The sequence below is a fragment of the Bos grunniens genome, chromosome 28, assembly GCF_055505025.1.
Source record: "Bos grunniens cultivar Pamir isolate PY7600 chromosome 28, Bosgru_T2T1.0, whole genome shotgun sequence".
NCBI classification, from domain to species: domain Eukaryota; kingdom Metazoa; phylum Chordata; class Mammalia; order Artiodactyla; family Bovidae; genus Bos; species Bos grunniens.
This window is the reverse complement of record NC_141192.1, coordinates 19,460,085-19,578,407: the sequence shown is the minus strand read 5'-3', so window position 1 is coordinate 19,578,407 and position 118,323 is coordinate 19,460,085. Positions and strand designations below refer to the sequence as shown.

At 51.6% G+C, this 118,323-nt stretch overlaps 1 protein-coding gene across 13 annotated transcripts; it reads left to right on the top strand.

The window, feature by feature from the left end:
• The first annotated feature begins 32,863 nt into the window (after nucleotides 1–32,863).
• Nucleotides 32,864–117,476, top strand: PALD1 (phosphatase domain containing paladin 1). 13 transcript variants are annotated; one of them, XM_086381547.1, is made up of 23 exons: nucleotides 32,864–33,554; nucleotides 33,661–33,838; nucleotides 39,199–39,307; nucleotides 40,178–40,210; nucleotides 75,619–75,832; nucleotides 78,392–78,494; nucleotides 79,756–79,935; nucleotides 80,939–81,103; nucleotides 81,962–82,122; nucleotides 82,324–82,399; nucleotides 83,090–83,241; nucleotides 83,585–83,684; nucleotides 83,888–83,980; nucleotides 85,875–85,970; nucleotides 86,375–86,503; nucleotides 86,982–87,098; nucleotides 87,178–87,333; nucleotides 87,643–87,825; nucleotides 88,918–89,058; nucleotides 89,300–89,371; nucleotides 93,754–93,894; nucleotides 113,680–113,835; nucleotides 115,653–117,476. In XM_086381547.1, exons 5-23 carry the CDS (start codon nucleotides 75,648–75,650, stop codon nucleotides 115,803–115,805), a joined length of 2,559 nt encoding a protein of 852 aa, XP_086237673.1. In that variant the 5' UTR covers nucleotides 32,864–33,554; nucleotides 33,661–33,838; nucleotides 39,199–39,307; nucleotides 40,178–40,210; nucleotides 75,619–75,647; the 3' UTR covers nucleotides 115,806–117,476. The 13 variants fall into 13 exon arrangements, with proteins under 13 accessions (XP_086237673.1, XP_086237680.1, XP_086237676.1 ...); XM_086381549.1 differs by having other exon boundaries at nucleotides 33,011–33,152; XM_086381554.1 differs by lacking the exon at nucleotides 33,661–33,838 and having other exon boundaries at nucleotides 32,864–33,152.
• Nucleotides 117,477–118,323: the final 847 nt, after the last annotated feature.

Below are 118,323 nucleotides of genomic sequence, written 5' to 3'. Positions count from 1 at the left end.
TTTTGTTTCCCAGATACAGCAGGCTTGTCCAAACTCCCAGGTCAGAATTATGGCTTCCTTACTCTGCCCCACCTGGGATCCCTGCCCTTTCCTCTTCCTCCGGGTTCCAAATAGACATCTAGCTCAACCAGGAGCAGGTGGAGAAAGGGAGCTGTGGATACCAGCGGCTCTCAGGCAGGGTGCGGCCCCACACTGGCCCAGGAGGCTTCAGCCCAGCCTGGCCCTGTGCAGGCTTCCAGGATACTGTCCAGATGGCCTCTGGGAGCACCCCTGGCCTTATCTGGCAGGGCCTGCCTAGAGAGTTAGCCTCTGAAAAAGTACTGGGTACTGGGAATTGCTGGAACAAAAACGATGAGTGCCAGTGGAAGTCCATGGGGACCTGCTTCAAATACTGAAGCTCCCTCCTGGAGAAGACAGAGGGCAGGAGTGACCAGGATGAAGGATGGAATTCTCCATTGGAAAAGGAAGTGTTTGGAAGCTGGAGCCCAGGGCACAGCTAACAGGGTGATCCTGGCCCGCTCGAGGGGAGTGTCTGTGATGGCATCAGGATCTTCCTTCACAGATGCACTTCACCCCAGGGATTTCAGAAAAAATGTGTTGCCTGTGTTGTCAATGTCCCGCAGTCCCTGCCTCCCCTGGGGACTCAGTTACCCCAGAGACCTGGATTTCAGCTCAGGGACGCTCACTTTTTTCTCTCTGGGCCCTGCTTTCCTCCTCTACACTGGAGTAGTCCTTGTCTGGTCTCCATTCAGCTGGAATTACCTGTAAAGAAATGTAAATCTCTGCACCCAGCTGTTCTCTACTCCGGAAACCTTCCCCGCCCTCCCCTCCCCCACCTGCCCTGTGCCCCTGGTCTTTTCCTAGGGCCTGATGTGTGTTTATTGAAACTACAAGTGGGCTTCCCTGGTGACTCAGACAGTAAAGGATCCGCCTGCAATTCGGGAGACCTGGGTTTGATCCCTGGGTTGGAAAGATCCCCTGGAAGAGGGCATGGTGACCCACTCCAGTGTTCTTGCCTAGAGAATCCCCAAGGACAGAGGAACCTGGGGGGGCTCTAGTCCCTGGGGTCGCAAAGAGTTGGACACGACTGAGCGACTAAGCACAGCACAGCACACATGCCAGGCACACCTAGGCTTCTTTTACAAGATGCCTCCATCCAAAGAGCCACAGGCTCTGCCCTGACCAGGTGTTAGACAATGGAAGGAGGCCCAGCAGGCTCAGCCAGGAGTTCTAAACCCAAGTCTGGTGGAAGCCAGCCTAGCCAGCAGGAAAGGGTCTCACCCACGAGAGACGTGGGCTGTAGACCCTTGCTGACTTCGGGATCAGGACAGTCTCCTTAACCAGATGCTTGTTAGTTCCTTTCAAAGCTAGAGAATGTCTTGTTCATCATGATCTCCTTATAGTACACATCATATTTGAGAAAAGAATCTTAGCTGAGTAAATTAATCAGTGAATCGCACTGTGTCCAGACTCTCCTGAAGATAAGTATCACCTGGGGTGTGTGTAAACTGCTGCTTCCTGCGTCCCAACTAGGCCTTCAGAATTAGAAGTTGGAGAGAGACCTTGGTAACCTACGTATTTAAGAAACACCCCCTTGATTCTTACCAGACAACTTTGAGAACCTGGATGAGTCCAGGATCTTGTTGCAGTTTGGAACCAACCTCTCTGAATTCAGTTTCCTCATCTATAAACTATGACTGGAGACACCTCCTTCCATGAAGATTCAATAAAGCAAATGGTAAAATCCTTTGCAAGCCCTTAAAACCTGGTGTTTTTGTAAAGCCTTAAGCATACAGGTATTATGGGTGCTCTGTGGTTGTCATTCAACTTCCCCAGCCTGGGGGCTTGCAGGATGGGGATTGTCTGTCCTGTCCCTCTGCATCAGACCTGTCCCCAGAGAGAAAAGATGCCCTCATCCAAGTGATGAATACATAAAAAGCAATGAGGGACTTTCTGGTGCAGAGGGCACAGGTTCTATCCCTGCTCGGGGAACTAAGATCCTGCATGGCTGGAGAAAAAGAGAGATTGTGGTTACATAAAGGTATAGCAGTCAGCCTGCCTCAAAACCCATGTGTCCTAGAATCCAGGTGGTCCCTGTTTAAACAGGGGCATTCAGCACCAGGACTGGGAAGGAACAAAACAGATGATCTCTTTATTAAGCTTTATTCATTCCATGTCCCCTCATACTATGTGGTACCTAGTAGGTGCTCAGTAAATATTTCAGTTAAAATAAATGATAATAATAATAGCTAACACTTACTGAGCACCAAATACAGTAGGCACTCCGATAAACACTGCATTGATTTTATTCTCATCCTCACTTCAGAGAGGAGAAAATGGAGGCTCAGAGGGAACCAGGTGACTTGCTCAAGGCTACACATTTACAAATGAAAACAGCCAGTCTGTGAAGGGCAGCTCTGCTGGTTACACAAACCCATGCTTTTAGCCCTCTGGCTTCTCCAAAGATGACAAGGTGGACATGGGTGTGTGTGTGTGTGTGTGTGCTCAGTCACTTCAGTCCTGTCTGACTCTTTGCGACATAACCTGCTAGGCTCCTCTGTCCATGGAATTCTCCAGGCAAGAACACTGGAATGGGTTGCCCTGCCCTCCTCGGGCCTTGTACTAAGACTTAAAAAGAAAGAAAACCTCTCAAAGTTTTGTTTTTCCCAGGGTCTGGGAGCTGCAGACAGAGCTCATTTCTAATGTGTATTGGCCCAAAGCCGTGTGGGGACCTGCAAGAGGGATTCTGTCAAAGCCCGTTCATCACTGGATTTTTCCAGCTGGGGCACTCTTCAGGACAGAGGTTAACAGTCATTCTCATTTGTAAGAGGTATTTGTTCATCCAGAACCTGTTTCCTGCAAGAAGGGCCAGAAGCGCCTTCTTCCCAGGAGGGGAATGACACCTTCTCGCTTCCCCTGCCCCAGACGAACTGACCGGCAGATCACCTGACCTGGGAGATAACCTTTGAGGGTCAGCCCAGCTAGCTGGAGGGTGAAGAGCCAAGACCTCAAAGTTCTCGAATGCTTTCCATTGGGCCTTCTGGACCCTTCCTCCCTGTGAGCAACAGTGTGCCGGGTTAAGTGCTGGAGCTTTGAGGTCAGGCCGCCAGAAGGCAAAATCCTGGACATATTAGATCGTTACCATCTTGAAGATTTTGCTCATCGCTGTAAAATGGAAACAAAGAATAGTATTTACTCTACAGGAATGCTGTAAGCAGTAAATGTGTGTAAAGTGGCGATTGGTCATTTGTTTATTCATTCATTGAACAAACCTGCTTATCTAGGAGTCTCAGCAAGATAACTGCAGGTGTTAGGTTCTCAGGAAGTCAGGACAGAAAGACATTTCGGTTCTGCACATATTTTTTCCCTATTTATTTTTGGCTGCGCTGGGTCTTCATTGCTGCACGTGGGCTTTCTCTAGTTGCCGTGAGTAGGGACTACTCCCTTGTTGCAGAGCACAGGCTCTAGGGTGCAGGCTTCAGTAGCTGTGGGACATGGGCTTAGTTGTCTGCAGCGTGTGGGATCTTCCTAGACTAGAGATTGAACCCAGGTCCCCTGCATTGGAAGGCAGATTCTTATTCACTGCGCCACCAGGGGAGTCCCTCTGCACATATTTAATGAGCATTTCCTATATGCCAGTATGACCCTGACTGTCTTGGCATATATGTAGCCTATAGAAGCCCATGTAATCCTAATCACCCCTCCCTGAAGCTCTGAGGGATATAAGGTTATTTCAGAGATGGGGAAACTGAAGTATAGAGGAATTAAAGTACAGAGGAATTAAAAATGATGATCAAAATCATCATTTTGAAGGTGGAGGGTGTCTGCTTTATTATGCACCTCCCATACCAGGCGCAGCCCCTGCTACACAGAAATCAGTAAGGATTTGTCATTTGATTGAAGGAGGTCCAGATTCCCGAAACAGGTTCCCAAATCACACCTCTGCCTTTCATTTGCTCCTTCTCCATGCAACCTCCTGCTGTTTTCACTGTTATCTCCCCGATAAACTCCTTCTCACCTATCAAGACACGGCTTAAACATTGTCACCTCCTTTACAAACCTGTCACTAGCTCCCCAGGTTTTGGCAGAGTCCTCTTCTAACTTCATGGAGCAGTTGTCCAAGCTCTCGTGAGTAGCTGCCACCAGGCTGTGAGCTTCTGTGAGCAGGATGACTCCTGACTCTCTGAAGCTCCGGTTCCTGGTTCCTGATTGACCATTGCTTGCTGTGATCCTCGGCTTAAATGAATGGATGGAGTCCTGCAAATGGTGGAGGTGGGACTAAGCACAGATGCCTGGCCTCCACCCCTAGTACTTGTCTCCAGTACTTTCTGGACCCCACACTGCTGGTCTTGGAGGGACAGTCTAGGTGCCTCTGTGGGCACACTTGGCTGTCTCTCTGTGATCTGAAGACCTCAGCTCTCTGCTACAATTCCCTTGTACCCCAAGAGCACCCTGCTGCTGCTGCTAAGTTGCTTCAGTCGTGTCCAACTCTGTGCGACCCCATAGACGGCAGACCACCAGGCTCCCCTGTCCCTGGGATTCTCCAGGCAAGAACACTGGAGTTGGTTGCCATTTCCTTGGCCCCATGGAAATGCCTGCCCTTCTCCTAAGTTCAAAGCTGTTCTTCCTCTGCCCAGGATGCTTCTACCTCCTCTTCCTTCACACAAGGTACACCTAGTTACCCCAGAGAATCCAGCTCAAGGATCTCCTCTTCTACATGGTCTCCTTCCCCCTTTAGGCTCTGGTTCCTGGAGGCCCTAGGAGTTTTCCACCAGGAACCTGCTGTAAGCTGGCTCTGTATTCTGCAGTGCTCAGCCAAGGGCCTGGCCTTGGTAGACGGAGCTTGTAAATCTGCCACCAAACCACCTTGGCTGATCTGCAGTGTTTTACCTGCTCATAAGAGTGTTTTGAAAGGTTTTTATTTAGTTTTAAAATTTTATTTAATTTTTGGCCGTGGTGGATCTTCATTGCTACATGTGGGCTTTCTCTAGTTGTGGCAAGCAGGGGCTACTCTTCATTGCAATGTGCAGGCTCCTCATTGTGGTGGCATCTCTTGTTGCAGAGCACAGGCTATAGGTGTGAGGGCTTCAGTAGTTGTGGCATAATGGGCTTAGTTGCTATAGGCATGTGGGACCTTCCCAGACCAGGGATTGAACCAATGTCCCTTGCATTGCAAGGTGGATTCTTAACTACTGGACCACCAGGGAAGCCCTGAAAAGTTTTTTATTTAAATCACCAGTGCTGAAAGTTCATCAGTTCAGTTCAGTTGCTCAGTTGTCTCCGACTCTTTGCGACCCCATGAATTGCAGCATGCCAGGCCTCCCACCAACTCCCGGAGTTCACTCAAACTCACGTCCATCCAGTCGGCGATACCATCCAGCCATCTCATCCTCTGTCGTCCCCTTCTCCTCCTGCCCCCAATCCCTCACAGCATCAGAGTCTTTTCCAATGAGTCAACTCTTCGCATGAGGTGGCCAAAGTACTGGAGTTTCAGCTTCAGCATCATTCCTTCCAAAGAAATCCCAGGGCTGATCTCCTTCAGAATGGACTGGTTGGATCTCCTTGCAGTCCAAGGGACTCTGAAGAGTCTTCTCCAACACCACAGTTCAAAAACATCAATTCTTCAGCGCTCAGCTTTCTTCACAGTCCAACTCTTACATCCATACATGTTCATAAGATTTTGCAAAAAATATTGAGTTAGCCAAAAAGTTTGTTCGAGTTTGTCCATTACATCTTAGGGAAAAACCCAAACGAGTTTTTTGACGAACCCAATAGTTTGTTTTCATCATTTAAAAAATGGAAAGGTCTAGGCTCATTTTATCAAGGCAAGTATTCCCTTAAGTAGAATAGGAGCTACTTCATTTAGGCAGGGTCTGTTCTCTAAAGAGTTCCACAGTCCCCACCACGCCTGTTTTCTTTTCTTTTCTTATCATTTCATTTATTTATTTAGGCTGTGCTGGGTCTTCATTGCCGTGTGCAGAGAGCACATGGGCTTCAGTACTTGTGGCACATGGGCTGAGTTGCCCCATGGCATGTGGAATCTTCCTGGACTAGGGATCAAACCCATGTCCCCTGCATTGGCAGGCAGATTCTTCACCACTGGACCACCAGGGAAGTCCCCCCACCGTTCCTTAACATACCGCACCCATGTGCCTGGCCTAAAGACAAGTTACTTTGAGACCCCTGCTATATGTTGGATGAGAGAAAGACAGTCCAGAATCAGTTTGGAATTTCAGACTCGGGAGTAGTCCACCTCATTGTCCTTTTCCACAGGGACTAACCCATGGATCGTGGATTGGGTTTTATCCCAAGCTGGATGAAATAGAAATAATCTATTATTTAAAAATATTTCCCATAATTGTTTAATTATCTAATTTACCCTTCCTATCACTCCCACTAAGCAGATTGGATATTTACTCCCATTTTACAGGTGTGAAAACTGAGGCTCTGAGGAGCTCGGCACCTTGCCCAGGATGGAGTGCCTTGCAAATGGTAAGGCTGTGGTGGAAACTAAGTCAATCTTACTTTGGAAGCCACACCGGATATTACCATGTCCCAACATGGTCGTTTATCACCTCCCTCTCACGGTGAGGCCTTTCCCCTGTCTAAATGGACCTCCTGCCCTCTGTCACGTCACCGCACTCATTTCTTTCACAGCACTTCCATGGCTGGAAATTACATTGTTTACTTTGGTACTGTTTGTTGATTTTTTTGTCTGTTCCCCTCCCCCAGGACTGGGCTTTCAGCCAGACTCCTGTCTGTTCAGTTCAACACTGAATTCCCAATGCTTAGCTCAGTTCTCAATACAAGAACTCGGTATGTATCTGTTGAATGAATACTTTTAACCCAGTCCCTGGACTGGGGGACATGGAGGTACGAAGGAGAGTTCTTTCTCCATTCAGTGGCCACCAAGACAATGTGAGCCCTGCGGGTTACCAGCTTTCTCTGGTTTCAAGTTCTTCACTCTCCTGTATGCATGTGGGGTACATAGTAGGTGCTCAATAAGTGCTCAGTCCACCTGCTCTGGCATGCAGATGTCTTGACATCAGCGAGAGAACGCTTCCCTAGCGCTCCGGGCTCCTTATGAACGCAACTCACATCATCACACCCTTTTTGTACGTTGCTCATGCTGCCCTTTGGCCTCCATCCTTTCCCCTGATCCTTGCAGGCTGGTCAAACCCTCTGAGAGAGTGACTGGCTGTAGATGGTGGAGCTGGTAGGGGCCAGGCCTGAATCTTCTGCTCCCTTCAGCTCCCGTGACCAGACTCTCGTCCCTGGCCCCTTCCTGGAGGCCCCTTCCTGGGTGGAGCCCAGGCCCAACTTGTGCTTCCCACAGGGTCAGGAGGTGAAGGCTCAGCCTGCCCTGGGAAACAAACAGAGAGACCACCAGGAGCTTCTCAGAGATTCCCACAGCACAGTCCGCCGCCCACTCTGCCTTCCCACCGCCCGATTACCCTTCCATGGACACTCAAGGCTACTGACTTTGCTGACCCAGCTGAGCCTGTGCTGGGAGAAGGCTCTGTGCCTATGTGCACACATGTGTGTGTGTATGTGTGTATAGAGGGCAAGGAAAAGAATCCCAACTAAGAACAAACAGGGAGTGCTTACTGTGGGAGTAAGGAGTGCTTGGGGAGTACTTAGAGCTGCCCAAGTACTGATTCTGCTCCAGCATGTATGTGCACTATGAGCTCAGTGTCTCTCCAAATCGCTTGACCTTAATAATCCCCTGGGGCACTTATTAAAAGTAAAGGGAGTCCAAAAGGCATCATGTACTATTTTTAGTGCTCTTTTAAGCTGTAATAGCCTCAAAAGTCTAAATGATAGAAACTAACAAAAATCATCGATTAATAGTTTAATTTTAAAAATTCCTTTTACACTTTAGTTTTGTGAATTTAGTGATATATTTTTAATTAAAACAATTCCAATCATATAATCATCATCTTGATTAGAGTGGTAGTTGTATATACAACTGGGTATAAGGAATCATTTAGCCACTGACCTCAGGGTTGGAGGGATCCAAGGCTGGTCCATCCCCCATTCACATCAAAGAACCCCAGACTTCAAAGGCAGCTTGGAGGGAGATGCACATACCTGGCTGGGCATGCAGGGGAGCCCCAGAGAGCTAATATGATTAACTAGAGACCCAATGGGGCAGGTTGAGTTTTCACGAAGCAGATAATTCAATGGAAGCAGTTTGAATCCATTCTCACCCTCAAGCCTTTCATTCTATGGCTACTGACAGAACCTCCAGACACCTGGGAATTGGGGGTGAGTTGGGGACTGTGCCAGATTATGTGTCCATTTCACAGAGGGAAAACCACGTCAAAAGCCAGCTGTTACCTTTGTTCCTGGCATAGTGCTAAATGCTGTGGACCCATGCCTGATGCACAGCTCTAAGGAATTCTTTTCACACTGTGTTCTGTAGGTATGGTGATAGTTTAGTATCTAAGTCGTATCCAACTCTTGCAACCCCATGGACTGTAGCCCGCCGGGCTCCTCTGTCCATGGAATTCTCCAGGCAAGAATACTGGACTGGGTTGCCATTTCCTTCTCCAGGGGATCTTCCTGACCCAGGGATCAAACCCAAGTCTCTTATGTCTCCTGCATTGGCAGGCAGGTTCTTTACCACCAGTGCCACCTGGGTTAAACACTTGCCCAGGGTCAAGTTGGTGCCAAGCAGCTGAGCTGGAATTGGAGTCCAGATCTGTTTTGACTTTAACCTTCATTCTCCCCCCTGTCCTTCAGAGGAGAACAAATAGCTGCGGCCCCAGGTGTTCTTCTCATCTTTCCTCCACAGGAGGTGTAGAGAGTGCTCTTGGTTTGCCCACTTACCACACTCACATCTTGAGAACAGGGACTGACTGGGCAATCCAGTGCTGAGAGAGTGTGCCCATGATTTGAGATGTTATGTCCACAAGCTCCCCTATCCCCCCCATGCCCCTACCTTATCCTGTGGCTCTTCTCTCCATCCTCCATACCCCAGTCACCCTCGACAGAGAGCTGACAACTCCCCCCACCCGCTGCTGTTTCAGAGCCTGAGGACCAGGGCCATGTGGCTTAGGAGAGGCTCTGCCTCCCCAGATCCAGTCTTGGCCACACTGATTCCCCTCCCAGGGAGACCCTGGCCCAATGCCCCTTCCCAGCCTACTCCTGGATCCCAGCACTTTGCCCTCCCCACTCCCACCCCAGCCCTCAGCTCCCCTTTTCCATCCTCCCTGTGGACTGTACCTCTCAGAACCGTGTTCCTTCTCACTGGTAAGAGGGCCCTGCCCAGACTGGAAGATCAGTCAAGAAAACTCCCAAAGAGCAGGGTGGGAGGGGGAGAGGTTGTTGGTCTAAGTCAGTACCAGTTAGACTTGACAGGAGCGGGTGTGTGTGTGTGTGTGGAGGGGGGCACTAGGTCCTCCTCTCAGCTCAAGCAGGACCAGCATGTGACCCTGGCCATGCCGCATGGCCAGGTGGCCTCACTGAGCCTCAGTTTCTACATCTGGGATGGCCCCTGGCTCTGTCCCCCACTTGGCCATCCTGGACCTGGTGGAGCTTTGAGCCCAGTGGGTGAAAGTGTTTCCTGACATTCAGGTCCTGCCCAGGTGGGCTTTGCAGCTTCTTCCTCCTCTCTTCATCCTAACCGGTTGATGAAATGTTAACAAAAATTTTCCCCTTAGTTCTTATATATGCTTATATATAGTTCTTATATATGCTTGTAATATACATTAATATAATGTATATTCACTAAAGAAAATTTACTACATAACAGTACATAGAGAAAAAGAAAAATCCTCTCTTATCCTGTAATCCGCATGTAACCCTGGTTAGTATTCTGGGTATATCCTTCCTGTCCTGCTCCACCCCACCCCCACCTCAGGCGTTTATGTACACATACATCTTTTACTTAGAACAATCCACTGTGTGAACTATTCTGTTCTGTAAACAGCTTCTTTCATGTAACCTGAACGTCTTTTTAGGCCAATAGGCATCCTTCATCACTATCTAGAAATAAATATTGCTTATTTTAAAAGACTGCCTCCACCAAGAAGCCAGCTGAGATTTCTCCAGTCCTATCAGCCCTCTCTCGGGACCCTCATATCATGGCCCCTATTACCCACCTCCTCTTAGATTATGAGCTTCTTGGAGAAGGAAATGGCAATCCATTCCAGTGTTCTTGCCTGGAGAATCCCAGGGACGGGGGAGCCTGGTGGGCTGCCGTCTATGGGGTCGCACAGAGTCGGACCCGACTGAAACACGACTGAAACGACTTAGCAGCAGCAGCAGCAGGGGACAGAAGTCTCCTCTGGACCCCTGCGTTCAGTGCCCGGTGTTCAACAGGTGCTAATAGATGGGACTGAAAAACAGTACTTTTCCTAATAGAACTTGCTTTCCCAGACAGGTTGCTTGCTGTCACTGGGAGGTGGCTGAGGCAAAGGAAAGGAGCACTGGACTTGGGTTCGAAGCCGTGCCCTTTACCGTGGGTGCCTGCCTCTGGTTTTGCTCTCTTGTTCGTGGAGGACAGTCCTAAAGGGATGTGTGCGGGGCGGTGCCCAGTCTTGCCGGCTAGTCTGGCCGCTGCGCCCGCCCTCGTGGGAAAGCCAGCGGAGGCGTCTGGGAGGAGGGCTCGGCAGCCAGTGAGCAGCGCGGCAGAGGAGGCTGTGGCTTGAGGGAAGAGAAAGGAGACCGCGGGCAGCGGTGAGTGAGCGGAAGTGAGCCGAGCAGCGGGGCGCCCCCTCCCTAGGCCCGGATCTGAGCGCCTCGGGTCCACCACTTGGCGCCGCTTCTGCGGCAGCTCCGCGGCTCTGTGCATCCTGGGGTCCCGGACAGGAGCCCCGCGAAAGAGTGAGCCCGGACAGTGAGCCCGGACAGGAGCCCCTCCGGAGTGAGCCCCCACCTGGGCCTAGTGGTCGAGGCTCGAGGGTCAGCGGGATGTGTCCTCTTCCCATCTATCCCGTCCCTTCTCTGGGCCTAATTCTCCTGCTTTGGGGGTGGGGGTGGGGGTTGGGGGGCGGCATGTGCCCACTCTCTAAGCTGGGGGCCCTGGAAGGAAGTTATGGCTCAGCGACGTCTGCACAGCCCCTACTTGGTGCCAGGCTGGCTCTGGGGTGGGAGTGAGACCAGTGGGGTGGGTCGCCACCACCGTCTTGTCCCTCACAGTGTGTCTGAGACTCCCGACCCCAGGGGAGCCCAGTTAACAGCAGCTACCACCACAGTTTGTCAGAGCGCACCTGGAGACCCACCAACAGAACACTTTGCACGGTTACCTCATTTAGTGCAGGGCAGGTACCGGTGCTGAGAGGGGAAGGCAGCTGGAGTTGAGTTACCTTGAAACTAAGGAAGAGTAAGTCGCACACGCTTCCAAGGTCCCCAGGCCTCAGCTGTATTTGTATTTTTGTGTTCTTTCCATCAAAACCCCGTCCCCTGACCGTTTAAGGTTCAGGCCCCATAACAAGTGGTCTTTCCTGGGTACCTGGTCTGTCTGCTTCCTCTGCCACACTGCCCAGGGCGGTGGGGGTGGAGGATTGGGCTCATCTCTCACCTGGGCCTCCTGGATGGTTCCCACGGTCCACTCCTCCCCGGAGCGGCAGAGGTGCGCACAGGACTGCAGCTCCCTCAATAAAATCCCCAGAGCCCCCGCTGCCTTGGGATCAGATACAAGCTCCTGAAGCCTGGGTCTCAGGCCCCCTTGCCCTCAACCTGAGCTGCCTTCAGCCCTCTTTGAGTTGCTAGAATCTGATGAGCCTTTGCCCTCACCATCCCCTCTGCCCTAATGTCCTTTCTCCCACTCTTCCTGGCAAACACCGAATAGCCTTCAAGTCTTTGCTTAAATATAACCTCCTTGGAGAAACCTTCCCCTGCCATCCTATCTAAAGGTGACCTCACACTTCCTCAGAGCGCCCTGTATTTTTCCTTCAGAGTGCTTATTGTCAGTTATGGTTACACCTTTACTTGGGGGGTTGTTGGTTCATGTCTGCCTCTCTCAGAAGACTGAAAGCACCACCAAGGGTGTTGGGTTTAACATCTGGGTTATTCTGCATCCCTGCGCTTAGCATGGTGCTAGAGAAATAACTGTTGTGAAGAAAAGAGGCCAGTGCGGAGGCTGTCCTGCTGCCATATTTCCAGCAGGTGGCGTTCCAGGGCCGAACTTCATCCGTCCCCTGACTCCAGGAGGGCTCCCCGCCTTCCATTCTCCAACCTCCTCCCACCCGCTGCCTCGGAGCCCTCTGCACTCTGCTCACGTCTTTGAGTCTTGAGGTTGCACATCATGGTTATGTTTGCCCTCATCTCCTACAGGGGGCTAGTGGCAACTCACCTGCAGAGACCTCTCCTGCAGAGGCCAGTCAAACCCCTTTCTTTTTCCATGGTGCCTATGCAGAACTCAGAAAACTGAATGACCAGTGGGAAAGACAATGACTCAGTCTCATGGAGAGAGGGGGCCCCTGGAGGTGAACATTAAGGCTTGGAGCCTGACTCGTGCCGTTCCAGATTGCTTCAGTTGGCCCTGTGGGCTGTAGCCTGCCAGGCTCCTCTGTCCATGGGATTCTCCAGGCAAGAATAATGGGGCAGGTTGTCGTGCCTTCCTCCAGGGGATCTTCCTGACTTAGGAAACGAACCCACGTCTCTTATGCCTCCTGCACTGACAGGCTGGTTCTTTACCACTAGTGCCACCTGGGAAGTTAAGGTTTTGGCACCTGATTTCTGGATTCCAGTGCTTGCTCTACTGCTTACTAATGTGAGACTTTGGGTGGACTACTTAACCACTTTGTGCCTTATTTTCTTCCTCTGTAAAAATGGGACTAGGTCCTGCCTCATAGGGTGTTTTGAGACTAGAATGAGGAAATACATGGCAAGTATTTAGGATGGTACCTGTGTGTAGTAAATGATCAGTGAATGACAGTTTTTACTATTGAACAATTCTTTACCCACTATGGAATCCCCATTCCAGATGTGGGAGAGACTGCCTGTGCTTGTGCATAGCGCGCACACACACACACATATATGCAGGGAAAAACACAACACCACCACACACCTCTTCCAGCTGTGGGCTCAGGCAGGCCACGGTGCCTTCTTTGCCAGGACAGGGGAGCCCAGCAGATGCCCTGTCACCTTCCTGGCACTCTGCCTCCTGCATTCAGTGCCAGTGGCTTGGCAGGACAGTTGCCATGGCAGCAGGTGACCAGGCCTGCAGTCAGGGACAGTGGCTGGGCTCTGGCTGAGCTCTCTGGCTCTTTAAAGGGGGTGGCTTCCTGCCAAAGCACAGGCTCTCCTGCTGCTCAGACGTTCAGCTGGCATGAGCAGCCATGGCCACATCCAGAGCCCACCAGTCTGCTTGCCCTGGGAACTGGAGGCTAAGCCAGCCGCTCACTCTGGGTCTTCCCTCAGAAGCCCTGGAGGGTCGTGCCAGCACCTCATTGGCTTCTCTCTGTTTGTGGGGTGAAACAAAACACACAAAAGTGAATTCCCTCTCACCACCTTGAAGGGTAAAATTTTGAGACATAATCTGACCCTCTCTAAAAATGGCCTGTTCATCCCACAAATTTTAGTACCTACTGTGTGCCAGCCATTGCTCTGGATGGAACCAAGATTTGAACCCAGATAGACACGTTCTTACTGTCAGGCGCTGACATCCTAGTCGGGAAAGAAAGCCAATAAACAAACAGCCAGAACAGGGAAAGTATCAGTGATGGGTGCTGTGCTGAGAATTTTAACAGGGGGATGAAATAGCAAGAGAATGAGAGGTTGCTCTAGGTGCAGGCGACAGGGGCAGCCTTTCCAAAGAGATGATAGGTGAGCAAAGACCTAAGTGGAAGGAAGGAAGACTGGGAGGAAGAATCCTAGGAAGAGGGATCAGTGAGTGCAAAAATCCAGAGGAGGGACCACAGCTGGCTAGTCTGAGGAACTGAAAGAAGTTAGGCTGGAACTTAGTGGGTGAAGGGGATGATGAAACATAATACTTAAAGTGCGCTTATTTGAAGTCATAACTGGATGAGTTTTCACAGATGTACACATCTGTGTAACCCCTATCCAGATCAAGACATGGAACATTCCCAGCGCTCCAGAAGGTTCCTGCAGGCCGCCACCCAGACACTGCTGACCTTTACCCAGAGGTGGCCACCCCTCTGCCCTTGATCATCATAGGCTAGTTTTGCCTGTCCTAGGAGTTTGTCCAAACAATGGAATCTCATGGTACGTTTTTCATTTGATCTAGCTCCTTTCACTCTCAAGTCTGATGTTCGTTCATGCTGCTGCTGTATCAGGAGATCATTCATTTTATTTGTTAGAAGTCTTCATTATGCCATCACACCACAATTCATCCACTCTTCTCTTGATGGACATTGGAGTTGTTTACATATGAATATTTGGGGCTATCCTGAATAATGCTGCTGAGAACATTCTTGTAAATGGCATGCCCAACCGGGTATTATATACATCTTTTCGGGATGTCGTGTACACTGGCGAAGGGTCAGCGAGCTCTTTCATTTTTGCTGGTGGAGAAACAGGCCCAGAGAAGGGAATGGACCTGCCAGGTTACCCAGGCAATGGACCTGCCAGGTTACCCAGGCAATCAGTGTGAGGGTGGGTGGGTGGGGAATGCTGCTCGCTATTTTTTTTGTTTAAGGGTAGCTTTATTTATTTTTAAAATATTTATTTAGCCACACTGGATCTTAGTTGCAGCGTGTAAACTCTTAGTTGCAGCATGTGGAATCTAGTTCTCTAACCAGGGATTGAACCCAGGCTCCCTGCACTGACAGCACAGTCTTAGCCACTGGACCACCAGGGAAGTCCTACTGCTGACCGTTTCTGTACCACTTGTTCTAAGCAGAAGGTTCTGGGCCCCTGGTGGGGAAGAGGAGAGAAAAAATATTTTTTAAGCACCTACTGTGTTTTCAGTTCAGTCGCTCAGTCGTGTCTGACTCTTCGCGACCCCATGAATTGCAGCACACCAGGCCTCCCTGGCCATCACCAACTCCCAGAGTTCACTCAAACTCACGTCCATCCAGTCGGTGATGCCATCCAGCCATTTCATCCTCGGTCTTCCCCTTCTCCTCCTGCCCCCAATCCCTCACAGCATCAGAGTCTTTTCCAATGAGTCAACTCTTCGCATGAGGTAGCCAAAGTACTGGAGTTTCAGCTTTAGCATCATTCCTTCCAAAGAACACCCAGGGCTGATCTCCTTCAGAATGGACTGGTTGGATCTCCTTGCAGTCCAAGGGACTCTGAAGAGTCTTCTCCAACACCACAGTTCAAAAGCATCAATTCTTCTGCGCTCAGCTTTCTTCACACTCCAACTCTCACATCCATACATGACCACTGGAAAAACCATAGCCTTGACTAGACGGACCTTTGTTGGCAAAGTAATGTCTCTGCTTTTGAATATGCTGTCGAGGGTGGTCATAGCTTTTCTTCCAAGGAGTAAGCATCTTTTAATTTCATGGCTGCAATCACCATCTGCAGTGATTTTGAAGCCCCCAAAAATAAAGTCAGCCACTGTTTCCACTGTTTCCCCATCTACTTCCCATGAAGTGATGGGACTAGACGCCATGATCTTTGTTTTCTGAATGTTGAGCTTTAAGCCAACTTTTTCACTCTCCTCTTTCACTTTCATCAAGAGGCTTTTTAGTTTCTCTTCACTTTCTGCCATAAGGGTGGTATCATCTGCATATCTGAGGTTATTGATATTTCTCCCGGCAATCTTGATTTCAGCTTGTTCCTCTTCCAGCCCTCTTCCTCTTCCTGTTCTCATGATGTACTCTGCATAGAAGTTAAGTAAGCAGGGTGACAATATAAAGCCTTGACGAACTCCTTTTCCTATTTGGAACCAGTCTGTTGTTCCATGTCCAGTTCTAACTGTTGCTTCCTGACCTGCATACAGGTTTCTCAAGAGGCACGTCAGGTGGTCTGGTATTCCCATCTCTTTCAGAATTTTCCACAGTTTATTGTGATTCACACAGTCAAACGCTTTGGCATAGTCAGTAAAGCAGAAATAGATGTTTTTCTGGAACTCTCTTGCTTTTTCCATGATCCAGCGGATGTTGGCAATTTGATCTCTGGTTCCTCTGCCTTTTCTAAAACCAGCTTGAACATCTGGAAGTTCTCGGTTCACATATTGCTGAAGCCTGGCTTGGAGAATTTTGAGCATTACTTTACTAGCGTGTGAGATGAGTGCAATTGTGTGGTAGTTTGAGCATTCTTTGGCATTGCCTTTCTTTGGGATTGGAATGAAAACTGACCTTTTCCAGTCCTGTGGCCACTGCTGAGTTTTCCAAATTTGCTGGCATATTGAGTGCAGCACTTTCACAGCATCATCTTTCAGGATTTGGAATAGCTCAACTGGAATTCCATCACCTCCACTAGCTTTGTTCGTAGTGGTGCTTTCTAAGGCCCAATTAACTTCACATTCCAGGATATCTGGCTCTAGGTGAGTGATCACACCATCGTGATTATCTGGGTCGTGAAGATCTTTTTTGTACAGTTCTGTGTATTCTTGCCACCTCTTCTTAATATCTTCTGCTTCTGTTAGGTCCATACCATTTCTGTCCTTTATCGAGCCCATCTTTGCATGAAATGTTCCCTTGGTATCTCGAATTTTCTTGAAGAGATCTCTAGTCTTTCCCATTCTGTTGTTTTCCTCTATTTCTTTGCATTGATCCCTGAGGAAGGCTTTCTTATCTCTCCTTGCTATTCTTTGGAACTCTGCATTCAGATGCTTATATCTTTCCTTTTCTCCTCTGGTTTTTTTTTTTTTTAGGACAAATAATGTTCAAACATTTAAAAAAATCTTTGGAAAAAATTAAGAAGCAAACATTACTGTCTCATTACATATTCTATTCTCTTTAGCAAATGAAAACCATACAGACACACAGTCAAAGCAGTTTCAGCAGCCGTGCTGGATGTTCACTTCCATTTCTATTCTCACCAAAAGACAAGCTGACCTAAAAGGACATATGACCTGACATGCAGTCAAATAACTGGCATTCACAGACGTAGTTTGGGACTAGTAAAAATTAGCAGTCCAATAGCTGTGAAAAGAAGAGAAGCGAAAAACAAAGGAGAAAAGGAAAGATATAAGCATCTGAATGCAGAGTTCCAAAGAATCTCAAGGAGAGCTAAAAAAGACTTCCTCAGGGATCAATGCAAAGAAATAGAGGAAAACAACAGAATAGGAAAGACTAGAGATCTCTTCAAGAAAATTAGAGATACCAAGGGAACATTTCATGCAAAGATGGGCTCGATGAAGGACAGAAATGGTATGGACCTAACAGAAGCAGAAGATATTAAGAAGAGGTGGCAAGAATACTATGTTTTAGGCCCTTCAAATGTATTATATCATCTATTCTAATTCTCAAAAGAACCTCACAAATTAGACATTATTGTGCCGTTTTACAGATGAGGGGCCTAGTCTAGAAGCATATATATATAGAGGTAGAATCAGGACTCAGGCAGGTTTGTCTGATGCTGAAGCCCTAATCCTCCATGGCATCCCACCACCCAGGGTGGTGAAAGCTCTATGTGCCAGGCAGGGCTGCAAAGGCCAAGTGCAAAACCTGCAGAAATGAGAAGCTTGGGGAGCTCCTCACATCAGCAGGATGTGCCAGGCAGGATGGGAAACAGTAGGGAGAAATAGCCTAGGGCCTTCTGTTTTAAACCCCCTCCAGACCCCAGCTGGCCCGCATTTCCTGCTGAGGACAGCTCAGGGTTAGGGCAGATCACCGGACCTCAAGGCCCAACTTCATGGTTATCTTGCTGTGTGACCTTGGGCCAGGCACTGCCTCTTGGTGCCTCTGGCAACTTCCAACCCTGCCCGGGGGTTGGGACTCAGGGTTTCCAGGCTTTCACTGGCCTGACAGGTGCCCTTTTTCCCAGGGGGTCTCTGTCTCCACACAGTGGTCTTCCTACTCAGATCATGACCTCGAGCTTCTTGGGGAGCGCTTTTGTGTGTGTGGCGGGGGAAGGGGTGGGATGGGGCAATTATTTTCCCCATTCTGTGTTTATTATTATTGTGGTAAAGTATACATAACATAACATTAACCATTTTAACCACTGTTTTTTGGCCACGCTGCATGTGGGATCTTAGTTCCCTGACCAGGAACGGAACACAACATTTCTTGCATATTGATATGGCAGGAGAGATGTTCATTTCACAGAAGCACGGAGTCTGATGGGCTATAGTTCATGGAGTCGCAAAGAATCGGACACAACAGATCGACTAATACCTCACTTTCAAGTGAAATTCCGTACTCGTTAAACACTAACATTTTGAATAGTGGTTTTTGGAGGGGAGTTGGGAGGTCAGCGTCTCTGAGTGACCAGGGAGAAGCTGTGAGAGGAAGAAAGAGAACGTGGAACGAATGAGTGGGGAAGGCAGGGATTTGTGGCAGAAGCTGGGGCGCCTGCCTGAGCAGACCCTGCCCTGCCTGCCCTGATCCTACCGTCCTGTTCCCACCAGCCTCTAGCTGCTTGCACCACCCCCATCCTGCCCTCTCCCTCTCTACAGACAGTGGGCATTTTTAACTGCTTCACTGCTTCCTGGCAGCAGCAGCTCAGGCTGCACCCCCTTCAGAGATTTGAAGGAGAGGGCGGTCACAGGCTGGGAGGTGCGGGGAAGGGGAGGCTCCAGAAGGAGACTTGTCCGCAGGTTTCTGGCCGCAGATGTCAGCTTGGTGTGAAGTCAGAGCAGGGAGACCAGCTTTGGGATAGGGGGGGATGGGTGGGAGCTGCTGAGGGATGAGAGAGAGAGAGAAGGGTTTCATTTTCTTCTGGACTCCCTTGGGAAAAAGCCCTGGGGTGGGGGATGGAGATAGAATAATAGCCAAGGCCTTTTTGGGTCTCAGAAGTTCCCACGGACCTTTGGAAGCCCTGGGGTTGTTTAGCTGGAGAAGTCTCTGATCAGGGTCTGAGATGGCATTTCTCAAATATTTGAAAGGAAGAGCCATGTACCTGTGTACTGGTGTCCCAGGGTTGGGGAGACAGGACCAGCTGGGGACTGGCTGGGAGGTGGAGGTCAGATTCATGTTAGGAGGAGGAGGAGGGATGCTCTAAGGTCAGCATAGCTCTGCAGAGAAGTCTCCCTAGAGAATGAGCTCCCGTCCCTGGGACAATTAAAGTCAGGCAGTACTTGGGAGGCTGAATTCAAGGGCTTTGGAGTCAGAGATGACTAGGGGACACTGGGCCTCAGCCTCTCTGTGCCTCAGTGGCTACATTCAAAAAATGAGGATGGTAGTGGAATATGCTTTTCCAAAGTGAGGCATGGGATTGTGGCTCTGAAGTCCAATACAGGACCTAGCACTTAGCAGCCAGTGAAGGACTGGAGTATTGTGGGGAGCACTTGTGGGTGAGGTGGGGAGTTGGGTTAATCCCTACAAAGAGCCCATCAGCCCTGCTTTGCTGTGGAAGGAGGACCGTGGGGTTCCTTCTGTCAGTGCCGGAGAGCTGTCTGAGGTTTGTCACTTGCCACTAAATGGGCAATTTGCCTCACTACAGATGGGGTCTGAGAAGAGTACCTGTGTTTATGTGCCAGGAAGAATTATTTATCTCATTTTACAGATGAGGAGACTGAGGCCCAGAGAGGCTCCTTGACTTGGTAAAGCAGTATCTCGATTAGAGCTTGAATCTCCAGAAGCCTGGTCAGGGGCCCAGTCCACCCCACCTGCCCGGTCATGGCCCTTACCAAGCCTGGCCTCTAGGCGTTCCACTCAGTTGGAGGGGTCGCCTGCCTGTCTTGCTGGAAAGAAGGTGGGGTGAGGGGTACCAGGCAAGGTTAAGGAACTTTTTTTTCCTCAAGGCCCAAGTGTGGACTCCCCTTTCCCTGCTCTTGCTCCCAGAGGGGTCCCTGCCCAGGGCTTCTTGTGGACTTGTTACAGGGGACGAGGCACAGCAGGCTTTGGGGTCAGGAGAGCCACCCTGGGAGGGAGTGACATCACCACTCCGAGTGCCTGAAAATAGCCAGCACCGTGATTCTGAGTATGCCCTTTGTAACCCAGAGCAGACTTGAGTCCAAGCATGGTGTGGTACAGAGGACTGGACTTTCTTGCTTCCTCTGCCCAGGACCACCTCTCACAGTGGAAGCAGCTGCCCTGAAGTGTTTGGAGGGTTGGCCTGGCCAGTTATACAAGCACTTATTAAGCTCCCAGCATAGGCCGTGCCCTGGGCTGGAATGCAGGGATGAACGGTGGGCGTTCCTCTGCCCTCTGGAAGCTCACTGCCTAGTGATGGAGGGGACAGGCACGCTGATGGGCCATGCAGGTGTGGCAGCCTCGAGGTGCGCCACGCTGAGCTCCTTGCAGCGAACTTGCTGCAGGATGCAGTTAGCTGACTGCCCTCAGCTCGCTTCCCCACCCCCTGCTTTTGGGATCCACTGCTGCTCTCACATGGAGGCCACCACCTCCCTGGGCTCCTGGTCAGTGGCTGAGCCCAGTGGGGTCCCAGAGCTTTTGTTGTGGTTAGGAAAGGGGAGCTTCATTTTTTAAAATGTTTATTGGGGTGTATGTGTGTGTGTTAGTCACTCAGTCATGTCCAACTCTTTGCAACCTCATGGACTGTGTGATGCTACTGGTAAAGAACTTGCCTGCCAATGCAGGAGACACAGGAGATGCGGATTCAGTCCCTGGGTTAGGAAGATCTCCTGGAAGGGGAAATGACAACCCACCCCAGTATTCTTGCTTGGAGAATCCCATGGACAGAGGAGCCTAGTGGGCTACAGTCCATTGGATCTCAAAGAGTCGGACATGACTGAAGTGACTTAGCACATAGTTGATTTGCAGTGTTGTTAGTTTCTGCTGTACAGCAAAGCAGATCAGTTAGTCATATAAACATCTCCACTTAGAAAGGGGAGCTTTGAAGTCAGGTTGCCTGTTGTGAATCCCCGCTCGGTCGCTTACCAGCCATGTGCCCTGGGGCAGATCATTGCCTCTCCCGGAGCCTGCATCTCCTTACCTGCTAAGGAGGAGGTAAGGAAGGAGGAGGAGAAGATGCCTGCTGCCTCATGGGGCGGGGTGAGGCTGCAGGGGGTTCATGCATGTGAACTGTGGCACGAAGGAAACACTCAGTGTTTCCCCTGCAGGGATGGTGGCGACTGCCATCTCTGAATCTGTGCTTCTGGATTTGGGGGATTGTCTGTGCCCCTGTGAGAGCACACTCTTGAGAGTGGATGGCATCGCCTAGTCCCCTGCCATATTCAGGTGGGAACACTACACCCTGGCTTGGTCAGGGGGCAGGCCAGAATCTCAGTACAAAGGCAGGCTGCTAAGAGTTGGATTGGCCCATGGAAGTGGAAGAAAGCCTAGGAGTCATTTGTCCCAGTAGTTCCCAAACACCAGACGGTTGACTGTTGCCTTAGAACCACCCAGGGGGCTTTCCCAGGCCCCAGCCCTGGGCACCCTGACTTAGGAGGGCGGGAGTGGTGCCTGGGAATCTGTGGTCGAGCCCCTCCCGCAGGTGACTCAAACGCACACGTATGCTGGCTGGGAACAACTGCCTGGTTCTGGTCTCAGCTTTACTCCTGACTGCCCGGACGGTGAATGTCTGTCTCAGATGGCCTGGTGGGGGCGGTTGTTTGCGGGGAGGGTGTCCGGAGAGGGCTTCTAAACCAGCAGGTCTTCAGTGGCCTCCAGTTAACTGGACTGTGCATAGCATGCCATTATGCTTCTGAGTTTGTTTTGGAAAGGAAGGGACTCTAATGAGCTGGGCTATTACTCTGTGGCTTCGAGCTGCTCCTGCTCATGCCTGGGTGCCTCCCAGACAACAAAGGGAGTGTGGAGGGGGGAGGTGTCTGCCACTTCTGAGAAGCCTAACTCTCGGCCATCAGGACAAAGAAGGAAACTGGGTCAGGAGTGAGCTCCTCGTCTCTGGGGACAGTCAAGCAGAGACAGGGACCACTAGCCCTCAGAGATCTTGTACAGGGGGTCCCTCTAGGTCTGGCCTCTGAGACGTCATGTCTTTAAGATGTGTTTATTACATCCATCATATTCTGATGGAGGTTGGAGTGAAATTGTGTGATATCTGGGGGTTGCTTTAAAATACTCCAGAAAGAAAACCAAAAGAGAAAAAAAAAAAAAAAAAACTAATGGTAAATGAAGCAAGTGTGGCAAAATCTTGATAACTGTCATATGTGATAGTGGGTATATAGAGTCGATTATGCTGTTTTTTACTTTTGTGCATTTATAAAGTATTCAAAATGAAAATTTAAAATGACATTTATGAGGAAATTCCCTGATGATCTAGTGATTAGAAGTCTGTACTCTCACTGCCAAGGTCCCAGGTTTGATCCCTGGTCTTGGAACTAAGATCCCACTAGCTGCATGGCACATACAGAAAAAATTTATGAAAATGACAATTATTAGACTTTATCATAGATGCCAAGGGTTTAAAAAAAAAACAAAAACAATTGTACAAAAGGATAGTGAGTGGAGGGCAGGTCTGATTCTCCTCCCCAAGCCTCCTGCTTCTCTTCTCCAGGCCTCAACTATCCTAGGAGGGCTGAGCCTTCTTCCCAGCATCTTTGGTAGCTGTCCAGAGATTAACCCCATGTATACAAGCCTATCAGCTGAGAATTCTCATCATTATTTAAAAGTAGGATAACACATCCATGTGGAACAAAATTCAAATGCACAAGAAGGTGTGCAGTGAAAAGTTTCCCTCCAGCCACCCAGTTCCCTGGAAAGAAAGTGAAAGTTGCTCAGTTGTGTCCGACTCTTTGCAACCCATGGACTACACAATCCATGAAATTCTCCAGGCCAAAATACTGGAGTGGGTAGCCTTTCTCTTCTTCAGGGGATCTTCCCAACCCAGGGATTGAACCCAGGTCTCCTGCATTGCAGGCAGATTCTTCTCCAGCAGATCTTCCTGACCCAGGAATTTAACTGGGTCTCCTGAACTGCAGGCTGATTCTTTACCAACTGAGCTATCTGGGAAGCCCCAGATCCCTGGAGGTGACTAAAATCACCAATTTTTTATCTGTCCTTCAGAGACATTTAATGTACAGTTGACTCTTGAACATTGCAGAGGTTAGGAGGGCCCACCTCCATGCAGTCAAAAATCTCAAAAATCGTAATGTCATTTAATTTATAGCTGGCCCCTAGCGCTATCCCCTGTTCTCCATCTCCAGATTCAACCAACCATGAATCTTGTAGTATGTATTCATGGAAAAAAATCTGCATATAAGTGGTGCCCTGCAGTTCAGACCGCTGTTTCAATTGTCAACTGTAGTTCATGTCTGTATGTATATATAGGCAACCCTCCGTATCCACATGAGCTGATGCTACTGTATGTACAGCTGATAGGGCTGTTACTATATAAGGGACTTGAGCATCTGCAGATTTTGATACCCAATGGGTCCTGGAACCAATCCCAGTGGACCTTGAGGGACAATATCTATACAGCTCCTTAAGTGCTAGAATATAAGAGACTCTGTCCTTCAATTTTCTCTCCTCCCTCCCCCCTTCTCTCCTTCCTTCTCACCTCAGCTGCAGAGTTGAGTAAATAATTTCCTTAAAATATCATCATCAGTACATGCAAGGCCTTTCTCTTACATTGTCCTCTTTATTTCCCCTTCATCGCATTCCTTTTTCTCATAGGCACCTGTGGTAGCGTGTCTGATAAACGTTTTTGCATAATGCACTCATTCTCATTAAAAAAAACTATGGGTGATTTTTCTGTGTATGACTGTGGTTACTTTACATCAATGGGTATTGTATGGCTAATCCAGCTCTATTATTTTATCACAGGATACTGTTTTCAAGCTCGTTCCACATTTCTGTGTGTGCACCTGGATTGTTGGGTGTTTCTGTTGAACGGGATTCCGTGGCTGGAATCCGTGTGACTTATCTATTCCCTTACAGATGGGTGCCAGGGCTGGCTCCGGCACCACTGTCCAGACCACAGTGCCCCCCAATGTGTCTGTCAGTGTCCACTCCCAAACTTCACTCCCAGCTCTAGAGATCGTTTTCTGTCAGCCCACATACATCTGCCTCGTGTTTTCAGATATCTGTATGGCATTTCCAGTTTCCTGGGTGTTCCAGAGTTTATCTAGCCTAGCATCTCTCTGTCCACGGACTTATCGCTTGTTTCCAATCTTGCACCGTCTCAAACGAGGAGTAACTCTATGCGGTTGTTAATCTGTCAGTTGTGTGGGCACATCTCTAGGCTAAATTCCTAGAAATGGAATTGCCGAGGCGAAGAGTCTGTGCATGTGTCATGTGGACAGATGCCATCAAAAAGTGTGAGCACATCCCTTTCCTATCCTGGTTAGAAAAACACAGCCTGTGAATGTTGGCACCAAGACTAGACCTCAGAAGGCTGGGCCTGGGCCAGTTATCTTGCCAAGGCACTTCACTGGTTCCCATGTGTCCCAAGCTTTAGGGAGTCTGGGATCTTCCCTGTAAGTTCGGGAAGGTCTTGGGCTCTTCTGGAATGTTTCTGGTACGCAAGACACCTCCCTGCCCACCGATCTGGTGAGGGGTCAGCCCAGGAGCTCTGTTCCTGGGGACCAGGGTCTCGTCGCCATACGAAGGCCTTGGGAAGACGCTGCTGGGCTGCTGTGGCTCCCTTGACCCCTGCCCTGTCCGTCCTCCCCTGCAGCATCTTCATAAATGGCTCTGTCAGAGTGAGACATCCTTGGGAGCCTGAGTGGTGTTGCTTGGATACAACTGGGCAACAGATCTGGGTTATTTAAGGGAGAGGGAGAGTGGGAGGGAAGGGGTGACAGCCTGTTTATTCAGGGATGGATGGTCTTCCTGCTGCAAGATTTGGCAGACCCCCTCGCGCCGCCCCCATCCCACCCTGCCTCTTTAGTTTCAGTGTCCAGGGCCTGGGATTCTGCAGTGAGACCCAGCAGAAGGCCACTGGGCACTTCTTACTGATAGCAGTGGGGGAGGGGGTTTTCTGTGCGTTTGGGAGGCACTATGCAAATAGGGGAGGGGGAGAAGGGAGGAGGTGAAGGCAGAGGGAGACACCTCGGAGGGGGTCTTCTTTTCTCCCTCTCTTTTTTAATATTTATTTTTTATTTACTTGGCTATGCTAGGTTTTAGTTGCAGCATATGAGATCTAGTTCCCTGACCAGGGATCAAACCTGAGCCCCCTGCCTTGGGAGCTCAGAGTCTTAACCACTGGACCATCAGGGAAGTCCTTGGAGGGGATCTTCTGATGATGCTAGCAGCCATAACTACTGTTATGTTACTGAGCTTCTTCTTGGACAGCAAATATGGGCTTTGAATTTGTTAGTTCACCTAATCTTAAGTGAAGTTGCTTAGTCATGTCTGACTCTTTGCGACCCCATGGACTGTAATCTACCAGAGGAACCTGGTGTGGGATTTTCCAGGCGAGAGTACTGGAGTGGGTGGCCATTTCCTTCTCCAACCTAATCTCAAAATCTTATCGAAGTGTGTGTGACTATCCTGATTTTATAAGATTTTTTTTTGGCCTCACCATGCAACATGCAGCATCTTAGTTCCCTATTGTTTAGCCGCTAAGTCATGGCTGACCCTTTGCAACCCCATGGACTGTAGTCCATCAGGCGCCTCTGTCCATGGGCTTTTCCAGGCTAGAATACTGGAGTGGGTTGTCATTTCCTTCTCTAGGGGATCTTCCTAATCAAGGGATCTAACCAGAGTCTCCTGTAGTGGATGTGTGGAGTCTCAAATATTGGACTGCCAGGGAAGTCCCAAACATTGGACTGCCAGGGAAGTCCCAATCCTCATTTTCTAGATATGGAAACAGAGGCTCAGAAAAGCTCAGAAACTTGCCTGGGTTCATATAGCTCAGAAGTGGCAGAACTGGAATTCAAACTCAAGTCTGTCTGATGCCAAAGTCAAAACAGATCTCTTTACATCACTGAGCTGGTGGGACATCCACTTCCACTCAGAGCTAACTTGATCCCCCAGTACCCCAGTTCCCACTCCACCCTGCAGGAAACACATCATTTTGAAATATCAGTTTACTGGTCTGCCTGCCCTACAGACCTGTGAGCACCTTTGGCAAAGTGGGGTCTTCTCCCTGAGCCCAGGTTCAGGCACATAGTAGGTACTCAACATTGCTGCTTGGAGCTCAGATGCTTGAGCAGCTCACCTGAGGCAAATCCTCTCTCTCTCCCTGATAGCCCTGCGGGGACCAGAAGACAGTGTCCTGCCACTGAGCCTTCTCTGCTCCCACTGAGCAGACCCAGAGCCTTCAGCATTTCCTGGGCTGGGCTCCAGATCTCTACTCCTGTGCTGTCTTGCTGGGAGTCAGCACCCATGTTCCCTGGGCAGGTGTGACCTGATCAGCAGGAGTCTACAGAGGTGTAGGGTAGGGTGGTGAAGGCTGCTACGTATCTGTCCCTGTGTGGCTTGGGAAGGAAAGAAGTTAACTCTTTCAGTGCCCCAACTTTTAGAGGTTACAGCTCCAACTGGGCTGGGCTGAACTGTGCGGGGAGGTGGAAGTAGGGAGCTGTGGCTTGGGAAATGGGGAGAGACAAGCCAGCTGAGCTGTGCAGAGGGACAGGTCAACACATGCGTGGGTCCTGGGCTTGTGCTGTAGTCAGCACTGTCCCCTCATCCTCCTCTGAACCCCAGTACAACCTTACACTTTGTGGAACATTATCACAGCCTGCCTTCAACCACGGTTATCCATCTAATAATGATGAGCATAAAAGCCGTTCTGTGCCAGGACAGTGCCAAGTACTTTGAAGTCATCATCCCATTTAGGTCCCTCAACCAACCACCAGCTCAGGTGAGTGAGGTGTGCATCTAACCTGAGGGTTAGAGACTCCCATCATTTCCAAAGTGGCCCACCAGTACACTTTTCTTTACTATTCTATTGTATTATTTTCTTCCTAGCTAAGTCACTTAGGAATGATCTTGCTTCTGTTGTTATTAATATTTGCTTCTTTATTGTATCCCCCGCCCCCACTCTACTAAAATGTCAGCCTCATGAAGGCAGGACCTTGTCTGCCTCATTCACTGCTCAAGGCCAAGGTTTTGGACTATAGAAGGGGCTCTGTAAATGTTTGTTGATTGACAGTGAATGAATGGGATATCTGTTGAATGGATGAACCAAGATTCCTTCTCTCATTTCCTTCTGATGGAGCACTCTCCTTGTAGTACTTGAGGAATGTTCTGGAGATAGAATCACCCTCCTTCCACTTGTCCTGGGCACTCTTTAGTCATGCTCTGAGTGGTGCTGGGGTAGGCCTCTAGGTTCTCTTGCCCTCGGGACCTCACTATTCTTTGAAGCATTTTCGAACTGCAGGTCACAGATAAAATCAGTTTTGTGCACTGCAATCAGTAAAAACAAAAAGAAATAGGATAGGATACATTAGAAAGTATCAGCGTGCATCACATGTAGTAAAGCTAAGCATTTTTTATATATTTATGTCTCTGTATAGCTGGTGGTCCCAAAGTAAAAAAAATATATATATATAGTACATAGATATGTGTATATATATTTGTATGTGTATATATATATATATGTATTGCTTGGAAAATCCCATGGACGGAGGAGCTTGGTAGGCTGCAGTCCATGGGGTCTCTGGGAGTCGGACACGACTGAGCGACTTCACTTTGACTTTTTACGTTCATGCATTGGAGAAGGAAATGGCAACCCACTCCAGTGCTCTTGCCTGGAAAATCCTATGGACGGAGGAGCCTGGTGGGCTGCAGTCCATGGGGTCTCTGGGAGTCGGACACGACTGAGCGACTTCACTTTGACTTTTCACGTTCATGCATTGGAGAAGGAAATGGCAACCCACTCCAGTGTTCTTGCCTGGAGAATCCCAGGGACGGGGGAGCCTGGTGGGCTGCCATCTATGGGGTCGCACAGAGTCGGACACGACTGAAGCGACTTAGCAGTAGCAGCAGCAGCATATATATGTCTAATTGATTTACAATATTGTGTTGGTTATAGGCCACGATAATCTTGTGTTAATACAGCAAAGTGATTCAGCTATATATATATTTTTTTTCAGATTCTATTCCACTATAGCTTATAAGATGTTGAATATAGTAGATCTTGTTGCTCATCTATTTTATGTATAGTAGTTTGAATTTGTTAAGCCCGTATGCTTAACGTGTCCCTCTCTCCCTCCCGCTTTGGTCACCATAAGTTTGTTTTCAATGTCTGTGAGTCTGTTTCTGTTTTGCATATGGATTTCACTTGTGTCATAGTTCAGATTCCATGTATAAGTGGTATTACACAGTATCTGTCTTTTTCTGACTTCACCTAGTGTAACATTCCATCCACATCGCTGCAAGTGGCAATTATTCATTCTGTTTTACGGCTGAGTAATACTCCATTGTATAAGTGTACATCTTCTTAAGCCAAATGTTTGTTTAAAAAAATTTTTTTTAGTTTATTTTATGACTGTGCTAGGTCTTTGTCGAGCTTCCCAGGTGGCTCAACAGTAAAGAATCTTCCTGCCCAAGCAAGAGATGCAGAAGATTCTGGTTCAGTCTCTTGGTCAGGAAGAGGGATTCCTCCAGAGGAGGAAATGGCAACCCACTGCAGGATTCTTGCCTGAAAAATTCCATGGACAGAGGAGCCTTGTGGGTTACAGTCTCCTGTTTCTGCTGCTGCTGCTAAGTCGTTTCAGTTGTGTCCGACTCTATTCGACCCCATAGACGGCAGCCCATCAGGCTCTACCGTCCCTGGGATTCTCCAGGCAAGAACACTGGAGCAGGTTGCCATTTCCTTCTCCAATGCATGAAAGTAAAAAGTGAAAGTGAAGTCGCTCAGTCGTGTCCGACTCTTAGCGACCCCATGGACTGCAGCCTACCAGGCTCCTCCGTCCATGGGATTTTCCAGGCAAGAGTACTGGAGTGGGGTGCCATTGCCTTCTCCGGGGTTACAGTCTACCGGGTTGCAAAAAGTCAGACATGACTGAGCGACTGAGCACACACATACGGGTCTTCATTGTTGTAGTGAGCTGGGGCTTCTCTACCCATGGTGCAAGGGCTTAGTTGTGCCACAACTTGTGGGATCTTCCTGTACCAGAGATTGAACCCATGTCCTCATATTGGCAGGCGGATTCTTAATCACTGGACCACAAGGGAAGTCCCTAAATGTTTGTTGATGGGCACTTGAGTTGGTTCCATGTCTTGGCTGTTGTAAACAGTGCTGCTGTGCACCTTGGGGTGTATGTACCTTTTCAAATTAGAGTTTTGATTTTTCTGGATTTATACCCTAAAATGTATTTTTTACGTTGAATCTCTGTCAAAAAAGTTTGAACCTAGTGTGTGAATTTGGGAGGTAGGAGATGCTATCCTTGGACCTAGACCCAAATGAAAGCCAACCAATGAAATTAATAATCCTGCTGATAATTATTAATATAATGTCAATTACTGGCCATGTATCCTGTGCCAAGCAGGAGTGCTCAGGCCCAAGCTTCTTGCATAGAGGTGATGGGGAAGGAGTCCGGAGCAAACTGAGATCCTGGAAACAAGGAAGGCTGCCTGGAGGAGGAAGAACCTGAACTCAGCCTCGAAGAACCCCTTGGCCCTGGCAGGTTTGGGACTGGGTCAGAGTGTGAGTTCAGGTGGCAATAACAATAATGGTAACAATAGCTTCAGTCAGTGAGCTCCGGCTGAGTGCCAGGCACTCCTTTAATCTTCCAGACATTTTCTGGAGGCATGAATAGCTCTTCATACCATCTTGCAAACAAGGAAAAGAAGACTTGGTGAAATATGGTGACTTTTAGGGTAGGGGTCTCATAGTGGTAAAACTGCCAAGGTTAGGTCCAGGGCAAGTCAGCCCTCCTCAGAGCCTGGGTCTTTCAGCCCTGATGGCAGAGGGAAGGGCCTGGACAACGGAGGGCTCCTGGATGCTGGTGGTGGGACACTGGGCCTGGAGGAGCAGCCAGGGCAAAGGGGAATGGTTCTGTGTTGGGGCTCAGAGACCACGTGGCTCTCAGGGAAGAATGCAGGTTCCAAGACACCTGTCCTGGAGGGCCCACGTGGGTCCCAGTCGTGGCAATAAGGGGGAGCAGAGCCAGGACAGCACCCTCCCTGACTTTGTTCATTCCCTGGGCCCAGTGTCCCCCAGCCTGTGGCAGGCTTGGCGTGCAGTGAGGAGCAGAAAGAGCAGTAGGGCCTGTTTCTCATCTTTTGTCAAGTCTCATCTCTGTTGATTTGAACCCAGCTCCTCTGCTTTCCAGCGAATTGTTTCTGCCTGTCAGGAAATAATTCTTGGCTTGAGTGTTCCCACAAGGGAACTGGATGTTTGCACAGCTTATGGTTCTTCGCAGGGACTGAATTTGGGACTTGCTTGCCTGGGCAGAGGGGCTGTGGATGGCCACTGGTGATTCTCTTGGAAGCGTGAGTAATGGGGTGGTTTACTATCCTTTGCAGTAGCAGCTTGCCTGGTTTCGGATGGTGGTGGGTGAGTCTGTGTGTGTGCTACACTTGCCCACATACACACGCATGCTCACTTGGACATCCACACTCATGCCCACTAGACATACCCACACAAACATGCACATTCTCATTCACATCTCTGTAAACATACATGAGCAACACAAGTCCGTATGTGTGGACAAGCACACGGTTGTTGCAGGGCCCCCACTTTAGATGATAAGGGGGTGTTCTGGGTGTTTGTGCATCTGGGGGTGGGTGGTGGCAGTGCTGATGGGGGTGCCGGGTGAGTAAGGGCGGGTCTTGAGCCATCCAGTTTCTGAGATCCTGTTCTGGGACCATTGATCCTTTATCTGGGAACTTTTGGGCTTCTGCTCTGAGTGTTCAGACCACTCCAGGGGCTTCTGTGGCAGTCTGCACTGAGAGTATTGGCTGAAGTGATTCTTCCCTTCTGCCTCGGGTTGGAGAGCAAAGGCAGAGTGGCTTCTTCTGGGTATACCTAGGGCTGCTGTGTCCTTTCCTTTTTCTCTTCTTCAACATTCAGTCCCTGTCCCCCTCCCAGGTGCCAGGGGTAGGGGGTGGGGAAGGAAGACAGCCTGCAGGCTCTCTTGTGGTTGGGGGGAACCCCTAGGATGCTGCTCTGAGCAGGGACTTGGCAGAAGCTTAGAGGCTGAGGGTGGCTTGCTGAGGCTGGACACTGTGGACTGGACACCATCTGTACTTGTCTCTGAGATAACCTTGAAACCCTCATCCCTTTACTTCTGGGGTCTATCAGCTGAGCCCGGAGGCTGTCCATAGGAGCCAGAAGGGCTGTGATTCTGGCTTTTCTGGAGACATCTCTGTCCTGGGCTTTTTGTTTGATTCAACAAGAACACCTACTGTGTGCATGGTGAACACAAAGGAATGAATGACCAATGTGCCGGGCACTGTGCTAGGGACCAAAAGACAGTTCAGACATGGACTTTTATCCTCCAGGAGCTCAGTCTCGAGAGGCAGCCAGCCACGGATCCCAGCACCTGAGGGAGGAGGAGGGATGCGTGTGCATGTGTGTATGTGTAAAGGTGTGCGCTTAAGCACAGCCTTAGTACACATGCGCACCCCTACCATGGTCCTTGACGCAAGGGCACATTATCCTGGAACTCAGCACGCTCTGCCTGATGCAAAGTCTGGAAAAGACTTAGATGCTGGGAAAGACTGAAGGCAGGAGAAGAAGTGGGCAACAGAGGATGAGATGGTTGGATGGCATCACCGACTCAATGGACATGGGTTTGAGCAAACTCCAGGAGATAGTGAAGGACAGGGAAGCCTGGCGCGCTGCAGTTCATGGGGTCATAAAGAGTCAGATATGACTTAGCCGCTGAACAACAGGAACAGCACCCTCAGTATGGCAGGGCAACAGAGGGGAATCTGCAGGGGCGGGGGGTGGGGGTTGTGAGGTTGTGCAGAAGAGTTAGGAAGGGAGCAGTGCCTAAGGATGGAGCCACAGTGTGCCACGCGCCACACCAGGGCATCACAGGCCCCAGCTCCCTGACTTGTCAACACTTTGAAGGAGGACAGGCTGTCCTCTGGCTGAGGGACTTGAAGACAGATTATGTCACAGACTATACAGGCAGTAAGGTATGTATCAGCCTGAGCCTTGCTCTACTGGTCTCTGAAGGTAGATCTGCTTCCCAAGGCCACTCCTGGGCTTCCTCTGCTCTTCTCCTCTTCACACATCTTGGACGGGACAGGAGGAAGCCCACACATTAAAAGAGGGGTAATAAAAGTAGTCATCTCATAGAATCACCCAGTGAAGTACTTGAGACCTAGGTGCTGGAGGCCTGGTAAGAGCACCATAAACAACAGCCATTCCTCCTTTCTTTGTTCCTGGGCTCACAGGGGCTGCAGGGCCTGCATGTCCCTCCCCTAGCCCAGTGCCTTCTGGCCTGACTTTGGAGAGAGGGCAGGTCTGCACTGCCTTCATCACCGGGCAAACTTGGACTTCACTGACTCCCGCTCCATCCCTGCTTGTGGGCGAGGCAGGCAGCGACAGGTGAGGAAGACGCAGGTCCCCAGTGCAGGGCAGAGAGAAGGGGCAAGTGACTCACTAACCACAACCAATTTCGTCTCCCTCAGAAAAACAGTGGTGAGAGTGAACGCACCAGCGTTCACTTGGAGGCGCGCACCCGCCGAGGGCTGGCAGGGACTGCTGGGCGTTCCGGGGGCCAGGCTGGACTGCTTCCCCCGTCAGGGGAGCCGGGGACAGGCCCTCCTGGGGGTTAGGATTGTGCCTGTCACTGCAGGCAGCCATGGGTGGGGACAAAGGGACCTCTCCCCTTCCGAAGTGTCTGCCGGGTTCTTCCCTCTTTGTCTCCGGGTACTGAGGCTGTCCAAGGTTTGGGAGAAGCCCACCACTGAGCGGACAGTCTGCTCTTAAAGGGCTCAACCGTTGACTCCTGTGGTGGCGAGGTCCAGGGAGAGCAGTCGCCTAGCCCAGGTTGCACAGCAAGGGAGGATTCTTCCGGCGCCCGCCGAGGCTTGGCTTGGCTTTAAAAAGCAGAGAGCGGCGAGGGCCCGCCGATCTCCCGGGGAGCTGGAGTCTGGGCGGCGGTGTGGCGCCAAGAGCTTTTGCTTCTTTCTCCTGCCAGGGAGGCTGGATGTAGGGTTTGGGCTTCTTCCAGAAAGAGCCGAACTCATGACAAGGGAAGCGGAACTGGTTTCCCAGGCGGTCTCCCCCGCCCCAAACTTTTCCTCCTAGGCGGAGGGTGGGCTGGGGGAGGGAGGAAGAGGGGCCGAGAAAGGTGGGGCCAACCGTTCCCTCTCCCCCAGGCAACAGCTGCTCTGGAATGCCAATCCGGACGCTGCTTGGTGAGTGTGTCTTTAAATCCGAGACCCCCGCCCCCCTCGGCGGCTGGGGCCCGGGCTCTGGCTGGCTGGACTACGGCGGGCGCGGTGATTGGCGGCCCCGCCCGGTCCGCCCTCGGCGTGGGGGTCGCGGGGCACCGGGAGCCGAGCGGCGCGCTCCTGCTGGGGTGTGCGGCTCTCTACTCAGGCGAGCGCGGCCTCCTGCGCTTGTGCCCTCGCCTCGTCGCGCCCGGCCTGCCAGCCTCCGGAGCCGCCTCTGCCCACGGATGGGCTGGGGAAGTTGGGAGGAGCGAGCCGGAGCCAGTACCCGGCGCGACCCGCCGCTGCCTAACTCGGCGCCCGCAGCTCGGGCGCCGCGCGTCTGCCGCAGGAGCGCGGATGCCCCCCGGAGCCACGGGCTGGCAGGTACCGACGCGTCAGGACCCGGGGCGGGCGAGCGAGGGCTGATGAGGGACTCTTCTCGGCACTCCCGGGCCGGGGCTGCTCCGACCATCCACTCCCCATCCCCTAGATCACAAGCCTCCCTGGGCTCTGTGGAGAGGAGAGATCCTGGCCCCCCCAACGAAACCCGCACGGGATCGGTGCCTGGGAGAGAAGCGGAACCACACATTAAACAGGAGTAACTGAGTCGTTCTATCTGTCCGATTCTGGGCTACGCACTTTCTCCAGGAGCTTTCTCTCCGACTAGGGTAGGTGTGGGATGACGACACCTCCACCCTTGATGGCTGGTCCTCGGGCGAGACCTGAGAGCTGGGCTTCCCGTGCAGCTGCGGCGAGGCAAGCAGCCTCGTGTTCCACACCTGAGGTCCCTGGGTTCCTCTTTAGGCACTTGAGGTCCATGGAACTGGGAAGAGTCCAGAGATCCCAGTGGGTGCAAGCTTTGATGTTGGGCCCCATCTGGTTCTTTCCTTCTGTAGGCCTGGGTCTCCCAGGGGAACCCTTTTTTCATCTTCAGAGGTTTTTCTTGAAGGGGCAGGCGGCCTGTCAGAAAGCAGAGTGCAGTGTCAGGGAGACTGCTGCCCTGGCCTCTTAAAAGCATCCAGGACCTCTTAGGGAGTCAGAAATGGAAGAAAAGCTCCCCTGACTTCAGGAAGCTTCCAGCTTCTCGCTCTCTCCACCAGAGTTCCAAGCAACAACTCCTTGGCTTCCTGAAGAGCAGCCTGGACCCAGTGACAGCATCTCTTAAACGCCAGGCGCTGGGCTCTGCCAAGGAGGATGGGAGTGGTGGAAGGAGTTGGAGGGTTCTTCCCTTAGGTGGCTTAGCCCCACTGTGCAGCCAGGTGGGGGCGGTGATAGGGGTGGGACACAAGGCATAAACACAGAGAAATATCGTTACTATAGGGTTTCCATACCAGTCCTGGACTAATAGTAACTGGAAATACCAAGAGAATACACATGATTAATTGCTGAATGAGGGACACAGGCTGTAATTGCCAGGGAAGCTGGGATGCAATTCTCATGCAGCCATGCAAATATGTTTGAGATATTCTTGTTCTGCCTCCGTACCCCTCCTTTCTGATTACCCTGCTGCTTAGGACCTCTCACCACCTCCAGGGACAGGGAGCAGCAGAAGTGTGCCCCAGCCCCACTCCCAGTTTTTTTTTTTTTTTTCCTGCTGACTGAAGCTATTCTGGACTTCAGGAGAATTACGTTTGGTTTCTGGGGTCAGGTTGACCATAGGACCTTCCTAGCTTCCCTGGGGCTTCTGAGGTTTGGGGTCTAGATCCAGCCTTACAGGAGGAAGTCCTCACTTCCTTTCTGAAGAGTCTCTGTCTGTGGCGGCTGGAGATGAGCTTGGCAGGCTGGAGCCAGACACTGTTTCCTGTGAGCGCAGATGGACAGTCTTCCTCTCCTTGGCCATTGGGGTTGGAATTGGGGTGTTGGAAGTGGACAGGCCCGGCAGAACTGGCTTGAGGTTAGTGGTACCTGGGGCATCTCTGACCTCACCTCTGAGGTTCTGCTGTGCCTTAGGCTCTGCTCCCTCCCCCATCATCCCTGGCAAGATGTCCTGGAACACTTTGTAGAGGTGGCAGTGAACTCACGCCTGTGGCCTTGGACACTGTTCTGGGAGTGGGAGTTGCTGAGCTTACTCTTTAGCCCTTGGCCGGCACTGTGAGTACTTGGGTGAACACATACCCACCTGCTTCCAAACAGGTGGCGCCCACAGGGTCACCCAGGAACAGGTGGGGAATGCGGGTGTGGGCAGAGATGTGTGCCAACGTGCTCAGGTTTATGGCTGCGTGGGCTTGGCCGGTGAGGAACTGGATACAGTGGACATGAGAGCAGACCCAGGAAGACAGTGGAGGTGGGCAAGCAACTCAGGGCACAGACATGTGCAGGGGCAGACGGTGTGAACACACAAGTGGGGACAATGAATGGGCTGCAGGTACTGTACAGACAGATCTGTGCCATCGTGGAGACTTGGCTGGCAGAAGTGGACAGATGTATTGGTGGGCCCAGACGAGCACAGACAGGGATGTCAGCTGATATTCACTGTCGAGAGACAGGGAGCCACATGGATGTGACTTGAATCCCTGGGCAGACATGGAGTTGGCTGTGAGCACCTGAAATACAGACACTTAGACCTGCTGAGTCACCGGGCAGCAGACGGCAGAACACAATCAGAGGTGGTACCGAGAGCTGTGGTGCTGGAGAAGACTCTTGAGAGTCTCTTGGACAGCAAGGAGATCAAACCAGCTAATCCTAAAGGAAATCAACTGATACTGAAGCTGAAACTCCACTACTTTGGCCACCTGATATGAAGAGCTGACTCATTGGAAAAGACCCTGATGCTGGGAAAGATTGAGGACAGGGGGAGAAGGGAGTGACAGAGGATGAGATGGTTAATGGCATCATTGACTCAATGGACATGAGTTAGAGCAAACTCCAGGAGATAGTGAAGGACAGGGAAGCCTGGCGTGCTGCAGTCCATGGGGTCGCAACGAGTTGAACAGAACTTAGTGACCAAATAGCAGCAACCAAGATGTAGTCCAAGGCAGGCGTTGTTGAGTTTTTCCTGTGACTCTGTGGCAGCGGTGCCTGAAAGTTGACTTGTTTGGGATAGTGGCTGTGCAGGTGCTGAGTGGTGTGGCTTCATTTCTAGACTCCTGCTTTGGGGTTTGGAGACCCCAAAGAGCTCAGGAGCCTCTGTTTAAACCTGAGAATTCTTTGACCTCCCTATTCTCTAAGGGCTGGGCGCATGCCTTAAGCACCGGCAGAGGCTCCTTGAACTTTGAGGTTCATCTCCTCTAGGTTTGTACAACTTCCTGAAGTGAGACTGTAGGGCCAGGGTAGGGGAGGAACCTGCTGGGGACTCCCCTTCTTAGCCCAAACCTGAGGGTTTCTTGCAGGGAAGGGACAGTCCGGGGGTGGGAGCGGGGGGAGGGGAGAGAAAGAGTAGACTTGCAGTTGGATCTTTGGTGAGACCTTTGCTCTCTAGTGTGGACTGCCCCTCCCCCAAACCTTGGACTTGGACAGGGAAGGGCCCCGCCCCACCATTTGGCTCTGGCCCAACCTGGAGATGGGCAATAAAGTTGACACTAACTCACTGTGTTACCTGGGCAAGCTACTCAATGTCTTAACTCATCTTTAAAGTGCAACCCCTCATCTTTAAATGGGGCCAGTAATCCTTCACCCTTGGGATGTGGCGAGGGTTTAATGTGAATGGAAAGTGTGTGGACCAGGGTCTGGCACAAAGTAAGCCCTGTTGGTGGAACTTTGGTGACGGGACTTGCTCTGTGGCCAGGACCCCCCAGAGCTGGTCAGCAGCCAGGTGGCCAAGCCCTGGGAAGGTGAGCAGCCCAGCACCTCTGATTTGAAAGCTCGAGGGCTTTGTTCTCACCTCTCACCCCGCAGTTGCTCCTTAGCCCCTGTGGGACCTCTCCATGCTTGCAGGAGGCTGTATGAAGCTTGGGCCTGGCCTGCTGGCCTCTGGGAGGGGAGCCAGTGGTTTCCTAAGAATAGCCCCAAATTATGGCTCTGCCTCCCAGCGGACAGCTGTGTACCTCCCCAGTCTGGGCCAAGGGGCTGGCAGATGGGCCTTTTGTGTTTCTTGTAACTGGCACTCAGCACAGGGTCGAGCTTGGGAGCAGCAGGCTGGATCTGGGCAGAGGCCTTGCTGTTCTTCCTAAGTCTTCTGCTGGGACCAGGGAAAGAGAAGGCCCAGGGAGAACCAGCATTTAAAACCCCCGAGTTCCTCTTCCACTCAGAGCTTGTCCTGACAACTGACCATCTTCATACCTGCAATACATCTTAGTGATTAAGATTACTGGGTCCAGAACCAGATCACTAGGGTCTGAATTTTAGCTTCCTTCCTCACTGGCTCTGTGGCATTGGGCAACTCACTTAACCTCTCTGTGCCTGATTCCCTGTGTAACAGGATTAATAATAGAAACTCCCTTGGAAGAATGTCACAAAGATGAAAGGAGGTAGCCTATGGAGTGCCCTCGCAGTAACGTGTGGCTCATAGTAAGTGCTCAGTAAACATTCGGTGCTGCTCTTACCATGATTACAGTGATCTCAGCAGAGCGACAGGCCTGTGAAACCACAGAGGCCAGGCTGTTTGCACAGTGCCTCAAGGTGAGAGGGCCCCGGGATGCTATCTTGGCTCCAATTCCTGGCCTTTCATGCCCCAGGTTCAGTGTGAGGTGCAGAGGACCCAAGGTGAGTGAGACTTGGTCCCTGCCAGGTGAGGGAGGCACCTGTGTACATTCTACCATTGGTACCTGCTGGGGGCCGTGTCTGCTATGGTCAGAGCTGAAGGGAGGGAAGGGCTTGCCTGGGCACGAGGTGATGCTTCGGGGGGCTTTGAAGGATGGCCTAGAGTTTGCAAGGATGAAAAGGGCTTCCCAAACAGAATGAGCAACCCATGCAGAGATGTGGCCTCTTGGCATGTCTAGGGAACATGAGCAGATCCACAGACTTGGGGTGGGGCCCAGGCTCAGCATTCCCGGCCTGTGATCTGCTGTTCCTCCTACACTGGGCTCAGAGGCAGTCCTGGCCTCCCTCTTAGGACATGAGACGCCTAGAGGCCCCTCCTTTTACTTTAAGGAATCGCTTTCGCTGTCTGTCTCTCCATTCTCCAGGGGACCTCCCTGCCCTCTTATGAAGGCCTGCCAGCCCTCTCTGTGTGTTAGTTGTTGTGTCTGGTTGTGTCCAACTCTGCGACCTCATGGACTGTAGCCTTCCAGGCTCCTGTGTCCATGGGATTCTTCAGGCAAGAATACTGGCGTGGGTGGCCATTCCCTTCTTCAGGAGATCTTCTCGACCCAGGGATTGAACCCGGGTCTCCTGCATTGCAGGTGGATTCTTTACCATTTAAGCCACCAGGGAAGCCCTGCCAGGCCTCCCTGAGACCCCTCATTTTTGAGCTGGGGGCTCCAGACTGCCCCCATTGCAGCATCAACATGCCTATTTTTGCTCTTAGCTGAGATACCTATAGGTTAACAGATCCCCTTTCTCAGGAATGAACTGAGGCCTTTGAAACCTCTCCTAAGGAGAGAATGTCTAATAGTGGAATTCCTGGACCTTGGAAGCTGTTTTATTTTCTGTATCTGACATGTGTACTGGATTTTCAGCCCCTGCTTGGGCTGGAGCTGAAGCATGCTGATGAAGGAGAGACATGGGGCATCTGGGGTTACCTTCATGCCCATGGCAGGCAATAAGGAGCATCTGGGAACTGGGTGTGCCGCTCCTGACCCTGTGGGCTCCCAGGGAGCAGGGCTTTTGGAAATTCCAGGCAGAGGGAGGGTGTGGTGCTAGGACGGCTGTGGGTCCATGGCTGGGCTTCCCGCCCTCGCCCATGAGAAACAGGCCCCACTGCCAAGAGGCTGGTGCAGGGGCATTTAGGGGGGAGAGAAGTGGGTGCCCTCAGACGACCCTGGGCTTTGCCGGCCTCTACATGCTGCTGGGCCCTAGGCTCTGCTGTCTGCAGGCGGTGGCCTTTGTCCGGGCCCTCCCCAGAGTGGAGGACAGGGCCAGTGGGTGTTTTTGAAGATTCTGTTTAGAAAGCACAGAGGGGAACCTCTCCTCCTCTCTTCTTTTCCTGCAGAGCTCAGGAAGACGTGAATCCCTCTCCTGCCAGTCACAAAGAGGCTGGTGGATGTGTCTACTCTGACTGCCGTCCTGTAGTTGCTGAGGCCTTCTCCTGGGTCCCTGAGGTTGGTGCTGACCCCTCTTTTCCCTAGGGCCCTGATTGGCAGGGCCCAGAAGACCTCATCTAGCCTGGATCTGATTGGGCTCATCCCCATCCCCATCCTGGCTTTAGCCTTAGTTTGACCACTTTCTTGCTGATGCTCGGTCCCTGCCACGGATGCAGCCCTGTCTGTTGATGGAGTTCACAGCCTTCAGGAGTCCCTGCAGGTGCCGCTCTGCTGGCTCACTCTGGGGTTTGTGGGAAAGCTCTGATTTTCAAATACCCTAGAGAAAAAGACCCAGAGCCCTCCCTGGAGGTAGAGGCCCAGCATTGCAGAGCCTTCTGGGGAAGTCTGGAGCAACTCTCTAGCCTCTCCTGGGCTCTAAATCAGGTCTAAGGTGCAGGTGGATAAACCCGGGACTAGCAGTTGACTGCTTCCTCTGAGCCCAGTTTTTCCATCTGCAAAATGGGCATAATAATGTTTCCCTTGTCTGCTTAAAAATTAAAAAAAAATGAGGTGAAATTGACTTGATATAAAATTAACCATTTTGAAGTACAGCTACAAGTGGCATTGAGTTTATTCACAATGTTGTGGCACCACCTCCGTCAAGTTCCAGAACATTTTCATCACCCCAAGGGAGACCCCCTTCCCCATTAAGTGCTGGCTCCCTTCCTCCTGCCTTTATTGAGGTGTGTGCACCATAACATCCACCCAGCCTACAGGTGCAGCTGGCTGAGTGTTGGTGAATCCATGGGCATGCAGCCCCCACCCCATCCATGTGGGCACACTTCTGTCACCCAGAAGTTTCCTGGGGCTCCCCTGCAGTCCGTGGTTGCTCCCATGCCTGGCCCCAGGCCGCTTATCTCCTGTCACTCTGCTTTTGCTTTTTTCTAGATTTTCACATAAGTGGACTCATCCAGTTATCAGGTATTTTTTATTTCTGCCTAGTTTATTCAACATGATGTTCTTTTTTTTTTTTTTTCCAATTTATTTTTGGCTGCACTGGGTCGTCTTTGCTGTGTGTGGGCTTTCTCTAGTTGCAGTAAATGCGGAATTCTCTCTAGCTGTGGTGCATGGGCTTCTCATCGCAGTGACTTCTCTTATTGTGGAGCACGGCCTCAAGGTTTGAGGGCTTCAGTAGTTGTGATGCTGGAGCCTAGGTGCCCCAAGGCGTATGGGATCTTCCCAGACGGGTGTTGAATCCTTATCCCTTGCGCTGGCAGGCAGATTCTTTTTTTTAATTAATTTATTTTTTATTGAAGGATAATTGCTTTACAGAATTTTGCTGTTTTCTGTCAAACCTCAACATGAATCAGCCATAGGTATACATAGATCCCCTCTCTTTTGAAACTCCCTCCCATCTCCCTCCCCATCCCACCACTCTAGATTGATGCAGAGCCCCTTTGAGTTTCCTGAGCCTTACAGCAAATTCCCGTTGGCTGTCTATTTTACATATGGTAATGTAAGTTTCCTTGTTACTCTTTGCACACATCTCACCCTCTCCTCCCCTCTCCCCCTGTCTGTAAGTCTATTCTCTATGGCAGGCAGATTCTTAATCAGTGGGCTGCCAGAGAAGTCCTCAACGTGATGTTCTCGAGTGTCATGTCATGTGTTCTGGGAGTGTATTCCTTTTTTCGTTGCTGGGTATGTATCCCAGTGTGTGTAGGACCCATAGCTTGCTTACCGAGTTCCCAATTGATGGATGTCTACCCTGCTTTTGAAAATGTTTTCAGTTAAAAAAAAATTAAGTAGTTATCTTTACAAAGGATTCAGGTAGTAGCTTCCTAGAGAGAGGGAGTGAAATGTGAAAGCCCTGCCATTCCTTACTTCCTCTCTTGGCCCGAGGTGTCCCTGTCAGCAGTTCGTGGACATCCCCCAGTCATCTTTCCTGTGCCTCTGTATGCGTTTGTGTAGTTTTACTTTGGGGACAGAGAATTGTACTTGCTCCATGACTCTGGCTCTGGGCCCACTTCACTTAGCGCTTTGTCTTGGGGGTGTTGTCAGCACAGTTATCCAAGTTCTCCACCTTCCCTGGGAGCCATCCCTGAGCTGAGGGCCCAGAGGTGGGGGTCCTGGGCCAGGCAAACAGGTGTCTACTCCTCCCCCGCCTCTGGCTCCAAGCTGGGGCTCAATGAGCCTTTGCGGGAGACAGAATGAAGGCTTTGTGGAGGTGGTCAATTCCAGGCAGGTTTCTAGAGGAGGAAGGCATTGGGACAAAAGGGGTCAGCCTGTTATGGGTAGACGTGCACTCCCGCTAGCCAGCGCCTCCTACGCAGCAGCTGCCAGCAGGGGCTTCCTCTTCCTGTCTCTGTGAAGTGTCGCTGGAAGGGCCGAAGGAGAGGGAGGTTTGCTGGGTGGACAGAAGATGGACTGAGGCCTCCCTTCTTGTTGCAGCAGAGTTGCCCCTTGCTGAGGCTGGCTGCAGGCAGCATGCTGGGGTGGGGACCCTCTCCTGCGCTGCAGGCTGTGCTGGGCGTGTGTGGGTGGAGGGCGGGGATGGCAGCTGCCTCCCCAGGAAGCGGGGCTGCCTGTGCTCAGTTTCGGAGTGCTCCTGCCTCTACCCAAATCCCAGCCAGTTGGGTCACTGGGGTGCTGAATCTTTATTGTCATGCATCCTCCCTTGACGCTGCCTTTGAAGTATACAAGAATCACATTCCCTGCTTACTTACTGATTGGTTGTATTCATTGTTTTTAAGTTTTTCCCAGTTTAATAATTCAAAACAGTGCCTTAATACTGTTCAGGAGATAGGAATCCTGAGTTGTGATGTCCCAGGGTAGCCACCTGCTCACCCCGGGAGGGCTTAGCTTGTGACTTAGGGTTCCCTCTTAGCCTCTTCTGGCTCCAGAGCCCTTGGGGACAGTACAGGGGAAGGGAGATGTGGAGTGGGCCTGGCAGGGAAGCCATGAATAGGTGGGTTTGTTCATTTCTCTGTGATTTCTCTAGCTTAATGCTGTTCAAACCTGGGTAATAGGTCGACTCCCCTTCCCCCACTCTTAAAAACAGCTTTATGGAGGTTTAACTCACATGCTGTACAATCAGGCATTTAAGGTTTACAATTCAGTAGCTTTCAATGTATTCACAGAGGGGTACATCTGTCACTACAGTCTCATTTTACAATATTTTCATCAGCTCAGAAAGATACCTCGTACCCATTAGTCATCACTCCCCACCCTACAAGTTTACTGTTTGTCTCTATAGATTTGCTTATTCTGGACATTTCGTATAAATGGAATCATAAGTATGTGGGTTTTTTGTGGCTCTTTAAAGGAAAAAAAGCCTCACTTGTTTATTTGAATTTTCTTAGAATATAACTTAAAGGTACAAATATAAAACTAAGTATAAGTGCCCTAGACATGTTTACATGGTTTTTACATAACTATAAAGCGAGCATGAAATGAAACCAGAGTAAAACTAGTAAAACCAGAAAGCCAGCGCATTTCAAATGAACAATGTTAATTTAATTGGAAGGATGTGAACTGAAACGAAATTGCCATTGTTGGGTTGATGGCAGAGAGCTGGCGCCTTCTGTTTGCCCCGCTTCTGTCTCTTGCGCCTGCTGCGCAGAGGGGCCTTAAAAAAGGGGCTGGCTGGCTGGTTTGGGGTAATTCTGATTACAGTTGTCCCTCCGCAGCATCTTTGGCGGTGGCAATGGTTTCAGGACCCCCACGGATTCCAAAGTTGGATTCTGAAGTCAAAGAAGCTGAAGCCCTTATGTAAAATGGCATAGATAGTATTTGCATATGACCTATACATATCCTCCCCTGGCTTTTAAATCTTCTCTAGATTACTTATAATACCTAATATAATGTAAATGTTATGTAAATAGTTGTAAATACCATGTAAATACTATGTAAAAAGTTGTCAGCACACAGCAAATTCAAATTTTGTTTCTAGTAACTTTCAGGAGTTTTTTTTTTTCCCCAAATATTTTCCTTGGATGCAGAACCCAAAGATGTGGCTGACTGACTGTACTAACATTTGAGCCTGAACTGCCAATGAGTAATCCCCAACTGTCTGTTCTAATAGAACATCACTTGATAACCTGGAGCGCTGGCTCATTTGATCAAAGATAAGGCTGAAATAATGGTGTTATCAAAATCTGCATGTTGTGGCTCTTCAACCCACTTCTTGTGGGAATTTGGCACAGAGGTGGGCTTTGCTCTGTTCACGTGGATGAACATAGTCCTGACTGCTAAGAGACCAGGCTTTTGCACTGGGCATGTCCAGGCTGCTATGGTGGCTCAGTTCTCCACCCTACACCCCTTCTCTTATTTGAACCACAACCTTTGTTTGTGCAGTGGTGTCATTTGGCATTCACAAAGAAGGAACTGAATCGTGAACGCAGGAGCGGGCTCGAGCCCTAGATTGCACTGTAGCACTTGCTTGGGAGAGAGAGTCATTTGGATGCATGGACATGCTCTCAATACTTTTTTTATGAGGTGAAATTCATATAACATAAAGTCGACTATTTCAGAGTGTGCAGTTCAGTGGTATTTTGTATATTCACAAAATTGTGCAAATGTCATGTCTACCTAACTCCAAAACATTGAAAAAAATCTCTTATTTTATTGTGGTAAGAATACTTAACATGAGAACTACCCTCTTAACAAATTTTTCAGTGTATAATAACGTTTTTGACTATAAAGGTAATGTTGTGTAGCCGATCTCTAGAGCTTATTCTCCTTGCTTAACCAGAACTTCGTGCCTGTTCGTTAGTAACTTCCCATTTCCGCCTCTGTCCAGCGCCTGGCAACCACCATTCCACTCTGAGTTTATGAATTTGACTATTTTAAAACAATTTTATTTTATTTATTTTTGGCTGGGCTGAGGCTTTGTGGCTGCGCGGGGGCTTTCTCCATTGAGGTGAGCAGGGACTACCCTTCTGCGCACAGGCTTCTCATTGTCGTGGCTCCTCTTGTTGTGGAGCAGGGGCTCAGTAGTTGTGGCTCGAGGGCTTAATTGCCCCACGGCGTGTGGAATCTTCCCCGACTAGGGATCGAACCCGTGTGCCCTGCATTGACAGGCAGGTTCTTATCCACTGTACCACCCCTGGAAGTCCTGAATTTGACTATTTTGGATACCTCACATAAGCGAAATCATGTAGTATTTGTCTTTCTATGACTAGCTTGTTTTACTTAGCATAACAACCTCAGGGTTTGTCCACGTAGCGTACTGCAGAATTTCCTTCTTTTTAAAGATTGAATAATATTCCATTGGGAAGCACCAACTGGCTTTGGTAAAGTGGTAAAGAACTCGCCTGCCAGTGCAGGAGATGTAAGAGACGCAGGTTTGATCCCTGGATCGGGGAGATCCCCTGGAGCGGGGCATGGCAACACACTCCGGTATTCTAGCCTAGAGAATTCCATCCACAGAGGAGCCTTGGAGGCTACAGTCCATGGGGTCACAAAGAGTCGGTCGTAACTGAAGCGACTTTGCACACACGAACAATATTCTGTTGTGCGTATGCACCACATTTTCTTTATCCACTCCTCCAACAATGGACATTTGGGCTGCTTCCACCTCTTGGCTGTTGTGTCCGGTGCTGAAGTGAGCATGGGTGTTGTGCTGATACCTCTTTTGAGATTCTGATTCAGTTCTTTTGGATAAATACCCAGAAGTGGGATTGCTGGATCATCTGGAAGTTCCATTAATATTTTTAATTTTTAGGAACCTCTGTGCTATTTTCCATTCCCACCGACAGTGTGCAAGGGTTCCAATTTCTCCACATCCTTGCCAACGTTTTGTTGTCTCTTTTTTTGATAATAGCCATCCTGACAGGTGTGAGGTGATATCTCACTGTGCTTTTGATCTGCATTTCCTGGATGATTAGTAATGTTCAACATCTGAGACATATTCATCACCTCAAAGGAAACTCTGTATCTATAAAGCAGTCACTCCTGATGACCCGCTTCCCCCAGCCCCTGGCACTACTAATCTGCATTCTCTCTCTATGGCTTTACCTATTTTGGACTTTTCATACGAGTAGAATCGTACAGTATGCAACTCTTTGCGTTTGGATTGTAATGTATGGATATACCATGCTTTGTTTATCAGTTATTATTTGATGGACATTTGGATTGCTCCTACCTTTCAGCTGTTGTAACCAGAACATTTGTGTACAAGTATTTGTTTGGATACCTGTTTTCAGTTCTTTTGGGTATGTGCCTAGGAATGGAATTACTGGGTCATATGATAATTGTATGTTTAACTTTTTGGGTTTGATATTCCTGAATTGGGGCTTCCTTGCTTGCTCAGACAATAAAGAATCTGCCTGCAGTACGGGAGACCTGGGTTCAGTCCTTGGGTCAGGAAGGGACCCTGGAGAAGGGAATGGCAACCCACTCCAGTATTCTTGCCTGGAGAATCCCGTGGACAGAAGAGCCTGGTGGGTCACAAAGAGTCAGACATGACTGAGCGACTAACACTTTCACTGTTCTGGGATTAGGTAGCCGTGATGGTGGCACAATAATGTGAGTGTATTAAATACCACTGAGTGGTATAATTCATTTATTTGTTTTAATATTTTTATTTATTTATCTGGCTATGCCAGGGCTTCCCTGGTGACTCAGTGGTAAAGAATCCGCCTGCAACGCAGGAGACCTGGGTTTGATCCCTGGGTTGGGAAGATCCCCTGGAGGAGGGCATGTCAAGCCACTCCAGTATTCTTGCCTGGAGAATCGCTATGGACAGAGGAGCCAGGTGGGCTACAGTCCACGGGGTCTGAAAGAGTTGGACACGACGAGCGACTGAGTGCGCGCCAGGTCTCACCTGTGGCACGGGGGTCTTTGTTGTCATTGCAGCACGTGGGATCTTTCAGTTGTGTCCTGCGAACTCTTAGCTGTGGTGTGTGGGATCTAGTTCCCTGACCAGGAACTGAACCCCTGCATTGTGCGCACAGAGTCTTAGCTACTAGACCACCGGGGCAGTTCCTGAGTTGTATATTTTGTAAGGGTGAACTTTATGGGGCATGAATTAAATTCTGATGAGGGAGTGGGTGAAGGAGGGAAGAGCTCCTGGCTCCCAAAGCAGATATCCTTGGAATCTGGATTTGAGTCCTAGTCTCAACTCTGAGAAACCCAGAGTCCTTATCACCTCTCGGGATCCTGCAGACTTCCTGGTTGGTGGGGACACTGGGTTCAGCCCCCTGGTCCCTGATTGGATGGTGGGTGTGAGCTGCCTGCCACCCCGCCATACCTCATCCTGGCCCTTTCCAGCTTCTAAAAGAGAGGTACTCACTGTGAAACTCAGTTCCCTCAGTTTCCCCACCTGTGAAATGGGTCCGTGAGCAGCCAGTCATGGCTGTGGCCCAGGCTCTGTGGGCAGCAAGGCCTGTAGCGGGTCATACATGCTGCTGTGATTTCCCTCTGGCCTCCTTTCCCCTCTCTGACTTTCATACTGCTTCCCAGAGGGAGCCACACAGGCCTCTGGATCAGCTCTTCTTTCTTTTCAGGTCCCTGTGGCTTCCTTCTGAGACTGAAGTAGAGACTGCAGCCCCCCACCCTTATCTGTCCGCTCACTCCTCACTGCCCGTGGTTTCCCTTTGTCTCGTCTTAGGGAGTGGCAGGCCTGTCCTGTAGTTGTCCAGGCCAAACCTGAAGTGGCCCATGGTTCCTCTGTTTCTGTCACACCTCAGTAAGCCCTCTTGGCTTCACCTTCAGAATAGGTCCAGAGCCACACTGCTGGTCTGAGCCATCAGGATCTCCCGCATGGTTGTGGTGGACTCCTAATAGGCTGCTGGGTTCTGCCTTTCTCTTCTGCCCTGTCTGCCGAAAAGACTCTTCTAATACAGCCCCAGGGTGACCTTGTTGGAATGTCAAAGTCTGATCAGAACAGTTCTCTGCCCCAAGGCCCCCAGTAGTTCCTCATTTACCTGCAGTGAAGGCCACTGTTCTTACTGTGGCCTCCATCTAGTACTCACATGCTCGCTCCCACCTGGCTCCAGCCGACTGGCTGCCCCATGGCTTCTTCAACACAATGGGAACCCCAACCGCAGGGCATCTGCATGGCTGACCCTGAGCAGGGATGCTTGTCCTCCCCAGAGTCACAAAGCTTGCCTTGTCACTTCCTTCTCCTCTTTACTCAAATGTGAAGCCTGCCCTGGATGCACTAAAATTTCATACCTCATCCACAGAGCCTTTTTTTTAAAATCACTCATCGCCCCTGATATGCCATATATTTTACTAATTTATAGTTTATTTCTGTGTGTCAAGCTAGCATGTATGAAGCAGAAATTTTATTCTGTATTGTTAACTCCTAGAACAATGCCCTTCATATTGTAGCTGTTGTTCGGTCACTCAGTCCTGTCTGACTCTTTGTGACCCCATGCACTGCAGCACGCCAGGCTTCCCTGTCCTTCACCTTCTCCTGGAGCTTGTTCAAACTCATGTCCATTGAATTGGTTATACCATCCAACCATCTCATCCTCTGTCGTCCCCTTCTCTTCCTGCCTTCAGTCTTTCCCAGCATCAGGGTCTTTTCCAGCACCAGCTGGCCAAAGTATTGGATCTTCAGCTTCAGCATCAATCCTTCAATGAACATTCAGGTTGATTTTCTTTAGGATTGACTGGTTTGATCTCCTTGCAGTCTAAGGGACTCTCAAGAGTCTTCTCCAATATCACAGTTCAGAAACATCAATTCTTTGGCGCTCAGCCTTCTTTATGGTTCAGCTCTCACATCCATACATGACTACTGGAAAAACCATAGCTTTGACTATAATACGGACCTTTGTTGACAAAGCAATGTCTTTGCTTTTGTAATATACTGTCTAGGTTTGTCATAGCTTTTCTTTCTTGGAGCAAGCATCTTTTAATTTCATGGCTGCAGTCACCATTTGCAGTGATTTCAAAGCCCAAGAAAATAAAGTCTCTCACTGTTTCCATTGTTTCTCCATCTATTTGCCATAAAGTGATGGGACTGGATGCCATGATCTTCGTTTTTTGAATGTTGAGTTTTAAGCCAACTTTTTCACTCTCCTTTTTCACTTTCATCAAGAGGCTGTTTAGTTCCTCTTCACTTTCTGCCATAAGGGTGGTGTCATCTGCATATCTGAGGTTATTGATATTTCTCCCGGCAATCTTGATTCCAGCTTGTGCTTCATCCAGCCTAGCATTTCGCATGTTGTACTCTGCATATAAGTTAAATAAGCAGGGTGACAATATACAGCCTTGACGAACTCCTTTCCCAGTTTTGAACCAGTCCGTTGTTCTGTGTCCATTTCTAACTGTTGCTTCTTGACCTGCATACAGGTTTCTCGGGAGGCAGGTAAGGTGGCCTGGTATTCCCATTTCTTTAAGAATTTTCCATAGTTTGTTGTGATTCACACAGTCAAAGGCTTTAGTGTAGTCATTGAAACAGAAGTAGATGTTTTTCTGGAATTCTCTTGCTTTTTCGTTGATCCAGCAGATGTAGGCAGTTTAATCTCTGGTTCGTCTGCCTTTTCTGAATCCAGCTTGAGCATCTGGAAGTTCTCGGTTCACATACTATTAAAGCCTAGCTTGGAGAATTTTAAGCATTACTTTGCTAGCATGTGAGATGCGTGCAATTGTGTGGTAGTTTGAACATTCTTTGGCATTGCCTTTCTTTGGGATTGGAATGCAAACTGACCTTTTCCAGTCCTGTGGCCACTGCTGAGTTTTCCAAATTTGCTGGCATATTGAGTGCAGCACTTTCACAGCATCATCTTTTAGGATTTGAAATAGTTAAGCTGGAATTCCATCACCTCCACTAGCTTTGTTTGTAGTGATGCTTCCTAAGGCCCACTTCGCATTTCAGGATGTCTGTCTGGCTCTGGTTGAGTGATCACACCATGGTGGTTATCTGGTTCATGAAGATCTTTTTGTACAGTTCTTCTGTGTATTCTTGCCATCTTTTCTTAACATCTGCTTCTGTTAGGTCCATACCATTTCTGTCTTTTATTGTGCCCATCTTTGCATGAAATGTTCCCTTGGTATCTCTAATTTTCTTGAAGAGATCTCTAGTCTTTCCCATTCTATTATTTTTTTCTCTTTCTTTGCATTGATCACTTAGAAAGGCTTTCTTATCTCTCCTTGCTATTCTTTGGAACTCTGCATTCAAATGGGTATATCTTTCCATTGCCTTTCACTTCTCTTCTTTCCTCAGACAACCATCTTGTGTTTCTTTTTCTTGGGAATGGTTTTGACCACCACCTCTTGTACAGTGTTACAAATCTCTGTCCATAGTTCTTCAGGCACTCTGTCTATCCTGTCTAATCCCTTGAATCTGTTTGTTACTTCCACTGTATTTGTCACTTGTATTTGTGGCTGTAGTTGTATTTGTCACTTGTATTTGTATTTGTCACTTCCACTGTAAGGAGTTTGATTTAGGTCATACCTGAATAGTCTAGTGGTTTTCCTACTTTCTTCAATTTAAGTCTGAATTTGGCAATAAGGATTTCATGATCACAGTCAGCTCCCAGTCTTGTGGTTGGTGACTGTATAGAGCTTCTCCATCTTCGGCTGCAAAGAATATAATCAATCTGATTTTGGTATTGACTATCTGATGATGTCTATGGGTAGAGTCTTCTCTTGTAGATGCCCCAGAAACGTTGGTAGAATGGCTACATCAAGAGAGAGTGATTTGGCCCATTTTATAGATGAGGAAGCTGAGTCTCAGAAATGTTGACTTGAACCTAGTCTCTTGACTCCCAGCCCAGTGCTCTTTTGCTGAGCCATAATTCCACCTCCTTTCCCTGTAGCCCTGTTTCCAGGGACAGCCATGCCAAGCCTCTGGGGTTTGAGGCGTCCAGGCTCCCCATAGAAGCTCCCTGTGTTAGCATGGTGACTATGGAGTTGGCATTCGTGTAGGTGATGGAACAGCAGGCCCCATTTGTTGAGTGCTCACTCTGTGCTAGGCACTGGGCTCAGCAGGTTGGTGGATTTATTTCTCAGTTAAACCTCACAGCATCCTGAGGAGGAGGGTTTGTCGTTTACCTTCTTGTGAATTGGGCCTGGAGAGTTTTCCTGTGGAAGTAGAGAGCTTTCATGTGAGCGAAAATGAAGAGGATCTGTAACTTTTTGAACCAGTGAGGCTGTGGGGAAGCTGGCCCTCTTAAATGATCCTGGTTGCTATATGGAGTCCTACAACCTTATGGAAAAGTAATATGGCAGTATCTACTCTAGTTTTTAAAATTCACATGCCTTTTCATCAGAGCAGTCTAAATTTCGGTAGCCTATCCTAAAGAAGTAGAACAATCAGAATATAAGACTTTGCTCCAGAGACCACACTGCCTCCTTTCACTTCTGTGTCCTCCTCACGGCAGGACCCTGGCACGGGCTGCATCCTCTGCCTGGCCTGGTTTTCATGTGGCCCGAACCTCCCTGTTCTTTGGATGCCAGCGTAGGCCTTCTGTGACCATCATATCTCAAATATAGACGGTCCTCAACTTACGGTGGTTTGACTTAGGGTTTTTTGGCTTTATAATGGCGTGAAAGCGATGCATCCATGGAAAACTGTATTTGGAATTTTGAGTTCGGATTGTTTTCTGGGCCAGCGATGTGCAGTGCACTCTTCTTGTGATTTTGAGTAGCGGCAGGTCCATCAGCCACGCCCTCAGTTCAGTTCAGTTCAGTCGCTCAGTCATGTCCGACTCTTTGCCACCCCATGAATCGCAGCACGCCAGGCCTCCCTGTCCATCACCAACTCCCGGAGTTCACCCAGACTCATGTCCATCGAGTCAGTGATGCCATCCAGCCATCTCATCCTCTGTCGTCCCCTTCTCCTCCTGCCCCCAATCCCTCCCAGCATCAGAGTCTTTTCCAATGAGTCAACTCTTTGCATGAAGTGGCCAAAGTATTGGAGTTTCAGCTTTGGCATCAGTCCTTCCAAAGAACACCCAGGACTGATCTCCTTTAGAATGGACTGGTTGGATCTCCTTGCAGTCCAACGGACTGTCAAGAGTCTTCTCCAACACCACAGTTCAAAAGCATCAATTCTTCGGCGCTCAGCTTTCTTCACAGTCCAACTCTCACATCCATACATGACCACTGGAAAAACCATAGCCTTGACTAGATGGACCTTTGTTGGCAAAGTAATGTCTCTGCTTTTGAATATGCTATCTAGGTTGGTCATAACTTTCCTTCCAAGGAGTAAGCGTCTTTTAATTTCATGGCTGCAATCACCATCTGCAGTGATTTTGGAGCCCCCCCCCAAAATAAAGTCTGACACTGTTTCCACGGTTTCCCCATCTATTTCCCATGAAGGGATGGGACCAGATGCCATGATCTTAGTTTTCTGAGTGATGAGTAGCGGCAGGTCCATCAGCCATGCCCTCAGGAGGGTGAATAATCAATACATATGTTACCTGCATGTAACATCATTCTGCATCCACACAACCCTTCTGCTTTTCACGTTCAGTGCCCTATTAAATAAATTACATGAGGGAGTTGGGATTCGACATTGTTATAAAATGTATAGGCTTTGTGTTAGATGATTTTGCCCAGCTGTAGGCTGATGTAAATGTTCTGAGCATATTTAAGGTAGGTTCGGCTAAGCTACGATGTGTAGTGGCTAGGTGTGTTTAAGCGTGTTTTTGATTTGTGATAGTTTCAACTTTTGATGGGTTTATTGGGACATAATCCTGTTGTAAGTTGAAGCTCTATATATCTTTTCCTATCTTATTTTCTAGCTGAGCATCTCAGCCTTCGGAGCCCTCATAGTGTACACAGCGTGTCATTATTGTATTTATTTGTCAATTTCCTCCCTTCCATCCTTTTTCTCTGTTGTGGGAATGTCTGTTCTCAGATGCCTATCTGGTTGACAGGGTCAATAGTTAGTAGCTATCTGCTGAATGAGTAGTGATACAATGAAATGGCCTGTCACCATTAAACAGACAACAGAGTTGGAGATCTGTGCAGTTAATTGGAGGGGTTTCTGTGTTGTGATGTTAAGGGAAAAAGTCTTGTTATAGAAGGATGCTTAAGTGCTGGGCTTAGAAGGGGATGGGAAGGGCATAGACTTTTTCTTTACGTGTTCTTGTTTGACTTGTGGCATTAAGTACAAATTTCATGATGAAAAGTTTGGCCAACAACAACAAAATCACAAAAGAAAAAAATCATATTCAGTCAGAGGGAGCATCAGCACTTGAACCCCGGTCCTTATGACATCCCAGCCCGTGTTCTTACGCACCACGCAATACTTCTATAACCTTCCCACATCTGGCTTCTCAGAGTCACCTCACTGCAGTTCTCAAGACAGAGTATGAGTTACTAGCTGTTTGTATTTTATTTTGTAAATTGAGATATAATTTTCAGACAGTAAATCAGGGTGTAGTTTGATGAATTGTTACAGGTGTATCTCCTGTGCAACCGGGATCAAGATGTGGAACATTGTCAGTGGCCTGGAAGGTTCCTGGATTCCTTTCCCAGCCAGTTACTGGACCCTCCCCTCCTCTCAAGTGGCCATGCTTCTGAGTGCCTTTCAAGGATTGGTCTTGTCTGTTCTTGAACTTTATGTGAATGGAATCATAGGGTAGGAGGTATTTTTATCTGGCTTCTTCTGACTTCTTCCTTTCAATGTGAGCCCTGTGATTCATCAGTGATGCTGCAGCTTGTTCCTTTACACCGCTGTGTAGTATTCCATCATATGGGTGTATCACTATATATACATATATATATATATTTTTTTTTTTTTCTGTAGCTGGACTTTTGTCTTGTTTCCAGTTTCGGAGGGATTCTGAGAAAAACTGTTGAACACTCTTGCCATCTCTTGGTGGACACAAACACTTGCTTCTCTAGGATGTAGATTCAGGGGTGCTTGTAGGGTAGAATCCTGGTTTTACAAGGAAGGCAGTGAAGGAGATTTCAGAAGATCCAGAAGGGGAAATGACTTGCTCAAGGTCACACGGTGACTTATGGGGGAAGTTCAGTCTATCCACCCATCCCGCCAAGACCTCTCACCTGTGGTCTTACCCACTTTCGACCCTTGGCCTGCTTCTTCCCAGCGATGGTGCGTGTTGGTCAGTTTATATGGGAAGGGGCCTGGCTGGGGCTGCCTCCTCTCACAGCCCTCCCAGGCAGCCTTTCGTCTCTTTGTTTAGCTTCCTCCACTCAGGTTGGTGCTACCAACTTCCTGGCAGGTGGTGCCTTTAGCTTTTCACATACCTGTTCCAGCTCTCGATCCTGAGCTCTCCAAGGAATATGAACATTCACAAAAAATGTTCTTAATGGGTCTTAAATTTTTTATTGAGGTGAAATATACAGACCATAAAATGTACCCTTCTAACCATTTCGAAGTGTGCAATTCACATTGTTGTGTAACCCTCATCACCATCCAGAACTTCTTAGGCTCCAGAACTTCTTAATTTTCCCAAACAGAAACTGCGCTTATGAAACACTAACTCCCCATCCCCTGCGGCTCCTTGCTGTTTTCTGTCTCAGCGAATTTGACTTCTCTAGGTACCTCATACAAGTGGAATCATTGTAATTGTCCTTTTGTGTCTGGCTTTTTATGCACTTAGCATGTCTTCAAGGTTCATCCAGGTTGGAGCATGTGTCAAAATTTCATTCCTTGTGAAGTCTTTAATTGTTCTTTTGAGCACATATTAAAGGCACCTCAGATCTTCAGGATTGAGTCAGGGGATCAACTTGACGGTGCGAGTGAGGAATAAATAACATTTATTCACATCTACTAGGCGCCAGCCCTTCCCTTATGCTGTCTCATGTAATCCTCACCATATCCTTATGGAATAGGTACTAATATTATCCTCAATCTACAGATAAGGGTATTAGGCTCAGAGAAGCTCACTAGCTTGGCCAAGGTCACACAGCAGGCCATTGGTTAGCTGGGATTGGATGCTGAGTCTGCCTGCCTGCACAGCCTGTGATCTGAGTCCCCACCACCACCCAGGGCAGTGCCCAGCCCAGGCTTAGAGTCGTTCCCTTGAATCCTTCTCATCAGCTGATGGGAGCTGAGTATGGAGCCAACAGGTGCCAGCTGGCGCTGAGGAGGCAGTGGCCGCGGCCCCTCCTCCTTGGCCTGGGTCCCTCTTCCTGGGCTCTGGCTTCTGTTGAAAGTCCCTTTGTGAAGCAGCGTTCTTGGGCCAGACGGAGCTGCAGGGGTGGGTGTGGGCCTCAGTGTCCCCTGCACTTCATCCGGCACAAGCCTGGCTGGGCAGTCACCAGCAGGATGTCTCTCTTGGCAGACCTTGCTCTGGACGAATGGCTACCAGGAGCTCTGGGTTTGAGAGGATAGATAAACAGGAAGAGGGAGAAGCTTAGAAATATTTTTTTCCCCTTCTGTGCCCTGGTGTTTGCTCCCTGCTCTTTCTTTGGCCGCTGGAAATTTGAGGTGGTAGAGTTGTTCACCTGTCGGAAACCACGCTGAGGCTGGGGAGCCGAGGCCGGCAAGCTTTAGGTCTTAGGGTTTCAGGTTTTTGTTTTGCCTGATGGGCTGGGCTAAGCCTGGGTCTGGCCTGGGTTTGAATCTTGGCTCTGCTATGTCTTTGGCATGTGATCTAAGCTAACTCACTCTGCCTCACTGTGGGTCAGAATGGAGAGATAACAAACTGCTGCTGCTGCTGCTGCTGCTAAGTCGCTTCAGTCGTGTCCGACTCTGTGCGACCCCAGAGACGGCAGCCCACCAGGCTCCCCCGTCCCTGGGATTCTCCAGGCAAGAACACTGGAGTGGGTTGCCATTTCCTTCTCCAATGCATGAAAGTGAAAAGTGAAAGGGAAGTCGTTCAGTTGTGTCCGACTCCTAGCGACCCCATGGACTGCAGCCCACCAGGCCCCTCCGTCCATGGGATTTTCCAGGCAAGAGTACTGCAGTGGGGTGCCATTGCCTTCTCCGAGATAACAAACTGAATATGCATTGAACACGGGCTGTGGGTGCTCAAGTGGCGTGTACAAGGATTATCATCTCGGTTAATCCTCACAGTCCTCAAAGTGGGGCAGGGGTTTGTCTTTGTGTGACAGCTGTTGAAGCAGAGAGGTCAAGTGTTTCTGTCAAGGTCACACAGGTGGGGGTGGTGGAGCTCACAGGAACCTAAGTGGCTGTGTATGTAGGGCCCTGCTGTTTTATCAGTTTGGCATCTGGTGCAGACCTGGGCACACTGGACTATCAGTTCAGATCAGTTCAGTCGCTCAGTCGTGTCTGACTCTTTGCGACCCCATGAATCGCAGCACACCAGGCCTCCCTGTCCATCACCAACTCCCGGAGTTCACCCAGACTCACATCCATCGAGTCAGTGATGCCATCCAGCCATCTCATCCTCTGTCGTCCCCTTCTCCTCCTGCCCCCAATCCCTCCCAGCATCAATCTTTTCCAATGAGTCAACACTGGACTATAGGTAGTATGAATACCTTTCCCTTCTCTTTTACAGAGAAATCAAGTTGAACTGGGTGTGATGGCATGGTGGAGTAAAGCCAGCTGAGTTCTAGGCCCCAGACTTCCCCCTAGCTAAGTTGGCTCCCTTTAGGTTGCCTCCTCCATGCAGCCATTTTGGGTTGACACAGGGCATTGTCATGGCTCTCTCCTATTGCCTTGGCCTGGACAACACATCTCACCACACAGAGCAATATTCTAACTCTCTGGCATGGTCCTCAAGACACTTGGGACTTAAATCAACCTTACCTTATCCTGTATTCTGGCCTCACAAGGCCAGAATAATATTACTTCCTAGAGGCTCTGCACAGTGCTAGGCATCTCTCTCTCTATGCTGTTCCCTCTGTGCTGAATGACTTTCTTATCTGTCATGTGTTGCTCATCATTCAAGGCCCAGCTCAGTGGCCTCCTCTTGCAGGAAGTCTTCCCGGAGTTCCCAACTCTGAATTAGCATCTCCCTCCTCTATGCAGCTCAGGGTAGTGGGAAAGGTCTCAGAGCCTCTGCTCTGTTGTCAGCCTCTCCGAGCCTCACTTTGCATCTGTGGGTTGGGGATCCAAGGACAGAGGGAGAGGAGAAAGCCTTCATTCTCATGCCCTGGCCTTTGTAAAGGTGGCTGGGGCCAGTGAAGCGTGGCCACCTCAGGGTTAACTCCTTGCCCTGTCAGGGGCGGAAGCAAGGAGGACTGAATGTGAAATGAAGTCACTTCCCTGCCTGGGGGTCTGCCGTGTGCCTGGCTTTCCGCCGTAAATCCTGTTTCCTCCTGGACTTCTGAGTGCCCACCCACTCCTGGCTCCCATGACCCTGAAGGTCATCAGCAGGTGGGGCTCCCCATGGAATGTTTGGCCTGTCATTCATCCGGCGAGGTCACTTCCTGTCTGGATAAGCCAGCCACTTTTCCTGCCACAGCCTTGCATGTGGGGGTTTCACAGGAATCATGGGTGTGGGGCCCAAGGGAGGCTACCTGAGGTCAAGTTCAATGTCCAGCTGATGCCTTTTATTCTGGGGGCACTGAGACCCAGGGAGGGCAGGGCACTTCCTGAGGTCAGGACTCTGGAGCACACTGCAATTGTAGGGCCTCTGTGGGTTTCCCCTGGGGTCGCAGGCCTGCAGGGTAAAGGGAGGAGGTCGCTTGGCCTCCCTGGGCCTCCTTTTCTTCTTCTGTGGAAGCTGGGGGAGCTTGCTGTCAGATCTGCCTCTAGAACTGATCTGGTCAGCCCTGGACATCCTTGACCTTGTTTAGCCCTCTCTTCGCTGCAGGACCCTGAGTCTCATGGAGGTTCAGGAACTGACCTGGGTCTTTGTCGGGAATGGTGCTGAGGGTCTAGCCAGGTCTTTCTGACTCTAAAATCCTGGTTTCTTCCATCTTCCAGGGAAGGTATTTAGCTTTTCCTCAATGACGACTCAGGAACAGCCTCACTCTTCTGACCTTTTCCTGTGGATCGTGGTCTTCTTGGGCTGTCGAGTTGACACGGAACCCTGGTTCCTGGCATCAGTGTAGTGTGAATATTCTTTTATCCCCCCTATTTTTTTTTTCTCTGTAAATAGTCTCTGTTCACATAGGAAAATCAAAGAAATAAAAGATATGCAGAAAGGTTAGGAAAATCATCCATGGCCCCACTTCCCGGTGATAACGACAGTGATAACCATTCATGTTTGGAGATTTGTTCTTCCAGACATTTTTCGTTGTGTAGTGTGAGTGCGTGTGCTTGTGTACAGGATTCCTCTCTCCTTTTTAATAGGGCAAAGCTCTAAATTGCTGTTTAGTGTCTCCCCCCCCAACTGAACATACAGTAGATATTTTCCTATCAGTAAATAAGGGGCTCCTTCTTTCTTTGGAAACTCTTACATTGGAGCTTAACAACACATCACAGATGTACAGCTTGAATTGAGCACAGCCTTCGGAGCCTTACCAGGTCAAAGAACATAATTCCTCCAGCACCCTGGCCCTGTACCCCATCGCCACCCCCTCCTTCCTGCTCCAGACGTGACTTCCAGCACCATGCACCAGTTTGGCTTGATTTTGAGTTTTAGACAAATGGAATCATATCGTGTTTGCTTAGTTTGGCTTCTTTGGCTCCACAGTCTGTTAGCGACGGTCATCTGAGGTTCCATCTGTTTGAATGATGATGTGATGACGTCTGTGGTATGTTCAACTTCGACCACTGTTGATGTGAGAGATGTTTCCAGTCTTTGACTAATGTAAACAAAGCTGTACCCAACACCTTTGTGGCCATATCTTTGAGTATTTCCTGTGACTCGATTGAAAATTTGCTGATTGCAAAATTTAGAATGATTGCCAGTTTGTCCTCCAGGGAGCCATGCCAGTTTACACCTTGCCCCATCCTTAGGAGGGCGCCCATCCCTGGCACCCTTGCAGAGACCAGGTGTTTTCACCCTGCTGAACCTGTGAGGCCATGAAAGGCAACACGTGGCAGCCACTCCCAGTTTTAAAATTACAGCTTAGGGTGAATATCTTTTCTCACATTTATCAGTCATTTGTATTTCTTCTTTGTTGTGTCTTTGGGTTTTTTTTTTGTATGCTTTACTTTTATTATATACTTGTTTTCTCATTTAAAAAAATCCCTCTATATAAAATGATAAATAATAAAAATATGTTGAAAATATTTTTATCCATTTGTCAGTTGTCATACAACTGTGGTTTTTCTGTGTTAGATGAAACCTGACCATTAAAAAAATAATTTTTAATTGGAGGATAATTGCGTTCCAGCGTTGTGTGGTTTCTGCTCTACAGCAGTGCAAATCAGCCGTAAGTATATGTATATATCCCGTCCCCCCTTGAGTCTCCCTCCCCACCCCCAGTTCCACCGAGTAGTCATCACAGAGCTCCAAACTGAGCTCCCTGCCTTCTACAGAGGCCTCCCACCTGTTACCTGTTTCACCTTGGTAACGTGTTTCTCAATTTGTCCCGCTCTCTCCTTCCTCTGCTGTGCCCACAAGTCCATTCTCTGTCTCCGTCTCTATTCCTCCCCTGCATATAGGTTCATCAGTGCCGTTTTTCTAGATTCCATATATACGCACTAACATATTTGTTTTTCTCTTAGGTCTGTCCACCTTGGTTCAACTGACTCAAATTTGTTGAAAAGCTGACTATTTTATAATGTAGTCTGCTCCATCAATATTTTACTATATTTATCCCCTGGCGTTTTGCATAGAAAGTCCTTTTCTGCCCCAAGAGTATATACGTATTAACTTACGTTCTCTTTTTCCGCTTCCGGGTTCCCTTTGTAGTATGCCGTTGTTCATCCCTCTCTGCTTACCTCGGAGCCTGACGTTAGCTGAGGGACAGCTTGGTGGTTAACAGCCTGTGTGCGCTTGGAGGCTTTTGGCCGCCTGTGTGCCCTTAGGCAGATTATGCAGTCTCTCTGTGCCTCCGTGTGTGTACCTGCAAAAAATGGGATGGTAGGCCACAATAACCATTGGGTTATGGTGGGGGTGAAACCATGGCTATTTGCAAACTTTTTAGTCTCAATACTGCTTCCTTTATACTCTTTATACCCTTCTTTAATACCCTTTTTATACTCTTAAAAATTGAAGCCTCTTGTTTATGTGGGTGATATATTTATAAATTGATATTGACCATGTTAAGAATTAAAACAGTATACTTAAAGACATATTTATACATTCATTTCAAAATAACAATAGCAAACCCATTATATGTTACACATAAATAATTTTTTTTTTCTGAAAAATAACTATGTTTTAAATATAGTGGGATAAGTGGCATTGTTTGGCCAATCTATAAATCTCTTTAATGTCTGGTTGAATAGAAGACAGCTGGATTCTGATATCTGTTCCTGCGTTTGGTCTGTTATGATATGTTGATCAGTTGAAGTATAGGAAGAAAATCTAGCTTCACACAGGTAAGTCATTGGAAAGGGCAGGAATATTTTGTTAGCCTGAGGATGTTTTCCTTTGATGCTGCATAAAAGTAATAATTTCTTAAAGGGAATGTAGAATCTGAAAACACATTGATGAACTTTTCATATTTTGTTACATATTTTGTTACAATGGCTTTTTGACCAGGTGTGGTTTGGTAACATATATCAGTGATTGGGAAAATACTGGTTCAGTGAGTTTGGATCTTCCAAATGTGGGACAGTTCATTTCATCATATCCCACAATTGCATGTGTTCGCATCATCAATCATATCATTGCAAAATCTTTATGTTTTAGGAAGCTTTCAGATTCACAGTGACTGATTCAGGTTTTCTAGAATTCTGATTTTTCTTTAAATGTTCAAACTTATCACTGGCAACAAATGCTGTCGGTTATTTTCCTTGAAGGGACAGGCTCACTTTGTTCGTTTTGGAGAAAATGTCTACCAGATACCCAGTTCTGAATAACATTTTTTTGGTCTGTCAGCCATTCTTTTGCATAAAAGGGATGCTCCACGGATGAAGGGGCTGCTTCAGCCGACAGTGCAGACCAGTTTACGAGGGTTTATCTTGCAGACAGCTGTCGTGTGCTGGTAACTAGCCCATGTGCTTCTTCCCAGGTTATTACCCGCATTATTGAAAAGACATGTACTCCACTGCTCTATCAAGGACGTCCTTAAGCGACACTGGTGTATTTTGTCATCGCAATTGACGACCAGCCCAGTCTGGGGCCACTGCTGAGCCTCCTGCTGAGTGTCTAGCACTTCCACCCACTGTGGCCTTTGCTCCTCATGGTGAGAAGGGCAGTGATGGCTTAGTACCTGAGATCACTTTGACCCTGTGCTTCATTCGTTGGAGCAAAAGAGCTCTTCCTGGTCAGGGTCTTCCCTGCTCAGAAAAGTGAAGCCAGATGTACAGGGAGGTGAGGGAGAAGGGTAGGAGGCCCCCGGTCCTGGCTCTTTCTTCCACTGTCTCTGTGACTGAGCAGGTCTCTGGACCTCAGTGTGCTCTTCTGTAAAATGAGAGGGACAGACTGGACTCTCAGAGGTGGGTGTGACTCTAACTTAAGATACATATTGGTGCTTAAGGGGAATTTAGACCCTGTCCCGTGTCTGCATGTGTGTGTGTGCTGGATGTTGGGGGATGAGCCCCAGGGCCGGGGGTGGGCTGGTGTGAACCCCTGCCCTGGGCCCAGGCTGAAAATCTGAAACCCCGCTCTCTCCCCTCCTCCCCAGCTCTCCCCTGGCCCCACCCACAGTAGGGGAATCCTGGAGCATGGTGACTTCCTCTGTGTTTGTTCTGTGGCTGAGACAGATGTTTCCTGCAGCTGGCCACTCAGCCTCCTGCCCTATTTTTAGCTCCATTGTTACCCGCCCCAGGCATCTGGCTGCCAGCGGTCCGTGAGAGGCTGTGGCCCTGGAAGGGGTGCTCTTCCCTGGGTCCAGCTTGTTCTCTGCCTGCTGCAGGTCCCTGGGTTAAGCTTCCCAGTGTCTTTGGGGAAAGTGAGGCTGGCTTCAGGAGAAATGGGAGAGTGATAGGTGGACAGTTCAGTGGAAAGGGCCCAGGCTGCGGAACCAGAGGCCTGGCTCTGTTATGTTGTGTGGTGAACTCTCTGAGCCTCAGTTTTTCCATCTGTTAAATGGCACAAAAGTGTGTGCGTCTGCCTTTCTCATAGAGTTGTTCTGAAGCTGAAATGATGGTAGATGTGCAATTTGTTTAGCACAGAGACATTTGGAACCTACGACTACTGGGGATTCTACCCTGGGCGGGGGGTTGGAGTGGGGGCGGTGCGGAGGAGCATCAGATCCAGAGTGGGGAGATGAGGCGTCTACTTACCAAATGCCAGTCCAGTGGGTTCAAGGTCAGGGTCGTTTGGGGTCCAGCCTGTGTGTTAGAAGATTTGGAGGGGACAGGGACATTTCCACTGCATGGTAATGGATGGGATGAAGGCGTGAGGGTAGGGATGGCATTCCTGGTTGTAGGACCAGGAGGGCAGAGGCGTGGAGACAGGGAAGGGCCAGATGCATCCTGGGAGATTCCAGCAGTCAAGGGCCTTGAGCATCTCTGGCTAGCAGCTCTGGCGGTGCTCCTCCCTAGGAGGGGCCCCACAGTGGGTCTGGGGACCAAAAGCTTGGCAGCCCTCTTCCTGGGCTAGCGGTCAGCGCAGCAGCTCTGCTTCTAGTTGTTTTATACATTGAACTTCTGTGAAAGATTGATTTTGCGCAGAGGGTTGAGCTGCTAAAATCTCCTCCTACTAATCTTGACCAGGCCTCCTACTTCCTAGGTGGACATCAAGTGTGACCCACAGAGGGCTAGGTTGAATTTGAGGCTTCTCAGAGAACCTGTGCTGGAGGGGAACATCTCTTGGAGCTTGACTTGCTCCATCCCATGGGGCAGCTGAGAATTTGGCTTTGCCTGGAGTGGCAGGGGTGTGGAGGGTAAATAGGGGATGCTGAGGGTGGGAACGGGAGGCTTGAAGGCCAGGCAAGGGAGTCTAGACTGGAGGCCACAGGGCTGGGATGGATGGGGACAAACTGCAGAATTGGGTCATCGTTCTTCCCAGCTCCTTAAAATGATGCTTCAGGTCCCTATGGCATTGCTGGAGGTCAGGAATGGGGTTCAAGTGTAAGTTCCCAGTGGCCCTTTGGAGCCCAGTCCCTGGAAGCAGCCAGCAGAGTGTTGGCAGGGTCAGGGCTCTAGGTGTGGTGTCAGGAGACTGTAGGCTCTGCTGGCCTAGAAAAGCCCCAGTGGCCAGCTTCTTGGAGCACCGTCACTGGGCGTGGGGGTGTCCAGGTGCTTCTAACCCTGCTCTCTCTGAGGCCCTCCCACTATTCCTAATCCTAGATGGAGAGGAGCTTCAGCCTCTTTCAGGCACAGAAGGAATGTCCTTCCCAGAGTTGACTGACACCTCCCTAGGGATGTTGATACTCCCCTCCTGTTCGACAGAACCTATAGGCAGAGTCCCTCCCAGCCAGATTATACCTTCTTGTTTTCTGCAGAGTTCTCAGAAAGGCCTCGAGAGGGACTCGGAGAGACTCCAGATGGGGAGACTTGTGGTCTCTCTCTTCCATTTTGGAGGAATGGAGCCCAAGCCTCTATCTATAGGGTGGAACAAACATTTAGCAGCTTGGAACCTTCTAGATTTCTGCAGCTGACTTGGAGAAGGCTTCTGCATCACATGGTCTGTCAGTCAATCGTGGCGTGACATTTGTGCATATCCTTAGCTACCCCTTGGGCCCTGGTGGCTGTGGACAGTGTCTTCTGTATTCCGTGAGCCGCTGTGGCTCCAGCGTGGGCTGGACTCACGGGATCCTGGTGGTGTTGACCTGCCGGAGCACGACCAGAAGGAACTTGATGTTCTCCTGAGAAAGGAGGAAGAAGGAAGTTGTGCCTTGCAGCTTGTGGTCATTGAGGGCCATCCCTAAAAATAACAGAGTGCATTCGTCAGGATTAGATTTGGCTGCGAGTAGTAGGAAAAGCCAAATGACAGTGGTTTACACAAGATGGAAGTTTATTTCTGTGTCCTGTCCGAGCCCGGAGCTCTGCAGTCCAGGCCACGATATGGTGATTCTGCTATACAGATTCCCGGGGTGTGGCTTCATGTGCTCACAGCTCAAGATGGCTGCAAAATGTCAGCCTTCATGCCTGTGTTCCAGGCAGCAGGCTGGAGGAAAGGAGTAAAGGGGGCTCATAGGGAAGGATCCGGAATTTGCCAAGGACACTGCCCCTCATGTTTCATTAGCTAGGATTAGTCACCTGGCCCAAGTAGCTTCGGGGGAGATCAGGAGTTTGGGCCTGGCTGTAGGCAGTCACATGCTCAGCTAGCTGCCCTGTCCCTCGTCCGGTTTGTTTAATACAGATGAAGGGAGGGAGTGGGGCTGAAGGGGATGTGGGCCTTCCTTTTTTTGGGGGGGGGCTGCTATGCATCTTATGGGATCTTAGTTCCCCAGCCTGGAATTGAGCCTGTGCCCCTTGCAGTGAAAGCACAGAATCTTAACCAAAGGACCACTGGGGAAGTCCCCACTGTGGGCATTTACCGGAGGTTTTTCTCAGGCTGAGAAGCTGAGCCAGTGGTTCAAAGGTGGCAGAATCTCCACCAGGGAGATTTCTCTGGAGGAGGCCAGTCCTGCCTTGGGACCAGAAAGCCACATGCTCCAGGACAGGAGTGGAAGCAGGGGCTGAGCCCAAGAGAGAAAGGCTTTCCAGGGGCTGGAGCCAGCCCCATGGAGTGGTCACAGTGAGGGAGGTGGGCCACCCTATTCTCAGAGGGTTGGTGTGTGCTGAGACAGTGGGCCTGTCTGGGCTGCTAGGGCCTGAGGGAAGAGGACACGCTTGGGAAAGATGGAAGACCCACAGGGGCGGGGACACAGGTGGACCGGATACGGTGCTTGTGGGGCTGGCCCAGGACGAGGGCTCTACTTGAGCACTGTCCCCACCTGGCCCACAGGCCTGGGGGGTGGCAGGGGCCCCTCCAGGGGCGTCCCACAGCACCCTGTTGCTGGGCATATTTGGGTTCTCTGGAGATCTGGAGTTGTATTTGAAATTCCTTGACTTTCAGGTCCTAGCAGCTAATGAGAATGGAAAGAAACAAAACCACAGGGCTCAAGCACTTTGCCTGTGTGGACTGAAGACTTTCTCCTTCCAGATGAGCTGCCTTCTCTGAGGCTTCAGTGAGGGGAATGTGTGGGAAAGTAGCTTCTTATAAGGTACAGTACAGTTCAGTTCAGTCGCTCAGTCGTGTCTGACTCTTTGTGACCCCATGAATCGCAGCACGCCAGGCCTCCCTGTCCATCACCAACTCCCGGAGCTCACTGAGACTCACGTCCATCGAGTCAGTGATGCCATCCAGCCATCTCATCCTCTGTCGTCCCCTTCTCCTCCTGCCCCCAATCCCTCCCAGCATCAGAGTCTTTTCCAATGAGTCAACTCTTCGCATGAGGTGGCCAAAGTACTGGAGTTTCAGCGTTAGCATCATTCCTTCCAAAGAAATCCCAGGGCTGATCTCCTTCAGAACGGACTGGTTGGATCTCCTTGCAGTCCAAGGGACTCTCAAGAGTCTTCTCCAACACCACAGTTCAAAGGCATCAATTCTTCGGTGCTCAGCTTTCTTCACAGTCCAACTCTCACATCCATACATGACCACAGGAAAAACCATAGCCTTGACTAGACGAACCTTTGTTGGCAAAGTAATGTCTCTGCTTTTGAATATGCTATCTAGGTTGGTTATAACTTTTCCTTCCAAGGAGTAAGCGTCTTTTAATTTCATGGCTGCAGTCACCATCTGTAGTGATTTTGGAGCCCCCCCAAAATAAAGTCTGCCACTGTTTCCACTGTTTCCCCATCTATTTCCCATGAAGTGATGGGAAGGGTAGCTAAATTTTAAACATTTTTTAATTTTAAAAATACTTTAAATACCAATTTTTTATTTTGAAAGATTTCAAACCTACTGAAAAGTTGAAAGAAGAGAACGCAAGTCCCTCCTCACCAGTTGCTAGTATTTGTTCCCTCTGCCCCCTACTCCCTAAACCATATGAAATTCATAGATGTTAGGATCCTGCACCTGTAAACCCTTCAGCTTGTATCTCCTAAGAATGAGGACATTCTCCTTGTTTCCACATTTCATTATGGCATCCAAGGAAGTTGAGCTTATTTATCCAACAAAATATAATCTGTGTTCAGATTTTCTGACTTTTCCTCAAAATGTCCATTGTAGCCCCCTGCCCCCATCTCCAATCTAAGGTCCCACCACATAGGCAGAGTTCCTCTCAGGACAGCTGAGCCACCATGGGGAGCTCCTGAGGTAGGGAGCTCCCTAAACCTGGAGGCAGACAATGAGGGGTGTTGGAAAGGGCCCTTTTCCTTCCTGAGGGTCCCAGATTCCAGGAGCCTGCAGGCCCCACTGGAGCATCTGGTGACATGTGCCAGGGTCTTTGCTGGCTGCAGAGCAGGCAGGAGTCCCCTCTCTGTTCTCCACCTGTCAGGTGAGCTGAGAAGGAGGCTCGTTTACCCTTCAATGAGAGTGGGGGCCTGCTGTTCCACCTGCAGCTTCTCCCAGCCCAGGGGTCCACCTGCAGGGTGATCCCCTTACTCTGACCTTGGCTCCCACTCACTGCAGTTCCTCAGCTGGCTGCCCAGTCGCTCTGCCCCGCCTGCCTTTGTCCCACCTCCAGTTCCATCTCTTGGGGCTCCCCGTTGTTTGCAGGCCGAAGTCTGGAACTCAGGGCCTGCCACACAGAGGGAGCCCACTGCTGAACACAGGGCATTATTTCTAAACATGCATTCACCTTCTGATTTTAATTTTTAACCTTTTTTTTTTTTCAGTTTAGAAAAAATGGAAACATTTCAGAAAGATATTCAGCTGATGAAGGTCTCCTGAAATCTCAGATCCCAGATAGCTTCATTTAATTTTATTAAAATATTTATTTCTTTATTTGGCTGCACTGGGTCTAGTTGCAGCAGTGGGATCTTTAGTTGGGGCACGCAGGAGCTAGTTTCCTGATTAGGGATTGAAACTCGGCCTCTTGCATTGGGAGTGCGGAGTCTTTGTCACTGGATCAGGGAAGCCCCTTTTACTTTTTTTTAAAATTGACCTCATCCTAGTTTTAAAGAGGCTAAGGAGCAGAGATTGTGTGAAGGGGTGGGTCTGGGTGACCCGTCAAAGACAGGAGGTGATGGGCCATGCAGCAGAAACCGGAATTCTGCCTCTACCAAGCCATATAGCCTGGGGAAATTCACATAGCTGGCCCTGCTTAGCAGTTTTCTTTCTGCAAAGTGGGAGCCATACACCCTATTCACCTCCCTTGAGGGTTGTTGTCAGGAGCAAAGATAAACAACAAAGGCAGAAAACCCCACCAGGCTGTAGGAATGGAATGATTATTATGGGAACATGAACGACCACAGGCAGAGGGCACAGGGTGGCACAGGCACCAAGCTGAGGGTGTACTGGGGGGTTAGCGGTGGGTGAGGAGGGGTACGCTGGGTGGGGAGCTGTGGCCGCTGTCCAAATTTGAAACTACTGCAAATAACCATACTTAAAAACATTCCCAAAGTAATAATGTTTGTTGTAGGAGATTTAGAAGTGGTGAATAAGCAAAAAAGAAGATGAATAACCATATTCAGTCCCCCAGCTCAGAAATAAATACTATAATGTTTAGACGTCTTTCCACCTTCTGTGCCTGCTTGGGGAGTATCATCCTTGGTCCCATCAGCAAGGAGCTGGCCAGGGTGAGAGGGTGAAGTGATGGAGCTGATTTGTTCCCTCAGCAAGTGTGTATCTGGCTTTTCCCTGGAGCCAGGCAGCAGGACCCAGGACGTAGGATACCCACTGCTGGGAACAGCATGCAGTGGAAGAGAATGGAGAGTCCCATTTTGTGATGCTCACAGTGGGCAGTGGGAGCTGAGAGATGGGGGTGGGTGTGTAGTCAGGGAGAGCTTCCTGGAGGAGCTGGCAGGTAGGATGTGGAAGGGTGGGGAGGAGGGCAGTCCTGGTGAGAGAGTCTAGGGTGGGAGCATCTTTCCCCATACCCTCTTGTGTGGGCTGAGACTGGTCCTTGATGCCAGGCGCTCTTCTGTGGTCCTGAAAGATGCCCCCAAGTCGTCACGTGTTCATCTCAGAAACGTTTCCTGAGCATATGCTGGGACCCATGTGCAATTTGGTGCTGGGGCCAAGCTATGGGCACTTTAGGCACCGACCAGCTCTTGGGAAGTTGGAGAGGCTGCTGCTGTAGACATAATCCCATCCGTGAGGCAACTGAAAAGTAAAAGGAGGTCGTGAGCAGGAGAAGTGCTGAGGGGTGGGGTGTTGACAGCAAGTATTGCCAGGACCTCAGAGAGGCTTCTGAGGCGGGACATTTGAGCCACGACCAGGGGAAGGGGCAGCCGCGTGAACAAGCTAGAGGGTGTCCCAGGCAGAGGAGTGGTGGGTGCTCGTGAGAAGGGGGCCTGTGGTGTTGGAAGGAGGAGGTGGACTTGGCCTGTGGCTGGAGCGTCAGAGCAAGGGGAGGGGGCGGGGGCCTGTCCGCTGGGGTGAGGGCTTTGCATGTCACAGCATGATGGACGGAAATGACATGACCTCCGCCTGAGTTTCCTCTGCCTGTGGTCGTCCGTGTTCCCATGGTAATCATTCCTTTCCTGCAGACTACTGGGGCCTTTCTGTGTCTTTGTGGCTTTTCTATCTGTGCTACTGACAACAACCCTTAAGGGAGGCGAGACAGGGTTTATGACTCCCACTTTACAGAAGAGGAAGCAGCTAAGTAGGGCGGACGATATGATTTAGGGCTTTAAAGATCCTTGTGGCTGCTGCTTGGAGGATGGGTTGCAGGGGGACAGAGAGAAGGAGGAAGCCTTCTTTCCTGGAGGCTGCTATTGTTGGACTAGTCAGGGGCCAGTGACCAGAGCAGTTGGACCAACGAAAGATGTGGGTGGGTTTTCAGAGCAAAGAGAGGACTTGCCCAAGGCTCCAGAGAAGAGCTAGACTCTCTTTGTTCTTTTCTCTTTTTTTTTTTTAATAATTTTTTTATTTGAAAAATTTATTGGTTGTGCTGGGTCTGAATTGCTGTACGTGGGCTCTCTCTAGTTGCACTGAGTGAGGGCTGCTCTGTAGTTGTGGTGTGCAGGCTTCTCATTGCAGTGGCTTCTCTGATTGCAGAGCACAGGCTCCAGGGCGTGTGGGCTTCAGTAGGTGCAGCTCCCGGGCTCTAGAATAATGGCTTGAGTCGGACACAACCGAAGTGACTTAGCAGCAGCAGCAGCAGCAGCAGTTGTGGTGCACAGGCTTAGCTGCCCCACAGCTTGTGGACTACTCCTGGACCAGGGATCAAACCCATGTCTCCTGTGTTGGCAGGCAGATTCTTTACCACTAAGCCACCAGGGAATCCCCTCTCTTGGTTTTTTACCAAGACCAGAAGATTGAAACTTTCCTAAGTGGCTTACCAAAGCAGTGAAACGAGGAGACTTACAATTGTGTGTTTCTACAGCAGGGCAGCTGCTGTGGCCCAGCCCCGCTGGGCCCTGTTGTTTGCCCAGGATGACAGCCAGGGGACTACTGAGCCCACTTATTCCTCCAGACTTTCCTTTGATAGGCAGTGTCTAGATGTGGCCCTGGTCCTGGCCTGGGAGGGTTAGATCTGGTACCAGTCTGTGGTTACAGGGAGGGGATATGGAGAAGGTAGGGAGAGAGTACAGGGAGCCTGGGATCTGGGGTGATATGAAGGGCAGCTAGTGAGCTGTGCCCTTGTTGTGTGTTGAGCTGGGTAGGTGTCACCTTAAATACATTCACTTACTTCATCCCCAGATGATCCAGTTAGGGAGGCAGAGTTATAGTTGGGGTTATAGAGTTTATAGTTGGGGAAACTGAGTCTCAGAGAAGTTAAGCCATGTGCCACAGGACTAGTACGCGGTAGGGATGGGAATTTCGGCCCCAGAGTCCACCTTTCACATCAAGTTATCTGTCTGTGTCTGTGCTTAGTCGCTCAGCTGTGTCTGACTCTTTGCGACCCCAAGGACCGTAGCCCACAAGGCTGCTCTGTCCATGGAATTCTCCAGGCAAGAATACTGGAGCAGGTTGCCGTGCCCTCCTCCAGGGGATCTTCCCGACCCAGGGATCAAACCCAGGTCTCCCACCTTGCAAGTGGATTCTTGACCGTCTGAGGCATCACACTGAGTTGAAATCACTGTTTCTCCAACTAGGTGTGAGGATATTGGGGAGTTCTCACTTTTCTGTCTGTTGAATGGATATGCTAGCACTGCCTTCCTGGGTTTTTCTCATGCCCCACACAGAAGGTTATAAATTCATACCTGCCTCTGTCGTGTCTCCTGCAAGACAAATGCTCAATGCTATTTTTATCTTCCACTTTTTTTTTTTTGGTAAAAGCAAAATCCTCTGGATTTCCTTTGGTTAGTGAAAACAGTTATTAATGTAGGTCTTTTGGAAGAGCAAAGTGGCATAAAGGGAACTTTCAAAAAGATGGGGGATACCTGTATAAAGTGAGCCACAAGTTTTTTCAATTAATGGTTTATAATGCTGTGATAGTTTCATCATATGTGTCATTTTTTTAAATTGATTAAGTTTTTGGCTGTGCCATGCAGCATATGGGGGTCTTAGTTCCCTGACCAGGGATCAAACCCATGGCCCCTGCAGTGAAAGCACGGAGTTATAACCATTGGACTACCAGGGAAATCCCACATGTCATTTTAAATAGCCACGTAAAGAAGCAAAACTGAATAGATGAACTTAATTGTAGTAACATATGTTATTTAACCCCAATATCAAAATACTGTAATTTTGACATATAATCAACTGAACTAACCATATCATCAACGATACTAACTTGTTTGAGATGTTTCACGTTTTTGGTGCTAAGTCTTTGAACCCAGTGTTTATTTTGCACTTGCCGTGCATCCCAGTTGGCAGCTACTGTATTGCACAGCGCAGCTCCAGAGTCTGATTGATGCGTGTTAGTCTGACATGCATGCTAGCAGCTGATTTTTATGGAGCACTCACCGACCAGGCCCTGTTCTGCAGGCTTGTCTAATTACACGGTGGAGCCTTGACCCCACAGGTTTGAACTGCGAGGTTCACGTATATGTGAGTTTTTGTCATAGATCCCTGCTGCGCGGCCTGTGGTTGGTTGGATCCTATACTCGGAACTGCCGGTGCACACCGTGGATGGCACGGAGGGTCAACGTTGCTAACCCTCGTGTAGTTCAGGGATCAGCTCTGTTGTTTACCCGTCACGGCAGCCCCATTTCACAGACATGGCGACTAAGGTCCAGAGAGGTAGCTCTGAGGTTTCACAGTGGGTGAGTTCTGGAGTTAAGGAGGAAGAGGTGATGGGAAGGAGCAAGCTCCTCTTTGTTTCTAACAGATTTATTTAGGTAAACTTCATACAACAGGATTCACCCATGTTAAGTGTACAGTTCAGCACTGGCTAATGTATGTAGTTATGTAACCACCACATTCAATACATGGAGTAATTCCCTCTCCCAAAGGTGCCCTCAAGCCCCTGCGTATTGGACTCCCCTGTCCCTGACAACTATCCGTCTGCTTTCTGCCCCTAGAGTTTTACCTTTGCTTGATGTCATACAAATGTCAAACTGTATAGTTTGAAGTCTCTGAGGCTTGATGTGTTTCTCTTAGTATGATGTTTTCAAGGTTCATCCCATGTCATGTGTGTATCAGTTACTTTTTCCTTTTTAAAAATTGCTGCATCGTATTCCATTGTGGGCTTTCCTGGTGGCTCAGTGGTAAAGAATCTGCCCGCCAGTGCAGGAGACGTGGGTTCAGTCCATAGGTTGAGAAGATATCCTGGAGAAGGAAATGGCACCCCACTCCAGTATTCTTGACTGGGAAATCCTGTGGACAGAGGAGCCTGGTGGGCTACTCTATGGGGTTGCAAAAGTGTCACACACAACTTAGCGACTGAACAGCAGTTTCATTCTATAAAAGTGCACGTTTTTTTCATCTGTTCACCAGTTGATAGACTTGTGGGTTGATTTCTGTTGGGGCTATAATGAATCATGCTGACATGGTTTCACTTCTCTTGGGTACTTAGCTACCTGAGAGTAGAAAGTGCTGAGTTGCGTGGTAAGTGTTTGTTCACATTTGTAAGAAACTCCAGAGCTGTCTTGCAGACGTCTGCGACGCTACGCGTAAGCACCATGTCTCCGGTTCTTCCGCAGCTTTACCAACACTTGGTATTGTCGGTCTTTTCACGTTCGTCACTCTAGCGCATTTTGCTAATGATGTAAGATGCTGAACAACTTATATATGCTTATTTGGCATCCGTATGTACCTTCAAATCCTTTGCCATTTTAAATTGGATATTTTGTTAACTTAATATTGAGTTGTAAGAGTTGGCACCTCTTTTTTGTTGCTGCTGTTGTTCAGTCGCTAAGTCATGTCTGACTCTTTGCGACTCCGTGGACTGCAGCATGTCAGGCTTCCCTGTCCTTCACTGTCTCCTGGACTTTGCTCAAACATCCAACCATCTCATTCTCTGTCATCCCCTTCTTCTCTTGCTTTCAATCCTTCCCAGCATCAGGGTCTTTTCCAATGAGTCGGCTCTTTGTATCGGGTTGGGAATAAATGAGATATATTAGATGCTTTGCCGTCAGAGGTCCACCCATTGGTCCTCCTGGCATGCCCCTGGGTCAGTACTCAAGATCACTGGCTATCTCGGGTACCTGTTAAGCCCTCCCCTTTCTGTTCACCCCAGTTAGGCTTGGGAATCACATACTTACCAACAACCCCTGACTTGGCCAGCAGTATGGTGTCTGCTCAGTACAATCTCCCTGTGCTCACAACAAAGGCTCTGCTTTGCCTCAGGCTAGAGTCAGCACGCCCAGCCAGGGGACTTGGGATGGGGGCTAGGAGCCTTGGGTCCCCCTTCTTTCCTTATGACCTCTTCCCTTTTGACTTGGAGCTCATCACTTTTCCTCTCTGGACCTCAGTTACCTCATCTGTAGAAAGGGAAGGTTGGACTAGTTGACTCCAGGGATATAGCTACTCTGAATCTCTGCTCTTGGTGGCTTTGGTGATGGCCATTTGTGGAGGTTCTTGTGGTCACAGCATTCCTTACGGCAGGGCTTGGGATTTTGCAAGAGGGTCTGGTGGGTAGGAAAGGCAAAGAAAGGAATGGGGCAGGGTGATGGCTGCCTCAGGAGCAGATGTCCAGCTTTCTGCTTCAGTTGCGAGGTCCAGACTCTGCTTTAGAATAGCCACCATTCATCTTTTCTGAGCTCACAGGGTTTGACAAGCTGGAGATCATGGTTTCTGTATCATGTCCAGGACAAAGGATAGAGGGGAGGTGGTGGTTTGAATTAGAGATGGAGAAACTGAGACCAGAGTGGTCCTGGGTCTGATCATTATGTGGTGATATGAAGGGAGTGATGAGTGCAAACCACGTTTCCAGATACCTGCAGAGCCCCTGTGTGATGTGAAAATGTCTCTGAGTTCAATGGTGACCGTGTCCTGGGCTCCGAGACATGACAGGGGCAGCCTTTACTCGTGACTGAAGGAAATGCTTGCTTTTAGTCAGAAGTTAGGAAAACAAGGCATAAATGTTTGCAAACCATCCGGGCTCATAGACCCTCCTATCTTACTGTCCAGTCTCATCCTAGTCTACCCCTGATTCTCCTTCTAGCAGAGGGTTGAGCAGTAGGGACCTGCCCCACTCTGCCCTTGCTGGCCCCTGGCCCTGGCCGTGGAGAGCAGTGGTGTCACCGCCGGGACTGCCAATCTTAGGAGCCAGGCCCATGTGGGAGTGGCCTGCAGACTATCTCACCCTCACTGTCACTTTATGACGGGGACACTGAGGCCCAGAGGGGAAAAGTAAGTTGCTGACGGCCCCAGAGCATGGGGCCTGCAGGATGAAGGGCCCTGTACTGGCGAGGCTCACTCTAGCCCGAGGTGAAAGAGATTTTGGGGGAGAGTTGCAGAGTGAGAAACCTGGGAAGCCTGGGGTTTCCCCCTGCTGTCGACATTGCGGAGACAGGTCAACTTTCAGAGGCGGCGGTCCTTCCCCCACTCCTGCAGCCTACAGCTGTGCTCATCTGTACTGTCTCTGGGCTGTCCTCTCAGGGACCGGCTGGGGCCTGTCATCGCCTCTGAAGCCTGTGAGACACTAGAGCTGGAGCTGTGGGGGCGGCGAGGTGGAGGTGTCAGGCCCGGCCTCACCCCGTGGGAGCAGGGCTCGGCTTTGGCCTGGCAGCTGAAGCCAGCTGTTGCCTCCTGCAGGTCTTTCTCATGTCCCGTCCGTCACTCCCTCCTTTGGGACAGCCGCCGAGCCCATTCTTGGAGGCGGCTGTTCCTGCCTTCACCCCCACCCACCCTGCCCAATGCCTCCTTGGCCCAGGCTGCTGAGAGAGGTCTGGGGAATGTTGGGGAGCCATGGAGAGAAGGTTCTGGCTCTGCTGACAGTCAGCAGGAGATCCACTGTGGAGCCCCTCACCTTCTCTGAGCGCCTGAGTTTCTGTTTGGAAATAAAGGCTTAGTCCTTCCACCTTCTACCAAGAAAAAGAAGAAAAGAGAGAAAAAAGAGAGAGATTGGCCCGGGTGTGGAGAGCTGTGACAAGGCTCTTATAAACACAAGGTGTACGTGTTAGCAGAGCTGTCACATGCCTGCTGGGAGTTGTCAAGGATGACAAGGCTGAGCTGGAGAGAGAGGGGACCCTTCCCAGACTGGGAAAGGAGAGGCAGTGGTTTGGGGTGCTGGGGGGGACGGAATGAACAGTCATTCTGTCTGGGTGACTCTGGGAAGGGGAGCCTGAGGGCACCGCCCTGGAATGCTGGGGGAGCATTGCCTGGGAACTCTGACCCCTGGGGGAGGGAGGGCGTGGTGAGCTCAGCCTTCAGAGTGACCTACTTCCCGGGCTTCGTGCTGACTCCTGGCCCCACCATCCACTTCCTGAGATGCTGCTGCTGCTTATGAGAGGGCAGGGCTGGGAGTGTGTGGATGGTGGGGAGCAGCTCATGCCCAGATTAGGGCAGCTTGGGCAGGGGAGCAGAGGGGAGTCATCAGGTTCTAAAGACTGTATCGTCCCTGTGCTTTCAGAATGGAGGGCTTCCCTAGTGGCTCAGATGGTAAAGAATTTGCCTGTCAATGCAGAAGACCCAGGCTCAGTCTCTAGGTTGGGAAGATCCCCTAGAGAAGGGAATGGCTACCCACTCCAGTATTCTTGCCTGGAGAATCCCATGGACAGAGGAGCCTGGCAGGCTATAGTCCATGGGGTTGCAAAGAGTTGGACCCAACTGAGCGACTGACGCTCTCAGGGTGCAGGTGGGAGTGGGAACCAGCGGGCAGGGAACTCTCTCCCCTTCCTGATCCTGGGCCATCAGTGCCGTGGGGAGCAGCTGCCACTGGGCTCTGAGAAAGTTCTGTGAGCCTCTGTCTCCTGTGTCTGTCACCCTCTTCTTGAGTGTATGGAATTCCCAGCCCCTTCTCAGGTTCCTGAACCCGTCGCAGGGTTCTCAGACCCCTGAGCCAGTCTTCCCCACACCCTCTGCCAGCTGTTAGTGGCTCTCCTGGCCTGCTTCTCCAGCCATTCTTTTGTTTTAAGTAGGTTTTACTACCCAGTGTTCAGAAAATGCACATAAGGAAAAAGGAGAAAGTAAAAACTGTCTGTAATCTCATCACCAGCTGATGACAGGTTAGCATCTTGGTGTGTGCCCTCCCAGACTTTTCTCCTGATTTGTGCTCATGTATTAAAATGGATTATATCCTGTGCTTGCTTTGCAGCCTGTTCCTCTTCCCTTCTGGTTGCCTAGCTATCTTTCCACATCAGTCAATATATTTTTAAGGCTGTTTAACATTCCACCTTAGAGATGCCCCATAATTTATTCAGCAAATCCCCTGTTGCAGGCTGTTCCCAGTGTTTTGTTACTATAAATAGCATTGTGATCAACAAAACACCCTTGTAGCCCACTCTTTGCACACATCCTTCACTACTTCCCTAGGAGAGAGCCCTGCAGTGGGAATTGTGAGACCACAAGGATGCCTGGCGTGCCGGATGTCGGGCAAAAGCTTTGGCTGTTGAGATGTTATTGGTGATGTAGATGTTGTTGATGTAGAGTTCAGGGGCCTTGATCTGCTGAGAACGCCCCCAGTCTGGACTTCCCTGGCCTCTTTTGTGACATTCACAGCTATGTTCTGTTCCCATCCAAACCCTTCAAAGCCATCTCCAGACTTCCCTCTGCCTCTGGTTCTCCCTCTGGTGACAGCCTTCCCTTTCTCCGGGTCTGGAAGGCCTGATCTCCATGTGGCCTGACCTAGGTACTTGGAGCCTTGGGTCCTGACCTGGTGGGGATGGCTGGCTCTTTTCTGACTGTCGTATGTTCACTAGGGAGGGGTAAACTGTAAGGGATCAGGGCTGTATCTTCTTATCTGCCCATGTCCATAACTCTCCCCAGAGCAGTGGCAGAGGGCCCAGGCATAGCGGTAGGCCTGTTGACGTGCTTTGCTGAGTGACAGCTGCAGGCAGAGTAGGCCCTCTCTGGGCCTCAGAACTTTGTTCACAGGGCAGAGGTGAGGGGTGGGCTGGGTCCCTTCCTGCTGTGACTGTTCCCACCCCCTCCTTGATTGCATCTCCTCTTACCCCACAGGTCTTGGGTCCTGAGGCTGCCAGCAGACTATGGGTACAACAGCCAGCACGGCCCAGCAGACGGTCTCGGCAAGCGCCCCCTTTGAGGGCCTCCAGGACGGTGGCTCGATGGATGGTCGGCACTCACTCAGCGTCCACTCCTTCCAGACCACGGGCTTGCACAACAGTAAGGCCAAGTCCATCATCCCCAACAAGGTGGCCCCCGTCGTGATCACGTGAGTGGCAGGACAAGTATGACCCTGTCCCCAGAAGACATGGCTGGGGGGAGCTGCCTGGAGGGGTGGTGGCATACAGCACTTAACGTCTCCAATCTGCTTCCATTGAGGAAGACACTGAGGCCAAGAGAGGTTAAGCAGTGTGTCTGGAGTCACACAGCAAGTGGGTGGCAGAGCTGCTGTCTTTTGGGGTTCTCTTAGCTCTTATTACGTTTCATGGCGTGGTTGTCAAGGAGTGTAGGAATGGGAGGAGCGGCTGGCCGGGGGGAGGTTGGGACACTCTTTTGAGAGTAATTTTTTGCTGAACTTTTTAAAAGGAAGTTTATGTACTTAGATACATAAAATTTAGGTTTTTTCCCCCCCACAATCTGTAATTATGGTTCAAAACTGAGGTTGACACCAGGCTGTTAAAGGGCCTTGGGCTGAAAAAGCTGGAAGCTGTTGGTCAACTTTCCTAATTGGGCCCTTCAGGGACTTTTCTGGAGATTACTGAGGGTTTGTTCTGGCCCCATCCTTTGAGAGACCTGGATACCCTGCATGTGTCCTGTGGGCCCAGGGAAGGAGCGGGTGCCGAGAGCTTGAGGCCAGGGAGCCAGAGGGACATTGGCTCCGTTTCCTGGTGATTGGGAAGCCTTGTTTTTCCTCGCATCCACCCACTGAGCTCCCTGCCTTGGGACCCCTCAGGATGGAGGAAGGTAGACATGATTAGCTAAGAACTGGATGTGTTTCCTGGAGTGACGGTTGGCGGAGGCCTAGCAGATGGGGCCTCTATGTAAGGAAACTGAAGGAGTGATAAATCCGGCCTGCTGGCTTTGGGGCCTGACAGGAAAACTGGAATCATAATACATTACTTTGCTCATAAGGGGAGGAAGGAGATGTTAAATGAAAGGGACCTGATATGTAGTTTTTTGACTAGCGCACGACAGAACTTGGTTTGGGTCTTGAGCACAGTGTTGGAAATCCTGTGCCCAGCTCTGCCTGTCCCCTGCTCTGTGACCTTGGGCAAATCCTTTTCCCTCTCATAAGGGCTTAGTTTCCTTATCAGGATCTGTGGGGATGAGGTTCAAAAAATTTAAGCATGGCACGGCTCAGAACATTCTCTGGCTTGCTGTAAAAACCCACCTCAGTGGTATCCTGCATGCCTCCTAGAGCCAACTGTGACCTAGTGCTCCTTGCGTTGTAGCTTGTTTGTGGAAGGAGGGACCTTAGAAGATCATCCAAAACGGGCTGGCAAACTGTGTCCTTCAGGCCAAATCAGGTCACCACGTGTTTTGGTAAATAAGTCTCTGTTGTGACACAGCCACGCCCCCTCATTTGCATATCACCAAAGGATGCTTAAGGCTGCAGTGGTAGAGTGGAGAAGTTGTGGCAGACTGCGGGGCCCACAAAGCCTGGAGTGTTTGCTATCTGGTCCTTAATAGAAAAGGTTTTCTGACTCCTGATCTAATCAATAGCTTTTTTAGATCAGATATGAAACCTGACCTAGATATAGAAACTGAGTTCTGGGAAGGCAGGATTTGCCCTTCATGGGTCATGTGTGAGAAGGAGGCAGAGCTGGCTGAGGGACCCCAGGTCTCACGACTCCTGTCTAGTGCTCCCCACCCTACTCATTCCATCACCCTTATCCTTTGGTAAAGAGATGTCAGACCCCAGATCATGAGCCCTGGGAGGCTGTGTCAGATTCTTTGCTGTAATCAGCACAGACGCGTTTTGGGTCTGTAATGCACAGCCGTCCCTCAGGTTGAGCATCTTCAGAAATCTGTGTGTTTTGTTTGAAACGGCCCTGGGTGGAGGTAGAACTTTACTAGTAATTAGATTACTAGATGATTAGAGTCCCTGAGGCACTGTGCACTTACTTCATGAGTGCTTTGTCTTCTCACAGCAGCCCTTAGGAGGTGGGAGTGACTGGAGACACTACAGACCACGTAACTTCAAAGCCGTGGAGTCCAAGTCATACCCTGGCCCCAAGGCCTGTGTCCTGAACCACTACACTGTGCTGTGGGATTGTCAGTGTGGGGGTTCTTAGACACATCTGATGGAGGGACCATCTGGGGCCAAAGTAAGCCTTGTTTAAGGAGGCTTTAAACAAGACGGCAGCTTCTCTCTACACAAAAGTCCAGGAGGTATTCCAGGCTGGAATGACTGCTCCATAATCGGCCAGGCTCCTCCTTTTGTTGCCCTGCCATCATCAGCATCTACCTCCTGCCGTCACTTTTGGGTGCTTGCCAGAGAGAAGGAAGGAATACGTCTTCTTTCCTTTAAGGGAATGGCCCAGAAGTTGCATACTTCTCCTCACATCCCATTGGGCAGAACTGAATCACATGATCACACTAGGTGCAAGGGAGGCTGGGACTTAGAGTTTTCAGCTGGATGGCCCCGTCACAAATTCAGGGAACTGTTGCTGAGGAAGAAGGGGAGTGTGGATACTGGGGGACAGCAGGCAGCGTCTGTCATAAATGCATGTGTGGGATGGGGTGGCCCTGCTGTGGGCCGGGTGAGGGTGGAGTGTATCCTGGCCACTGTGCTTGCCTGAGGCCAGCTGCATCCTGCCCCTGGCAGGTACAACTGCAAGGAGGAGTTCCAGATCCACGATGAGCTGCTGAAAGCCCATTACACCCTGGGCCGGCTCTCTGATGCCACCCCCGAGCACTACCTGGTGCAGGTGAGGTCAGGCCTGCCCCTCTCTCCCTTCCTGCCTCCCACTGCTCCAGCCCTCCTTCCTCGCAGGCTCCCTCCCTAATCTCCCCCTGCTTCCCCTGTGGCCTCCTTCTCTGCCTCACCCCATCCTCTGGGACCCTGATCCCGCTTGCTCTCCCTCTCTGATACCCTGGGACCTGTTCTTGCTGCCCTGTGGGGACCCTGCTCTTCTGTCCCCATGTGGCCCTTGCCTGGCCCCAGCCTGGCCACACCCCTCTCTCTGAGCACCAAGGAAGACGCACATGGGAACCTGAAGGGCTTGGGGCCCCAGACTGCTCTTCTCAGGCTAGGAATCGTCATCCCATTGTCTTTTGAAGTTTTAGGACTTCTTTAGTGCATAGATAGAGATGTAGACATAGATGTATATCTATCCAGATCTATCTTTTTTTTTAACCTTAAAATATCCCCTGGAAAGTAAAGTCTCCAAGGGCAGATGAGTTTTCATGTGTCTTGGTGACTGCTATAGTCCCAGGTCCTAGAACAGTGCTTGGGTAATCATGTAGGTGTTCAAAAACAGTCAGTGAATGAATTAATGGTAGTCATGATGATTAAACTGTATTTGTTGAAAGAGGGTTTGGGTGGGAGGTAGTGGTGGATGGGGAGGTGGGTGAACGGGTGGATGAGATGACTTCATGGTTTCTTTTTGCCCGGGAATAAATCTCCTAGTTCCTCCTGCCCTCACCTGACCCCTCTTTTCTCTGTGGTCTGCGTTCCCAGCTGGGGAAGGGAGAGACCTGCCCATACGCATGACTGCAGGCCCCTGGGAAGTGGCTCACACTTTTCTCCTAGTTGGTTGCTGGTGTCCCAGCTGTAATTCCCTGTTGAACCCCTTCTCCATGGGGCTTCGCCTCTGGGTGAGAGATGTTTGTTTTCTGCCCTGGGGGCTGTAGGCGCGCCCTGCAGGCGGCTTTGGTCTCCATTCCCGGTCCCTGTAATGCTTCTCCCTGCTCTGCTTCCTCAAGTCCTGGCTCAGGTGCCGCCTCCAGCCTGAAGCCGTCTTTGATTCTCCTTCAGGAAGAGTTGTCTTCTCTCTTCCCACACTATGTGACACCCCTCCTGGCATCACAAGTATTCTCTCTGCTTTTCCCACGAGTCTTAGACAACCTGAGGATCATGTTCCCCACCCCGTCTCCCTGCGCCCCATCCTCTGGGGCCTGGGATAGAGCCTTGTCTGTAAAAGATGTCCCTGCGTCATCTGAGTGACCCCTGTGGCTCTCCCCTGCCAGGGCCGCTACTTCCTGGTGCGGGATGTTACTGAGAAGATGGACACGCTGGGCACCCTGCAGAGCTGTGGGGCCCCCAACTTCCGGCAGGTGCAGGGCGGGCTCGCTGTGTTCGGCATGGGACAGCCCAGCCTCTCGGGGTTTAGGCAGGTCCTCCAGAAACTCCAGAAGGATGGACACCGGGTAAGCATGGCCATTTCCCAGGCAGGGGCCAGTCCCCCAAATCTGGGGAAATGGGAGGGGCAACTGCAGAGGCTCTGGAAGGGCCTGGGCATATTATGGGGGAGGTGGTGACTGGTGACCAGGGCCTGGCCCTGAAAGTCGATGGTCATTGTGCTCAGCATGACTGGGAAATTCTGGGCAAATGTTTGTTGCATTGTCCTGTATGGACATGGGAGCCCCGAGGTTAGCAGCCCCTCTATACACCCATAGGATGATGATTACAGCTAAGACTTACATCCTCATGTTGATCCTACATGGGTGGGGCAGCTATTGTCCCATTTTACAGAGGAGAAAACAGGCCCAGACAGGATAAGAGGCCCCTGAGTGGTGTCCCAAGACCCAGACCCAGACCTCTGGACTCCATGTGTCTGCTTGACATGACTCCTCTCTCCGCCTGCTGTGGAGACGGGGTTTTGAGTGTCTCCAGGACAGAGGTGGAGGGTCCACTGTTACTGCAGGCTCGTAGCGGGCAGTCTGATTTAACCTGGGTGAAGATGGAGAGGCTTTAGTGAACCAGAGTGAAGAAGGGGTGTTAGCTGAGCATGGATCCCATTCCATCATCCCAGCAAGTTCTCTAGGGCGGAGCCTGCCTACCAGCTCCCTCTGTCTGTATGGTGCTCAGTGAGTGATTGCATGGTGGCGGTGGGCATTCATGTCTTAAGCTGATGTTTATCAGCCCTTGATTTACTCAGGGATCTATGCTAGGCTTTGTGGGGACATGAAAATGACCAGGACATGATTCTACCTGCAAGGACCCTGTAGTCCACAAAGGGAGAAAGATGTAGAGAGGAAGGAGGGTCAGGAGCTGGTGGCATTTGGCCTGAGCTTTGTTTCTGGGGTAAGATTCAGGTTGCAGGGGCAGAGTGGGGTGATGGGCCCTCGAGGGGGTCCGGGGAAAGGGCGGTGGAGCGGGTGTCCACGCCAGATAGTGGTGATGGCTCCTTCCTCCCTGGATGCCCGACAGGAATGTGTCATCTTCTGTGTGCGGGAGGAACCCGTGCTGTTTCTGCGAGCTGCTGAGGACTTTATACCCTACACGCCTCGAGACAAGCAGAATCTTCATGAGAACCTCCAGGGCCTTGGACCAGGGGTCCAGGCGGAGCGCTTGGAGCTGGCCATCCGGAAGGAGGTGAGGGCCACCTGTGTGGGTGGGAGGCCGCCCTTCTGGTAGCCTCGGGCACCTGAGCTGAGCCCCAGCCCGCTCTGCTCTCACCGGCTCATGCTTGCCCACTAAGCTGTCCCACTTGGGCCAGTGGCTGCTGCAAGGCCAGCTCACGGGGCACCAGGGTGAGGACTTCTCTTCTCAGCTCTGTTTGCCTCTGGTCTTTCCCCACCCTGCTTTTCTCCTCCAAACTCAGCATTCTTATTTAGAAAAGGGTCTGGTGGAGGGCAGAGAGTACTTAGCTGAAAGTCCCAAGACCAGGTTCAGCCTTCGTGAGCTGTGAGGCCTGGGCTGGGCCGCTTCTCTCCCTGGGCCTCTGTTTCTGAGGTTCCTCTGACCTCCTCCTTCACAGCATGGGGACTTGTCCAGGTCTCTGGGGCTGTTCACACACCACAGAGCTGTGTAAATAGTGTGCAGGGGTCATGGTGTCCCCCCTCCTCTGAGACACCCCCAGGCAGGAGCAGAGGTCGCACTGGCTGTGGTCGTCTCCCCGTCTCCTTCTCAGGCCTCGTCCCCTCCAGCTCCCAGCTGACCAGCTTCCTCCTGTCCTTCAGTCTGGTGGTTTGGCCAATTCCTGCTGCCCACCGGGCAGAGCCCTCCCAGCCTGGCCGTGGTGTGGGACGCAGCAGCTGAGGCACAGGTGGCTGCCCTTGGGCCAGCGGTCACCCCGGGCCCTCCAGCACTGCCAGGGCACAGAAAGCACCTCTGGCTGTAGTTCTCCCTGGAGGGCAAGCAGCCTGTCCATGGCCTCCGTGTGGCTTAGGTGCCTCCAGAGCTCAGCCAGCAAGGTCCATCATGGCCCTCTGGCCCCTGGCCTCCATCTAGATCCACGACTTTGCCCAGCTGAGCGAGAACAAGTACTACGTGTACCACAACACTGAGGACCTGCGGGGGGAGCCCCACGCCGTGGCCATCCGGGGCGAGGACGATGTGCACGTGACTGAGGAGGTGTTTAAGAGGCCCCTCTTCCTGCAGCCCTCCTACAGGTACTGGGGGCCAGGCCTGCGCGGAGGCCCCAGCGTGCTGGGCATGGGTGCTCTCTGGGCCTGCTCTCCTGGTGCGGGCTCAGTCTCACCATCTGCAGGTTGGGCTGAGTCCCCCATGCCTGTGTCTCCCCCGGGAATGGTGGATGTCCGGGGTATGGGGTGTGTGGCTTACCTGATGGGCTGTTCCCTGTCACCCGGCAGGTACCACCGTCTGCCCCTGCCAGAGCAAGGGGCCCCCCTGGAAGCCCAGTTCGATGCCTTTGTCAGTGTCCTCCGGGTGAGTGGGGACTGGAGGAGTGGTGGGAGCTTGGTGGGGTGCGCAGGTGCTTGGAGAGTGGGTCTGTCAAGGCCCTGTCTCCTTGGAGATGCTTGGGTGGTGTGTCTCCTGGAGGAAGGCGGAGGGGGTTGTGTGTGTCTGTGTGGGTGTGTACTTGTATACTGTCTAATGGCAGAGCCCAGCACGGGGCGTCTGGAGGACTGGGCTCTCTGGCTGTGGCTTGGCTCCTCACTTTGTTGTGTGATCCTGGGTGAATCTCCTAACTTTTCTAGGTCTCAGGTTCCTCATTTCTTTATTAGAACTAAAATTTCTTACCCGTGGGTCTCCAGCTGATATTTCCTAAGAACCCATGTTGCGGTCTGTACTCCCCCGGGAGGTCGCCTTATTGAGTCGCAGTGTAAACTGCATAGCAATGTAGCTGTGGCCCTGTGTCCCCTCTGAGTAGTTCTCACCTCCAGGGCCTCGCTGAGCCCCCTGGAGTGTGGGAAGGGGGCAGGGCCTGTGCTCCTGGGGCCAGTGGAGCAGACCGAGCTGTGGGATTGCTCCAGAGGCTGCTGGTCTGTCCCCATCTTGCCACAGACCAGGGGGAGGCATCAATACCATGATGCCCCTCCACCCGCATCCTAACTTGGTCCTCAACTGAGGGCTCTCCGGTCACACCATTCCCTGCTCTTCACGGTCCTTTCCCAGGAGACCCCCAGCCTGCTGCTGCTCCAAGATGCCCACGGGCCTCCCCCTGCTCTCCTCTTCAGCTGCCAGACGGGTGTGGGCAGGGCCAGCCTGGGCATGGTTCTGGGCACACTCCTCCTGTTTCACCGTGGTGGGACCGCCTTGCGGCCAGAGTGAGTGGCATTAGAGCCAGTGCCCCAAGGGGCCTCGGGGATCAGGGGAGGAGGGGGCGGGCTACCCCAGGAGGCCGGGGACACATCAGAAACCCAGAGGTACAGTTGGATATTGGGCATCGGCAGCTCCTTTCCTGGTTTGCACAGACTTCCCTGGGTGACCTGGAGAAATTCACTTGACCTTTCTGGCCTCGGTTTCCCCAGCAGGGCAAAGGCCTGTTGTTTCCCCTGCCTGATTTGGAAGGGAAACTTGAGCTTGTAGTCCAGTGCAGTCCAGGTGAATGGGAGGGTGTTGACGGCAGCCTTCGGGAGTGCTGATTATGCTGTTGTCCCTGCCTGTCAGGGCTGCTCCTATGAAGACCAAGCCATTGTCCATGGAGCAGCTCGAGGTGGTCCAGAGCTTTCTCCACATGGTGCCCGAGGGGAGGAGGATGGTGGAAGAGGTGAGCATGGGGACTGTGTGAAGAGCTGGGGGTGGGGGCAGTGGGGAGCACTCGCTGCCCTTGCTGAGGAGCTCTCCTCCCCAGCCCTCCCTTCCTAACCAGTTGTTCTCTTTGTCCTTCTCTTCTGCCTCCTGCCATCTTTCCTTGGCCCTGCTCCTTCCCTGCCTCTGTCCTCTCTCCCCTGCCCCGGTCCCTGACACCAGGTGGACAGAGCCATTGCTGCCTGTGCAGAGTTGCACGACCTGAAGGAAGTAGTCCTGGGAAGCCAGAGGGAGCTGGAAGGCAGCCGGGCACAGGTGAGGCGCGGAGAGCTGCTACTTTCGCTGGAGCTTGGCAGCCTCGTTGGGTGAGGCCTGTTGACTGGCCCATTTCAGCCTGGCTTTTGTTGATTGCTGCTGCTGCTTCCATGAGTAGAGAGCAGTTTTCAGAGGAAGGGGAGATAGGGAGCTGGGCCTGCAGGAAGGGAGGAAGTTTACTTTCCCTGATTAGGACCCCTCACTGCAGAATAAACAGGATGGAGGAAGGGGCTGCTGGCGAGGTGCTGGAGGCCTCTGACTGCAGATGCTTTCCAGGCTGCTCCGGGCCCCCTCTGCAGTTGAAACGCTTGCTGTTTCGTTGGGAAGGCTGGGGTTAGGTCCAGCCCATCTTCTGGAAGAGCCATGCGCTCTGGGCTGTCTCAGCAGGCCCGTCCCCGTGCTCTGGAGAGAGGAGGCTGGCTTGACAGTATTTGCACACAGCTCATGGAAAGAATCTAAAGCCCACAGAGCCTTTTTCTGCTTTAATGCTTAAAGAAATATCTTGTAAAACCAATATTATGGAAAATTGAGAAATTAGAGAAGTAAAACTGCCCGTCACCCAAGCACAGCTGCTATGAGCGTTCTGGGCTAGCTTGCTTCAGTTTTCGTGCTTCTGGGGTTCTTCTGCAGCTTGTCCAGGGCATGTTTGCATCCTGTTTGTTTCATGTAGCCCTGTCTTTTCCGTGTCATACCTGCTTGTCATCATTGAGATTTATTGCTGTGGAACCAAAGCCATTGTGAGGCTCAGCTTTCCCTGGCCTGTAGGTTAGGAGCAGGGCTCTGGCCTGATTACCGGGCTTCTGTTTTCTAGCTCGGCCACCTACAGGCATGTGGGCCTGGCCAACCTCCTTCACTGCTCTGTGCCTCAGTTTCCCCACATATACAATAACTCTCCGTAGGGTTGTTGTGAGTTAGGGGAGCTCAGGCCATAAGGTCTCAGAAGGGAGCCCGACAGAGCAGCTGTTCCTGGGCATCCCCTGCTGTCATGTACAGGCCCCTTCCTGTTGCACAGTGGGGTCACCAGTGAACCTACTTTGCATTGAACTGCTTCATGCAAATGAGGCTGTTTTGTATTTAGGATTTTCCGCCTTATAAGGTCTGGATTAGGACTGGACAGACTATGGCCCACAGGCCAAATCTAGCCCACCACCTGTTTTGATAAATAAGTTTTGTTGACAGGAGATCTCGCCCATCCATTTATGTGCAGGCTACGGTGGTCGCGTGCTGCCTTGGCAGTGTCGAGCTGTCGCAACACAGATCTGGTAGCCTGCAAGCCTAGAATATTTACTGTCTGGACTTTTATAGAAATAAGTGTGCTGACCTCAGGTCTAGATTCCCAGAGGTGGGATTAAACTTCATCCAAGGGCATGGCCTCTTTTTCCGGGCCTATACAAATCTCACTTGACCTCCAGAAGGTGATGCTGACCCAGAAGAAGAAGCCTGAGATCCACAGGTGAAGAGAAGGACCCTTGGAATTCTTTGTGACAGCCCCCCTGCCCAGTGGATGCTGGGGCGGGGAAGGTTACAGCTCTTAGGCCGGGCCTTTGGCTCAGGGATGGGTGTTTGTACACTTGCTGCTTCAGCATGGATTGTGTGGGTGGCACTGGGGCCATGCAGCGAGGCCCAGCCTCTCTGGGCACAGCCTCATCGAGAACTGGAATGCTTGGTCCAGCAGCAGCTCTGGTCACCAGCAGCTCTCCCTGAACGCGGATAAACCACAGCAAATGGGATAGAGTTAGATGCTTGCAGGAACTTCCAGCCTGGCAAAACAGTGTTATGAAGGGCAGGTAGATTGCCCTCTGGGAATTTCTGAGGCTTAACTTCCAGGGATGAGGTTGGGTGACCTGAGCTGCCCGATCTTTACCGCTGGCCCTTCTGGGTCCCTCCCTCTCAGGGAAGCAGCAGCCAGCACGGTGTCCAGCAGAGGGCGCTTCAGAGCCTGGAGCGGTACTTCTACCTGATCCTGTTTAACTACTATCTCCATGAGCAGGTGGGGCTGGGGGATGAGCGGACACACACCTCTTCTCCTGGGGCCCCTCCGGTCTCCCCACTCGGTGACTGGCATGGGGTCGGTGGGGACCTCTGTGGAGCTGGGGAGGGGAGTGGGGACGTTTGTTGCTTTCAGAGGAAGGGGGGAATGGAGGAAGCAAAGAGAGACCCAGATAGAGGGACAGTCCCTGAGCAGGGCCGCCAAGGAGAGGCCCCATCTCTCTTTCCTCTGGGTCCATCTCTGTATCCTTAGCCAGGGCATCAGGGCCTGTTACTCTCTCTCCACCCCCTTACCCCTGCTCTGGGCTGTGATGGGTGTCTCCCGGGTCCCCCACTACAGGGTAGGCAGGAAGAGTTTTGGCCCCGTGCCCCTGAAATCCCGTCTCTCTCTGCCTCGGGCTGCAGTACCCGCTGGCTTTTGCCCTCAGTTTCAGCCGCTGGCTGTGTGTCCATCCTGAACTGTACCGCCTGCCTGTGATACTAAGCTCAGCGGGGCCTGTGGCCCCCAAGGACCTCATCGCCCTGGGCTCCCTGGTGAGTGTACCTGACTGACTGGGGAAGTGGGAGTGGGTGTGGGCTGGCCCTGGGATTGGTTACAGCCCTGATTCCTGTGGGGTTGGGCTAAGCATTGCCCTCAGTGATGATGGGTGATGGAATCTGCCTGTGAACAAAATGGGGCCATTCTCAGGCCTTAAGAAGTGCTTACAGCTCTGGTTACTGTTCAGTACCTGCTCTTCATTCTCAAACCCAATTGCTCTGGGCAGGGAGTGAGGAGAACTGTTTCTGGTAGCTTTGCCTCCAGTGTTGCATCTTTGAGTCTCCGCTTCCTTATCCGAAGATTGGGCACCATCGTTCTTGTCCATGCCGGGGTGGTTATAAGGCTCCAAGTGTGCAAAAGTGCTTTGTAAACTGTCAAGTGCTGGTCTTATCCCCCATCCCCCACGCCCACCTGGGGCCAGGCTCTGAACCTCAATGGCTGCTGTGGGTCCCAGGCTTGCTACTGTCCCGACAGGTGGCAGATGACCTCGTCTCCCCGGATGCACTCAGCACCATCAGAGAGATGGACGTGGCCAACTTCCGTCGGGTGCCCCGTTTGCCCATCTATGGCATGGCCCAGCCCAGTGCCAAGGTGACCACCCTGGGGGCACACTTGTGGGGCAGAGGGAGGGTGATTGAGCCCTTTTGCTGATGGCCTTCCTGTCCCCCAGGCCCTGGGGAGTATCCTGGCCTACCTGACCGACTCCAAGAGGAAACTGCAGCAAGTCGTGTGGGTCAACCTGAGGGAGGAGGCTGTGCTGGAGTGTGACGGGCGAACCCACAGTCTGCGGTGGCCTGGGCCCCCCATGGCCCCTGACCAGCTGGAGGTGGGGCTCTCCTGCCTTGTACCCGCCTCCGTTGGAGGCCTTCTGGGGAGCTGGCCTGAAAGGGTCTTCAGAAGCTTGTATGCTCCTGTTGTACAGTTGGAGAAACGGGCCCCGAGAGGAGCATCTCAGGGAATGACTGATTCAAGACTGTCATGCTAGCCCCGGGTCTGGTTAGAAACCTGGAGGCTCAAGAAGGGGCAGTGATAGGCCCCAAAGCCAGGACTGGCCTGGCCATAGCCGGCTCTGGTCTTTCAGGGCTGGCCTGGGGGTTGCCTTGTGGCCTGAGCCCTCTGTCCCACCCTCCCCTAGAACCTGGAGACCCAGCTGAAGGCCCACCTGACCAGGCCTCCCCCCGATGCCGACGGCCCGCAGACCCACAGGTTCCAGACATGCCTCACCATGCAGGAGGTCTTCAGCCAGCACCACGGGGCCTGCCCCGGCCTCACCTACCACCGCATCCCCGTCCCAGACTTCTGCGCCCCTCGTGAGGAGGTGAGGGCCGAGCGGCTGAGGCCTCCGGGGAGGGGAGGACGCCCTAGCTGTCTCCCTTGGGCCTGGGTCTTGGCTGTGGGCACAGCTCCCCAGGGGGACTAAGAGCTTGTTCTGGTTTCAGAGCGGCCTCCATGGTTTATTCACGTGCCTTCCAGGCTTTGCGTTCATGTATGTGCGCGCCTGTGTGTTTTATGTGATGTGTTTGTGGGGTGGGTGAGTATGTCTGTGCTGTTGGTGGAGTCTGTGTGTGTTCAGAGTAGTTGTGAGTGATTGTGGAGTGTGTATGTGTGTGTATGTGGTGGGTCTGTGTCTGGCGGCTGTGAGGTCCCGCTTGTCTTTACTAGGGGACGTATAGAGAGCACGTTTTGGGGAGTGCTGTGAGGTGGTGTGTGTATGGAGTTTGTGGAGGGGATGCTGCAGGATGCTTTGTGTGATGGAGGGGCTTTGTGCGTCCGTGTGTTATCTATAGGTTTGTGCATGTGTGTGTCTTGTGTGGTCTGTGTCTCTAAGGTTTGTGTGGAGTGTGTGCCTGGCATGTATTGTGTGGGGGTCACTGTGTGATGTGTCGGTTGTTTGGGGGCATGTCTGTGTCTGCACCTGGCCTGTTGTGTGCCTGTTGTGATGAGTGGTGATGGGCTTGTTTCCCCCTCACTTGGCTCTGTGGTCTGGTTGCCTGTGGTTTGTTGCCCTCTAGTGGTCATGTGCTGCAGTGCTTGGCTGAGGTCCAAACTGCCCTGAAGCTGGGGCCTGGGTTGGGTCCACCTCGGGTGGGCAGTAGGGCTGGGGGTCCACAGGTAGCCTGGGGACACAGCATATGGGAATATGTATGTTCTCCCTGGCAAGTGGTAGCAGCTGGGGCCTCAGGTGTGTGCTTGTGTTCGCTCACCCGTCCAATGCGGGGTTATATGGGGGTATGATTGTTTACACGCACAAGGTCTTGTGTGTACCTCAGTGAGCTGAGTGTGTACACACCAGGTTATGAGCCTGACACGACCGGGGTGGACAGGCACTCCCAGGGCAGCTGCCTGGGTTGCCTTGGGAATCGGTGCGGCAGGGGCACCCACTGACTCCGACCTCGGTTTCCGTGTGCAGGACTTCGACTGGCTGCTGGGGGCCCTGCAGGCCGCCCTTGCCAAGGACCCGGGGACTGGCTTCGTGTTCAGCTGCCTCAGCGGCCAGGGCCGGACCACGACCGCCATGGTGGTGGCTGTGCTTGCCTTCTGGCACATCAGAGTATGTGAGGACAGGGGTCTGCCCAGGCAGGGGGCCAGCTGGTCCCTGGGGACCCCGGCGAAGGCAGGAGGGTCTGGGGGGCTGAGCTGGTGCCTGGTGTGGTCCCAGAGGCCCCTCCCGTTAGCCCTGGGCAGACGGCGTGTGGGCTGGCAGACCCCCCAGCATGGGCTCTGGGCGTGGGTCTGGGGGAGGGTGCAGTCTGGTAGCTGGGCTCCCAGTCCCAGCGGCTGTCTTCTCTCAGGGCTTCCCTGAGGTGGGCGAGGAAGAGCTCGTGAGCGTGCCTGATGCCAAGTTCACCAAGGGCGAGTTTGAGGTGAGTGTGCCCCCTAGGGTCCCCAGGGGACACCTGGGGGAAGAGAGAGGGTGAGTCTCTCTGGCAGTCCTGGAGGGATGTTCAAAGCTCCTCCCAAAGCCATCACCTTCTTCCACCTCCTTGTACCAGCACTTCCCTGTCTCCATTTCACAGGTGAGCAAACCAGGGCACAGGGTAGCTTGGCTCTGGGCCCTGGCAGATGTCTGTGAGAAGTGAGGGCCAGACCCCTCCCCATTCTTCCTGCTCCTGCTGCTGGGTGGCTGTGTGCCCTCGTGAGGCCACTGGCCACTGTCTGGTCTGGGCAACATTGAGGACCACCTCACAGGCGCCTGGGGCCCAGCTGTGGCTGGTGGCCTGGTGCAGGGCCATACTCCACCCCACCCCCATTTCAGGCCAGGGTCCTGGATGGACCGCACTAACCGTGCACATTTAGCCACCCAGGTACTGTACCCTGCCATGTGTCATCTTCCCTGACACCCTGCAGGTAGGTGGCAGTGTCCCTCCCTGTCTGACGGACGGGGCATGTGAACTCAGGAGTTGGAGTGGGCTGCCCAGTGTCAGCGTCGTGCTCAGCTCCTGCCGACCTGGCCAGCCTCGCCCCTGCCCCTCTCCCGCCCTGCCCCTCCCTGCCGTCCTGACACCCGGGCCTCGGTGCAGCACCTCAAGCTCACCAGGCGCTTTTGGCCTCTGGGCCTTTGCATATGCTTTTCCCTTGCCCTGGACCGCTTCTCTCTTCTTTCTCCTGGCTGATTCACAGATTCTTTTCCTTTTATTTTTTTATTGTGGTAAAATATACTTAGCATAGAATCTGCCTTCTTAACCATTTTTCAGTGTGTGGTTCTCTGGAGTTAAGTACATTCACGCTATTGTATGGCCTTCACCACCATCTCCAGAACTTTTTCCTCAGGCCAAATTCACCATATTCCCTCAGTCCCCATCATCCCTCCTCTAGCCTCTGGGAGCCACCATTCTACTTTCTCTCTCCATGAATTTGACTGTTTAACGTGCTTTCTATCAGGAGAATCATGCAGCTTTTGTCCTTCTGTGGTTGGCTTATTTCACTCGACATGATATCTTCAAAGTTCACTCATGTTGTAGCTTGTGTCACGATTTCCTATTTTAAAAGGCCACATAACATTCCATCGTAAGTACTGACCGTGTTTCATTTATCTGCTTTATCTGTCTGTGGAGACCTACGTTGTCCTCTCCTTTCGGTTATTGTGAGTAATGCTGCTGTGAGCATGGGTGTACACATATCTGTTTGAGTCTCTGCTTTCAATTCCAGAAGAGGAATTGCTGAATCAATTGGTAACTCACTGCTCAAGTGTTGAGGAACTGTATTATTTTCCACAGCAGCTGCAGATGTACATTCCCACCAGCAAAGTACAAGGGTTCCGGTTCCTCCACATTCTTTCCAACACTTGTTGTTTTCTGTTTTCTGTGTGTGTGTTTTTTTAATAGCCTTCCGAGTAGGTGTGAAGCGATACTTCACTATAGTGTTGGTTTGTTTTTCCCCAGTGATTAGTGATGTCGGATGTTGTTTCATTTAAGGCCGTTGGCTCATCTTCTTCATAGAAATGTCTGTTCAACCCATTTTTGATTTAAGTTGTTTTGTTGGTGTTGAGTTGTAGGAACTCTTTTTCTATTCTGGATATCAGTTCCTTCTTAGATATGTGATGGTTTGGTGGATTGCCTTTTTGCTCTGTGGACAGTATCCTTTCATGCAAAAGTTTTCAGTTTTCTTTTTTTTCCCACACCACGCAGCATGAGGGATCCTAGTTCCCCAACCAAGGGTCAAATCCGCACCCCACCCCTGCGGTGGAAGTGTAGAGCCTTAACCACTGGGCCGCCAAGGAAGTCCCAAAAGTTTTTAATTTTGATGAAATTAGTAGATTTTTTTCTTGTTTTCTGTGCTTTTGATGTCATGTCCAAGAAGTCATTGCTAAGTGCAGTATTATGAAGCTTTTCTTCTAAGAATTTTATGGCTTTAGCTCTGAAGTTTAGGCCTTTGATCCATTTTGAATTAATTTTTGTATATAGTATACGGTTAAGGGTCCAAGTTTATTCTTTTGCATGTGGATATCCAGTATTCTCAGCACCACTTGTTGAATAGAATGTCCTTTCCCCATCAACGGTTTGGCAAAGATTTTTGACCGTATACATGATGGTTTATTTCCAAGTCTGCCGGTCCTTCAGACGTGATAGTTAGAACTCTCTCCATTCACACCCAGTCCTGTGCCAGGAGCTCTGTATGTGCTTCCTTCTCCACCCTTCACAGCTCCCAAGGGTTAGGTGCCCTGACTACTCCCAGCTGATGCAGGGAGCCAAGCTCATCACCCTAGAACCACATCAGAGATGGGATGGGACCAGAGCACAGCCAGGAAGTCAGCCTCTGAGTCTGTGTTCTAACGTTACATCCTGTGACCCAAGAATACTCTATACCCACATCCTCACCTTCTCTAGATCCTCATGTCTAGACCAGCTTCCTCTGTGATTACTTCAGATCTGGTCAAGCCCACAGTCCAGTGGGGAGCATTTAATATAGAGTATGAAGAGGGCTGAAATAGACATTGGTGCTGAGGGCTGTCAAGCTTGGGGGAGTCCAGGAGGGCTTCGTGGAGAAGGTGACATTTGAGTGCATTTTTAGGACAAATGAGTCTGCCTGGGGCTGTGGGGAGGGGTAGTATGCAGAGAGGATCAAGTGTGCAGAGGAGGGAGTCTGGAAAGGGCAGGAGCTAAGGGAGGCTGCAGTTGGGCATAATGAAGGGTTTGAGGTGGGGGCCGCTGGTTGTGAGAACCTTGGAGAGCCATAGTGTGTGTTTGACCTTAACCTTGAGGCCAGTAGGGAAGTAGGGGAGGTTGGGATCAGTCTTATGCTGGAGGGCCAGTGTGTGGAGGAAGGCATGGAGAGGGGAAGCTGGGGCCTATGTGAGGATGGGCCTGCCCAGAACAGGAGCCCAGTCCCCACTGGTCGGTCTGGGGGACCATTAGTGTTGGGGCAAAGAGGGAAGACCGCAGGATGACCTCGGGTTTCCGGCTGGTGCTGGAGACAGCCGAGGAGAGGAAGGGGAGGAACGATTTACCAGGAGAGGCTAAGAGTTTGGTGCCTTGCATTTGAAAAAGCTGCAGCCCTCTGCTGGGGAGCTGCCCCTGGGTCATGGTGGGACCTGCAGGTGGTCCGTACTCTTCTCCAGTGAGGTGTCAGAGCTCGGAATCCAGGCGTGGATTAGCCCAGGGTCGTCCCAGGTGATGAGCCCTCTCCTCCCACTGGGCTGTAGCTCCACCCCTGCCGGTGTGCCAGCTCAGGGCCGTTCTTCTGAGAAACACAGGGGTGAGGGAGACCTACCTCCCCACCCAACCACCACCATGATCCCGCTAGGACGCAGCTGTGGAGATGGGTCAGATTGAGAGGAGAGCTGAGTTAGTCGGGTTTTGGTCTTTTGTTCATTTAGCATCATCCCACGGAATGCCTCCTAGGTGGAAAATCTCTTGCTCTTGGGGGTCAGGGAGCTCCTCGTCTGGTGGGGGATGGATGTGAACAGGTGAACACATGGGTGCGTGAGATGGATGAGTAGGTGGCGGTCGACCTCAGGGCTCTGAAAGGACTATGTGGGCTTTTGGGGTGGGTAGACCGAGAAGGCTCCAGGAAGGCATTGGGCCCATAGGAGGAGTTCTGAGTGAGGCTGGGAGGCAGGCGGGGTGAGACACTGGGTGGCCTTGTAGACATGGGGAAGCTTTTGGTTTTTATGTTGAGTGTAAGGGAGCCAGGAAGAGACTGAAGTTACCCAAATAGGAAACGCTCACATTTATACTCTTGTAAGGCCTCTCTGGCTACCAGTGGGTTGGGGGTGCTGGAGGCCTGGATCGCTGCTGGTGCAGGGTGTGGGGTGCAGGGTAGACTGAGTCAGAGCGAGATCCACAGCAAGTGACTGGGAGGGTGGGAGGAGCCCTGCACTGCAGAGTGACCGTAACTGGCCTCAGTCTCTCCAGGTAAAGGGAAGGCTGTCTACACTGGGTTTCCCAGAGCTGGGTGTCCCCGAAGTGCCTGCAGGGTGGATGAAGAGCCAGTGGGGCCCCACCTGAGGCTTATCATACACCCGCTGCTCACCCCACCAGCTCCAGTTACACTACAACTAGCCGTTTTATGGATTAGAGTCCTGGATAAGGTTCCATTTGAAGCAAGGTTCCTATTGCTTGAAAAAATAAGCCCCTAGGGAGCCGTGGCCTCCGAGATATCCGGGAACGCCCTTGGGTCCCGTCCCTGTCTGAGAAGTGAGTGGCCATCAGGGCCAGCGCGGTCCTTAGTGTGGGCGAGCCAGTTGCTGGCGCTGGAGGCCCCCGACTTGGTTTTCATTTGGCTCATCCCCTGCCTCTGGCCCCAGGTGGTGATGAAGGTGGTGCAGCTGCTGCCCGATGGGCACCGGGTGAAGAGGGAGGTGGACGCGGCGCTGGACACGGTCAGCGAGACCATGACGCCCATGCACTACCACCTGCGGGAGATCATCATTTGCACCTTCCGCCAGGTGAGCCCCGGCCCACGTGCCGTCCCCGCGTGCACAGCCCAGGAGGGGGCTGACCTGGGTGTGAGGCGGCTAGGGCGCCCCACAGGACCCTCAGGGGCTCTCAGTCCCTTCTATGCCTCCTGGAAGTCAAGGTGATCCCTGCCATGGAAGCACGCCCAGCCCTGACTTTCCCCGGCTGGATTCCGCAGTGCTTGGTGGGGTGTGCAGGGGTGAGGTTCAGAGGATTCGGCAACTGCTGTGGCCCTGGGACCCATCAAGGATGTGACTGCTCAGATGAACACCCTGTCCTCGATCCCTGTGGTGCCAGGCATTCACCCTCCAGTTTCTGGGCCATGGGAGGCCCTGGGGGTACTGGGCAGGAGGCAGGTGGGTGGATGGGTCCTGGGGAGCGGCTGTTTAATATCCGGCAGGAAAGCCATCCAGTGTTTTCACAGCTGATGCTGCCTGAGGGACTAAGCATTCAATTATACACATCAGAAGTTTTCTATAAAAGTCCAGATTTCATATAAAAATTCAGAATTTTATCCGATCTAGAAAAAACAAGCCCTTTAGTCAGCCATGGTCCCAGGCACTCTGTTGCACGTGGCCCAGCTGGTGGAGTCACATAACCCACGAGGGCTGCTCTGGCCATCAGACTCAGGGGCCTCTGGTCTCTGTGTGGAGCATCAGTTCAGTTCAGTCGCTCAGTTGTGTCTGACTTTTTGTGACCCCATGAATCGCAGCCCATCAGGCCTCCCTGTCCATCACCAACTCCCGGAGTTCACTCAGACTCACATCCATCAAGTCAGTGATGCCATCCAGCCATCTCATCCTCTGTTGTCCCCTTCTCCTCCTGCTCCCAATCCCTCCCAGCATCAGAGTCTTTTCCAATGAGTCAACTCTTTGCATGAGGTGGCCAAAGTACTGGAGTTTCAGCTTCAGTATCATTCCCTCCAAAGAAATCCCAGGGCTGATCTCCTTCAGAATGGATGGGTTGGATCTCCTTGCAGTCCAAGGGACTCTCAAGAGTCTTCTCCAACACCACAGTTCAAAAGCATCAATTCTTCGGCGCTCAGCTTTCTTCACACTCCAACTCTCACATCCATACATGACCACTGGAAAAACCATAGCCTTGACTAGACGGACCTTTGTTGGCAAAGTAATGTCTCTGCTTTTCAATATGCTATCTAGGTTGGTCATAACTTTCCTTCCAAGGAGTAAGCGTCTTTTAATTTCATGGCTGCAATCACCATCTGCAGTGATTTTGGAGCCCAAAAAATAAAGTCTGACACTGTTTCCACTGTTTCCCCATCTATTTGCCATGAAGTGATGGGACCAGATGCCATGATCTTTGTTTTCTGAATGTTGAGCTTTAAGCCAACTTTTTCACTCTCCTCTTTCACTTTCATCAAGAGGCTTTTTTGTTCCTCTTCACTTTCTGCCATAAGGGTGGTGTCATCTGCATATCTGAGGTTATTGATATTTCACCCGGCAATCTTGATTCCAGCTTGTGCTTCTTCCAGCCCAGCGTTTCTCGTAATGTACTCTGCATATAAGTTAAATAAGCAGGGTGACAATATACAGCCTTGACGTACTCCTTTTCCTGTTTGGAACCAGTCTGTTGTTCCATGTCCAGTTCTAACTGTTGTTTCCTGACCTGCATATAGGTTTCTGAAGAGGCAGGTCAGGTGGTGTGGTATTCCCATCTCTTTCAGAATTTTCCACAGTTTATTGTGATCCACACAGTCCGACCTGTCTAATTCTGTTCCTCTCTGACCCAGTGAACTTGACTGTCTGCTGGGCAGAGGAGGGTGCTGGCGTGGGAGGGGACAGTTGTGAAGGGAGCGGGAGCTTTGAGAAGACTGTGCCCCAAGTGAGTGAGCACCCCCCTGGGTGCTGACCTGTGGTGGGGCAGCGGTCCCCAAGAAGGGGTGGCTCCGAGCCAGCCCCGCGCTCGGCCTGCACTGGGCACGCGTTGTGAATGGCTGATCCAGGCCAACCTTTGCTCAGGGTCACGGATCAGATCACGGTTGGGGGAAAGGGTGTTTGGCTGGAGGCAGGCCACCTGGGTTATGCCCGGGGTCAGTGGTCAGTTGGAAGGGATACCAAATTTGGGGTGGGGAAAGTGGTTAAGGAGTTTCAGACTTTGCTGAGCTTTGAAAGATGGAGTAGTTTTTCCCCACGGCCAGCAGCTCCCTTTGAGTTGCCTGTGGGTCTCCCTCATGGCGATCTGGTATTCTGCCACCAGGTGGCAGCAGTGAGCCGAGAGCCTGAGCGCCTCCTGCTCAGGAGACGTTGAGAGCGCAGAGAACCACGCTTCCACTTCTCTCTGAAGCTAGAGGCCTGAGTAGTAGGAAAGGAATGCCTAGCTCTGCTTCAAAGTACCGCAGGTCCCCTCCCGACGCTGACCACACTCAGTCAGAGTACCCCTCTTCACAGCCTCTTCCTTCTGGCCCTGCTGGCTCTCCGCTGCCTTCGGGCAATCCAGGGGTCTCCCCACCCCACGAAAGCTGATAGACCCTCCCCTCCTCTGAGCTCTGCAGCCGTGGATGTTCACTGTGGGGCACACAGAGGGTGCAGCAGGGGGCAGCAGGGGGGCATGAGCCTCGGGGAGAGAGGAAAGGTCCCACAGAGCAGCCCTTGAACCGTCCTGATGTAATGAGAGCCAGGGGGAGTTGCTTCGGATGGGAGGGACTGCATGGGCAAAGGCCAGGAGCTGGAAAAGTGCAGAGAGTTCAGAGGTGGTGAAGGTGCTTCGGTGCCCACGAACACAGTTGTGTTGGAAATTGTCAGAGATGAGCCTGGATGGGTAAGCTGGCTCTGCTCTGTTGGCAGTGGGAGGGGAGGGTGGGGTGGCTGGGACTAAGAGCAGTAGATGCTCAGGCTGCCTTTGGAGTTTGGCGTGTTTTAATGGAAACAGAACCAGCAGAGGACTCTCGTTCCCTCCCCATAAGATCTGGCCACTTACCCCTATTCCAAAGGCCAGGATGGTGCCAACCTCTGCTGTGGGAAGAACCCCTGAACCCCATCCCTGGTGTTGGTGATTGGGGGAATAAGGGTCTGGGACAGAAGCAGGGTCCAGAGTCATTCCCCAATGTGGCCACCAGGTGGCCCCAGTGAGCTGCGCTTGGGCTAAACTGAAAAGAGCTGAAGGACTGAGGGGCCTGAGACACCCTCCAATTCAATTCTCACCCTGGCTGTACAATAGATTCACCTGGGAGCTTTAAAACAGGCCCATGCCTGAGCTCCATCCCCAGAGAGTCTGATTCCATTGGTCTACTAGGGATGGGGGTGGCCAGGGCATGGATCTTTTCCTAAAGTAACTTAGGTAATTCTGAAGAGCGGTTAAGGTTGAGCACTACATACTCTAAGCCAGGGCCCCCAGCTTTAGGAGGTTCCGGAGTACCTGGAGGGTGTTAGATCCATGTTTCTGGGCCCAGCCTGACCTTTGCTTCTGTAGGTCCGGGTGCCTAGCAAGCTCCTAGATGCTGCTGCTACTCCTGGGCGGGGGCCACACGGGGGGTCTAACATGTCCTGTCTTGCCCTCTTGCTCTCTCCTTTGCTTAAAAAAATATATATATATTTTATTGAAGTATAGTTCACTTAAAGCATTTCAGGTGCCTAGCAAGGTGATTCAGTTATACATGTATGTATATATTATTTTTCCGGAGAAGGCAATGGCAACCCACTCTAGTACTCTTGCCTGGCAAATCCCATGGACGGAGGAGCCTGGTAGGCTGCAGTCCATGGGGTCACTAAGAGTCAGACACGACTGAGCGACTTCACTTTCACTTTTCACTTTCATGCATTGGAGTTTCCTTGCTCTCTCCTCATTTTCATGAGTGAGAAGAGTAACTATTGTTAAGATGGCAGTACTCCCCAAACTGATTCCCTGCCTCTTCCCAATTGACTCTGTCAGCAAGTGCACCCCACCTCCCCTTCCTCTTGGATCTGCTTGACCCCCACTCAGGGACCTTAGGGAAACCCATCACTCCACACTCTGCCAGAGCACCCAGCCACTGCCTCCTAGAGGGGCAGAGAGATACACAGTCTCCCATGCAGGAGGCAAGGACCTCAGGTCCTATTTCACCCACAGAAGTCCTCAGTGACCAGGTAAGAAGCCACCTAATCATTTGGACCACAGCTATCATGGGTGGCTAGACTCAAAAAGGACAGTTTCCAGGGAATTTCCTGACAGTCCGGTGGTTAGGACTTCATGTTTTTACTGCAGAATGTGTGGGTTCAGTCCCTGATTGGGGACCTAAGATCCCACAAGCCATGCAGTATGGCCAAATAAATAATTTTTTTAATTAAAAAAAGAAGGCCAATCACCAGTAATAGTGAGGATGTTTATTGCTACTGTGTAGAAACACAACTGGTATTTATATATGGATCTTCTATTTTACAATCTTGTAGAACTCATTTATTAGTTTTAATACTTTTTATTAGTGAATTTCCTCCAATTTTATGTATACAAGATCATGTCATCAGCAAATAGAGATAGATACTTTTGTCTTTCCAATATGCATGCTTTTTATTAAATTTTCTCTGGCAAGGTCTTCATGGACAATGTTGACTAGAAGTGGCAAGAACAGACATCTTTGTCTTGTTCCTGATCTTAAGAGGAAAGCTTTCTGTCTCTCACCTTTAAGTAAGATGTCAACTGTGGGTTTTTCATAGAAATCCTTTGTCAGACTGAAGAAGTTCCTCTGCATTCTTAGTTTATTGAGTGTGTTTTTTTAATGAAGAGATGTTAAATTTTATCAAATGCCTTTTCTCTTTCCATTGAGATGATTCTTTGGCTTTTGCCCTTATTCTGTTGGTAGAGTGTATTATTGGAATTGATTTTTGGGTGTTAAACCGAGCTTGCATCTGTGGGATAAATCCTTCTTGGTCATGATGTATGATCTTCTTATGTATTGCTGCGTTTGGTTTGTTGAGGATTTTTGCATCAAATTCATAAAAGCTACTGATCTATAGTTTTCTTTTTCTATGATGTGTTTGTGTGGTTTGGCATCAGGGTGATGCTGGCCTCATACAGTGGTGTGTGTGTGTGTGTGTGTGTGTGTGTTAGTTGCTTAGTCATGTCCGACTCTGTGACTCCATGGACTGTAGCCTGCCAGTCTCCTCAGTCTGTGGAATTCTCTAGACAAGACTACTGGAGTGGGTTGCCATTTCCTTCTCCAGGGGATCTTCCTGACTCAGGGATCGAACCCAGGTCTCCCTCACTGCAGGCAGACTCTTTACCATCTGAGCCACCAGGGAAGCCACCCATACAGTGTTACCCTCTGACTTTTACAGAGAGGGATACAGAAGCCTAGAGAGGGAGAGAGGGTATCCTGAGTGTGTTAGTCAGCTCGGGCTGGCATACCAGAATCCCACAGACGGCATGGCGTAACCAAGAGAAATTTCCTGTCTCACGGTTCTGGCGGCTGGCAAGTTCAAGACCAAGATTCTGGCTGATTGGGTTTCTAGTGAGGGCTCTCATCCTGGTTTCCATTCAGCTGCCTTCTCACTGTGTCCTCACATGGCCTGTGTGTGTGTGTGTGTGTACAGAGATGGGGGAAGGCAGGAGGCTCTCTGGTCTCCTTTCTTATGAGGACACTAATCTCAGAGGCCATCTAATCATAGACTCCCAGAAGTGCTGTTATAGAACAAAGACGGGAGCTGAAGACCTTATTCCTTATTTCACACACCAAATTAAACAAAGGGAAGGACCTTTCAAGGGTTGCCAATATGTGATGTTGTTAAATGTGTTCATTTTAAAGGAAGAAAGGAAGGAAAGGAGCAAAACTGAAAAAACCCAACTACTATCCAACATGGTTGGTGTTGTATAAAAGAAAGGTTATTTTAATACCAGAAAAGTAGAGTGAGTGTTCTCAGAATAGAGGACAGGCCTTGAAGAGATTTGTATGTCTAAATGCCTGTGGACATGGGGAACTGGTCATGAACCTAGATTTGGGACTTGCAGCTTTTGGCAACGTGGCTGCTGTTTACTTCGAAAGGCAGCATGCCTCCTCCAGGGTCACCCTGTACCTGCCCTGGCCTGACTGGACCCAGAGTCTGTGTCCTGCCTGGGAGCAGGGTGACCTGAGCTGTCCCAGCGGCTTCCAGACTTGAAGGAGCATCTGGCCTCCTGCTCGTGTGTGTGTGTGTGTGCGTGCGTGCGTGCGTGCATGCACCCTGGAATGGACTTAATTATGATCGTCAATCCCTGTGTGGATGAGAAGGAAGCAAGTTAGGTTGTCCTGGGTGGACTGGCGCAAGGAATGAGGATGTGGGAGCTGGAGGGAGCTGGGTTCTGACAGGGCCACCTTCATCCTCTTTGGCCACCTGTGTCCTCCACCTGCCAGACTGGACTCTTGCAGCTTCCTGGTAGGGCTGTGTGTGGGAATGGCAAGGGGACTGGAAGCACAGGGCTTGGCTGGTACAAAGTGAATGCTCCAGAAAGGGAGCCCCAAGGATCTTTGTGGGGCAGCATATCCTGTGATGTTCTTCCTAGCTTTAACCCCCTGAACAGACTCTCAGAATTTAGTGCCCAGGGGACTTAGAGAGCATCTGACCGCTTTGTTTACAGATGAATAGAGGAATGGGATGCCCAGGCTCCCACATGAGTTATCATAGGCAGAGCAGAGGTGAGAGGCAAAGACCCTCCCTCCCAGCCCTGAGCCCCTCCCCTGATGCCCTTGACCTCAGGTCTTGGTCCTTGTTGCCCTAGTGGGCTGCGGGGGGCTTGCTGAGGCTCCAGAAGGCAGCTGTTCCCTCTCCCGTTTCCCCCGATGGACTGACTCCTCTGGAATTTGGCAGCTGTGTCTCACTTCTGGTACATGGCTGTGTTTGTAGATCCCTGCCCTCTGGTTTCAAGCCAGAAGCCCTGAGGTGCTCTCCAATGGAGACTGCAGCGTCTGCTCAGAGCAGGCCAGAGTGCTGCACGTATACGCTTGTTTGCCCAGCTAGAGCCCCAGAACCTCTGCCTGGCAGTGGGCGTACCACCTACATCAGCTGTCCACTTGCCTGGCAACATTCCAGATCCAGTCCGCACTCTGTTCACCTCAAGGTTTCCTCCCAGGAGCCCACCGCCTTGGGATTCTGAAACCCTCTGCAGCACACGGCTCCTCGGCTTCCTGCCCTGCACCCCGGAACCCTCAAACAGTGCATTTCCCTTCCCGGCCAGGCCCAACAGTCAGCTTACACCCTGATCACAAGCAAGTAAGAAAACAACTCCTGGAACTCGGCAAGTGCACTTCTGCCGGCAGTAGAACCATTTCAGGGCCCTCGGTGGAGACAAGCGGGAGGGTGTGGAGGTCGCTGCTCTGTTGAGGATCAGGAAGGAGGGCTCAGAGCGTGTGTGAGTCTCCATCTGCACCGTGAGGCCACACAACAGTGATGAGGACTGTTTGTTGCTTTTTTTGTGGTTATGGGAACGATATCAGACCATTACCCAGTCTCCCAGGAATGGTTTCAGCTTGCCTTCTCTTTCTAGTCTGTGTTCCTGTGCACATATGTCCTCTAACAGGAGGATCGTGATAGGTGCCCGGGCTGTCCTGTGTGTTCACCTGGATGATGTTCTTGGATTGAAACGTGTACTCAGTTAGCACATTGCTTGCTGAGTGCCTGTCCTGTGTCTGGGGATGGAATAGTGAGTGACGCTTCACTGAGATTACTTTCTAGGAGAATGAGGAGAGGCTCATAAATAAATAGTTGGGGCTCGTGGACTTTTTAGCCTGTCTGTTGAATACCCTTTATATCCCCAAATGTAATGTTGGCATGATAACGTGGTGGAGTGGGCACGTCCCAGCGTCCCCTGCTCTTCCTGTGGAGGTGGCCCATGAGATTGCTTCCTGTTGTTCTCTGAGCAGGTGATGGTACCGTGGATCTCATGGCGTGTGCTGCTCTTTCATCCACATGGCTTGGTTCTGTAGGCTGATTCTTAGAAGTAGGATTATTGACTGAATTGAAAAGTAGGAACTTATTTTTTGTAATTATTTTGGAAAATGTCAAAGTAGGGAGAATAATTCCATGAACCCTTGTGTTACCAGCTTCAGGAATCAAGACCAGTCTTCTCTCATCTGAAGCCCTGCCAGTGCTGCCCACCACCCTCTCTGGATTATTCTGAAGCAAGTCCTAGACTGAATATTACTTTCTCTGAAATATTTCAGCATATACATTAGAGAAGGGATCTTTTAAAAAAGACCATCATAATGCCATTATCACACCTAAAACAATAGTGATTTCTCACCCTGCAATACCTTGTTGGTGTTAGATTTTCTTACTGGTCTCCCAGGGTCTTTCTGCAGTTGTATAAGAACCCAAAAGATCCACATGTGGCATTTATCTGATGAGACTTTAAGTCTCAATGAACATAGAACATTCGCCCTCCTTTCCTCCCCTGAAGTGAGTGTGATGAGGTAACCGGTTCTCTTCCTGGGCGCCCGGTAGTCCAGATCTTGCTGATTGCACCACAGGGTTTGTCGAGCCTGTGTCGCAGTCCCTGTGCTCCCTGTAAACCTAGAGCCCTGGCTCCATCAGGTTTGGCTTGGTGTTTGGCCGGCACAGTTGTGGGTGATGCTGTGTGCTGCCGCAGGGCCCTGGAAGGTCCTGTGGTCTCTCTTGTGAGCTGGCAGCCTCTGGCGCTCATCTTCTGGATTCCTTATTTTATTCAGGGTTTACAAAACGGTGATATCTTGGCTCTCTCATTCCCTCTGCATTAATTGATTGCAGCGCTTCCAGAAAGGGACTCCCCGTACATGCTGCGAGGACACGAAGGCAGGGCCAGTGCTTGCTTTCCCCTAGATTTGCCATTCCCAGAGGAGCTTTGGGAGATGCTTCCCTGAAGCCGAAGGGAGGGACTTGGTGAGCCCTAATGTTCCTGCAGACCCGGATGGCACTGGAGTCTGTGTTGAGGGTCTGGGGCTGACTAGGTGGGGGTGGTCTGAGAGAGGGGAGGTGGATGGGAGGCTGGGAGTTGCTGGAGGTGGGAGGACCCAGGCCCCATGTGTCCTTGGCCAACTGGGAGGTATCCTTGCCAAGCTGACTATACATTTTCACATCCATGGTCTGGCCCAGTCTTCACTGTGTGCCTGTGCCCGACCAAGGCAGCCTGTAACATTACCTCCAGTTGAGGAGGGGAGGCACCGGGCTTGCCCAAGAACACACAGCTGGTAGATGACAGCAGGAGGAGGGCGGGACCCCAGCCCCTGAGTCTCAGGTCAGGCCCTGGCCGCTGCGCCACACTGCTGCCGAGGAGGAGAAGCACCATTTCCCCTCCCTCGCCCACCTCCAGCCCCACTGGGAGAACAGTACAACCTGGAAACCACGGCCCTGGCCCTTGTATTCCCAGCCTGTGTAGGGGAAGGGGGCCAGAAGACAAGAACCCATTTCAGACTCAGGTCATGGCTATAGAAGGGCGTGGGACCAAATCTGCACACACATTTTCCATAGAGACAGACCTTCCCTGATATAGCAGCCTGGGCACCTCTCTCCACTGAGGCCTGCCTCAGGCTGCCGGGCCTCTGGGCTGCAGCTCATGATGCCTCCTCCATTCCAGACTGTCAGTGAGATTGGGTCTGGGCCCGATCACCCCATGTATGTGAAGGGGCCAGAATGCTCAGGGTGTTTAAAAAAAAAACCTCAAATGGAAAAATGAAAGGGAAAATGCTTTGAACTAAGCCACTCCATGAAGTTGGGGTAGAGGTGAGAAGGCTGGGCCCCTGACTGAGGAGAATCCAAGATGGCCACCAGCCCACCGTGGTGACACCATCTGGTGGATGAGTTGTTTCCTGCTGGGCCTGGAAAGGGAAAATATTTGTGACAGAAACCAAGGTCAGGGCTCCTGCAGGAAGTCCTGTTAGAATCATTAATGCCAGGGGTACTTTTCCTTAGCCTTGGCTAGTGATGTAAATTCTGTATTGGTTCTGTGTTTAAAGCAGTATGGTTGTCTCTCTTCCATCCCTTCAGAAAGAGGTTGAGGAAAATCTGAGGTGAAGGTAGCCACAGAGGGAGATGTAAAATGTCCCTTGGTCTCAAGTTGAGGTTTATTTTATAGACTGATGCTTTAACTTTGAGCTGTTCTTTTTGAGTTTTCTGAGAACTTCCTTCTCTTTCCTTGGGTTCACAGAACAGCTGGGGAGGAGGCGAGGGTGGGTTTTATTAGACCGATTTTCCTGAGGGAGACACTGAGGCCTAATGAAGTTTTGTGACCAGCTGAAGGCAGGATCAGAACCTGTCTCCCAACTCCTCGGCCCACATTCCTTTCCTCACTGCCACAACCCAGGGAACAGTTCTTTTGTGGCAGAATAAAAGGGTTGGCAAGGAAGCCTGGATGCACCACCCTGGATTGCTAAGAGGTCAGAGAGGTCCAGCTCAGCGCCCCAAGGACTAAGATTATTTCTTAAGAAAAATGTAGAGAGAGACAGCTCTGGCCCTGACCCCCACATGGGGTCTCTCTCGGTCTCTCCAAGACTCTGGCTTGGCCAGAGTTGTTCCTTGGAGACCTCATCCCGGTAGGTAAAGTGTCTTAGGTCGGCAGTTAGAGCAGTCCTGGAGTGCTGTGAGCTGTCGCGTAAAACACGACAGAGGATCCTTCCTGAGGCTCTTTAACCTCGGCCCAAAATAGAGCCAGTGGATTGGTGAGCAGCTTTCAGATGGGGTGGGTGTCTGTAGGTCTGTGTGTAAGCGTGAATGCATGAATGAGTGTGAGTAGGCTCATGCTCTCAGTCTGAGTCCTCCTTAGCTTTTCCTTCTTTCCCATCATATGGCTGAGCTGGAACTGCTTCCATCCTCCGGGTGTACTTGCCTGGTTTCTTCAACAGCGTCCATCCAGTGAGCACGGATGGTGTGCCAGGCATGGTTTTCGAGCAGGCACCATCAGACTTGGGGTTTTCAGTGGTTTAGAAGGGGTCCACATCTCAACCCCAGCATATTCCCCCCTCGCCTGATACCCAGCCTGTGTGCTCACAGCTGTTGTTGTCAAGTTTGTGGTTGTCACTGGAGTTGACTCTTTTTGCTGGATCGTCTCTGTTCCATGCACAAGGGCTCATCCTGAAACCCTGACTCAGACCCTGCCTGGCTCGGGCAGGACTCCATGAACGTCTGCCCATGAGTGGATGGAAGGCGGACGAGGGGATAGTCACTGCGTGATTAAACAGGAAACTGGCCCCCAGCATCTCTGTGCCTTTTGGTTCTTTGTCCACATCGTTGGTCTCCAGGAGAGGACGCTCTTCTCCAGTGACTGACAGCCCTAGTGGGGGTTGGTAACCTGGGTGTTAGCCCAGGCTCTGCTGGTAACTTCCGGTGCAGCTGCGGGCCCATCACTTTGACCTGCCTGGATCTCTGTTTTTCCATCTGTCGCTTGGGTTCACTGCTGCTGCCCGGCCTGCTTTGAGGGGTGGTGGTGAGCACCAGCCTGGGTACAGATGATGTGGGAGTGGGCTGTAGGGTAGCTGGGACACCAGGCAGACTCCCTGGGTCGTGTGCAGGGACAGTGGGCTCCTGAGGCTGGCACCGTATCTGGTCGGCCCTGAATCCCAGAGCCTGGCCTACGCGTGACAGTGTTTGTTGAATGAACAGGACACAGAGAAGCCCATGGTGGCAAGTTTAGCTCCTTCATGCTTTGAAAGTGCTGATCAAAATATGACATCTTCGGAAAGCCAGTTACCCACGTCTGGGCTGAGGGCCTAATCCTTCTTGGGGATTAGGTGTGGAAAGCTTCCTTGGGCTTGAGGCCCCTCTTCCCCACAGGCCTGAGGATGGAGTCTGTAGGGACTCATGTGGAGCCCCCAAGGAGAGGGTAGCATTGAACTTTGAGAAGAAGGGTGGGGTCTGAATTTGGCAACCCTGCCCCTTAGGAACTGCCATCTTTTTTTTTTTTTTTTTTAATATTTTGGCTGCATATTTCAGCATGTTGGATCTTAGTTCCCTGACCAGGGATTGAACCCATGTCCCCTGCATTGGAAGCTTGGAGTCTTAACCACTGGCCCACCAGGGAAGTCTAGAAACTGACTATCTTTGAGTGCTGTCAATCTCCTGACCAATCTGAACCCTGCTTCAACTGGAGAGCAGTGGTTACCAAAGGAGGGCTTGTTCTTGGGGAGCAGGCAGGGAGAGGGCAGCAGGGGGCTCCAGTAATGGCTCCACGTTCTTGCAGGCTCACACTGGTGCTGTGGGGAGAAGAGACGGCAGGGACGGGGGTGAGGGCGGTGGCAGGGAGGCCGGCAGGAGCTGTCCCTGAGATGTGGTGGCTTTACCGGAACAACTTCTGGGAGTCTGTTGATGTAGAGTCGGTGGGATTTTCTTATTGGTTGGATGTGGGGCTGAGACCCACATTAGAAAAGACCCCAGTGCTGGGAAAGATTGAGGGCAGAAGGAGAAGAGGGTGACAGAGGATGAGGTGGTTGTATGGCATCACCAACTCAATGGACATGAACTTGGGCAAACTCTGGGAGATGGTGAGGGACCAGGAAGCCTGGCGTGCTGCCGTCCATGGGGTCTTGAAGAGTCAGACATGAGTCGGTGACTGAACTAAACGAAACTGGGGCTGAGAAAGGGAGAGGTCGAGGAGGAATGTCAAGTTCGGGCCTAAGCAGCAGGAAGGATGGAATTTCCTCTAAGAGGGCAAGTTATGGGCAGGTCAGGTTTGGGGAGGGCTCCCAAGGTCCGTTTGGGGTGCGGGTGGAATTGTGGAGTCTGAACTGTATCCCCGTGGAGCTCATGAGCAGTGGTTGCACGTCTGAGTCCCGATGCAGGTATGTGTGTGGGAGTCCGCAGGGTCCTGCCTGCACTTTCGGTCCCCGGTGACACTGAAAGGGTGACATGACCTAGGAAGTGAGTGTCCATTGACTAGTCAGGCGCCCTCTGCACACCGGGTCCTGGTCAGACACTTGGGGCTGTGGTGGAGAGGCAGAGATGGAAACTGCTTATAATCTGACGTCTGCCCCAACTTATCGTTGTCTTGAGGAGACCAGTCATGCCTTGGAGAAGCAGTCAGAAACCTTCATGATGGACCTTGCTGGTGGCCCAGTGGTTAAGACTCTGAGCTCCCAATGAAGGGGGCATGGATTCGATCAATCCCTGGTCTGAGAACTAAGATCCCGCATGTTGTATGACATGGCCTAAGAAAAAAAAAAGAAACCCTCATGATGGAATGTATTGTAGTAGTTAACGAATTGGTGCAGAGAATGGGAGCCAAGAAGGGCAGGTTGTGGGACTGGATGGTTCAGAGCCTTGGGAAAACAAGGGCTTGTCCAGGGCCTGGAGGGATAAGATGAACATCACCTGGCTGGGCGAAGGGAGAGCATTCCAGACAGGAGGAAGAAAGAGGGTAAAAGTACAGCTCCAAGAGTGAGGCAGGGAGTGGCTGAACTCGAATGTGGTGAAGGGGGCTAGGGTGCTGGTAGGAAAGCTGGAGTTTTGGAATTCATGTCCCAGCTTAGAACTCTGCGACCTTGCTGAGCCCCATCTGCAACATGAGATGTCCCTCTTCCCTCACGGGGTTGCTGGAGGGCATATCAGAATCTCATCATCAGATCTGCACGAACATGCTCAACCCGGTACCCGCGCTCAGGGGCCCTGTGCACACCTGGGGGGCTTTCCGGCCCTGCCCCTGTGGAGCTCTCCCAGGTGGTCCAGCGAGCAGCAGAGCTTCGGGGGAGCCACTGCAGGCGCCGCTGGGCCCGTGCTGATGCTGGGTCGAATGGAGGCGTGAGAAACCTGACCTCCCCAGCACGTGGGCCACCTTTCCCGGGCCCTGTCTATTTTCGTGCTCAGTCCCCAGTGGATGAGGAAACCTTTGCTCCGCCACAGCTAATGACAGCCTGGCCTGCCAGGCCACTTAAAAACAGCCACTATTTTTATCTACTGGAGGCAGCTGGCCTGTCTTCCTCCCCAGACAGTGCTGACATGGGGTGATTTTGAGGAAACCAGGGCTTTGCTAGGAAGGTGGGTCATTATCTCAAATCATAGACTGCGGTCTGGCAGGATGCACCTAAGGAACCTTCCGGCGGGTGTCAGGCGTCACCTTGACCCGGTGGTCTGAATTTAGAGATAATTCTACCCTACCTTGCCAGTAGGACTCGGAAGGAATCACTTGACCTCTCCACCCCAGATGGTCCTCAGAATCCTTGCTGGAGTTTCAGGGCACGTCAGGATTGTGTCCCCCCAGCCGCAGCGGGTGCCAAGAGGATAAGGGCTGGTGCAGTGGTGCCCCTGGGCTGCGCCCAGAGCTGGGGCCTCTTCACACCCCAGGACCTTACTTCTGAGCTCTCGAAAGTAGTTTGCAGTGGCTCTCACCTGGTGGGACAGTGGGTGAATTCCTTTCCTTCTCTCTAAGAAACTGTATTGAACTAGGCTCCTGGCCTTTGGATGGAGATTGGGGAGCAGGGTAAGGGATGGGGTGGTGGATGCCCAGTGCTTCTCAGCATGACGTATTCATCCTTAGAGACAGGCAGAATTGTGCTGTGTTGGCCACAGTTTGTATTTAGGTAAAAAAATTTTTTTAAATTTTTGGTTCACTGCTTAATTTCTAAACAAAAAAAAGTTTTGTTTTTTTTTTTTGAGCACTGGGTTGCCTGACTCCTAAAACAACAGGCATCCTGCCCTGATCCTGCCCAGTCATCTAACCCAGGCAGCAGCCATGGGGCCATTCCCACCCTCACATCCACCGGAAACCTTCACTGGCTCCTCTGTCTGTAGGGTCCGGGGCTCCCCTGGCTCTAGGTCCCTTGCTGCTACAAACTCCTCCCCACTCCCTCCGTTGAACCCACCTCACTCTTTGACCCTTTCCTCCCCTCTCAGGACACCTTCCTGCCCCCTTCTTCCTAATGCACCTCAAATCCTCCTTCTCTCAGAGCCCCTTCCTCTTCCAGCTACCCGTCTTGCCTCGATCCCGCCATCCGGCTGCTCTGGGTATTTGCCGGCTGTCCTTTGCCTCCCCCAGACCACAGGCATCTCTGCGGGCAGGGCCTGTGTGTGCCCCACCTTTGTGCCGGGCCCCCAACCCCCGTTCCATGAATGGCTGGACCCGTGTGGCTCCCCAGGGCTTATAGGTATTTCCTTGTACCATACTTTACTGAGCTCTCTGATCCCTGGCGACGTGGGGCTGAGTTTAAATGGCAGAACTGGGACCGGAACCCAGTCCCGTCTCCCAGGGAGTCAAGGCATTGGCCGTGGTCCCCTCACCCCAGTAGGGCCCCGTTCACTGTCCGCCTTCCACTCCTGCTCCGTTCCCAAAGCTCCAGAGATGCTTCTGGAAGGTAATGGGAGGGGCCAGCTGTGCAAGTGATCGTCCACTCCCGACCCTGGGAGCAATGATGACAGAGGCCCCAAAGGCCGAATCACCCGAGGCAGATGCGGGAGGGGCCACAGGCCCCGCGAGCCTGTCTCCTCCAGCTCGCTGTTCAGGGTGCTGTGGGTTGTGTCACGTCCGGGGTAAGGGCCCGTCTGGGAGCCTTCCCAAAGGAGATGCATGAGACTGACATTGTGTGCCTGCGTGGGAAGGCTTCCAGCTGTGGCCCAGCTGTTAGGAGACCGCCCTTCCTGGTTCCTGGGGGCTGGGAGTCATCTGTGCCCTCCCCTGGGTGCTCCCGGTGCCTGAAGGTACAGCCGCTATGCCGCACCCTCTTCCTGGAGCAGAGAGGGCTGCTGTGGGCCCTGGATGGTGGCCAGGCCTGGAACAGTGGCGCGGTGGTGAGAAGAGGGAGGGTGCGAGGTGAGGTGGGGTGTTCAGTCCTTGGGGCTCCCCCTGGTGGCGATCCATCTGTGGTGGGCTTAAGGGGCACACTCAGGTGTTGGGGTGGACACCCTATGGCAGGGAGCTGGCCCTATTTGTCCTGGGCCTGTGCCCCCGGCTGCCCGCTGACCCCCATGCTGAGGAGAAGCTGGAGAGGCCCCCGAGTAAGCCTCCTTCCTCCTGAGCATCAGTCTGCCCTGAGTCCTCCATTAACAGGTCACCCCTACTCTCAGACCTTCAGTGGCCCCCCAGTGCTGAAGTCTCAGCCCAAGCTCTGTAGATGCCGAGGGAACTTTTCACAATCCAAGGCCCAGGCCCAGCCTGTGGAGACGCTCGTCTGGCCTGGGGTGGGGCCCAGGCATCTGCATGCAGGGCAGGTGATTAGAGGGCGGCCGTCTCAGCCCAGGGCAGCTGCCAGTGGGTGCTAACCCATCCCTTTGCACCCTCCTTCCAGCCAAGCTGGCACCTTCCCGATGCCCACCTGCCTCATACCACCCTCACCTCTGTCTTCCCCTTCTGGTGCTTACTGTCCATCCAAGTCCACGGAAGCCCTCACGGTCCAGCTGCATCCACGCTGTCTGGGAAACTATCTTTAATCCCTTGGCAGTCTCTTCTCCCCTTAGCAGAGACCTTGTGCTCTTCTAGAATGTGCTCGGGGATCACTCTTTAAAAGGGTCTGTGTCCCATCCCAGCCTCTTCCTTCCCTGAAGCGCTGCACCTCTTGCTAATTCTGTTTCTGTGGTCTTTCTATGACCTGTCCCCAGCCTTGGAGAGAGTGTGTGTGTGAGAGAGATTGTGTGTGTGTGTGTACGTGTGCAGTGTGTGTGTGACTCTGGTTGTGTAGGGTGTGTGAGTGAGGGTGTCTGGTATGTGAGTGAGGTATTTGAGAGTGTATACATACATGTGTATGAGTGTGGGTGTGGTGTGTACAATTGTGAGAGTCTCTGTGTGTGGGATGTGTGTATGTGTGTTGAGTGTGTAGGGTGTGTGATTATGAGAGTCTGAGTGTGTGTGGAGTATGTGAGTGGTGTGTTTGTATATCTGTAGAGTGTGTATAGTGTATATATGATTGTGAGAGTCCGTGAGTGTGTGTGGTATGTGTGACTGGGTGCATGTGGTGTGTAAGAGGGGTGTGTATGTATGAGTGTATGTGTGTTGTGTGTGATTGTGAGGATCTGTGTGTGGTGTGTATATGAGAATGTGGTGTGTGAGTGGGGTGTGTGTGTGAGTGTATGTGTGGTGTGTGTGATTATGAGAGTCTGTGGGTGTGGAGTATGTGAGTGGTGTGTTTGTATATGTGTAGAGTGTGTGTGGAGTGTATGGTATATATGACTGTGAGAGTCTGTGAGTGTGTGTGGGGTGTGTGTGTATGTATGGTGTGTGTGATTGTGAGGCTCTGTGTGTGGTATGTGTGTGAGATTAAGATGTGTGTACATGTGTAGAGTGTGTATGGTATGTGTGTATGAGTGTATGTGGTGTGTGTGATAGTGAGGCTCGTGAGTGTGTGTGGGGTGTGTGACTGAGTTCCTCTGGGGTATGTGTGAGTGTGTGGTGTATGTGATTGTGTGTGGCGTTTGTGAGGATGGGGTGTGTGTACATGTGTAGAGTGTGTGGTGTGTGTGTGAGAATGGGGCATGTGTACATGTAGTAGTGTGTGTGTGTGAGGATAGGGCATGTGTACATGTGTATGGTGTGTGTGGTGGGGCATATGTACATGTGTAGAGCATGTGTGTGTGTGTGAGTGGGGCGTGTGCACATATGTAGAGCGTGTGTGGTGTGTGTGGTGTGTATGTGAGTGTGGGGCATGTGTGCCTGTGTGGAGCATGTGTGGTGTGTGTGGTGTGTGTGTATGGTATGTGTGTGCCTATGTGGAGCGTGTGTGGTGTGTGTGAGTGGGGGACTTGTGTGCCTGTGTGGAGCATGTGTGGTGTGTGTGTGAGTGTGGGGCATGTGTGCCTGTGTGGAGCGTGTGTTGTGTGTGTGGTGTGTGTGTATGGTGTGTGTGTGCCTGTGTGGAGCATGTGTGATGTGTGTGAGTGGGGGGCGTGTGTGCCTGTGTGGGGCGTGTGTGGTGTGTGTGTGTGAGTTTGGGGCATGTGTGCCTGTGTGCAGCATGTGTGGTGTGAGTGGGGGGCGTGTGTGCCTGTGTAGAGCATGTGTGGTATGTGTGTGAGTGGGGGTCGTGTGTGCCTGTGTAGAGCATGTGTGGTGTGTGTGGTGTGTGTGCGAGTGGGGGGGCATGTGTGCCTATGTGGAGTGTGTGTGGTGTGTGTGTGAGTGTGGGGTGTGTGTACCTGTGTGGAGCATGTGTGGTGTGTGTGTGAGTTTGGGGCATGTGTGCCTGTGTAGAGCGTGTGTGGTGTGAATGGGGGCGTGTGTGCCTGTGTAGAGCGTGTGTGGTATGTGTGGCATGTATGTGAGTGTGGGGCGTGTGTGCGTGTGTGGAGCGTGTGTGGTGTGTGTGTGAGTTTGGGGCATGTGTGCCTGTGTGGAGCGTGTGTGGTGTCAATGGGGGCGTGTGTGCCTGTGTAGAGTGTGTGTGGTTTGTGTGGTGTGTATGTGAGTGTGGGGCGTGTGTGCCTGTGTGGAGCGTGTGTGGTGTGTGTCGTGTGTGTGTGGTGCGTGTGTGCCTGTGTGGGGCGTGTGTGGTGTGAGTGGGGGCATGTGTGCCTGTGTAGAGCATGTGTGGTGTGTGTGCAAGTGTGGGACGTGTGTGCCTGTGTAGAGTATGTGTGGTGTGTGTGTGAGTAGGGGGCGTGTGTGCGTAGAGCGTGTGTGGTGTGTGTGGTGTGTATGTGAGTGTGGGGCGTGTGTGCCTGTGTGGAGCGTGTGTGGTGTGTGTCATGTGTGTGTGGTTCGTGTGTGCCTATGTGGAGCATGTGTGGTATGTGTGAGTGGGGGGCATGTTGCCTGTGTGGGGCGTGTGTGGTGTGTGTGTGTGAGTGTGGGGCGTGTGTGCCTGTGTGGGGCGTGTGTCGTGTGTGTGTGAGTGTGGGACGTGTGTGCCTGTGTAGAGTATGTGTGGTGTGTGTGTGAGTGGGGGGCGTGTGTGCATAGAGCGTGTGTGGTGTGTGTGGTGTGTATGTGAGTGTGGGGCGTGTGTGCCTGTGTGGAGCGTGTGTGGTGTGTGTCATGTGTGTGTGGTTCGTGTGTGCCTATGTGGAGCATGTGTGGTGTGTGTGAGTGGGGGGCATGTTGCCTGTGTGGGGCATGTGTGGTGTGTGTGTGTGAGTGTGGGGCGTGTGTGCCTGTGTGGGGCGTGTGTCGTGTGTGTGTGAGTGTGGGGCGTGTGTACCTGTGTAGAGCATGTGTGGTGTGTGTGTGTGTGTGGGGCATGTGTACTTGTGTAGCGTGTGTGGTATGTGTGTGAGTGTGGGCGTGTGTACCTGTGTGGAGCATGTGTGGTGTGTGTGTGAGTGTGGGGCGTGTGTGCCTGTGTGGAGCGTGTGTGGTGTGTGTGTGAATGTGGGGCATGTGTGCCTGTGTGGAGCGTGTGTGGTGTGAGTGGGGGCAGTGTGTGCCTGTGTAGTGCCTGTGTGGTGTGTGTAGTGTATGTGTGAGTGTGGGGCATGTGTACCTGTGTAGAGCATGTGTGGTGTGTGTGGTGTGTGTGTGACTAGGGGGGCGTGTGTGCCTGTGTGGTGTATGTGGTGTGTGTGTGAGTATGGGGCGTGTGTACCTGTGTGGGGCGTGTGTGGTGTGTGTGTGAGTGTGGGGCGTGTGTGCCTGTGTGGGGCGTGTGTGGTGTGTGTGTGAGTGTGGGGCGGCGTGTGTGCCTGTGTGGAGCGTGTGTGGTGTGTGTGTGAGTGTGGGGCATGTGTGCCTGTGTGGAGCGTGTGTGGTGTGAGTGGGGGCAGTGTGTGCCTGTGTAGTGCCTGTGTGGTGTGTGTGGTGTGTGTGTGAGTGTGGTGTGTGTGTGCCTGTCTGGAGCGTGTGGGGTGTGTGTGGTGCGTGTGTGCCTGTCTGGAGCGTGTGTGGTGTGTGTGGTGCGTGTGTGCCTGTCTGGAGCGTGTGGGTGTGCAGTGTGCTGGGGTGGGGATGAGCTCCAATCTGACCCCCGTCCCGTGCCGTCCGTCCTGCAGGCGAAAGCGGCCAAGTCGGAGCAGGAGGCCCGGAGGCTGCGGCTGCGGAGCCTGCAGTACCTGGAGCGCTACATCTACCTGGTGCTCTTCAGCGCCTACCTGCACCTGGAGAAGGCCGGCTCCTGGCAGAGGCCCTTCAGCGCCTGGATGCGGGAGGTGAGGGCGGGGCCGGGGACAGGCTCCTCCGTGCGGCCGAGGTCGTGTCTCGCTCAGCTCTGGGCCCAGCACGGCGTCTGTGCTCGGCAGGCCGTGAGCCGGGGATGCGAGGAGCAGACAGAGCCTGGTGGGGGCTGGACTGAGCCCCTGCTCCCTGCGTCCCCAGGCAACGTCGCCTGGGTGCTTCACGCCCCAGGCCGTATTCATCCTTCGCCTGTGCCCTCTGGCTTCCCGCGCCCCTGCCGCCCTCCAGCCATGAGCAAGGCACGTAGCCGCTCTGGGCCGCTGCCCTCAGAGTTACCACGGAAGTACTCTTGGCTCAGTGGGCGCCACCTCAGGAGGCGTGGCGGGGATTCTGTGAGGTATGTGCACTGCCGTCTGCCCCAGCTCGTGTCAGCAGGGCTGCCTCACGTGGCCGCTGTACGCTCCTGCTCTAGAGGAGGAGTCCGGGTGCAGAGGGGTTCAGTGCCGTGTCCATAGTCAGCGCTAGAGCAGTTGGTTGGCTCCAGAGCCCACCATTTCCGGCCTAGGACAGACATGTCTCGGGCCCCCTCCTCTCTCCCCTCCGCTTGGCTCTTCCCGGCTTGGCTAGTTTTAGAGGCAGAGCTGCCGCCTCGGCTCTTCTAGGGTAGGAGAAAGGTCTCCCTTCCTGCTTGGCAGAGTGGCCTGTAATTACCCCTCCGCTGGGACGCTGGCCCCTGCTGACCTCACCGGCCTGTCCTGGTGGTTGGCATCTGGACTCCAGGCTGGAATTAGCTCCCGTGGGCAGGGTGGACGGGAAGGCAGGAGTGATAGGTGTAAGAAGGGTGTGGGGCTTCGGGAGGTGTGCAGGTGGGGTCCGAGCTGCGAGGGGACAGAGGCTGGGAGGCCCCTGCAGGGCCCGGTGCCAGGACGGGTGGCTGCTGGGCGTTTGTGCCGAAGACAGGCCTTCAGGGTGGTCCTGAGGTGCGGGTGGGTCACACCAAGGTCACAGTGGGGCCACCCTCCTGAGCAGGCCTGGGCTCAGCTTCCTCTTGGTGGTAGTAGGGGACTTAGGACACTTCTGCTTGAAGAGCTGAAATAGGGGGAAGGAGCTTGATCCCCTCCCCAGCTGAAGCTGAGTGGTAGGTCGTGGGAGATGTCGAGGTTCTAGCCTCGGGGGATGAGCAGAGGGGCAGGGGGTGAGGGTTGCCTGCGGATGTTAGTTTGGAGTGGAGCCTGCATCCTCCCCATCCCCAGGATGGTGGGGAGAGAAGAAGGCTGGTCGTTGAGTGGTTTGAGTCTAGGGCCAGGGCCTGGGCCCTATGGCTGTATGGAGAATGTCTAGGGAGGCCTCAGTCAACCTGCCTGAGCTGAGGCCCTGGGTGGACCTGCCGGGTCCTCAGTTGGAACTCATAGCAAAAGAGCTCTTGCCGGCTGCTGCTTCCACGCTGGCTTCCCCAGAGCTCCCCGCGGGCCCAGCTGTAACACCAGGAGCAGCTGGGCTTGTGCTCCTGTGTGCGCCCATGGGCGCATTGGGGCTGAAGGCATGGGGCGTGCTTGGCCTCCCCCTCTGCTCTCCGCTTCCTACCTGCCCTTACTGCCTGCCGAGCGCTTTCTGTGCAGCGCAGCCCTCCATGCTGTGCTCTGCCATCACAAGGAAACGGAAGCTCGGAGTAGTTAATAGGAATCAAGATGCAAACTTGTGCAGGTCGCTGAGCTGGTGGGAGGCAGCGCTGGGCCAAACTCACACATGTGTCAGTGGAGCCCAGTGAGGAGTGTGACAGAGGAGGGCACGGGACCCAAATGACACTCTCCCTTCCCTCGAGCACTGCCCCAGTCTCTCCTGTCCTCCCCAGGTGGCAGCCAAGGCCGGCATCTACGAGATCCTCAACCAGCTGGGCTTCCCCGAGCTCGAGAGCGTGGAGGACCAGCCCTTCTCGAGGCTGCGCTGCCGGTGGCAGGAGCAGAACCGTGGCCCTGAGCTCTCCGCATCAGGGGACTTCCTGTAGGAAGGGGGCTTCCTGTGGGATACGCTGCCCCTGCTTCTGCTATCACCGCCTCCTGCAGGGCCACCTCCCTCCCCACGTAGTCTGGGGGTACCCGATGCTCTTCGGTGGCAGTGGCCCTGAGAAATGACTCCTCGGCTTCCCAGAGACCAGGGTGGGTGGGGATCCCCTTTTTGAAAGAGTTGTTATAGCATAGGTGGCCACTGTGATGTCTCGTGAATGGCTGCTCCTGGAGGGCCTGCAGGAAGGCCCGGTGTGGCATCAGCTCTCCAAGGCACTCACTCCCCAAGGTGCCAAGCCAAACCTCTCACCACTTCCGTCCTCCCCTCTGCCCCGAGCAGTTCTGATGGCCCCTGGCCTAGAGCAGTCCTGGCCAGTGTTGGTTCCTTCTCTCACAGCTCTCCCACATGGCTTCTCCCCTTTTGCTGCCTGGGCGTTGCCCTGGTGGCCCTGGGCTCCCTGGGAGATGGACTTCGCTCTGGCTAGATTTGTTACCTTAAAGGCAGTTTTCCGCAGTGTTCTTGCCTCTCATTCCTTGTCTCAACCTCAAGACATGAAGAAAGACAACCACATTCCCTGTGTGTTCAGTGGAGGCCTCTGCCCCTCCTGCCTTTGCCCCCTCCCCTCCCCTGGGCTGGCAGGACTGTAGAGGTTTCCATGGAGCTGAAAACAAAAGGGAACCCCTCTTGGGGTTGGAGGGGGCAAGAAAGAGCTCCCAGAAGGTGCATGCCACCCTGTGGGAGAGGCCTGCTCCATTTCCCTGGAAGCATGGTGGGGAGGTTTGGGGAAGGACCTCCTCTCTGCTCTGCCTGGCCCCCCAACAGTGGTCTGAGCCCCCACCTGGTGTGGCAGGAGCCGTGGGGACTCCTGGGTGACCCGGAGTGAGCAGTGGGGTGTGTGAGAGTGGGCCAGGGATGGCACGAGGGGGCACTTGGATTGCAGGCCATCCTTGCTGAGCACCCTCGAGTTGCCTTGTGATGGGAGCAGAAGAGGCCAAGGCCTGCCGAGTTGGCAGCTGCTGGGACCAACTGTGTGGATGGTGGGAAGGTTGCTCGGAGACGCAGGCAGGTGTTGAGCTGAGCCTGTGGCGCTCCCTCTGGGGACTGGTCTCCCCCTAAAATGCAGGGGCTGAAGGGTATGGACTCTGTCCCCCTGGCCTGGCTCCTTGGGGCCAGGCAGGCCTCTTTTGGTTGGACACCAGCACTTGGGCAGAAAAACAGATGATGTATCACTCACTGGTCGTGGTATTTTGAAGAGGCAGATGAGGCCAAAGTTGTTCACGTCTACCTAGTATTGGAAAATATATGACCATTTTGGCTGAATTCTTTTGCAAATCTACTGTAAGTCTTTTCACTACCTTTTTAGATTTGTTGTTTTTGGTTTTATTTTTGCATGTAGTAAAAAGTGTTAATTTCTCTGCAGACAAGGTCTAGATGAGGGGTCAGAGATCAGGGCTGAACTGGGAGGGATCCTTTGCGTTCTCATGGTTGGCCCTGACTTTCAGCTGTGCTGGGACTACTGGCTGGTCACATCACCTCTCTGCCTCAGTTTCCCCATCTGTAAAATGGGAGAATAATACTTGCCTACCTACCTCACAGGGGTGTTGTGAGGATTCATTTGTGATTTTTTTTTTTTTAACAGATCTTTTGAGCATTAAAAATGGCTAAATGTGAAGTGTGTTTGGCTGCCAATGTCTTTAGTGGGACAGGTATTACAGAACTGGTGCAAGCTGGGGTCCCTGTTCCCTCAGAGTAAGGGTGGGAGGGCAGGGTGAGCCAAGAGCACCTGCCCTTTGTGCACCTGATTCGCAGAGAAGGTGGGTTTTCCTGGACATCATTCTCTTTCCTTCACATCCCCAATCATGTATGACCATCTCGTTCTGGATGCTCAGGGCTGACGTGCTGAGGAGCCTCTCCTTGAAGAAAGTAATGTAACAGGCTAATTCACACTAAAGTGTGAAGGACTGTTATATTTAGGGAAGGACTGTTATATTTAGGGAAATGGAGCAAAATTGAATTTCATGGGCTATGAAGCAGAGTGAAAGCAGGGTGGTCCTCAGCCTCTACTTCCTTTTCTCATCCCTGCAGACTCTTCTTGGTCCCTTTAGGCCCCCAAAGGCTCGAACACATTTGTGTTGAGAAATGGATGTGTAAAGAGGCAGGAGGGAGAATGAGGCAGGCAGAGTGCAGACCCAGTCTTCTCCCTAGGCTCTTCCAGGATTAGGGGGAATCAGAACTCTGGGCTGTGCTTCTGAGGTCAGCTGGAATGCAAGTTTCAAGGTCAGAATGGAATCCAGAGCCCCTACTGCGCTAGGGTTGGTTTTCTCCCCAGCCTGGGTGAAGGGAGACCTCCTGGGTTACTTCCCAGCACCCTGAGTCCAAGGATGCTCTGTGTGGCTTCTGAATGTGAGTGCAGTGGTGTGTACACCCACGTGTGTGTGTGTAAGTGTGAGGGGTGGTTCTGCACTTCTCTGACTGGGATGAAGGGATTATAAAAATATGATCAGTACAAAAATCTGGGA

Coding starts and splice junctions, on each gene's coding strand:
- PALD1 (XM_086381554.1), top strand. CDS start 75,648: ATGGGTACAACAGCCAGCACGGCCCAGCAGACGGTCTCGGCAAGCGCC. Junction 83,981..85,874: donor TGGAAGGCAGCCGGGCACAG/GTGAGGCGCGGA, acceptor CCTCCCTCTCAG/GGAAGCAGCAGCCAGCACGG. Junction 93,895..113,679: donor TCATTTGCACCTTCCGCCAG/GTGAGCCCCGGC, acceptor TCCGTCCTGCAG/GCGAAAGCGGCCAAGTCGGA.